This window comes from Pezoporus wallicus, unplaced genomic scaffold, assembly GCF_028554395.1.
Source record: "Pezoporus wallicus isolate ANWC-B61680 ecotype Strahan unplaced genomic scaffold, APGP_CSIRO_Pwel_v1 contig_818, whole genome shotgun sequence".
Lineage (NCBI taxonomy): Eukaryota > Metazoa > Chordata > Aves > Psittaciformes > Psittacidae > Pezoporus > Pezoporus wallicus.
In genome coordinates this window covers 9677792-9821970 of record NW_026636248.1, presented here as the reverse complement: position 1 = coordinate 9821970, position 144179 = coordinate 9677792, and the positions used below count along the sequence as shown (strand labels likewise).

The 144179-nt window shown below is 38.5% G+C and overlaps 1 protein-coding gene across 3 annotated transcripts; it reads right to left on the bottom strand.

The window, feature by feature from the left end:
- Window positions 1–43225: 43225 nt before the first annotated feature.
- On the bottom strand, window positions 43226–136359 carry CDH10 (cadherin 10). Of its 3 annotated transcripts, none has more exons than XM_057399427.1 (12): window positions 136226–136359; window positions 97789–98166; window positions 75615–75909; window positions 66147–66266; window positions 65375–65542; window positions 61000–61187; window positions 57903–58156; window positions 55547–55683; window positions 53127–53248; window positions 47292–47400; window positions 45130–45381; window positions 43226–44300 (listed from the first exon to the last, which is right to left on the bottom strand). In XM_057399427.1, exons 2-12 carry the CDS (start codon window positions 98017–98019, stop codon window positions 43807–43809), a joined length of 2370 nt encoding a protein of 789 aa, XP_057255410.1. In that variant the 5' UTR covers window positions 98020–98166; window positions 136226–136359; the 3' UTR covers window positions 43226–43806. The 3 variants fall into 3 exon arrangements, with proteins under 3 accessions (XP_057255410.1, XP_057255409.1, XP_057255411.1); XM_057399426.1 differs by lacking the exon at window positions 136226–136359 and adding an exon at window positions 135822–136165; XM_057399428.1 differs by lacking the exon at window positions 136226–136359 and adding an exon at window positions 102192–102277.
- Window positions 136360–144179: the final 7820 nt, after the last annotated feature.

Genomic DNA, 144179 nt, shown 5'->3' with positions numbered 1-144179 from the left:
CAACAGGTTTATATTATTTTTTATTAGCTTCAGCAGAATTAATGCAAGGGTAATCAAAATCACATCCAAAGTCTTTAGATGTCATTTCAAAGAATGATGATAAAGATATACTCTGGCACACTTAGCTTCTAGCAATTACAGATTTGGAAACCAAGGTCTCAAATTGCTAAAAATATTGCATGTATTTAAAAAGGAAATAAAAATTAGTTCTCACTCAACTAACATATATCAATCAAATGAAAACCCAAAACTCTTTTTGCTTCTCTAGATATATTGTTCATACTCCTAGGTATATTGTTCATAATCCTTCAAGGAAATATTTAGATGCTGATAATTTTAAACTACTGTATTTAAGGGAAAAAAAATGAAGGTCCTTTGTCATGTAATAATCTCATGGCTGTTCTTGGATCTACACTGCATCGAATCATAGAATCATAGAATAGTTAGGGTTGGAAAGGACCTTAAGATCATCTAGTTCCAACCCCTCTGCCATGGGCAGGGACACCTTACACTAAATCATATCACCAAAGGCTTGTCCAACCTGGTCTTGAACACTGCCAGGGATGGAGCATTCACAACCTCCCTGGGCAACCTATTCCAGTGCCTCACCACCCTAACAGGAAAGAATTTCCTCCTAATATCCAATCTAAACTTCCCCTGTTTAAGTTTTAACCTGTTACCCCTTGTCCTATCACTACAGTCCCTAATGAAGAGTCATTCCCCAGCATCCCTATAGGCTCCCTTCAGATACTGGAAGGCTGCTAGGAGGCCTCCACACAGCCTTCTCTTCTCCAGGCTGAACAGCCCCAACTTCCTCAGCCTGTCTTCATACGGGAGGTGCTCCAGGCCCCTGATCATCCTCGTGGCCCTTCTCTGGACTTGTTCCAACAGCTCCATATTCTTTTTATGTTGAGGACACCAGAACTGCACACAATACTCCAGGTGAGGTCTCACGAGAACAGAGTAGAGGGGCAGGATCACCTCCTTTGATGTGCTGGTCACGCTTCTTTTGATGCAGCCCAGGATACGGTTGGCTTTCTGGGTTGCAAGCGCACACTGCCTGCTCATGTTCATTTTCTCATCAACCAACACCCCCAAGTCCTTCTCTGCAGGGCTGCTCTGAATCTCTTCTCTGCCCAACCTGTAGCTGTGCCTGGGATTGCTCCGACCCAGGTGTAAGACCTTGCACTTGGCATGGTTAAACTTCATGAGGTTGGCATCAGCCCACCTCGCAAGCGTGTCAAGGTCCGTCTGGATGGCATTCCTTCCCTCCAGCGTATCAACCAAACCACACAGCTTGGTGTCATCGGCAAATGTGATGGGGGCGCACTCAATCCCACTGTCCATGTCAATGATGAAGATGTTAAACAAGACCTGTCCCAAGACCGATCCCTGAGGGACGCCACTCGTTACTGGTCTGCAGCCAGACATTGAGTCATTGACCACAACTCTTTGTGTGTGGCCATCCAGCCAGTTCTTTATCCACCGAGTGGTCCATCCATTAAATTGGTGTCTCTCCAATTTAGAGACAAGGATGTCGTGTGGGACAGTGGTGTCGAACGTTTTACACAAGTCCAGGTAGATGACATCAACTGCTCTCCCCTGTCCATCAGTTCTGTAGCCCCATCATAGAAGGCCACCAAATTGGTCAGGCAGGATTTCCCCCTAGTGAAGCCATGCTGCCTGTGTCCTGGGTTCAGCAGTAGCAGTCATGTTTCTCCTCCTTGGTAGCTGGTGCAGTGCAGTGTTTTGACTTTCAGCTCGGGAACAGAGCTGATAGAGATGTTTTGGTTTGGCCAAGGACTTTGTGAGCCTCATGCTCTGCCAGGGAGGAGGGGAAGCCAGGAGGAAGCAGAGACAGGACACCTGACCCAAACTGACCAAAGAGCTATTCCATACCACAGCACGTCATGCCCAGGATGTAACTGGGAGTTAGCCGGAAGGGCTGGGAGACTGCAGGGTTGGAGGAGGTATCGGTCGGAGCTTGGTCGGGCTTGGGGGCGAGTTATCGGTCAGTGGGTGGTGAGGTGTTGTATTCTGTTCCCTTGTTATTTCCTTTATCATTATTATCATTGCTGGTAGCAGTAGTGATTTGTGTTATACCTTAGTTACTAAACTGTTCTTATCTCAACCCGTGGGAGTTGCATTCTTTTGATTCTCCTCTCCGTCCCTCCGAGAGCAGGGGGAGGGCAAGAAAGGGGGGGAAGTGAGCGAACGAATTACCTGACTGGGTTTAAACCACGACAGCCTGTCACCAAGCACCTTGTTGATTTTCATGTGCTTTAGCATGCCTTTCAGGAGAATCTGCTCCAAGATTTTGCCAGGCACAGAGGTGAGACTGACTGGTCTGTAATTCCGTGGGTCATCCATTTTCCCCTTCTTGAAAATGGGGGTTATATTTCCCTTTTTCCTGTCATTGGGAGCTTCACCTGACTGCCATGATTTCTCAAATATCATGGCCAGTGGCTTCGCAACTTCATTCACCAGCTCCTTCAGGACCCATGGACTTGTGCACATTCAGATTTTTAAGATGGTCCCAAACCAGTTCCTCTCCTACAGTGGGCTTAAGGTCTTCATTCTCACAGTCCCTGCATCTGCCTTCCGAGACTTGGGTGGTTTGGTCAGAGCCTTTGCCAGTAAAGGCTGAGGCAAAGAAGTCATTCAGAACCTCAGCCTCAGGAGTGTTGTGGTCTAGTGAAGACCTGCATTCAGTGGAGTGGAAAGGACAATGGTATTAGACCAGAAAATTAGCCTCTAAAGGAATTGTGCTGTCAGCACAGAAGGCATAAGTATTATATGTGAAAGAGTATTTGAATTTCTGTCACACATATATGCTCTTATTGCATGTGGGATCTAGAGCTATGTGCTCTAACCCACCGACTTATGGATCGAAGACACTCTTGGTCCAGTTATTTATTTGTAGCTCCAGCTCTCTCTGTTCGAACAGATATGACAAAGAATCTATCAAAACAACTGTGTTCATCACTGATCATGTACGACTGTCTGATGCAGTTGGCATTTGGTCAGTTTTGAAGATGCTGCTTTCATGCCTGGTCAAATTAAGAGGTAGGTGTTTTCCAAAGAGGAGGAAGAAAGCTGAGAAAGTTAACAACAGAAGCAATGTATAATGAGCTGAGAAAATTCATAGAGCATGACTGGTCAGGATGGTCTCCAGGAGCCTTGACTAAGACTTTGCTGTCAGCAAAGATGGCAAAAGAGCAAAAATGAGCCAAGACAATTCTGAGACCGGATCCCTGAAGAGATATTAAACAAAGTTCCAAGTTGTCACCATACTTTTTTACAGTCTGTGCAAAACACATGCATGAGCTGGCATATGCACACAAACTTGCTACCTCTAAAAGGAACATTATCACTGCCATCACCATATGTTAATCATCCATTACTTCTAACCTTAAAAAGGCAAGTACAGTTCTATCCCTCTCTGCTGAAAGATTGATTATACTTGGAAAAGCAGGATAATGTGAAAACAAGTGTCGGAGAGATGGGAGTCACACCTATAACCAGAACACTTTGAAGACAGTCTAGTTGGACTTGGTCAGTTTAATTATTCAGTTACCTATGTTTCATATATATAACGTGTGCTTGTGTGATGGTCAAGAGACCCTTTTTGTGTGTGTCTCAAAACAACACAATAGACAGAAGGAGCTGAGGGAGGCTGAGTGCCTGTTCATGGTGAGCATGTTGTCTTCGTCAGAGTAAGGATCATGCTCCATGAAAGCAGGGGATGGTTTCCCATGTTGTCTGCCTTAAGGCTGCAAACTTCAACTGCCCAGCAACAACCTTTCAGAAGACAGTGAGATAGACACTGTGATGCCTGTTGGGGCACAAAGTTGTGGGTCTGGGGGTCTACCTAATACCCCTCCAAATGAGTCTCCACCTGTGGGAGGATTCCAAGAGACCCTGACCCTATAAAAAGGTAACCAGGGTTCAGCTTTGTGGCTCATTGCTCTGCACCACAGCAGACTCACTCACTGAAAGGACTCCAAGGACTATAACTGAAAGGACTCCAAGGAGTGTTCAAGACCAGGTTGGACGAGGCCTTGGGTGATATGATTTAGCGTAAGGTGTCCCTGCCCACGGCAGGGGGGTTGGAACTAGATGATCTTAAGGTCCTTTCCAACCCTAATGATTCTATGATTCTATGATTCCATGACTATAACTGAAAGGATTTCGACTCACTGAGAAGACATCGCTTGATCCACAGGGTGGTGAGATTATTTCTCTTTGGTTTTTTTCCTTCTTTCTTTCATTTTTCTTTTTCTCCCTCTGCTTTGGGTCTTCTATAAAAATAAGAGCTTGCCAAGACTGTTGCTCCTCCTGGCACAGTTTACAGATGTTTACAATAGAATTAATTGTTGTTTTATTTTCCAACCCTTGGAGGGCCTGTGGTTTCTTCCGAGAACCTCATAGAGTGTGGTAAAAGATCAACTTCCCACACAGCTTCTGGGAGGGCTGGGATATTAAAATTGGTGTAGTAGTCAAGATGTCTATGAGGATCAGGTCATAGGCTATTTTTTACTGGAATAAGGACCAGAGTGCTGAATAAAGAACTGATTTTCAGTTGAAGCCAAAATCTCCAGCAGAGGGTGATGGCAACCAGGGAAATGCCTGACTTTGCTCCCACTGTTGTTGAACAGTTCAAAGGCTTGTCCAACCCCAAGCAGGGTAAGCTGGGCTGAGGCACATTGCCAGTTCCTGTCAACTGTGGCAGGAAGGATACAGGACTTGGCAAAGGAAAATAAAACAGGGAAAAGGAAAAGCTGTGGTTTGTGGTGTATTAGGGTAGCCTTGATAGCTGCTTAGAAAGACAAGCATAATGTTAAGGAAACTGAAAGAGAAACTAATAAGTCTCTATCAGAAGTGATTAAGAGCTTAAGAAGCAAATTGGAAATGAATGCCAGGTACTGTGGCAGGCTTAACAAGCATTGGCTGATGAAAAAAGAATTATGGGAAACCTGAAAAACAGCTTGCAGGACACTTTCCAGAGGGACAGAATTAAGTTAGAAATAGCACATCGGTGAGGAGACCAGGATAGTGAAACCGGGTTTCATAGTCTCATTATGGAGGCCCATCTCCTCTACTGGGAAGTTATCTCTCATTATCCCTGGAGAGAGTTAAAAAAAACTAGGACTGAATTGCTTTCCAGCACTAAACTCAGACCACTCATTAAAACTGAAGTAGTTTACAATGACTAGTAAGAGGAGCAGAGCCCACTGTCACCATAGAGGTAATACCTCATAGTGCCCCAAACTGGCTAATTTACAGGGAAAATATGGCAGGCAGGAGAAAGAGCCTGAAACAGAGTATGTATGGAGGGTTTTTCTGACTGGAGGGGACAGGATAAAGCTCTCAGAAGATGCCATGAGGTATCAGGGCCTGGAGGTATTTCTAACAGCAGATGATGGTAAAGAACCACAGGTCCTGACCCAGCAAGTGGCATACTAGGCAGCAGGACTGGATTCCATAGAATGGGCAGACCCAATATCCATGCCTACCCAATGTCTGGGTCAGTTAACTGAAAGTATACGGAAAGCAGCTTGTCTTCAGTTACCTTTCTAGCAGAGGCAGGAGCCTAAATATGAACTCTAAATGCTGAGATGGCAAAGTTGAGTGACAAAACCCAGAGCTCAGCTAAAATGTTACTTACACGGTGGCTCCACCCCCACAAAAACTTCCATGATACTGAACACATTTCCCACCAGTATCTTGAGGCTAGATACATAAAAAGGAAAAGCTTGGATGAATACAAATAGGAATGAGTGCAGATTTGGGTCTCCCATTACCTCCATACGTCTTACAATTCAATCCCTGATTCCCCCCATGTAAATGTAAAACTGTAGTGTTTACCACTGGGTGCAAGAGGAGGGGATCGCCCCTGTCATTCATGAGTTAAAAGAGAAGGAAATTGTCTTTCAAATCCAGTCACCTTACAATTCTTAGATACAGCCAGTTGCAAACTGAACAGGAAATGGCAACTGACCTGCCTGAATGCAAACACTGGCCCCCTCACTGCTGCTGTACCCAATGTAGCAAAATTGATATTTTTATGGTACTTATCCAGGAAAATGATCAGAAAAAAATTACCTTTACTTGAGAAGGTATTCAGTACAACTTCACTTGGCTACCTCAAGGCTATCAGCACTCCTGCACACCATGCCCTGGCAAGAACTGTCAAAGATCTCCCCTGAGGAAGGGGTAAAGTTATATCCATACATAGTTGATATATTAGAGTGTGGGGGATATTGAACTGGTAGGACAGACTCAGACAAAAAATACTACAAGCTTAGAGAACACAGAACTCCAGATTCCTCCTGAAAGGTAGCATTTCCCCTACCCCCACCAAGTGGAAAGGGACAGTTAGCATCAAAATGATTCAGTAAAAACCCAAGAACACTTAAGAATGAGCATTTACAGTTGTAAACAAAGCTTCAGTTGTTTAACTGGAGTACAAAAGCTTTCAAATATCTATGAAAAAAAATGGAAAATGACAATGTTGCAACATATATTATATTTGGTTTACATTAAAAAACAAATTGCCTACACTGTAGTGTCTTAGAAAATACATTTTATGCATAAATAATAATGACCCAATTTTCACATTCCTGGCTCAAATGATGTTCCACTTTAGTGGAACCTTAGGGGTTGCCACATCCACCTGAAAAATGGCAACAAAAACCCTTGAACTCCCCCCCAGTGGCAGCTGTGACTCTGGTCTTGGCTGTTCCTTGTCTGTTTCCATAGCATTGTGTTTAATCATGAGTTAAAGCCTTCCACAGAGCATTGTGATTTGTCAAAAATAAGTTTCAAACATTTTAGATTAACATTTTGTATTTTCCTCTATGCCAGCATTGTATGTTAATACATTCCTTCTGCATTTGATTATATCTGTTCAGTTCTTATCCAAAAACTGTTAAATGACCAAGAGAAAAGGAAAACGGTTTATAGACAGTCAAGCCTTGCACAACAGCATGCATAACAGCTGGTGTTTAAGAAAGTCAGAATTCAGGTTTTGACTTTAATAGAGAAGAGCTCCTGCCTCACAAGATTATGCCATTCACTTTATAGTGCAAACCCTCACGCATTGCCAGGAAAAAAAGAACTGTGAAAAATGTGTGAGATAAACTAATTAGCATGGAAGTAAGGAGCTGGTCATAGGATATAACATCCACAGAAATAAGCTATGAAACACCTTGTCGTGGTTTAAACCCAGTCAGGTAACTTGTTCACTCACTTCCAGTGAGTGGTGCCGAGCTGACAACAATTGAGGTCCGTGTCCGTCTCCCCCCAACCCCGCACCAGGGCTCTCCCGTTCCCCGCTCCCGGAGGAACGGGGAGGAGGATCGAGAGAGTGCAACTCCTACGGGTTGAGACAAGAACAGTCCAGCAACAAATCACCACCGCTACTATCAGCTAAAACAATGATAAGGGAAAATAACAAGGGAAGAGGATACCACCGGCCAAGAAAGCGAGTTCCACCCGGAAGCCCCATGTCCTTCCGGGTAACTCCCAGTTACCCCCCCCCACCCCGGCATGACGTGCTGTGGTATGGAATACCTCCCCGGCTAGCCTGGGTCAGGCGCCCCGTCTCTGCTTCCTCACAGCTTCCCCTCCTCCCTGGCAGAGCATGAGCCTCACAGAGTCCTTGGTCAGGGTAAACATCACTTAGCAACAACCGAAAACATCGACTTCACCAACACTGTTCTCAAGCTAGAAGTCAAAAACACAGCACTGCACCAGTTAACACAAAGGAAAAACATGACTGCTACTGCTGAACCCAGGACATTATCCACCCCTTATTCCATACCATTCACGTCGTGCTCAGATCCCACATTTTCAATACACCATTGCTCTCCCACATATATACATCCATATACATACAGACCAAGAGGAAAAGATCATTTTCTTAGTGCATGGACCAATCCCTATAATGCTGCTGAGTCCATTCGGTCCATGATGTTCAAAGTTCATTCTCTGTTGGGATGATGGCTGGAGGGAAGTCAGGGCCAGTCGCTGGTGACCTGGAGACATCTAGTTGATGGGCTATAAAAGCATTACACAGCAGGCAACAGCATACAATTGAGTTCACTGGCTGTTTTCCCCTAAAATCAAATCCCCTTGAGGTATACATCGGACTTCCCCATCTTCCCGCATTACCCACCAAGTATATCCGGGTCCCTGAGCAAAAGCAATCCCACGAGTGGGTTTGCCTTTACCTGAAGCAGGAATAACCCAGACTGTCTTCCCCAGCAAATTCTTCATATGCACCACGGGAACTTTGTCCCCCTCTACAATATGTAAATGTTCTGACTGGGCTGGGCCGGCCCTGTTGGCAGATCCTCTGGTGTTGACCAACCAGGTGGCCTTTGGTAAATGTGTATCCCAATGCTTGAAAGTTCCCCCACCCATTGCTCTCAGTGTAGTTTTTAACAGCCCATTGTACCGTTCGATTTTCCCAGAGGCTGGTGCATGGTAGGGGATGTGATATACCCACTCAATGCCACGCTCTTTGGCCCAAATATCTATAAGGTTATTCCGGAAATGAGTCCCATTGTCTGACTCAATTCTCTCTGGGGTGCCGTGTCGCCACAAAATCTGTTTCTCAAGGCCCAGGATAGTGTTCCGGGCAGTGGCATGGGGCACAGCGTATGTTTCCAGCCACCCGGTGGTTGCTTCCACCATGGTAAGCACATGGCGCTTGCCTTGGCGGGTTGGTGGCAGTGTGATATAGTCAATCTGCCAGGCCTCCCCATATTTATACTTCAACCATCGTCCTACATACCAAAGAGGCTTTAACCGCTTGGCTTGTTTAATTGCAGCACATGTTTCACACTCATGAATAACCTGGGCAATAGTGTCCATTGTTAAGTCCACCCCTCGGTCACGGGCCCACCTGTATGTTGCATCTCTGCCCTGATGGCCTGAAGTGTCATGGGCCCACCGGGCCAAAAATAATTCACCTTTATGTTGCCAATTTAAGTCCATCTGAGCCACTTCAATCTTAGCCGCTTTATCCACTTGTTGGTTGTTCTGGTGTTCCTCAGTGGCCCCACTCTTGGGTACATGGGCATCTACATGACGTACCTTCACCACCAGGTTCTGCACCCGGGCAGCAATATCTTTCCACAGTGCAGCAGCCCAGATGGGTTTACCTCTGCGTTGCCAGTTGCTCTGCTTCCATTGCTTCAACCACCCCCACAGGGCATTTGCCACCATCCATGAGTCAGTATAGAGATAAAGTACTGGCCACTTTTCTCGTTCAGCAATGTCCAGGGCCAGCTGGATGGCTTTCACCTCGGCAAATTGACTCGATTCACCCTCTCCGTCAGCAGTTTCTGCAACTTGTCGTCCAGGACTCCATACAGCTGCCTTCCATCTCCGATGCTTTCCCACAATACGGCAAGAGCCATCAGTAAACAAGGCATACTGCTTTTCACTTTCTGACAGTTTATTATATGGTGGGGCCTCTTCAGCGCGCATCACCTCCTCCTCTGGTGACATTCCAAAATCTTTGCCCTCTGGCCAGTCCATGATGACTTCTAGAATGCCTGGACGACTGGGATTTCCTATTCGAGTTCGTTGTGTAATTAGTGCAGCCCATTTACTCCATGTAGCATCAGTTGCATGATGTGTAGAGGAGACCCTGCCTTTGAACATCCAGCCCAGCATGGGCAGCCAGGGTGCCAGGAGGAGCTGTGCTTCAGTGCCAATCACTTCCGAAGCAGCTCGAACCCCTTCATAGGCTGCCAGTATCTCTTTCTCAGTTGGGGTATAGCTGGCCTCAGATCCTTTATATCCCCGACTCCAAAAGCCGAGGGGTCGACCTCGAGTCTCCCCTGGAGCTTTCTGCCAGAGGCTCCAGGTAGGACCGTTCTCCCCAGCTGCAGTGTACAGCACATTTTTTACATCTGGTCTGGTCCGGACTGGTCCAAGGGCTACTGCGTGAACTATCTCGCGTTTAATTTGCTCAAAGGCTTGTTGCTGCTCAGGGCCCCATTTAAAATCATTCTTCTTCCGGGTCACATGATAGAGAGGGCTTACAATCGAACTGTAATTTGGGATGTGCATTCTCCAGAATCCCACTGCACCCAAGAAAGCTTGCGTTTCTTTCTTATTAGTTGGTGGAGACATTGCTGTTATCTTGTTGATCACATCTGTGGGGATCTGTCTACGTCCATCTTGCCATTTTATTCCCAAAAATTGAATCTCCTGTGCAGGTCCCTTGACCTTACTCCGTTTTATGGCAAAACCGGCTTTCAGCAGGATTTGGATTATTTTCCTCCCTTTCTCAAAGACTTCTTCCGCTGTATCGCCCCGCACAATAATGTCATCAGTGTATTGCAGGTGTTCTGGTGCTTGCCCCTGTTCCAGTGCAGTCCGGATCAGTCCGTGGCAAATGGTAGGGCTGTGTTTCCACCCCTGGGGCAGTCGGTTCCAAGTGAACTGGACACCCCTCCAAGTAAAAGCAAACTGTGGCCTGCACTCTGCTGCCAAAGGAATGGAGAAAAATGCATTGGCAATATCAATCGTGGCATACCACTTGGCTGCCTTTGACTCTAGTTCATACTGAAGTTCTAGCATGTCCGGTACGGCAGCACTCAATGGTGGTGTGACTTCATTCAGGCCACGATAGTCTACTGTTAGTCTCCATTCTCCATTAGACTTTTGCACTGGCCATATGGGGCTATTGAAGGGTGAGCGGGTCCTGCTGATCACCCCCTGACTCTCCAGTCTACGGATCAACTGATGGATGGGAATCAGGGAGTCTCGGTTGGTGCGATATTGCCGCCGGTGCACTGTTGTGGTCGCAATTGGCACTTGTTGCTCTTCAACTTTCAGCAACCCCACAGCAGAGGGATCTTCTGAGAGACCAGGCAAGGTGGACAGCTGCTCAATTTCCTCAGTCTCCAAAGCAGCAATACCAAAAGCCCACCGGTACCCTTTTGGGTCTTTGAAGTACCCTCTCCTGAGGTAGTCTATGCCGAGAATGCATGGAGCCTCTGGACCAGTCACAATAGGGTGCTTTTGCCATTCCCTCCCAGTCAGGCTGATTTCAGCCTCCAGCACAGTCAACTCTTGGGATCCTCCTGTTACTCCAGAAATATAGATGGGTTCCACCCCTTGACAGCTTGATGGCATCAGGGTACACTGTGCACCGGTATCTACTAGAGCCTTATACTTCTGTGGGACTGATGTGCCAGGCCATCTGATCCACACAGTCCAGTAAATCCGATTGTCCCCAACCTCCACCTGGCTGGAGGCAGGGCCCCTCTAATGGTTGTCACAGCATTGGACACTTAAGTCGTGTTGAAAGGGATTATTCTTCATTATCACAGGAGCTGGAGTAAAATCAGCTCTTCCACTCCATCTGGGAAACTGCTCACCAGAGACTGAAGCCGTAGCTCTCATGGGACGATCAGTCTTGGCGCTTGCTCCCCTCTTCAGTTCACTCACCCGTTCCTCCAAAGCTGAAGTAGGTTTTCCATCCCACTTTGTCATGTCTTCTCCGTGATCCAGCAGGTAAAACCATAGGGTACCCCGTGGCATATACCTTCTGTATCTCCTCTCTTGAACAATAGGACGTCTTTTGTTAATAGCTGAGACGTGTGTTGGTACACGTGAGGAGCTGGATAAATCAGATACATCGTCCCTCAATTTGTCGAGGTCCTGGGACAGTTTTTCCACAGCTGAGATGATGGAAGGAGTGAGATTGTCTTCGAACTCTCGGAGTTTATGAACCATTTCATCCACTGTTAGTGGTACTATGTCATTCCAGGTCACTGTTGCCAATGAATGGGCATATGATGACGGTGCATTCCGTGTAAGTTTTCGCCACATGGGTCGTGTACATTCAACTTCATCTGGATCTATAGGTGTATCCCCGTTATTCGGCTTGATGTGATAGATCATCTCTACGATGGCCGATTCCCTCAGAGACTGGATGCCTTTGTCTATAGTAGTCCACTTAGCCGAACGACTCGTAACATCGTCCTTGTATGGAAACCTTTCTTTCACAGCTGCCAAGAGCCTCCTCCAAAAGCTGAGGGACTTTTTCTCTCTTGCAATTGCTTTGTCAATTCCCCCTTCTCTAGCAAGTGATCCCAGCTGCTTGGCTTCTGTACCTTCTAGTTCGTGACCATCGGCCCCATTGTCCCAGCATCGGAGTAACCAGGTGATGATGTGCTCCCCTGGTTGACAGGTAAAATCTTTTTGCATATTCCGCAGCTCGGTTGAGGTCCGAGGTCGAGAAGTTACCTCTTCTTCTTCTTCTTCGTCATGTGATGATGACTCCTGATCAGATTCTGGACCGGGTGGTGAATTCATTGGTTCTTCATCTCGCTTCACCCTTTTTGCCTCCTTTTTGCTTGTTCTCTTGCGTACAGGGGCAACTGATATTGGTACGAATTGGTCCTCTGGTTTGGCTGCAGTGATTATCACTGTGGTTTGAGTAGCGACTGTACTTGTTGCTGGGGGTGGTGTAGCTACCGTGCTTGGAGCTGGGGTAACCGCGCTGTCTGTTGCAGTTGAAGTTTGAGCAGCTGCTGTACTTGCCTCTGGGGTAGCTGCGCAGTTCATTGCAGCCAAAGTTTGAGGAGCGACTGTCACTTTGCCCTCAAATCCGCCAAAATTCTTTTCCTTTTGAAGGTGCTGGATAGTGTTGAACAAGGCCCTGTAAGCACAGGCCAAGCCCCAGCACGTTGCCGTGATTTGTCCATCTCTGGTATGGCCAGAATGACCACACACCTCATTTAAGTGTTTTACTAATTCTTCTGGATTTTGCCGTTGTTCGGTAGTGAAATTCCAAAGTACTGGAGGGGCCCACTGACCTAGATACTTGCCCATACTATCCCACACACCCTGCCACTCATGGCTGTCCAGCCTCAGGGAGAATCTCTCGGTCCTCCTACATCGTCGTTTGACCCCAGACAAGACCCAAACCTGAATCTGCTTAACTCTTGAAATCAGTCGTGGGCAAAACACACTATGTATGCGTGTTAGCATGGTGATTCCCATCACCATCAGCAAACAAGGCTCAACAGCATTAAAAGGCCATTCAAAACTCTCAAATGTAAATGGTCTGGGGGGACGACTAGGAGGGTAAAAGGATGTCTCCTTCACAGGTTGAGCACCTGAGAAGGAGAAAAAAGATGTGTAATTGCTAAGCACCTCCATCATATACCTCCCAAAGTATAAAGGTGGTGATCACACTGGGAACATAAGCCAGATCAGTTTCATGATCAATGATTCTATTGTATTACAAGTCATTACCATAAAGTACAATGGGATAAAAACCTTAGCCCAAGCCCCACACTTGAAAAACACTAATACAGCAAATACCGGATGGACTTAAGATTTGATATACTGAAACTGTGAGATCAAGAGGAACAACCCTGAGAGCCAATAAATCAGCATTGTGACGAGTGACTATCAATCCAGTCAGATCTGTTCTTATCTCAACCCCTCGTGCCCCACGTTGGGCGCCAAAAAGAACTGTCGTGGTTTAAACCCAGTCAGGTAACTTGTTCACTCACTTCCAGTGAGTGGTGCCGAGCTGACAACAATTGAGGTCCGTGTCCGTCTCCCCCCCACCCCGCACCGGGGCTCTCCCGTTCCCCGCTCCCGGAGGAACGGGGAGGAGGATCGAGAGAGTGCAACTCCTACGGGTTGAGACAAGAACAGTCCAGCAACAAATCACCACCGCTACTATCAGCTAAAACAATGATAAGGGAAAATAACAAGGGAAGAGAATACGATACCACCAGCCAAGAAAACGAGTTCCACCCGGAAGCCCCGTGTCCTTCCGGGTAACTCCCAGTTACCCCCCCCTACCCCGGGCATGACGTGCTGTGGTATGGAATACCTCCCCGGCTAGCCTGGGTCAGGCGCCCCGTCTCTGCTTCCTCACAGCTTCCCCTCCTCCCTGGCAGAGCATGACCAAGTCCTTGGTCAGGGTAAACATCACTTAGCAACAACCGAAAACATCGACTTCACCAACACTGTTCTCAAGCTAGAAGTCAAAAACACAGCACTGCACCAGTTAACACAAAGGAAAAACATGACTGTTACTGCTGAACCCAGGACACACCTTTTCAAAAGGGTTAAAGGAAATAAGAATTGGTGCTTTTCAAAGAAAACTTCTGACTGCTTTTCCTCTACTACTTAGAATTTTGCCAACAAATGATATTAAAAAAAAATAAAATCTCAAGTGTTTATATGACAAAAAGCATGCCAAGATTTCCTTCTTTCCTGTTAAAATCAAAAATACCTTCATTGAGATGCACTTGCTCTTCTTTTTGCATGGAGGAAAATTAAATCAGTTTCACTACTGTAGATGCTATGTAGGTAGAAGCAGAATTGGCTAAATCAGGTGTTCTATTGGTATGTGTTAGAAAACATTTTATGAAAGATGCAATGTTCTACGAAATTACATTTTGCTTTGGCCTGAAAAATGTGTTTCATAGCCTTCTGCAACAGCTGATCAAACTTTCTGGAGAAATTATATGGCCTTCCTTGAAGATTCTGAATGCTATAGTAAAGTACGTCTCACATTTAATATGAAAAGGGATAAGGCTTCAGTAAAGCTTTGTACATCATTGCATTTTCATATCTTGGTATTTGCAAAAACAGTATAGGTTCTTTTTCCAGTAAGTGAACCTTCCCAATGTTTTCCGATGGAAAGAATGAACAGTCATAGCCTCAGTCATCACACATAGGATTTGACTAACCAAGAATGTCTCTGAGTCTTGAACAGGATGCTGTTACAAGCTGAAAGAGATAAACAATTCTGAGACTTCAACCCAGAAGAGGTGCTAAAGAATCATAGAATCATAGAATGGTTTGGGTTGGAAAGAAGCTTAAAATCATCTCGTTCCAACCCCCCTGCTGTGGGGGGGACACCTTCCACTAGACCAGGTTGCTCAAAGCCCATCAAACCTGGCCTTGAACACTTCCAGGAGTGGGGCATGCATGGCTTCCCAGAGCAACCTCTTCCAGTGTCTCACCAACCTAGAGTTAAGAATTATTTCCTGATACCTAATCTAAGTCTCCCTCTCCACTCTGTCAGCTTAAAGCCATTCCCCTTGCCCTGTCACTACATGTGCTTGTAAGAAGTTCCTCTTTTAAAAGGGCATAAGACCAAGATAATGTTTAAATAAGAACTTCAAAATTCTTTTAAAGAGAGCATTCTTAGATATTCCATTAATATGCAAAATCACTTAACATCTGAAGTTTGTCCTTTTTCTAATTCTTCCTAGTATTATATGAATAGCATTAATAATACCTAATATAGGACCTCTAGTATTTGTCATTGTCCTGGGTTCAGCAGTAGCAGTCATGTTTCTCCTCCTTGGTAGCTGGTGCAGTGCAGTGTTTTGACTTTCAGCTCAGGAACAGAGCTGATAGAGATGTTTTGGTTTGGCCAAGGACTTTGTGAGCCTCATGCTCTGCCAGGGAGGAGGGGAAGCTGGGAGGAAGCAGAGACAGGACACCTGACCCAAACTGACCAAAGAGCTATTCCATACCACAGCACGTCATGCCCAGGATGTAACTGGGAGTTAGCCGGAAGGGCTGGGAGACTGCAGGGTTGGAGGAGGTATCGGTCGGAGCTTGGTCGGGCTTGGGGGGCGAGTGATCGGTCGGCTGGTGCTGAGGTGTTGTATTCTCTTCCCTTGTTATTTCCTTTATCATTATTATTATTGGTGGTAGCAGTAGTGATTTGTGTTATACCTTAGTTACTAAACTGTTCTTATCTCAACCCGTGGGAGTTGCATTCTTTTGATTCTCCTCTCCGTCCCTCTGAGAGCAGGGGGAGGGCAAGAAAAGGGGGGGAAGTGAGCGAACGAATTACCTGACTGGGTTCAAACCACGACAGTCATCTAGTACTTTAAATAAAATACTTAATATAGTTGAAACAAAAATTATTACAGCAATCTAATCTTTCATGTTGAATCAACTGATGCTATCATTGTGAGATGGAGCCCAAAACATAACAGCGAAAGCATTTTGGCAGCATTTTTGCATAATATGCCTCTCCTTAAAACATCAGTCCCGTTGAAAAGAAAAATGTTTGGAGGGTAAGGTGGATGAAAGTTCCACAAATCAAAATAGGAGGATTTGAAGCCCATTTAAAAAGTCTCTTGATTTCCAGATGCAGCATTAGATTATGCTGTGATTTTACTTCTTTTCTTTGCTTGATCAATTGGCACATCAATTATACTGAAAAAGTGTAATGTTTCACCATATCCTGATTTGTTATCCTGAAGCAAAAACTCACAAAGTTAATAATAGGTATAATAAGGGTGCTTGGTTAAGCTAATACAAAAATATTTTTTTCTTGATGTAACTGATTCTTTTCCAACTTGTAACAGTACCGAAATAAAATGATACAATGGGGAAGTTGCTTACTTTAGAATGAGAATTTTCAGTGGTTAATTTTGTATTTGTAAGATGATTTGTCTGAAGAAGACATTTGCAGTGTTCTAATTCAAAGTTCCTGAGACATTTCCTGTCTTAGTCATATAATTGTGTGCATATTTTATGTAATCACAAAACTATGTTGTTTCTTGAGCTACTCTGTCTTTGTGAAATCGATACCTCTAATGATATGCTGAAATGTGACATAGACATGCTTTAATAGAGAGAGCCGATATACCTATATTGTGGAAATGTTGTGAAATATCCTATAGCACTTCTGAAACAATTTCTTAGATTCCTGTATGCTTTAAAAATGTGCTTTGATAGAATATCATATGCAGCTAACATGGGAGTCAGGAGTTCAGTTTGATACAAGTTCTTGGAGAGAGGGCAAGAGGGGATGTGTTTAAACTTAAACAGGGGAAGTTTAGGTTAGATTATAAGGAAGAAGTTCTTGACTGTGAGGGTGGTGAGGCACTGGAACAAGTTTTCCAAGGATGCTGTGAATGCTCCATCCCTGGCCAGGTTGGCTAGAGTCTTGGGTGACATGGTTTAGTGTGTGGTGTTTCTGCCCATGGCAGGGAGGTTGGAACTAGATCTTAAGGTCCTTTCCAACCCTAACTATTCAACGATTCTACAATTTAAGCTTTTTTTTTTTTTTTTTTATGTAAAAATATTGTGGCTTGCTGAATACTTGGCTTTCTATTTAAGTATACTCAAGAAAATCTAACTGAAATGTGAAGATCTTTCTGCATTAAGCAAAACAGATGATATCTTGCACAGACATTAGAAATGTAGAGCTTCTCACAGAAAGGCAGAAATATTTGGCATATACAACGCACTGTAGGCAGTCATATCTTGAATCTCTTCCTAGATTCTAGATAAATACAATACCTAGATATTTTTGATATATATAAATTTTGAAAGAGTACTAACAAAGAAGATCACAGACTGTGTTTGTATGGCTTTTGCCATCCTTCATAAGTTTTGTGGTAAAGATAACAGCAACCTGTAACCAAATATATAAAAGTAAGTAAATGCAGTGTGGCATTATCTTACACATCTGAATCTCAAAGAAAGAATGAAATACTAACAGTAACATTTTCCCCAAGATACAGCAATACCAGGCAGAAATATATGCCACCTTCAGTCACAGTAATGCCAGGCAGAGATACGAGTCAGCTTCAGTCTTAGTTTTCTGAAAGTAATAAATCGTCATGGATTAAGCCTAGCCAGTAACTCAGAACCATGCAGCCACTCGCTCACTCCCCACTTATTACTCCTCCCACTCCCAGAGGGATGGAGAGGAGAATCAAAAGAATGCAACTCCCATGGGCTGAGATAAGAAGAGTCCAGTAATTAAGGTATAACACAAACCCACTACTGCTACCACCAATAATAATAATGATAAGGGAAATAACAAAGGAAGAGAATACAACACCTCACCACCCACCGGCCAATACCCAGCCTGACCCTAGCAGCAATCTAGCCCTTCCAGGTTAACTGCTCCCAATTTATATACTGGGCACGACATGCTGTGGTATGGAATACCCATGGTTAGTTTGAGTCCGGTGTCCTGTCCCTGCTTCCTCCCTACTTCCCCTCCTCCCTGGCAGAGCATGAGACTGAAAAGTCTTTGATCAGAGTAAACATTACTTAGCAACAGATAAAACATCTGTGTGTTATCAGCGTTGTTCCCAGGCTGAAAGTCAAAAACAAAGCACTGCACCAGCTACTATGAAGGAGAAAAATGACTACTACTGCTGAATCCAGGACATAAGTAAAAATGCACTATATTGCTTCTGATTGTTTTTATTAATCAGATCAGGGTCACAGACTTTGGAGTTCTACTGTCTTTTCCCCAGTATTGGGTTTTTTCCTCATCTATTTCGAATAGATACCAGTAAAGTAAATTGTCTCTGGAATAAACAAGGAAAAAGTAGTAGAATCTGCTACAAGTTCTTCCAAACTCAATCTCCCTCATGCCCAGAATAATTTATGGCCATCTCTGTTGAAAAAAAGAGAGTTAAATAATCCATAGAGCACTGTTTTTCTTTTTATAGCTCTGTGATTGTTCACCTTTATTAAAGAATAAATGAGGGAATGGCAGACTTTCAGAATGAACAAGTTGGTATTTAACTTGTACATACCCATTTCTCAGAAACAAGATGTTTCAATAGAAGGTTTTAAGTTTTTTATCTTTGAATGTTCTCTCTCCTTCCTTGATTGTGCATGACAATACTCACCGTAGTTATGAAAGAGATTAAAAACTCAGAAATCATAAAGTAGATGATCTTGATTAATTCAAATTGTATGCTGCTGAAATTACATGAAAGTTGTCTCATGATATATCAAACTCCTTTACCAGACTTAGGGCTCTATTCTTTTTTAACATCAGCAATGGAATATCAAGGTGCCAAGAAGGACAACAGCCTAAAAACATTCAATTACACTGACTGACTCTTGTGCTTACCAGAACTTAACTGATCCCCTCAACTGTCAAGGTATATCCACTGTTAACATGCAAAAAATAAAGCCAAACAAATGACAGAAGGAAATATCTTCCATCGCTGCAAGTAATACACCAATATTTTATTTTTAGATTATTTTAATACTTTTTCTTGCAATAACACTGCACAACAATCAATACTGATTTTTCAGCTTGCACTATTTTATAAATAAGAATGAATTTAAACTCCAGTTGCTGCCTGAAATTATATTCATTCATTTCACGGCATTTACGTGCTGGGCAAAAAATAAAGCATTCCCCTCTTCCATCTGACATTTTCCTTTTAAACATGAATTGCTTTTCCCTTAGTACCTTATGTAAGATAATTGTGCGTTAATGGCTTAGAAATTTATAAATAGTTGGCAGTGACCAGGAGGAGTTATTTTCAGTGGACTTATACAGACTATATCTGCACATACAAATGTTGATTACTGCTGCTTTTACTTAATTAAATTAATGGATGTAATCGTAGTAATGTTTTACTTTCACTGAAATGGATAGAGATGACAAACAGCTATGAAGTGGAATCTTAACTGCTTGGACTATGTCCTTGTTAGCTCTGTGGGTTGTTTTTTCTTACAAAAAAACTTTGAAGAAGGTTTCTCCTGCTCTTCCTGTTACAGGTCTTCAAAGTTACTCTTAAATCTGGTTATGGGCATTTTCAATAGAGCTTGCTGCCATTTATGTTAATAATGTTAAGGTGTACTTGAGAAATAGATGGGCCTTGTTTGTTCTGTAAGACATGCTGTACTTGATACTGAAAGAACTACCATCCTTCTGTAACCATAAATAATCAATCAGGCTTATATTTCTGGAACTACACAGATTTGAACTTTGCAAGCAAATACTTTGAGGACTGTTTGCTTGCTGTCTTAGCTAAAATATACCCTTTCAGTGTGCAAACATGTTTTATACCTGCAAGGATGTTACATCATGATCCAAATGTAGAAGGTTATAGCACCATATGTGAATAATTTCACATTACATATTTGATGTTCTCACAGTTCTTAAAGAGTAAAAGGCCTATGGTATTAGACAAGACATTCTTGTAAATAAAATGACAACAAGAAATCATAGTCTTCTTGGGCATTTCTTAATGTGCTAGAGGAAGGGGGAAAAAAATGACAAAATTGTTAAATCTTTTAACTGTACTTACAATTTATTATTCAATCAACTAGGTTGAATACTAGATGATCTTTAAGGTTCCTCCCAAACCAAAACATTCAATGATTCTTTGTTTTTACAGTGTGTTCTGGAATTTTAGGGAAATATGTAGAACTAGCTTTTACCTGTCTTCTGATACCAAGGCTTTCCTTTTTTTATGTTTTACTATTTGAAGGGTTGGGATATTTTATTTATTTTTTTTTTAATCTTGACAGAAAACAATTCTGAAGTTTTATTGGGCAATTTAACAGAAGGTTCTGTGGTTTAGGAAACAGTTATCGGTAGACCCTCATTTACAGAAAACAAACAAATGAGGTGTTTTGTTTAGATTTAAAATAAACTCAAATTTTAAAGAATGCTACAACTACAAAGGAATATTAAACCAGTTACATCTGAAAATTGTACCTATAAAATGTGAAATTGTTTATTATACATTACAAGACAAGAAAATTTGAACTTCTAGGGAAAAATTTGATGAGCTTTATCACATAGTAATTGACATATACTAAAACCGTATTAGTTGGCATTATTAAAGGTCCAAAGGCAACTCAGGAAATGCCATTATTGAGGTTGGTTGTGCTTATTTCTCTTTTATATGTGTCATTATTTTTCATCATGTGGCATTCTTATCAGGTTTCTCCTTTACTGAATGAAAGCTGGCCTACGCTTCATAAGTAACTACTGTCCTTGTCCCATGGGCGGCCATACATCTCATTTGTTCTATTCTGCTCAAAGGGGACTATCAAGTATTATGTTTTCTTTTTGCCATTCCTATGGTGCTCACCACTATACAGGATGAGTGTTTCACAATAACCTTTGTCAGAAAAAACCTCATTGCCTCAAAGTTTTATTTATATTTTACAAATAAGATGCTGAAGTATAGCTACAAAAGTAATATTTTCTAGCTGAGATATGTTGCTGTAAATTCTTGGTCTTAAGACCTGGTCTTGCACACCAGGAACATTTTTCCACGAGTTTCAAGATCAAAAATTCAAAAATATATAGATTATGATTACTACTACTTTAAGCATCTCTAATAGAAGTAGAAATAGAAAACTGCTTCCCTGAGAGGCATACTTTTTGTTGGAATTCCATCTCTGTATCAAATAAGGCAAAAAAAAAGATAGGTCACTATATAGTAGGCTTGAACCAATCCCAGAACAAGTCTATCCAGTGTGTAACTGGGGAAAATAGAGCAGTATGAGCTAAGATAGTTGAGCAGATAGGAATTACTAAAATACTTGGAAATTTCAATAAGGAAGAAAATTTATTCCTCTCTTTCAGCAGTGCACAGGTATAGAAGAAGGCCAGGTTGAGTCCTTAGCTACAAAGGAGTGCTTTTTTCTTTCTTCCATCCTCATGTATACCAAGGATGGTCACGTCACTGTTTTCAGAAGATGATAAAGGATGGTTTATGTACCTTTGGCATCATTGTGCATAGTAGTTGTCTAAGGATTTTCTGCTGGGTGTGTCATCTGACATTTACAAAATTCTTTCATTAATATGAGTGAAATATGTTTGCTTCCCATGGCAAGCATATATATTGTGTGCATGCACATGTCTATTCATCTAGGACACACATATATACAGTTACATATGTATGGAATATTGATGTTAGAAATAATTTCTTTATGTTCAGTTCTGCCTTGAATGCATCAAAAGGAGTGTGGTCAGCAGGTTGAGGGAAGTGATTCTCCCCCTCTGCTCTTGTGAGACCCCGCCTGCAGTACTCCATTCAGCTTTGGGGACCCAACAAATGAAGGACATGGACCTGCTCAAGCAAGTCCAGATGAGAGCCATCAATTGCTGAGGTGAGTAGCTCGAGAGAGACGCCTTCAACACACGGAGCGGGGGGAAGCTCAGCTTCCAGGAGCCTCAACTCAGAGTGGAAAGAGCCACCAAGAGAGCCTCAAGTCCTCGACAGGATCTGCCCAGGAGCCGGCAGCTCAGCTGAAGTGAGCACCTGAGTCACAGGGGGCGGAGCCAGGAGCAGAGGCGGCAGATTTAAACTGGGCATTATAGACCATTGCCGGTCAATTGCTGAGGTGAGTAGCTCGAGAGAGGACTCCTTCAACACCGGAGCGGGGGGAAGCCTAGCATCCATAAGCCTTAACTCTGAGCAGACAGAGCCACCGAGGGGGCCTCAAGTCCTCGGCAGGACTTACCCAGGAGCCGGCAGCGCAGCTGACACGAGAAGGGACTTGCACGGGGTGGCACCAAGACGGGTGGCACCAGCCCTGACTGGGTAAAATCCTGTCCCAGGGAGCACGTAAAACAGGGCTAGTTAAGGCAGATTGCACAGGCAAGGAATGTGGGATGGTGAGCACTCGCCTTATGACCAGTGCCCAGTCTGGGAGTTCTGCTCTGGCTGCCCCGGCAGTGGCTATCATAGGCGCCCAGTCAGAGCTGATGAGAGGCTGCAGTGCAGAGCTCAGAGTGGAGAGAGTGCAGAGTGCCTGCACTGGTCTTTTGAGGGGAGGGCGCACAATGGGCAGGGCTGCACTCGGTGCGCCCTGGTGGAGGACCTCCTGCAGCAGGTGGCTGAGCTGCGAGGCGCTGTCAAAAGGCTGCAAGATGTCAGGGAAGCATCCTGTGTCAGTCATGGAGGAAAGATGGAGGCCATTAACCCAGGAAGCCGGGAAACAGCAACAAAAAATATCAAAACAAACAAACATACAAAAAAAAAATACACACCCCCTCCCACCCCCCCAAAAAAAAACAACCAACCAAACAAAAAAACAAAGAAAGGAGGAAGAGGACAATTAAAAGCAAGGTACTACCACCTAAATCTGTTGTCCTCACCCAGAAACCGCTTTGCTGTCCTGCAGGGGGCTAATGAGGAAACGCACTTGCACCAGAAACACTGATGCATTGGTAAAGAAAATCTTTACTGGTGTTGCCAGAAAAAAGCAGTGGGTCGTAGTAGTAGGGGACCCTACATTGAAAGGCATAAAGGCACCCATCTGTTGGACTGACCCAGTCTCAAGGGAGGTGTGTTGCCTACCAGGGGCACAGATCAGGGATGTTGCAGAGAGGCTGCCTGCTATAGTAAGTCCCACGGACTATTACCCACTTCTCGTGATACATCTGGGTGCTAGGGATACAGATAGCAGTAGTCTGGAGAACATGAAGAAGGGCTACAGAGCCCTGGGAGAGGTGTTTAAAGGCTCTGGAGCTCAGATAGTCTTTTCATAAATTCTCCAGGATACAGGGGAGGACCCTAAAAAGGCTAGGATGACTGGCCAGGTTAATAAATGGTTAGAAGGTGTTGCAGAATGGCTCCAAGAGCAAGGCCATGGATCCTTAGAGGCCTTGTGTGAGCAAAGCAAGGGGTAGGCCTCACAGGTAACCAGATACTGGATGTGGGAGGAGAATGTGAAGGAAGCTGTGTAGAACTAACCAATACTGTTCTGACTAGTAGGCGTGGCTAAACACCACGCGGATATAAGCGAAGTGCGCCACAAATAAAGTAGAAGGTTGCTTATCACCCATATTGGGTTGGAGTGTCTTGCTTCTCCTTGCTGCTAACAAATGGCGCCCGAACAGGGACCAGGACTACAGGGCCCTGGTCAATGGGGACTCGGAATACAGGGCCCCGGTCGACGGGGACCCGGCATACAGGGCCCCGGTCAACGGGGACCCGGAATACAGGGCCCTGGTTAGGGGGGACCTGGAATACAGGGCCCTGAGTATCAGGGACCCGGAACGGCGAGTGAGGGGCACCGGCAGCAGCGGCTGAGGAGTGTGGGCAATGCTACTGCGGTGGCGTGACGGACCCAGGTGCTTGGACTGACTGAAAGGAGTCCGCCGCTGGGGCGAACCAGACACTGCTGCATCGGGAGGCCCATCCGGAGACCGAGGTTACAGGACGATCCAGAAGAGGACGATCCGGAAAAGGCTGGCCATGGAAATGGACCGAGAGGTAGTCCCTGATTTATTACAGGACTTTTTATAAAAGCGGGGAATTAGGCCTGAGACTCTAAAGCAGCTAGTGGGTCTAGTGGCTGTAGGGAAGGCTAAGGGATTTTTTGTAGATCCTAATACAGTTTTTGAGGAGAGTGAGTGGCGAAAGTTTGGTGATGAACTATTTGACTCAATGCTTAATGATTAATAAAACGGCAAAGAAACTCGGCAAACCACGGAGAGAAGTAATAAACTGTACAAGAAGATACAAGGCAGAAAAGAAAACTGCCGCTGTAGCAACGGAGAAACTAGGAACAGACGTCCCCGGTCGGTTGAAACCGGGGGAAGATTACAACTCGTTTCCCCCAACTCGCGGGAGCACAGGGTTCCCCCCCCCGCCCCGCTTCCTTTTCTCCCCCTCCTTCCTCATCAGAAGGTGCAGCGGAGGAGGTGTAACCCCCTGCTCCCCCTCCACCCCAGTTCCGAAAGTAGGGACTTTGAAAAGGACAGAGAAAGTATATTAGAAGTGATACGCATGATGAATGTCAAGGAAGCTGAAAGGAAGAGAGTGGTGCCTCGGCGCTGGATCGATTGCGGCGTCATTTTGAATCACGCAGTAGAAAATAGAGATTATGCACTAGCGGGAGATTTAAAGGAACTGCGAGCCTTTCCAACCCACTATGCCCTAGAGTGGAAATTTTTACCTCAGTTACAGGGGAGCCAGGTCTGCAGATGGCTACATACCGAACGAGAGACATCTGACAAGAAAGACGTAGCTGTGAGCAACGGAGACCCTGAGTTCGGCCCAGGATCAGCCCCTGAATCCCCTGAATCTGAGCCAGATTTATATCTTCTGCTTCCAGACTCTGACTCTTCATCTCCCGGGTCGGTCTGCTCAGACTCACTGGCCCTGGAGACGCTCAGCTGCAACAATGGTTAACCAAAGATGCGATCATTACTGGTGAATTTTCTGCAATGGGCATCTCTGCATATCCTGTGTTTACTACACAGCAGGGGGCTAAAGAGTGGGAAGCTCTTGATCTCAAAATAGTTAAGGAGGCCTGACAAGCAGTGACCATGTATGGGATAAAATCCTCTTATAGTCAACCTGTATATGTTATGATTTTTTCTTGCAATTGACAGGGGGAGCCCATACAGTTTCTCTGTTATACTCATGTACTAGAAGTTGGTAAATATACGTATGTCCAGATTTCTATCAACCCTTGGAGACCTTTATAGATACTGCTGGCCACTTCTTCCAGAACAGGCTGGCCACCTGTGTCAGAATGAGTGTGCATTTTGGTCAGTATAAAAGCCCAAGCCTCATACGATGTGGGGGAGGCAGAGCCTCTGCGGGGATGCCCGCTAAGGTTGAGCCTGCCGCCTCGCACTGCAATGATGCTTCTCGAAGCTGGTTTGCTCTTAGTCTCCACAGGGTCCTTGTGCCACGTTCTGTATGTGGAACTGTAATGGGAGTAATGATTGTCTGGATTTTGTACTTCAAATATTGTACTTGTGTGGCGTGTGCTTGTGGGATCCCATGTGTGTGTGTGTGTGTGTGCTGAGGGCAGACGGTGTTCTGTGTATTTTTTTGTTGTTGGGTTCATGTAAAAGCTTTTAACGGGTAGCTGTTTAACATTTCGGACATGAAAGAGTTAATGTAAAGTGCGGCTGCCGGCAGGTATTTATGCTTGCTGCTGAAGCAGGCAGGCCGCTATAGCTGCTGCCCAGCAGGCCGGCTTTTGCAGGAAAAAAAAAAAAAAAAAAATGGAAAGGGGGGGAGAGAGAGTAATGATGCTGCATTTAACCTGTTTAACCTGTCTACTTCTCAAGAACTGAAGAACTGATCACCTGGGGGAGGGAGTATATTTGTGCCTTCCTGCCTACAGGTCCATGGTGACTGCCTGCAAAGTTTGTCAAGCCTTGCCATGAGCTGGACAGACGAATAGAAAAACCTGATGCCTCAGCTACAGGAGCTGACCGTGAACACCCCAAGCAGCATGAGATAGAGGAAGAGAAAAACGATGGACTGCAAAACATCACTTGGGGGCAGCTGAAAAGTAACATCCTGAATATGTGTGCTTGTAAAGTAGCTATTATTAGAGGTTGTGATTTTGTGTATAAAACCACCTGTATTTACTTGCTAGCTGCTAATAAGAAACTACACCTTGTATTGTATAGATGTGTCACTTGTAAAAGAGAGGTTAGAGTACGGAAATTTGCAGTAGTTGCTAGAAAAATGCTAAGGTAAAAGCTAGAAAGATTTTAATACAATGGTAGTATTATAAAGCAGGTAATGGAACAAATTAAGAGGGTGAGAGAATTCCACTGGTAAGAAATTTCTTTGGCTAGTCCCTCGCTGCCATCAGCATCTTCAACATGCTGCTGCACCTCGTAATAGTTACTCTGCTAATGTAAATTTGTGTGTGCCTTGCTGTAGTAGTGACTTGTTACTGGATAAAACGAAAGGGGGGAGATGTGGAGACAGTGTTCTCACGGGAGAATGCATAATTGGTACATAAACTTTGAATAGTCCTGAAAGATACAGCAAGGCCATGAGAGGCCCAAAGAAGCTTAAGCAAGCAAGATAAGAGGCTGGAATTCACCAAGTCAATGAGAACTGTGGACTGTTGACAAGCTTTCAAGGTTGAGTTCTCACACCTGTGTTTAACCAATTATATGCTAGTCACTAAGGGTCTTCAATAATAATATGCCAAATCACTGTAAGTGCTTCGGCAGGGGCCTTGGCTCAGCTAAACAGACTGAGTTGCTGAGTTGCTAAGCAGACAAATACTACATCGAAGGCAATTTCTGATTTGTTGTTTGATGTTGACTCTGTAAGACATGCAACACTGCAGAACCTTTTGTTGTTGGAACAGGGACATGGATGTGAAGAGTTTGATGGAATGTGTTGTATGAATCTTTCTGATCATTCTAATTCGATAAACGCACAGCTGAAAACCCTGGCTCAGCTTACCCAGCAATTGCAAGTGAGCAATGACCTAGGGATAACTAAATGGTGGTCCTCATGAGGCATTACAGGTTGTCTTAAAACACTGCTATTTGAATGACTGTGCTTATGTATCATTGTTATTTCAATCCTTGTAGTTGTTAGACTTGCTTATAGTTCTGTGATGAAAACAAGTGAACAGAATGACCCACAATGTTTTGCTCGCACAAAAGAAAAAGGGGGGAATTGTTGCAGAATGGCTCCAATGGATCCTTAGAGGCCTTGTGCAAGCAAAGCAAGGGGTAGGCCTCACAGGTAACCAGATACTGGATGTGGGAGGAGAATGTGAAGGAAGCTGTGTAGAACTAACCAATACTGTTCTCACTAGTAGGTGTGGCTAAATACCACGTGGATATAAGTGAAGTGCGCCACAAATAAAGTAGAAGTTTGCTTATCACCCATATTGGGTTGGCATGTCTGGCTTCTCCTCGCCACTAACAAGAAGGGTGGTGCCATAGTCAGGGGTTTGGGTATCTTGAACAAGGGACCCACGTTTGTAGGCCAGGTGTACTGGGGCTGGTGGAGCTGGTCTAATGGAAAGAGTAGTTTTGGTAGGAGGCTTGCCAGACTGGACAAGGATGCTTTAAACTAAATGTGTTTGGAGAGGGGGGCATCATTCCATCCCGACTGTCCTGGGTTCAGCAGTAGCAGTCATGTTTTTTTTTCCTTTGTGGTAGCTGGTACAGTGCTGTGTTTTGACTTCCAGCCTGAGAACAGTGTTGGTGAAGTCGATGTTTTCAGTTGTTGCTAAGTAATGTTTACCCTGACCAAGGACTTTGTGAGGCTCATGCTCTGCCAGGGAGGAGGGGAAGCTGTGAGGAAGCAGAGATGGGGCGCCTGACCTGGACTAGCCAGGGAGGTATTCCATACCACAGCACGTCATGGCCGGGGTGGGGAGTGACTGGGAGTTACCCGGAAGGACAGGGGCTTCCGGGTGGAACTCGTTTTCTTGGCCGGTGGTATCGTATTCTCTTCCCTTGTTATTTTCCCTTATCATTGTTGTAGTTGATAGTAGCGGTGGTGATTTGTGTTGTACATTGGTTGCTAGACTGTTCTTGTCTCAACCCGTGGGAGTTGCACTTTTTTTCGATCCTCCTCCCCGTTCCTCCTGGACGGGGGGAGAACCCCGGTGGGGGGGGGGGGACACGGACCTTGATTGTTGTCAGCTCAGCACCACTCACCAGGAGTTGGTGAACAAGTTACCTGACTGGGTTTAAACCACGACAGTTCTTTTTGGCGCCCAACATGGGGCACGAGGGATTGAGATAAGAACAGGTCTGACTGGATTGATAGTCACTCGTCACAATGCCGATTTATTGGCTCTCAAGGTTGTTCCTCTTGATCTCACAGTTTCAGTATATCGTATCTTACTTCCATCCGGTATTTGCTGTATTAGTGTTTTTCAAGCGTGGGGCTTGGGCTAAGGTTTTTGTCCCATTGTACTTTATGGTAATGACTTGTAATACAATAGAATCATTGATCATGAAACTGATCTGGCTTATGTTCCCAGTGTGGTCACCACCTTTATACTTTGGGAGGTATATGCTGGAGGTGCTTAGAAATTACACATCTTTTTTCTCCTTCTCAGGTGCTCAACCTGTGAAGGAGACATTCTTTTACCCTCCCAGTCGTCCTCCCAGACCATTTACATTTGGGAGTTTTGAATTTTTTGAATGGCCTTTTAATGCTGTTGAGACTTGTTTGCTGATGGTGATGGGAATCACCATGCTAACATGCATACAGAGTGTGTTTTGCCCACTACTGATTTCAAGAGTTAAGCAGAGTCAGGTTTGGGTCTTGTCTGGGGTCAAACGACGATGTAGGAGGACCGAGAGATTTTCCCTGAGGCTGGACAGCCATGAGTGGCAGGGTGTGTGGGATAGTATGGGCAAGTATCTAGGTCAGTGGGCCCCTCCAGTACTTTGGAATTTCACTACCGAACAACTGCAAAATCCAGAAGAATTAGTAAAACACTTAAATGAGGTGTGTGGTCATTCTGGCCATACCAGAGATGGACAAATCACGGCAACGTGCTGGGGCTTGGCCTATGCTTACAGGGCCTTGTTCAACACTATCCAGCACCTTCAAAAGGAAAAGAATTTTGGCGGATCTGAGGGCAAAGCAACAGTTGCTACTCAAAATTTGGCTGCAATGAACTGCGCAGCTACCCCAGCAGCAAGTACAGCAGCTGCTCAAACTTCAACTGCAACAGACAGCACGGTTACCCCAGCTCCAAGCACAGCAGCTTCACCACCCCCAGCAGCAAGTACAGTCGCTACTCAAACTTTGGCCTCAATGAACAGAGCAGCTGCCCCAGTGGCAAGTACAGCAGCTGCTCAAACTTCAACTGCAACAGACAGCGCAGTTACCCCAGCTCCAAGCACAGCAGCTACACCACCCCCAGCAACAAGTACAGTTGCTACTCAAACCACAGTGATAATCACTGCAGCCAAACCAGAGGACCACTTTGTACCAATATCAGTTGCCCCTGTACACAAGAGAATAAGTAAAAAGGAGGCAAAAAGGGTGAAGCGAGATGAAGAACCAATGAATTCACCACTCGGTCCAGAATCTGATCAGGAGTCATCATCACATGACGAAGAAGAAGAAGAAGAGGTAACTTCTCGACCTCGGACCTCAACCGAGCTGCGGAATATGCAAAAAGATTTTACCCGTCAACCAGGGGAGCACATCATCACCTGGTTACTCCGATGCTGGGACAATGGGGCCGATGGTCACGAACTAGAAGGTACAGAAGCCAAGCAGCTGGGATCACTTGCTAGAGAAGGGGGAATTGACAAAGCAATTGCAAGAGAGAAAAAGTCCCTCAGCCTTTGGAGGTGGCTCTTGGCAGCTGTGAAAGAAAGGTTTCCATACAAGGATGATGTTATGAGTCGTTCGGCTAAGTGGACTACTATAGACAAAGGCATCCAGTCTCTGAGGGAATCGGCCATCGTAGAGATGCTCTATCACATCAAGCCGAATAACGGGGATACACCTATAGATCCAGATGAAGTTGAATGTACACGACCCATGTGGCGAAAACTTACACGGAATGCACCGTCATCATATGCCCATTCATTGGCAACAGTGACCTGGAATGACATAGTACCACTAACAGTGGATGAAATGGTTCATAAACTCCGAGAGTTCGAAGACAATCTCACCCCTTCCATCATCTCAGCTGTGAAAAAACTGTCCCAGGACCTCGAACAATTGAGGGACGATGTATCTGATTTATCCAGCTCCTCACGTGTACCAACACACGTCTCAGCTATTAACAAAAGGCGTCCTATTGTTCAAGAGAGGAGATACAGGAGGTATACGCCACGGGGTACCCTATGGTTTTACCTGCTGGATCACGGAGAAGACATGACAAAGTGGGATGGAAAACCTACTTCAGCTTTGGAGGAACGGGTGAGTGAACTGAAGAGGGGAGCAAGGGCCAAGACTGATCGTCCCATGAGAGCTACGGCTTCAGTCTCTGGTGAGCAGTTTCCCAGATGGAGTGGAAGAGCTGATTTTACTCCAGCTCCTGTGATAATGAAGAATAATCCCTTTCAACATGACTTAAGTGTCCAATGCTGTGACAACCATTAGAGGGGCCCTGCCTCCAGCCAGGTGGAGGTTGGGGACAATCGGATTTACTGGACTGTGTGGATCAGATGGCCTGGCACATCAGTCCCACAGAAGTATAAGGCTCTAGTAGATACCGGTGCACGGTGTACCCTGATGCCATCAAGCTGTCAAGGGGTGGAACCCATCTATATTTCTGGAGTAACAGGAGGATCCCAAGAGTTGACTGTGCTGGAGGCTGAAATCAGCCTGACTGGGAGGGAATGGCAAAAGCACCCTATTGTGACTGGTCCAGAGGCTCCATGCATTCTCGGCATAGACTACCTCAGGAGAGGGTACTTCAAAGACCCAAAAGGGTACCGGTGGGCTTTTGGTATTGCTGCTTTGGAGACTGAGGAAATTGAGCAGCTGTCCACCTTGCCTGGTCTCTCAGAAGATCCCTCTGCTGTGGGGTTGCTGAAAGTTGAAGAGCAACAAGTGCCAATTGCGACCACAACAGTGCACCGGCGGCAATATCGCACCAACCGAGACTCCCTGATTCCCATCCATCAGTTGATCCGTAGACTGGAGAGTCAGGGGGTGATCAGCAGGACCCGCTCACCCTTCAATAGCCCCATATGGCCAGTGCAAAAGTCTAATGGAGAATGGAGACTAACAGTAGACTATCGTGGCCTGAATGAAGTCACACCACCATTGAGTGCTGCCGTACCGGACATGCTAGAACTTCAGTATGAACTAGAGTCAAAGGCAGCCAAGTGGTATGCCACGATTGATATTGCCAATGCATTTTTCTCAATTCCTTTGGCAGCAGAGTGCAGGCCACAGTTTGCTTTTACTTGGAGGGGTGTCCAGTTCACTTGGAACCGACTGCCCCAGGGGTGGAAACACAGCCCTACCATTTGCCACGGACTGATCCGGACTGCACTGGAACAGGGGCAAGCACCAGAACACCTGCAATACACTGATGACATTATTGTGCGGGGCGATACAGCGGAAGAAGTCTTTGAGAAAGGGAGGAAAATAATCCAAATCCTGCTGAAAGCCGGTTTTGCCATAAAACGGAGTAAGGTCAAGGGACCTGCACAGGAGATTCAATTTTTGGGAATAAAATGGCAAGATGGACGTAGACAGATCCCCACAGATGTGATCAACAAGATAACAGCAATGTCTCCACCAACTAATAAGAAAGAAACGCAAGCTTTCTTGGGTGCAGTGGGGTTCTGGAGAATGCACATCCCAAATTACAGTTCGATTGTAAGCCCTCTCTATCATGTGACCCGGAAGAAGAATGATTTTAAATGGGGCCCTGAGCAGCAACAAGCCTTTGAGCAAATTAAACGCGAGATAGTTCACGCAGTAGCCCTTGGACCAGTCTGGACCGGGCCAGATGTAAAAAATGTACTGTACACTGCAGCTGGGGAGAACGGTCCTACCTGGAGCCTCTGGCAGAAAGCTCCAGGGGAGACTCGAGGTCGACCCCTCGGCTTTGGAGTCGGGGATATAAAGGATCTGAGGCCAGCTATACCCCAACTGAGAAAGAGATACTGGCAGCCTATGAAGGGGTTCAAGCTGCTTCGGAAGTGATTGGCACTGAAGCACAGCTCCTCCTGGCACCCCGGTTGCCCGTGCTGGGCTGGATGTTCAAAGGCAGGGTCTCCTCTGCACATCATGCAACTGATGCTACATGGAGTAAATGGGCTGCACTAATTACACAACAAACTCGAATAGGAAATCTCAGTTGTCCAGGCATTCTAGAAGTCATCATGGACTGGCCAGAGGGCAAAGATTTTGGAATGTCACCAAAGGAGGAGGTGGTGCGTGCTGAAGAGGCCCCACCGTATAATAAACTGTCAGAAAGTGAAAAGCAGTATGCCTTGTTTACTGATGGCTCTTGCCGTATTGTGGGAAAGCATCGGAAATGGAAGGCAGCTGTATGGAGTCCTGGACGACAAGTTGCAGAAACTGCTGACGGAGAGGGTGAATCGAGTCAATTTGCCGAGGTGAAAGCCATCCAGCTGGCCCTGGACATTGCTGAACGAGAAAAGTGGCCAGTACTTTATCTCTATACTGACTCATGGATGGTGGCAAATGCCCTGTGGGGGTGGTTGAAGCAATGGAAGCAGAGCAACTGGCAACGCAGAGGTAAACCCATCTGGGCTGCTGCACTGTGGAAAGATATTGCTGCCCGGGTGCAGAACCTGGTGGTGAAGGTACGTCATGTAGATGCCCATGTACCCAAGAGTGGGGCCACTGAGGAACACCAGAACAACCAACAAGTGGATAAAGCGGCTAAGATTGAAGTGGCTCAGATGGACTTAGATTGGCAACATAAAGGTGAATTATTTTTGGCCCCGTGGGCCCATGACACTTCAGGCCATCAGGGCAGAGATGCAACATACAGGTGGGCCCGTGATCGAGGGGTGGACTTAACAATGGACACTATTGCCCAGGTTATTCATGAGTGTGAAACATGTGCTGCAATTAAACAAGCCAAGCGGTTAAAGCCTCTTTGGTATGGAGGACGATGGTTGAAGTATAAATATGGGGAGGCCTGGCAGATTGACTATATCACACTGCCACCAACCCTCCAAGGCAAGCGCCATGTGCTTACCATGGTGGAAGCAACCACCGGGTGGCTGGAAACACATGCTGTGCCCCATGCCACTGCCCGGAACACCATCCTGGGCCTTGAGAAACAGATTTTGTGGCGATACAGCACCCCAGAGAGAATTGAGTCAGACAATGGGACTCATTTCCGGAATAACCTTATAGATATTTGGGCCAAAGAGCATGGCATTGAGTGGGTATATCACATCCCCTACCATGCACCAGCCTCTGGGAAAATCGAACGGTACAATGGGCTGTTAAAAACTATACTGAGAGCAATGGGTGGGGGAACTTTCAAGCATTGGGATACACACTTACCAAAGGCCACCTGGTTGGTCAACACCAGAGGATCTGCCAACAGGGCCGGCCCAGCCCAGTCAGAACTTTTACATATTGTAGAGGGGGACAAAGTTCCCGTGGTGCATATGAAGAATTTGCTGGGGAAGACAGTCTGGGTTATTCCTGCTTCAGGTAAAGGCAAACCCACTCGTGGGATTGCTTTTGCTCAGGGACCTGGATATACTTGGTGGGTAATGCGGGAAGATGGGGAAGTCCGATGTATACCTCAAGGGGATTTGATTTTAGGGGAAAACAGCCAGTGAACTCAATTGTATGCTGTTGCCTGCTGTGTAATGCTTTTATAGCCCATCAACTAGATGTCTCCAGGTCACCAGCGACTGGCCCTGACTTCCCTCCAGCCATCATCCCAACAGAGAATGAACTTTGAACATCATGGACCGAATGGACTCGGCAGCATTATAGGGATTGGTCCATGCACTAAGAAAATGATCTTTTCCTCTTGGTCTGTATGTATATGGATGTATATATATGGGAGAGCGATGGTGTATTGAAAATGTGGGATCTGAGCACGACGTGAATGGTATGGAATAAGGGGTGGATAATGTCCTGGGTTCAGCAGTAGCAGTCATGTTTTTTTTTTCCTTTGTGGTAGCTGGTACAGTGCTGTGTTTTGACTTCCAGCCTGAGAACAGTGTTGGTGAAGTCGGTGTTTTCAGTTGTTGCTAAGTGATGTTTACCTTGACCAAGGACTTTGTGAGGCTCATGCTCTGCCAGGAAGGAGGGGAAGTCGGGAGGAAGCAGAGACGGGGCGCCTGACCTGGGCTAGCCAGGGAGGTATTCCATACTACAGCACGTCATGGCCAGGGTGGGGGGTGACTGGGAGTTACCCGGAAGGACAGGGGCTTCCGGGTGGAACTCGTTTTCTTGGCCGGTGGTATCGTATTCTCTTCCCTTGTTATTTTCCCTTATCATTGTTGTAGTTGATAGTAGCGGTGGTGATTTGTGTTGTACATTGGTTGCTGGACTGTTCTTGTCTCAACCCGTGGGAGTTACACATTTTTTCTATCCTCCTCCCTGTTCCTCCCGGAGTGGGGGAGAACCCCGGGGGGGGGACGGGACGGTTGGACCTCGATTGTTGTCAGCTTGGCACCACTCACTGGGAGTGAGTGAACAAGTTACCTGACTGGGTTTAAACCACGACACCGACACACCCAGTCAGTTGCCAACACCTATAATAAATGCTTGGAGCAATGCAGAGATATTCCGGCTTCTGCAGCCAATGAGCAGGCTGCATTTGGAGCTCGGCTCAGATGCCTCTATACAAACGCCCATAGCATGGGGAGCAAACAAGAGGAATTAGAAATGTGTGCACGTCTACGGGGGTATGATATAATAGGCATCACAGAAACGTGGTGGGATAGCTGCTATGACTGGAGTGTTGGAATGGAAGGTTACAGGCTTTTTAGAAAAGATAGGCCTGGCAGGCTGGGAGGGGGAGTTGCCCTTTAAGTTAGGGATAGGCTGGAGAGTATGGAACTCTGGGGACAGGTGAGCAGTTAAGAGAGAGTTTGTGGTTCAGGGTTAAAGGGAATATAGCTATGGGGGACATTACTGTTGGGATCTGTTACAGACCACCTGATCAAGAGGAATCTGTGGATGAAGCACTTTACAGACAGATAGGGACAGCCTCATGCTCGTAGGCCCATGTTCTCATGGGTGACTTCAACCACCCTGACATCTGTTGGAGCAGCCCAGCACAAGCAATCCAGAAGGTTCCTCGTTTGTGTGGAAGACAACTTCCTTTTGCAAGTAATAGAGGAGCCGACAAGGAGAGGTGCCATGCTTGACCTTGTGCTCACCAATAGGGAAGGGCTCATTGGAAATGTGACGCTCCTGGGCAGCCTTGGTTGCAGCAATCATTTGAGATCCTCAGGACAGTGAGAAGAGCGTGCAGCAAGGTCACTGCCCTGGACTTCAAGAGAGGAGACTTTGGCCTCTTCAGGAACCTGCTTAGTAAGGTTCCATGGGATATAGCCCTAGAGGGCAGAGGGGCTCAAGACTGTTATAACAATATAATAATATAATATAACCCCCATTTTTAAGAAGGGGAAAAGGGATGACCCAGGGAATTACAGACTAGTCAGTCCCACCTCCGTGCCTGGCAAAATCTTGGAGCAGATTTTTCTGAAAGGAATGCTAAGGCACATGAAAACCAGCAAGGTGCTTGGTGACATCCAGCATGGCTTCACTAAGGGGAAATCCTGCCTGACCAATTTGGTGGCCTTCTATGATGGGGCTACAGAACTGATGGACAGGGATAGAGCAGTTGATGTCATCTACCTGGACTTGACACTGTCTCACACAACATCCCTCTCTCTAAATTGGAGAGATATCAATCTGATGGATGGACCACTTGGTGGATAAAGAACTGGCTGGATGGCCACACACAAACAGTTGTGGTCAGTGGCTCAATGTCAGGCTGCAGACCAATAACGAGTGGCACCCCTCAGGGATCGGTGTTGAGCCCGGGCTTGTTCAACATCTTCGTCAGTGACATGGACAGTGGGATTGAGTGCTCCCTCATCACGTTTGCCGATGACACCAAGCTGTGTGGTTCGGTTGATATGCTGGAGGAAAGGAATGCCATCCAGAGGGACCATGACACACTTGTAACATGGCCTGATGCCAACCTTATGAAGTTTAACCATGAGAAGTGCAAGGTCGTACACCTGGGTCAGAGCAATCCCAGGCACAGCTACAGGTTGAGCAGAGAAGTGATTGGTGGTGTTGGTTGATGAGAAAATGAACATGAGCAGGCAGTGAGCGCTTGCAGCCCAGAAAGCCAACCATATCCTGGGCTGCATCAAAAGCAGTGTGACCAGCATGTCCAAGGAGGTGATCCTGCCCCTCTACTCTGCTCTCATGAGACCTCACCTGGAGTATTGTGTGCAGTTCTGGTGTCCTCAACATAAAAAGAACATGGAGCTGTTGGAACAAGTCCAGAGAAGGGCCACGAGGATGATCAGGGGGCTGGAGCACCTCCTGTATGAAGATAGGCTGAGAAAATTGGGGCTGTTCAGCCTGGAGAAGAGAAGGCTGCGTGGAGACCTCATAGCAGACTTCCAGTGTCTGAAGGGGGTCTACAAGGATGCTGAAGAGGGACACTTTGCTAGGGACCGTAGTGATAGGACAAGGGGTAATGGATTAAAACTTAGGGAACGTTTAGTTTGGATATAAGGCAGAAATTCTTTCCTGTTAGGGTGGTGAGGCACTGGAATAGGTTGCCCAGGGAGGTTGTGAATGCTCCATCCCTGGCAGTGTTCAAGACCAGGTTGGACAGAGCCTTGGGTGGCATGGTTTAGTGGGAGGTGTCCATGCCCATGGCAGGGGGTTGGAACTAGATTATCTTGAGGTCCTTTCCAACCCTAACTATTCTATGATTCTATATAGCCACTACATTTTCTTTAAATGAATTTGTACTTTGGGCCCACTTATTTTAAAGTGCAAATACATTGAAGGCAAGATGTATTTAACTGAGTACAGTTAAAGTTTTTTTCTGTCAATCTCACCTACTATTTTCCTGGTCTACTTTCTTCTTGATACTGTTAAAGCATGTTCTGGAAAATTATCCCGCGATGATTCAGCAGCAGTTTTAATATAAAGAATGTCAGGGATTGCTGATCATTTGCATTTGGAATTATAGGGTGGGCATGAAGAATGTCATAAAATTTACAACATATGAGTCATTGTACCAGAAATCCAATGGTTAATAAAGCTCGTTTTTAATGGTGATCAGTTGTGGATGTTTGAGAAAAATGAATGTATAAAGTAAGCATGTAGTAATACCTTTACACAAGTTACTCCTATGGTCACTTGCAACGTAAAATCACAGGGCTTCTTGTGTGGTTACAACTTGCATTGAAGAGCTTTTCAAACATTTCCTTTAACAGTTTTGTAATACAGTTAAGCAATAAGTATCTAAAAAATCTTGAAGTAAAAGTCCAAAGTTTTAGGTGTGTTTTGTGACTGAGAAATGAACTTTTTGAACCTGGTGTTTGTTGGATGTTTATTAGATGCTGTTTAGTTTGTTATTAGTTGTTTGTTTATTAGATGATTGCTGTTACATTATTGAAAAACACAGCAGTAGATATTTTATATCATTCATATTTTCACAGATATTTGTCACATTTCTGTCATCTGAAGAATATTGACCTGGCTCATTGTAACTCACAAACAAACCATTTTCTATTTTTGATCATCCCTTAACCTCATTTTTCTAGGTTTACAAAATCATGTCTGTGGTAGAATGTGATAAGGACTGCAATAAAACCTTCAGTATAAGGACATGACAGACAGTAGCATAACAGTTTTTTGTTCTTTTCCTAATAATGCTTAATATTTTATTTACTTTATACTGTGCTACGGTTTTCCCACAATTAACTATTATAACTACAATGTCTCATTTATGAATAACTATGTCCCATCACTACATCACTTCACATAAATTCATAATGATTTTATCTGCTAACTTACTGTCTAGTCATATATAGCTGCTATGTGTCACTTCAAATCTTAGGTCTGGCCCCTTTATTTATGGGTCCTAAATGTAATAATGATAACAAATAAACTTTCTTACCCCATTATTCACCTCCTTTTCCAGATCAGAAGATCAGATCATGAAGGATTCTGCTTTTAGCCTTCCTTTACTATGATTGTTGAATATGATCATTGCTTTTCTGTCTTTTGCCCAGATGAGGGCTTTCACTTTTATTCCATGGCAGCTTAATTTCTTTAGGAGTTTTGGTGAGATACCTTGTCAAACACCATTTGGATATTTAAGCAGACTATGAAATTTGGAATTTCCTCCTCTACATGTGACTGCCATGCTTCATAGCAAGTCAATGATATTCCTGAAGGTGATGAAATCTTGTGACTTTCCTTGTGAACAATCAGATTACTATACTCTCTGGAAACCAGCCAAAATTACAAATGTTAATGACGTCTGTAATTTTTTTTACAATGATGACATTCATGAGGGGAGATGCATACTAGAGTTGTGCGTTTTGAGTCATTCTTTATGCACCATTGTTAAATATACCGAAGATCCTCCATAAATTAAAGTTTGTCAACACTGTCATGACTTCCAAAATTTTTCAGGAGTAACTGATTACTTAATTTCTTGGATTTTCTATATTTTTTGTGTCTGTACAGCTGAAAGTCACACTTGTCATCCTATAATGTTTGTAACATAAAATATGCTTTCTAGATATAACTGTTGGCTTTCCTTTAACCTTTTAATGAATATTACACACTTAGAATGTGTTCTGTTTCCCCAAAAGGGATAAACAGAAGACAAGCTTGCTGAAAGTTTCCACACACAGTACCTAAACATGGGTGCGTGTATACTTAGAAAATATTTTTCTTCTAATGCTTAATCAATAATGAAATTACAGTTTTGCAAGCATTGATAGAAATGCTTACTAGTTTTTTTGCCAAATTCAAAATATATCTGATGCCTGGTTCATAGACAGAAATCAAAGAAAGAGTATTTGACATATATCTTTTCAGAGAATTGTTTATTGAGGTTGACATCAACTTAAAGACAATGAAGTTTTCTCAAAAGTTAAATGTTTGGTTTGAAATATTTTAAAAAAGTTCACATTCAGAAAAATACAGTTTAAAAATTATATTTTTATTTAATAGTTATTACATCCCCTTAAAATGAAACAAAATAAAAATAAAAAAAAATTCTTATCTCCGACTTCTTGTATTTATTGGTTCCCTTGTTGTTATTACTGTATTTCACATCTTTATTTATGTGAAATGTGTCTTTTCAGCCAGTTCAAGCATATTCAAATAGAGTTTGAATAAGCTTCTAAAAAAACTGGAGTGGCAATAGAGAAGCCCATTGTTGGAAAAAAAATGTATTCACGTGTCTCCTTATATTTGCTATTATCTCATTTTGTTTACTATTTACATAATGGTTTTTGACATAATAGATAAGGCTGTTATGAACAAGAGAAATTGTTTTAGCTTGAAGATCTGCTCATCTTGCTGTAAACAGATTACTGTTGGTGATTTCTGTGCTGTTTACATGAGTTTTATAGTGATAACACCATGTTTAAAGGCTTCTGAGAACTTTGATAGTCAGAACTCTAGATCACTCATTTGACAAAAAGTAAGGAAGCCTAAACTCTTTATTTGATATGCTTGTGCCAGATTATACTATCAACTAGCTTCCAAAGAAGTTCATTCATTTGTATTTTGAATAGTTAGTGATGGGCCAAAATAGTTGCTTTTTCCCAAATGTTGGATAAACCTAGAACACCGTAAAAAAATTCATTTCTGTTAGAATAAAGGCAAATCAGTTTGAAACAAACTGGGACAGTGACTGGATTCACCTCCATTGTTCATGAGTAGCATAGTGAGCAGCTCCGTAGCCCTTAACAGGTATTTTTGTAGTTACTCCAGTAGGATCAAATTATAAGAGGTTTGAAGGAGAATAAGATAGTAAATTTGGTTCTTTTTTCTTCGATCTTTGTGTGTTAGGTGGCAGTAATGTAATTGCTGAACAGTTTGGCCTGGGAATACTATTGCATGTGGTCAGCGAAAAAAATGGTGGAAATTTGACACCTTGTAACTAAATGAGTGAAAAATATATACAGGACTATCAACTGGTGGATATTACCCAATGATGTTCAATATGTGGATTTTCTTGATTTAGATGCCTATTTTATTTCTTTTTTTTTTTTTTTTTAAAGTCTGTTTTAACAGTTCGTATGATTAACCTTTACCCTGAAGGCCCTATGAAGTATCATTATTTTCGTTGTTAACATAAGATTTTGTACGCACCTCCTTTGACAAAATTCTTTCTTGGGAAAGAAAAAAAAAAGAAAAAAGAATTTCCAATAGATTCTAAGAACGCTAAAAATGTAGGGTGTCCAGCTGCAGTAGTTTTGATATGTTTCTGAATTCATAAGGTCTGTCTCATAAATCATTTGTAACTTCCACCTGAAATGCAATATTAATGTATTTTCTCATTATTTGGTGTGGTCCTGTGGTATTTTTGTCATAAGAATGCACAGAAAAGTCATTCAGACTAAACAGCACTAGAGTCTGGCTTACTGCACATTGTTGCATTTTGTTCAGTTTCACAGAATTTCACATGGCAGGGCTTAGCGGGTACTACTTGGGAAGCAGGTGTCCTATTTTACATTTTCTCCAATTTGAAATTCTGGGAGTTTTACTTTCCAATTGCTTACTATTGAAAGGGTTCTAAGAAAGACATTGAGAGAGTGTCATTGACTCCTTTCTTCTACCTTTCCATGACATCTGATCCTCATGACTTTTATCTTTTAAGATATGGCCTTACGTTTGACTAAGCTGTTGTGACTCATCTCTATCATGTAAAAGCATGGAGAACATTGTGGACTATTCTGTGACTGTATATAATATTAAGAACTGGACTCAGTTGCTTAAAAGATCTAGTTCCTAAAATAAATTAGATATAAGAATGAATTATGACTTCCTGAATGTTTTTCTGTGATTTGTCTGCACAGGTGACTGCATATTCCTATGCCCACTTTTACTAGACTGAGGTATTTGCACAGTAAAAAGCTATATATTTGCACAATGAAATACTATTTGCACAGTAACATGTATGTATAGTGCTGAAATTTATGTTTTTTCCTTCTCCTACAACATACTGGGAAATAAAACTCCAAGAATATGGCAAGGGGTAAAAACAAATTTTCATTTATACTATTTATATAATGATTTTAGTTGTATGTTTATATGTTGTTATATAGTTCCACAATATATAATACTATTTTATTGAATAATGCATTCAGGATTAAATTTTAAATACTAGGTTTAGATTGTGCTGAATGATTACTTTCTTAAAAGTAGTGATAGACAAGTATTCCATGGTTGTTATTCAAAAAGAAGTACTGTAATGCAAATCAAAATGATAGTCTTATTTGACGTTTGCTGATATGTTTCAGGAGTGACAGCGATGTGTGCATTTTTTTTTTCTTTCTGGAAACAAAACAGAGATTCTTACCGAGTTATATTTCAATGTGTTGGCTGGGCTTGTTTAACCAAAATCTTGTTCTAAACAAAGAGGTAAATCCCAGGTTTTTAAAATAATTTCAAAATAGGCTGTATTACAGCGTGTTTTATCTTCAGTCCTAATACATACCCAGTTAAATATGTAGCATGTCAATTGTCTCAGTGTTACTGCAGGCAGCAAACACTACTGGAAGTGTGCCTTTTGCCTATTTATGTGTTTAATAGATGAATTTTCTTCATTTGTTTCTATTACATGCTGTTGAATGACAAATGGAGATTAGGAAGGAAGAAAGAATTAGGTCCCTTTCACTAGATAATCATAGAGAAGATCAGCTGCTTGTACGGCCTGTAAGAGTTTTACAAAGCTTTGTAATGCTGATTATCTAAGAAGTTTTTTAATATTCTCAGAATTATTTTCTTTTCAGATATATAAAAATTACTTGGTTAATGAAAGTATTATTGGGTGAAATCAAGAAAAATCCATAATCTTCATAGGTTTTTAATAGATCAAATAGTTTAACTTGATATCAAGTCAATAAAAGTTTGGTCTCCACTGCATCAAAATAGCTTTCATAATGGCACTGCGTTCAGCTTTCAATTTCATTGGATTTAATCAGTCCATTAAGGAGAAGAAATATCTCATCAAATAAGAATGCAGCATTGAATTTTTGGAGGGACTAATATGTTTTCAGTATATGTTGATTTTATGCTAGTAAGAAGTTAAGAGAGACAGAGAAGGGATGATACTTTAGATACACTTCTACAATAAAAAAGTAAATAAGACTGTATACCATCCTGCTTTTCCTCTGAAATTTCATCTGAGAAATGTTTCAGAAATGCTGTGCTTGTTTACCAAATAGATTTGCATAATATAATGATTGAAAGAAAAAAGAGACATCTTCAAATGTCTTGGGATACCTACTTTGTTTTGTGATAGCTAAAGTATGATTTCTGCTACGGTTGGTTAGTTACTCCAGTTTCTTTTCAGTAGACTTTTCCCAGCTATCAGAAAACTCAGTAAACTGGGGGGGGGCAGGGGTGGGGGTGTGAATGTGTGTGCCCGCTATTTTTTCTGACACTTTGTCAGCCTTCAGCCTGATGGCTTTAAAGGAAGTTAGTTTACCCTCAGATGGCTGCCAGACAACACATGGTTTTTTGTCATCAAATGATTTGTCTTTGGGAAAGGCTAGTGCTTAAAAATGTTTAAGTACCTTTTTAGACTTTATCCACTGAAGTTACAGATCACCTCTGGTGATATAATTATGATTCAAAATGGAGAACTATAGAACAAATAAACTCAGTATTTTAGATGAATTTTCTGTGTTTGGTGGACTACCTGTACCAGCATGTCTTTACAATAAAGTAATTCCAGTTGAGACAATTTCGTTCATCTTTCTAGAAAAGAATATCATTAGTTCAGCTCAAAAATAAAAAAATTTCCTTTAAAATGGCAAATGTAGAAAGTAGAACTTTTGAGCAAGCAAATAGGTCTGTAACTTGGTCCTCTCCCAGTGAACACAAGCACTTCAGACTGTTTTAAATGTATGGAGAATACTGCAGCATAGAAGTACTGTTGGCTATGCTGTCATTGGAGAAATTTCATGTTCTCTTCAAGCCTAGAATTCATGGCCAGAACAGGCAGGCAAGCATCAACATAGTTGTAAAAACTGGTTTATTTCTTAAAAATAAATACAAAAATATAAATATAAAACATTGGCAGATAGAATTTGATGAAATGAAGTTGCACAAACTTTTTTTTTAAACCAGCTGCATATTACACTTATTAACACCACATGTACATTTTGTTTTAATTTTAATGTACAGAACAGGACATACTGGGCTTTTTCTTCTTTGCCATCTTAAAAGCTGCACTTGCAAGGATAGGACATGTACCTAACAGAAGCGGCTTGTACATGAGGTTGCTGAAGGGATTATCACCCTGTTCAAAATTTTGAAGGCAAGATATTACTTATTTTACTTACTAAAATGAACAACACTGAATTCCATAGCTTTGGCTCTTGGAAGGTGGTTAAATAAAATGCTGCCTATATTCCAAGTGGCATCCTACTAGAAAGAATGAATGACATTAATGGACAAATTTTAAAACAAATTTTAAAAGGAAACCATTGTGCTGAGTGGCAGGAAAATATTCCTGGATATTAAATACTGTTGAGTGCAGAAGGTGTCTGTAAAATTACTTCCACTCAAAGGAAACAAAAATGTAGCCTACTGTAGGTTAAGAAGTGTCTTTGTCACTTTCTCCTCCACCATACATTTCAGCTAGCTTATTAAACCGAGGGCCCCATTCTCGCAGGTAATCATAGTTTTGGTCTCCTTCAGTAGTAGCTGACTCTAAGGAGCTCAAGGATTCAGCTATTGAATCATTCCCTTCATAGGCATAGGTTGCAAGCGAGTCATACGGTGGAGCAGAAGGATCAGTATCATGCTCTTTTAGCCTTTGGTTAATGAAATCTCGGACATCTGTATTATCTGGTGCTGAAGGAGTCCTCCGTGGTATAAATAATGTTTCAGGGATAATGTCTCTTCGAAGCTTCTTATCCTCGATAGCTGCAGGATTCCTCAGTGTACCAATATCAAAGGCTTGGGTGTCTTCCTCTCCACCGCCTTCATCATTATAACTCACAATGTTGTCTCTGATGTCCTCTTTAGAGAGGATCAAAGGCTCCTTCTTTCGTTGCCTCTTCAGAGCAGCAAACAGCACCACAATAACTTAGAGAGAAACAAAGAATGGGTAAAGATCTCTCTAACAGTTAGTAGCAAATCCACTGGGTACAAGAGCTATATTTCACCAGTTCATTTCTGTCTAATAAATGGATAGACACATCCATCTGTACTATGGTAGCACATTAAGGTCTATATCAAAAATTGGTATTTTGACACACATTGTGTGCTCTGTTTCACAGAACCATAAGCTTGTCTACATGTTCCTTCTGTAACTTCAATGAGTTTTAAAATAACCAGGACTATTCTGAAGATCTTTTCCCCTTTTGTTAATCTCAAAGTATACTGTTAAAAACTGATCTGAGGTGAATTATACATCATTATGTGATATTCTAAAACCCACAAAATGGATGTTTTACAAAATTTAATTTTTTTTTTTACTACAGCTGGATAGGCAGTGCTTTAATCTAGTAAAAATATTATTTACAGGCATCTTCTGTTTGAAATATATACTGCATGCTGACTTCATATAATTATTTAAATAAAAAAGAGACATTCCCTCAAAAATTATTAAAATGAAAGACATGAATTTTGATTATGTTATTCCTTTTCTCTGATCATTTTTGGACAACTAGATGAAAGAACAACAATATGCTTCTGGGTTCACACGGATAGTTTTAACAGTCTGGAACTGGAATTCTTATTTACAATGCCCAATTCACAGACAAACAGATTATTTTTTCTTTTTCCTTCAAGTTGCAATTAAATTCTTCTTACAAAATCCAGGATTATTAATTTTCACAACCTGCAGCTCTGTAAAATGAATCAGGCCTGAAGCATCTGTTCATGGCAGAAAGGATGCCTTTCTTTTTCTTACCTAGCAGGATAATAATGCAGAGGAGAATGGCAACCAGTGCCCCCGTGCTGAGTCCAGCAGGGAGAAGCAAGGCCTCAGCATTGCAGGACTGCATGTTCCCCCGGCTGTCGCAGGCACACACTCGAATGGTCAGCGTGCCAGTGCTGCTCTGGATTGGGTAATCGTTGTCCGATATCACCACTGGTAGAAGGTAAGTACTTATTTCATGTCGACTAAAGCCATTCCTTCTTGTCAAAATTCTGGCAGTGTTATCTAGATTGATTGAAATATACTGTTGTAGAGTATATGAATATAAAATGCATATTTACAGCACATGCAAACCATCATATTTTACACAATTGGTACTATTTTGAAACTGTTCCTGATATCTCTTTTCCTAACAACATTTCCACTTGATCAGAAAGCTACTTATAACTTTATATGTACATCTGGCTTGCTCCTCTGTGCCTCTGCACCAGCTTTGAGTGTGATTTGAAGAGGATTTCTCAAAGCTTAAAATGTTTTATATATTAATGCATCCAGTGCAGGACACAGTTCCAGTTCAGGGCTGAATTCCTGAAATGAAGTGGACAACTGAGAAAAAATAACCTTCCACTTCACACTGTTCAACATGAACTCTGTTCTGAAAGATTGTTTCTATGGATCTTCTCTGACAACACCCACAGGAAAGCTAGCTGCAAACTCAGTATGAGATTTTCCACACCAAAACACTTTCAACATACTGTAGAACAACGAATTATGTACCTTAGCATGTGGAGTATATTTTTGGGGGGTAAAAATTGTTTTAGGAGTTCAGAAAATGTGAAAGACGGTAAGTATTCCTACACCATTTCGAGAAGTGAATTTACTGATCTCTATTTGCAGCATACAAATCTTAATTGCATGCAGTATACTTCAGTATCAAAAGCTGTTCACTGAGGGGCCAGAAGGCAGGAAAGGAAGAGAAGGAATGAACAATAGGGAGAGACTAGTTCTTCTAGGGCCACGACACTAGAGTGTGAGCCAGCACCTGAATTGTTAACTTTTTAGTCCAAAAGAGAGAAAATACATATTATCTTAATTAGAAGGAAAAATTAATTTTCATCATACTTGTGGATCTCTTGAGGTAAGTCATTAGCTACCTTGCCAGCCAACTTCAGGCTGGATTAAAGCAATCCATGTACGAAAAGAATTACAGATAGGAAAGAAATAGCTAGGTCTGTACCTCTATACACTCAGGACCTAGGCAGCTTTATTTAAAATGTGATTTTTTTTTTCCCCCTAGTTTCCACAATGTGAAGCACAAAGTTTTCCTTTACTGCATACTTCATTGGTTTGGGGTATTTATTTTCACTCAACATCAAAAACTGTGTCTGACATCTTTAAATTACTGTTGCTGGGGATTTTAGAAAGTACCCAAACTATTTTGATCCTTCATTTTCCCTACTGTTAGAATTTTTTTCTGCTGTTGTTTGCAGCCTGTTATTTCCTGAAATCTTCATTAGCAATAGAGTACTGCTCCTACCACCTTTATGCCTCTAAGACATATGAAGGCCAATACCATGTCCTCCCTCATTTATTTCTTCTGTAATCTAGAGCCCTCTCAGTTAGTCATACTGATAATGAAGGACAAAATGGGTGCATAGTTCCACTCCCCCAACAGAACCTTCTGAAAATTTTCTCTGATAAAGAAAGATTGACAAAGGATCAAAAGAAAAGCCAAAGTGTCTATGTGCTCAGAACCATTCTTTTCATTAATGGTCACAAAGAAGAAAAACAAAGACTGTGGAAATCAGAACTATGCAACAGAAGGCTGAAGAGAAAAACCTGAACTTGCCAGCTGAAGCCATTTTTGAAATCTTTTTGACTCCTTTGGTCAAGCATTTCATCTGGCTCTTCACACTAAACCAACACTTTTACTGATTTTCTTTACAACTTCTTTTATCACATTTTTGCCATTCTAATTTGTGCCACGTTAATTTTTGCCTCCCTTACACAGATAAAAATGTAGAAATGCACACGTCCCAAACCACAGACATTCACACAGAATTATTATTATTGCTAGCAGCAGCCTTAACAGCTTTTCTATATATTGACAGAAATCAAAAGCAGATACGCACTCCAGGAATGTATGCCAGAGAGTAAAAATAAAACTCTTTCTGTGAAACAGGCATGAATTTTACCTTCATTATCCTGAACAGTGAAGTTAGGGTTAACAGCAGCTAAACTGAAGAAAAATTTTTGTCCACCAACAGGGTCATCTTTGTCTACTGCACTTATGGTTTGAATAAGCTGCAGGGGAAAAAAAGCAAGCAAACAAACAACAAAAAGCCCAACTACAACTAGGTTTTTGACACAGCTGTATGATTAAGAAGACTTGAAGTGTCAGACAACTTCATATTCAGGCTATACACATACTGACTTAACACTTAATCTGTAGGTCATATTAACTGAACAAATGTTAAACAAGTGTATATAAAACCAAGATTTTTCTATTTATTAGTATACCAAAATACCCCAGTAAGATTCCTGAGCAGAAAAATGCTAGTTGGATTATATACATTTTGACTCTTGTAAAACATTGTAGCAGACTCTACAGATGCACCACCTCAGAGTGGAATGAAATTCTGATGTCACAATTCTCAGAGTAAGACGGATCAGGTCAGATCAATACTTGGACAGATTGATTTCTGCAATGACTACAAAAAAGTTTGGGTATTTAGGGGGAAGTAATGGCAAGCCCTTTACCAGCATGTATGTGTCAGGGTGTGCATGTGTGTGTGTGTGTAGAACATATGTGTGTCTTTTCACTGAAGTTTCTATCAGAATGTCCTTTCCCAAACAAAATGCATTGTTTTACAAATTTATTGCTTTATTTCAGAGTGGTTTATTTTTATACCATAGCAATAAAAACTGTACCTATGGCTGAATTTTTGTAGAAGCAGGCATGAATATCCAGTTATGTTCCTACGTTTAACTTGTAGAAAATAGGTTGACCTTTAGCATAGATAATTTTTATTACATCCGATTTCTGACACTACTTATTCCCTGTGTCATAGTTGTTAAACCCTGTTTGTTTTTCCTCTTCCAGTTCTTCCAAATACAGCCACTTCTCAGTATCATAGCTTTTGTCAGGGCTGATCGTTTTTAACATCAATAATTGCAATGTACTCCTGTTTGCCTCAAAAATGCATTATTAACTCCCAACTTCTTTCTGTGCATCCAGAATACACCAACAAATTTCTTCATGAGGCAAGAGCTGGATTTCTCTTAATACAGCTGCTTGCTTGCTTTCTCAACTGGAGTTTTGTCTTTCTCTAGATTCGTTTTCTCATATAAACATCTAATAACTTAGTTAACAAAAAAAATCCCAGATAATACAAGCAAAGAATACTACTTGGGTTTAAGTAAAGAACCTTTTAACTATTTAGTGAGCAAATAGCAAATAAATATTTAGAGGGTTTTGCGAAATTAAGTCAAGAAAACAGTAGTCCATTTTACTTCGTAACTGAAGACCATGAATGCAGTCACTGAAAATCAACTATTGCACTTCTGAGTGTCCATACAATTTAAAAGGAGCATGTAGAATTTTTTTTGTAGCCTAAAATCTTTTACAGTTTAGAGGGATTGTTCACCTAGTACGGCACTGCCAATCACTATCCCTTTTCAGAACAACAGACAGCAAGAAAAGAACTCATATTAATTCTTCCATCCCTCACTTGTTGTAGCAATTAAAGTGCTCTGGGAACGTGTCTGTTCAAATAATGATCATGTTTAACCTTATGAAATAATTTTGAGGCAAATTCATCTAACTTGCTTGCATTGGGGATTAAAAAAGCTTGTGTTTTCTGTTGCAAGCATCATTTAGATATGAAAATGTAAGGATAATTAAAAAATGCCAGCAAACATTTGGTTGACTAAATATTACACAGTGTCAGTTTATTTGCTGATACATTTCATTAAAAGACAAAGTTTTAAGGATGATCTTAGTGAAAATGTTTAGATACATTGTGACATTTACAGCACCTCTAAATTGTAAAATACATCACAAACAAAAGCATTATTTGCTTTGCTATTCGCAATTAGAACCTAAACTTTAAAATGCAAATTTATTTTGCAAATGAGGATATTACTGGAATTTCGCACTGGAACTGCATTGCTAGCTCCTTTTCAAATAAGGCCACGTACACATTCCAACAGAGCAAGTACTCATCTGTTTGAGTATGGCTAGTTCTCCTTGCAGTGTCACTGGTGCACTCGAGTTCCTCCTGTATGTCATCACAAGGAACACGCTATTCACCAGATTGGGAGCTCAGTGTTGGTGAAGTTTATTTAAGGGTTGGCCTTTGGTCTTTGGAGTGAGCAGCACCTTTCTGTTAACTTTTTGAAGCACTGCATGGTCACTTGTGCACTTTCAAGGCCTGTACATGAAGCAAGCTTCAGACAACACATACAAACACAACATAAAAACGAGCAAGAGGGAAAACAGATTCCTCTTGCATTGCTGAGAAATAATAAAAGTAGAGATGTAGTCAATTATATAGGTTATTTTGGTGATTTTTTTTGCTAGCCTACTCCATCTTTCCTGAAAACAATTACAGCAGCATCACAGATTTGGGTATCCTAAGGTATCTTTGACTTCCTGATAGTTGAGCAAAAAAGAGTTATCACGGCTTCTGTTTAAGAGAAGGTTGAGGTCTGGAATCTGGATTTTTCTTAAATTTTTTAAAAATTTTTTTTAGGGTTTTTTTTTTTTTTTTTCTTCAAAATAGCTCTATTTGTTTTACTTATTTTCTCCACTCCCCTTTATTTCACTGCTTCTGATCAAAACGAAGGAGACAATGAGCATCCCATTGTGGTACAGGAAATGCAGACAGTAAACTCTGCCTTAAAGGTCGTCTACAACACAGTGTTAGAGTAGGACAAAGTGGTGAACAACCAAAGGGAAGTAAAGAAAACTAACCAGTTTCCCATTTAAACGTCACAACATACTTGCATCAGGTGCAGGTGCCCATATGCTGTCAGCACCAGCAGCACCGAGGCCCTGCCCCGGCGTCCCCTGTGCGTAGTGGCCGGCGCTGCCGGGTGCCAGACACAGCCGGTCCCAGCCGGCTCCAACGGCCCCACCGCAGCACAGAGCTGAGCCCCTCAGCCATGGCCGGGCGCCTCGGGAAAAGCCTGGGTAAGGAAGGGCAAACGGTGCCCGGCAGCCAGGGCTGAGGGGAACCGGGTGAGAAACAGCCCTGCGAGCCCCGAGGGCAGAGCGGGAGGAGGGCAGGAGGGGCTCCGGGCGCCAGGGAGAGATGTCCCTGCGGCACCGGGAAAGACCCCGGTGGGGCGGGGGTTTCCCTGCAGCTCTGGAGAGGACCACATGCTGCAGATTTATCCTGAAGGAGTGCAGCCTATGGGGAATACCCACAGTGGAGTTGGGAAAAGTGTGAGGAAGAAGAAGCGTCACAGGAGGTTGAGGATTCAGCAGCTGTTGTCTTTCTTTCTTGGTCGAGTGGCTGGGTGGGCACCTAGCTGCTGTCCAAGGTCAACTCATGCATTCTTTTTCTTTTGGCAGGTCATTTACAAAGGGAGAAGAAAGGGCCCGTCTTCTGACCATTACTATAGTGAAAATGAGTATGTAGAAAAAACATTCTCAGCTTCCATGTACAGTCTCTCTAAAGCAGGGCTGAATTCTGTTTTCTACACTGATTCCTTTTACCTTAAAGAATCTTTGAAGTTGGCTGCTGAGCTGCCAGACGTGTGGCAGCTGGGAGCTGACAAAACCAGTGGGAATCCATCTGCCCAGATGCCCAGGTCTTAACTCTTTTCACCTAGGGGTGGAGGACAGCTGAACTTATTTGTATACAGGGCCATAGCAGTCCAGGAATTTCTCTCCTTTTTTCCCCTCAGCTCCTATTGAGTCAGCCTTGTACAGTTCCCATGGATGTCTGTGTCCCTTTATGCCATCACACTAAGGGTGTTCTCTTTTTTGGGGGGTCAAAAGAACAACCACCATTAAAATGAGACACATCCCTATATATTATAGTGTGTGTCTATATATGTGTATATATATGTGTATATTCTATATACACATCTATACAAATTAACTAAATGGAAATTTCAAGGGAAAATGAAACTGGAAAACTATAATACTCAGTAAAATGTTTGTCAGTGGGAGACAAGAAATATTTAAATGAATACCACAGAATTCATGAATGGTGAAATATTGTAATAGTTTCAGTGATCTAACAGAAGATTTCAATTAGTTCATAGATCAAACATGATTATGAAAAGGTGAAAGGAAAAAAGTTAGCATAAATATGGGAGGAATAAACTTAGAGCACCATGTTCAGTATGGATTGGTTAGATTCAATCTCAGGACAGCCTGAATTCCAAAATAACAAGTCTAATTTATGATCTTCCAGTAAGCAAGAAGAAGAATATAATTACATTCAAATGGACTATTCATGTTATCTTGCATTGCAATTCTTTCTTTTCCTGTGGATTTTTTTTTTTTAAATCGCAACTTAGGTTTTCTTTAGTAAAAAAAAAGAAGTTTATAGGCCTTTTAGTAGACTTGCCACTTTTTTCCTGATAAAGGAGACACTTCTGAGGTCTGTAACAATTTGAATAAACATTTATGGATACATAAAACTTACTCAGCTTTTCATTTTAGCTTAAATGATTGTTGAGCGTTATTTAAACTTTTTAACAGACAGCTTTTTCTGAATGCAAAAAGAAAACCAGTGGAATGCAAAAATAACTTTTATATTCTAAATTATACTGATCTGAATATTCTGGATAGCTCAGAAAAAATAAGAGTTCCTCAAAACATGTTTATATGATAATATAATTGTTCTAGTGAACATTTTCTGTTCCCTCTATAGTCAGTCACCTGGACAGAGTAAGATTTGTGAATTAATGCATTTATTTCTTTTACCCAGAATTCTTTTCATGAAACTGGAAGAGGAAAATTCAGTGCTTTTAATTTTCCAATTCTTAATCCGTATCTCATATTGAAAATTATTACATGTTATTTTAGAATTTATAGAAGACATTGCAACTGTCAAAAGTTCTATATGTTTAGCCACTGATTTCTGTTCACCTAACAGCTTGAATTCTCTTGTAACTGTCATGCCAGACAAATGCCCTTGCTTAGTACCATTATATATCTTATGCTTTATAAATTTGGGCCTGTTCTAATTTCCCGCTGATATTACTTTAGAAAGAAGAATGGCAACCTGAATGTAAAATTCGTAATACAACCTGAATGCCACACCTATAGGATTTAGAGAATTAAGATAAGCTGGCACTTCTCCCACATTCTGTTCAAAGGTGCTGAAATGATTGCACTGAGGTGCTACTGCTGCCATTTTAAGGGATTTATTATTGGCTGACTGTACTCTTGGACATGCGGTGCTGTAATAGGAAAAAAGTTTTTTAACCGTTCTAATAAGCAGCTGCCTATTAGGAGCTAGATAATAAGCAGTTCAGCCATTACACTTAAGCTGAAGTACACATTCTGTATCCTCTAAGAGGCAAAACAAAGTATTATGTTACCAGTTCAGAAAAATGTATGTTTTCACAAGTTTTTGGTGCTATAATAAAAGATGTCTAACATAAAAAAAAACGTGTGACAGATGTATGTAATCACCATCAGGATGGACTGAAATACATCTGAAATATGTTATTTGATAGTTTTTAAAAATATAACGGAAACATTTTGTAGTTGCATGTAACATCTTACTTGGTGAAGATAATAGCAAAACTAATTATGACCATGTCTCTTGGATATACCTATAACCCTACAGTAGTATAGGGTTAGCTAAACTAAAGTGGTAATTCACACAGATGCTGTTGTAATATATTGATATTTCACTCTAAGCTTCACCTACAAAGCTACTTTGCTTTCATTTTTAACATTTCAAAAGCTATTTCAGACATGATTCCTCGCAGGTGACAGGCATGATCTACAATTAAGTGCCATAGCAAAACTGGAAAATGGGAAGTGTTTATCAAAGGCATACCTGTCCAGCTCTCGCATTTTCACAGACAAAAGTATCATAGAATACTGCAAACTGTGGGGCATTGTCATTAACATCCAAAATTCTTACATAGACAGGAACACGGGTGGCATCTTTGGGGTTGTCTGACAGAAGAGAAAAAAAAGAGTTTATTTTTGTACTAAATGCGTTCCAGTTTCTTACAAATTTCATGAGCAATAGTCATAGAATCATAGAATGGTTAGGGTTGGAAAAGATCTTAAGATCATCCAGTTCCAAAACGCCCTGCTATGGGCAGGGAAGTCATGCAAGATTAGGAATGAAACAGGTCAAAATTTAGCATACAAACTGATACCAGATACGAATCAGACCTCCTGAAAAATAAGATGTTTTGCTTAGGGTAAAAAGTAAATTAAAAGTATTGGTATCCAGTAAGCAATTAAGATTTCTATGTGAAAACAGGGACTGCAACTGTTAATAATTTACGCAAACGTAGTATATGAAAAGTGTGCCCACTACTGTAATGACAAATTTGGTTATTTGGTAGGCTCAAGAGTATTATTCTGCTGTAAGGTTTTTATTTTAAAATTATTTGCCATTTGTTTTACACAGAAAAGATGTTACTGACTTTGAGCATTGTGCTGGTTTTGGCTGAGGCAGAGTTCACTTAAACCACGACATGCATATATGTTTTGAAAAATTTTCAAGCCTGATTTTCCTTTCTTGTTCTTTAGTAAGGGGGAGAAGTTCCACCAAAGCCAATGAAAGCATCCCCCAAATAATATAGCAACAAATTGATTAGAATCAGAGTTTTTATGTTTAAATAACCATAAAAATGTGAATGTAAATTTTCAGACCTTAGGTTAAGAAACAAGAATAGCAACCTCCCCCTCTTGCCAAATGCCAAACCCTTATTATTACTTAAATGAGTTCTCATTAGTATAGGTTAATTCTGGAATACAAGTGTCCCTATTCTCACTTGCTGATCTAGTTGCCATACCAAGAATCTGAAATAATACCTAGGAGTAAAAAAGGTGCAGGCATTCCTTGGAATTCTCTTGGATATGATTTTGAAGCTTTAATTGAATGGGATAAGTAACAGTAGAGATAAATCAAAATTACAGGTTTTTTTTTTTTCTCCTTTTAAGCTGCTTCAAATAAAGCAGCAAACTTTCAGGAGTAGCTGGCGTTAAGTTCACTTGTTATTAATAACACCTTTGCTAAAGAGTGTGATGTGGATCTTTCTGACATCCTTAGTTGTTTAAAATGTCAGGTTTCAGGCAGTTTTTCATAGCCTTTTGCATTCTTGTACTAACTTTCCAAATAAATTCTGTTTGTAACACTGCTTTCCCATTGCATCATGCTTTACAGGTAATATATTTAAAGACCTAAATCTCCCCAGTCACATTTTGCTCCAAAACTAACATACCACTTTAGAGATTGCCAACACTCCAAGTAGGTCCAAAATGTAAATATGTATAAAGTAACCCTACATGGAAATACATTTAGCACTGTGATACAATCATACAAGAATACTAAGCTTTTTCATTATATAAATACTTCTAAAAAGTACTTGTACAATGCTGGACAGCACTGTGAAGTACTGTAAGCTTGGGACAACACATTGTGAATGAAAAAAAAAAACACAACAAAAAAAAAGGCTTAAAAAATAAAAAATACAGCTATCAGGTGTGCTCAGTACAAGCAGCCTATTAGTCTGGTCTGTAGAAATGGGAACAGGCCCTGCAGTGTAGCTCTTGCCAACCTTGTTTCACTGCTGATGAGCACATTTTTTTTATTTTTTTTTTTTTTTTTACTGATACAGAATTAACCCTAAAAAAATGCTAGTGTCTTTGAACACAAGTGATCTTCACTGGCTGATTTAAAAAATCAGAGCCTTGTCCCTTAGAAAATTGTCTGTTGGGTGATTATTATTAGTTAATAACATAGCAGGCTTAGGAGGATTTCTGCTTTTGTATTTCTAGTTTTAACATGAAAATATTCCAAGAAATCCTACAGTATTGGGATCAAACTGAACCTAACTTGTAAGATGTATTGATTGCAAGAGTTGTAAGTGTAGATACGATAGGAAGAGATAATGAAATTATTTCTAAGGAAATAAGGAAAACAATAGAGAAAAAAAATAGATTATCATCCTGACCTCTGCTACCTTAAAAGCAAAATCATGTCACTGTGCTCAAAGAAAAGTAATGAAACAGAATTTCATTTCAGAATGAACTTGAACATTAAAGATCAGTGTTGGATGTAGGTGAGAAAAAGATACAAGGAGGCAGCTGTTGTTAGCTACCCCCAATTTACTTTCCCAGAATATCTAATAGAAAGGGGCAGGATGGAAGGAAGAGAGTGTTTTTCTCATGAAGTCACAGCTGTAAACTTTGCAGGCTAAGGAAAACTGAAAGGAAGAAGAGACCAAATTGGCTTACTGATCTCAGCTGCTATAACACTAAGATTGTGCCATTGTGATATCTCACGGTCAAGTGGCTTAGAAGTATAGATGGACCCGTTTCCAGAATGAATATTAAATATCCTGTCAAGGTCAGTATGACGATCCAGAGAAAACCTAAATATGGATAAAGAAAGGAAAAGTATTGTCATGATAGAAAATAGAGGAAAGCATATGTCAATACAATTTTTAGGTTCTATGTATTACATTACAAAGGTCACTTTTGAGAACACATATATTTAGTTTTTATAAACATGAAAATTCTCAAGGTTAATTCCATAGAATGAGGAATAAAAATTGCAAGAATTTCATAAATATACAATATATCTGAGCTTTTATAGACATATGAGAATCATTAAAAAAGCCAGAATTTCAGTATAAAAATTACAGGATTTTTTAAACCTGAAAGGAAAATTGTCTTCGATGTACTGTTCTTTCAGACTGAGACTGACATCTAATTTATAAGCTTTTCAAAATTACTGTTATAAGCTCTGCTTCTGTACTTTAGAATGTATTAATTTACTGGAGCTCAAGTTTAAAAAAAATAAGTTAAATAAAGTTCACATGCAGAACTTTCAAGAATATAATGATGTCAAGGGACATTCTGTGTTGCTATAGTTGCTGTACTTCCACAGGCAAAAAATTCTAATACAATATGGCAAAATGTATTGTTCTATTTTTTTTTGTCAATGTTTTTCCTTTTTTCTTTTTTTTTTTCCTAATACTTAACACTGCCTTCAAAGTTAGGGTTGAACCTTTGATGTGGAATTTAACGTAGGATTCTGGCAGAATTGGGCCAAATTAGAAAAAAAGGTCTGCTAGTACACGTGTATAGTACAACAGAAACAATTGCTCATATTTCCATGAACTTTTATGAGGGATCTAAATAGTTCATTAAGTGCATCTGGATTTATTTACACTATTCAACTAAACTGAACCAAATGAAAAAAAAATGCTATAATATGAAAATAATGTCTGTCACATTTTGGTGGGTTTTGTTTGCTCACTTCACCACATACAGTAATATAAATATGTAAACAAAAAAAAATTTCAACAAATAAGTGCAACAGGAAGTTGTTTGAACTCAATTTATAGAAAGCTGAACTTATAATTTTAATAAACAGAAGCTAATATTTTAAAATTAACAGAAAACCAGAAATAAAACCACAAACATGAATCAATTTTACAACCCAAAGCTACAAGATTTTTTTTAATAGCAGTATTAATGTATTACACAAACTTCTCTAATTTCAAAGTATGACACTTTTCAAAATCCTTTTGTTTAAATGTCAGCTGTTAATTTCTGGGGTAAACAGATAGTACTTTGTATTTAGTATTGATATTGTAACAAGTAAAATCCTGTAAATACTTATTCTAAGTAATCATTGTTTGAATGAATATACAAGGTTGTTCTGCAACTTGAGGAACAGAGGAAATACTAAAGAGAATTTGATCTGTGCTATGCAATTGCTTTAAAGTTCTTGTCTTCAACTAGATAGCATTAAATGAAAGCTAATGAAATGACTGTACTATGAACAGCATTATCAAATATATCTTTGATTTTTTTCTTCAAGCAAATTAAATCTAGGTTCAATTGTCCCTGTCACTTTTTAGAAATTTCTTTGCCCTTATTATTGGTTTGCCTCACCTGCCTCTTCTAAATTTTCTGTGAGAGAATGAAAAGAAACATAAACAAAACATAGAAAAATGACATAAAATAATCTTTAGGTTGCTACTCTGTGTAAATAATAGTGATGATACCTGCTGCATGTATCATCACTACTTGATTCATCAAGTTGTGTCAGAAACAAATTAAGCTAATGCTCCAAGTTTGTTCTTTTTCCAGTCACGATTTAGAAAATACAACTACTAAAACTGTCAGTTGTCTCATGCAATTAGAGTGGGTAAAAATGTAATTCTAAGTTATTTTTATACTCTTCAATTTCAGATGCTTGCTGTTGTCTCCTATCTTTTCCATACACACGAATCACCATAGAAGAAAATTAGATTCAGTTTAATTTCCTAATCCAGTTTTACCAGCTGGGCCTCATTAAGAAGTATGTGCCAATTGACTTTAGAGTCAGTAAATAAGGTTGTTTTGCCAGAATATAATTTTTGTACTTTGTTCAGTATTTCAAGACAACACACATCCAACTTGGACAGTGTTGCTTACCTGTTTCTTAAGGCTTATACAAACACACCCACCAACCTCACCCCTGCAAAATATAGCTTACTACATTCAGCTAGATGCAATGTAGTATGTAGGATCTAATAGTAGCAGAAAAAAATTAAAATATATTAATTTTTCAATGTCTAACTTCTTACTGGAGTATTACCTTATTGGACTTGAGGCCGAATCAGGATCCCGTGCCATCACCGTTCCTATAATTGTCCCCAGCTCAATATCTTCATGAACCTCAAAAAGGTAAGAAGATCTGCTGAAAATGGGAGGTTCATCTACATCTTCTACAGAGATTTTCACAATAGTTGTATCTTTGAAAGGCCCAAGATAATAGAAACGTGGATCCACATGAGTATTCTCAGCTTCTACTTTCAAGGTATAAAGTCGTCTTGTCTCATAGTCTAGTGGCTAAAAATGAAGACGATAACATTCATTAAATTACATTATATATTGACAGATGTTGACTCACATACATAATGGAAACTGAAAAGGACTCAAGCTTTGTCGGATCCTGCCCTGGGCTGGGAGAATCCCAATAGTGTTTAAATTTTCCACAGCAGAGTAAAAAATTTCCATTGTTTTTAGAGGAAGTTCCTTTTCCTAAGTATTATTTGAATTATCATAGCACTACCAACAAAAAGATTTTTCAGTAAAAATCTACTGATTATTTACATAATTTTTCAGTCATTTCACGAGAATATTTAAAACTATCATACAAACATTTAAAATACTTGAAATACAGACTTAGAAATAGTGACATTTCAAAACAAGGTATTAATACTAATATTTCCCAGGAAATACTAAACTCTTGGATACACAAAATGGCCGGAGTATCCTTATTGTCAAACAAATGTAAGTAGCCTTAAATATCAGCAATGTTTTATGTTTCTTTTAAGGAAGGGAAGGTGTGTCAAAGTTCTCAGTATGTAGAGAAACAGTAAGAGCTTAATATTTTTCCATTTCATTTATTTTAATGAATCCAACATCAGGGATTTTTTTTTTTTTTTTCCCAAAATAGATTTGACATTTTTGTCAGCGGTTCCTTTTTAAAATGGAAGAAAGAAAGGTTCAGGATTACAATTAGGAACCATTTTGAGTAGAAAAGAACCTTTATTCCTTCAAACTTTTCTGTCATAGATGCAAAGTGTTAGCTAATTAATGATACTCAGGAAATGAGCAAGCTGAGAATTTACCTTTCTGACACAAAAAGACTCCCTGACCTACCTCAAAATCTCAGGGAAATAACAAACTGGTGGTTTTCATTCATCAGTGAAAAGGGTGATAGAAGACTTGTTTTGTTTTTTTCTCTGCCTACCTGCTTTAAAATACAAATTAATATTCATGAAAGATACCAGAAATTTAAATATTCTATTTAAGAGCAGAAAGTCCAGTGAAAGAATGAGTTTCCCCTTTGCCCCCAATATTCTTTTTTAATAGTATTTAGAACAGAAGGGAGAATATCTATGACTATAACAGAAATGCAACACAGTGCTGCCATTTAACCTAGATCTGAGACTATCAGTGTGTTTTATAAAGTGCAGCCTGCTGCTGTTAAGAGATGATGGTGTCAAGCCTATAAGAAAGAAGCCATGTTAGTCCTCCTTTATTCTAACTAGCTGGCTTAATTTGAAGGTGTTCCATGAAGATATAAACTTGCTATGAGTACATTCACGTCAAGTTTGGACATATCTTCAGGCTATACTGCAAAACCTGGATTATGCTGGTATTCCAACATATCACTAGTAATTAACAAAACTGTCCCAAATATATGAAATTTTGGCAAAGCAATTATTTTGGCTGTCAGAATTTGTTCAGAAAACCTTGTACAGAAAATGCTTTACTACAGCAGGTATTAAATTCAGACTTAGTAACCTATGGGCTCAGTAAAGGAACATTAGCTGTAGTTGTTCACCACTGAAAACATAATGATAATCAATGTGGAAAAACAGTTAAAAAATATTGGCATAAATGAACAAACTGAGGATATCTTCTTCCTTGCTAGTTAATGCTGTTTTCTGTGCTGTTTAAATAAACTACTTATTTATCAATATGAGAAAGCATCCTGAAAATTGCAAAGCATGTCAGATTGTTAATGACAAAATAAGATCTTGTTCATTAGTATTTTTGGTGACATTTTTGGAGCTGCTGTGTTATAACAATTTTTGTTTTTGTGCTTGATCAAGTTATTAGACTGTTTTTTCAAGACAATTGATCGAATATAACGGCAGTCTGGTTTTCTTCAGTGTGAAAAATCGGAAGCAAGGAAGCAAGCAAGGAGCATCTCAAGGGAAGCCTTTGCAAACTTCTAGGAAGTGAAAACTGATCAGGCCTCTAACTCTATATTTTAATTCCTTCCCAGATAAGTTGCAATGCTGACTATGAACATAGAAGAAAAGAGATTTAAAAGGAACACACTGATCTTTGCAGAACTTACCTTTTCCTTGTTTGCCATATCAGATATGCAGATACATTTTACAGTAGTGTTTAATTTGCTGTTCTGTGCTTAAGATTTGTTTTAAAAGATAATACAAACAGTATTTTATGTTAGAAAAACTGCCTGTACTCTTCAGAAACACTTCTCAAAATTGGTAGGAGAAGGACTTAGGGACTTCTGGAAGGGAAATTCATTTGAGAAGTTGCTGAGGATCAGGTGAATTGCATTTCTAAGTGTGAAATCTTACACTTCTGGAAGTGCTTTGACATGCAAGACAGAGGGCAAAGCTAAAGCTAGCCTTGAAACAGGGACACTGTCATTATTCACTGTTCATATGTTAACCAGCTGATGTGTCAGAAATAAAAGCAAAACAATATAGCTTGCTACTCCACTTCTGTGAGTGTGTTTGTGTTCTGGCATACACTGGTAACCTCACTTGATAAGAATATCCTAGAGAAGGAAAACATGTCTCGCAGTAGTGAGTGAACTTCATATTGCTTGCTGAAGAAAATAGGTTACACGAATAGTAAAGAAGCGTATTTGAAATCAGAGATAATTAGTACCAACACAGTGGGGATGGGCCATTTTTTATGTACCTTTCTGGAAATAATGCTTTAAATCTATGCTGCATCTCAGATATTGTTACCACATGTTACTTACAGTTCATCTTAAAAGAAAATAGTACCTTACTGATAGGGGATGCTTGCAAACATTAAGCAGTTAGAACATATCATCTTATGATCTAGACACTTTTTTTGCAGTGAACATTTGTGGCATAACATTGACACAAAAATCATTTAGTGAATGTTCTTAACACCTTTCGCACAGTTATGATGCCTTCCTGTGTGTCCTTTTGTGTCACAATATCAAACATATCTGTTCCATCGCCATCTATTATTCTGTACTGTACTTCTGCATTTTTTCCAGTGTCTGCATCTGTGGCTTTGACGCTGCCAATGGCCGTCCCAATTGGAGAGGACTCGGGGATGCGGAGGTGGATGGTACCTAGCAAAGAAACAAAGAACCACTCAGGAGCCCCATAGGTGTTAAGTAAGACTGTGTCACACAATTGCTGACAGCATATTGTTCTGTATCTTTATGCTAGAGAACTCGTCAATTAATACTGGGGGGTGGGCAAAATGTGAGGCAGAGAGCAATGCAGAAGAAAACTTTAGGTAAAAGATTGAAAACAAAATCGTAGGAAACAAATTAATTGAAAAACATTATTGAAAAGGACCTCTATTCTATCTCAAAGAAGAATCAGCTAGGTCTTCTGGTCTGCGTCATCCCTCAAATATAATCTGAAAAGACTGCTCTCTGTTCTTTTCAGGCTTCACTCTGCCTCTTTCCCCTTAATATCTAAGGTATTTGGTTAACTTTGGGACACATCTATATAGATGTATACATTTATATTTGGGATACAGTAGATTTTACATCTATTTTATCATGGAAGCAATACCAAGAACGAATCCCGTTCTCTGGCCAAGTCTAAGCAGCAGACTGACATTTCAGCTTTCAAATTTAGATAGTCAGATACAATATTAAATACATTTGAATGACATCTTAATGCAGGATAAGTTTTTGAAAATCCACAAGCAGACAGTATGTCCATACTTGTTAAACCAGTTAATTCATACTTAAATAAGGCTTATGAATATTGCAATTTTGGTTTCGTGCTACTTTTCTAGCTCGGTTGTATTCCTTTATTGTGGTCTCACAGAGCTGATAAGAAACATAGGAATAAAACTGTCACCATTCAGACATGCTGCAATAAATTAAAATAAGTATCTTACCATACTTTTTAGTATTCTATGTCCTAGCCTTACTGTGAAAACTGTAAATAAGGGTTGAGATCTTTGGTCCCATCTGTCAGAACATACGGTAGGAAAACATGTGGGACACATTATGCACTATGAAGAACTGTCAGAAAAAAGTTTTTAAATTAATGCAGATACAGCTGTCATTACAGAGATGAAAGTTAAGTCATGAAAGCTCTATTGAAAAACATTTTCTTCTTTATCCTCAGTTAACTGTTCCAAGACTTGCTGTTTTACTTACAGACTTCCTAAGGTAAGTAAGGTGAGTTAGAAAGACAGTTAACAGTAACACAGAAGTGGAAATGGTAAAGGCCAGCAATCGCAACAGAAAAAAGTTGAACAGGCTACCCAAAACACAGCACATTTACAAGTCATTACAAATAAGAAGTACAGAAAAGTACATAAAGTGAGTCATTAGTTTTGTGCAATCGGGAAGAATCATAGGCAGAGACCAGTGGCAAGGCAGAATGGGAAGACCACTGGCAACATGATCTTGTAATATCTTCAGGAAAGCACAGGTAAATCATGTGGAGATTATGTGTGTCTCTCAACAGACTATATTACAAACAGGATACAGAGTGATACAGGAACTGTTTTTGTTTTGGAGAATATTCACTGAAAAAAACATATTGTTTATTGGGACATTTGAGACTTAGTTTCTCATTCTACAGAACTCTTTTTTTCTGTTTCAGTATGCTATAGTTTGCCAACACAAAAAAAATCCCAAACCAAAAACAAAACCAAAAAACAATAAAAACCAAAAACTCCAGCAAAATAAAAAAAACAAACAAACAAACACCACATTCACATTTGTAATTAAATGTTGAATGAAAAATATTGAAATTTCATTTCTTCATATAATTTTACTTAGGCAGCTTTTGACATAAAACTGATACATTTTATGGCCACATACACTCCACATTCTATGATATTTTTTTTCTCAGTCACATTTTGGTGTTTCAGTTGAGTGATTCATCTTGCATTTGCTCTGACATTTTCATTACCTTTCTCCAATACATAAATCTGTGTACTTTGCTACATTAGTGCATAATCTGTTTGTAATCGCCTGATGGTTAAAAAAAAACTAACCAAAAACAGAAGAAAAACTCCTCTGCTCCAATTAAGTATTTATTCAGTACTGTGAGACTACAATGAAAAACCACCTTTTTCTCAATTAATATTTGTATGTCATAGTTAGTTTTATAGTGTGTCAGCATTCCCCATATTTTTTTCTAAAGTGCTTAAAACTACATCCCTAAGCTACGCTTTTGTGGACACTACTTTGACTCCAACTGCAATAACTTGCTCTACAAAGTGATAAGAGCTTATATTTTTAATTACTAAAAAGATAGTTGAAACACAGAGTGAAAATAACCAGAAACCTATAATCTGAAAGATAATTTTATAACAAAATATTGATTTATAGAAATCTTCACCATAGTATGAGAGACTGTTTTATTATTTTTGCCACTGAAGATAGTTAATGCACTGACTAACTATTGGATGCAGCGAGTTTTAAAAACTGTATTGTAACACAAACTATACCAAACTATAGTTATTCATGCAAAATTCTGCTGTCCACCCTTTTTCTCTCACTTCTTCCTCAAAGAGAGTAATTGTCTGCATTTACTCCAGTGAGTTATGTTCTTTCATTTGTCTGTCAGGAATAAAAACGGGAGAATCAAGGAAAGAAAAAGCTTTTCCATGTACTGAGGAGAGTGAAAATCAACTGGAAGATTAAAGTCTATCCACTTATGTCTGGAAATACTTCAGACTGAAAGAATGAAAAAGTAAACTTATTCATGTTTACCCTTCTACCCATTTACTCTCGAATAGGCATATAAAGTAAAGGTGGATATTTTTATAGAGTAAAACAGTCTACAGTCTCACAGAAGATCCAAGTTGCTATAACTCAGATGCACTGAGTTTCAGTCAGACTCAGGCTCCAAGGTTTGTAAACAACTTTTTCCATTTTCCATTTTTTCCATTTATCATTGTCCAACACCATCTCCTTACTTCTGACAACACTTGAAATATTACAGTTGAAACAAAGCTCCAATACCTGCTACATCAGGTCCTTATCTGACTCAAATATTATGTTGGACTGCCAGATAAGTCATGTAAAATTGGTCTAGAAAGTTGATTCTATCATTCTAAGTATTAATTTAATGCACTGTTCAAGAAACAAGAAAAAAGGCCAACCCCAGGTGGAAGTACCAGCATTCCTTGCCTCCATGGCACTCGAGTTACCATAATCCTCTATATGCAAGGGGAACAAGACAAATTGTAAATCAGAAAGTTGTGGAAATACCAAGAACATAAAGTAACAAATTACCAATAAATTCTGTCCAGAACAGGGTCTGTGTGGAAATGCACAAACTGTAAGTATTCAATTGGTCATGATTTTGATACGAAATCACATGGTGATAAATATCTTAGCTAAATACATATATATTAACTACAATGCCAAAATGAACAAAATTTCATACTGCATTTGTGCTATAAAGAGCATGTAAAAATCAGAATCATTTGAAGCCAATTTTGTTATTTTGAGCCTGAAAACTGATAATCAGTAACTAGTGGATACAGTAGAGTTATACAGAAGAAAAAATAGGTGATGAGGATACTTTGAATACTTTAACTATTAAATATGTCCAAACCACTAGCAAAAGGCTTCAAATGTATTTAAAATGCTTCACCTTTAACAAGCTTGATGTTACGCAGTTTAATATTTCCATTTTCCATAGAGATCAAGCTTGTTTTTATATTTTAGTTTGAGGATAAACAGTCTTGATAGCTGTACTATCGGAAGCTAAAAAGCATTATAAAAAGCACTGGTAAACTTAAGCTGTAAAAAAAAAAAAAAAGTTAAATGCCTTTTACTTTGGGAAATTTTCTATTAGGTTTTGTAGCACTGTAACTGAAAAAGTTCAAATCTGCTTGATTCCCTTCAAGTAATTTCTTTTCCACGTTCTTCATGATTAAATATTTAAGCAGATACTACAATTCAAACATTTCCGCATATTTAGAATTACTACATGTTTTATTTTCCAGTGGGGGAGTGTGTAGGATTTAAGCAATAGGTAAGGAAAAAGAACATTGCTCTAATGCTCTTACAAGTCCACCTACTACTCCCTCCCATAGTTCTGGAAAGTATTCCAGATTTCCTGCAGTTATATTTGACCATGTAACTAACAAGCAAATGCTGTAACATTTAATATACTGCTTTAACAATAGTGAATAAATCAGTACATAAGCCTTTTGTTCATGTGTGCCCCATAATCTAGATTTACTGTAAATTAAACCAGATGGTGATTGCTTAACTCTTCACTTTGAAGCTCTTACAGTGCAAGATAACTATTAAATGCAGCTTACTCTGAGGGAATCGAGGTGGATTGTCGTTGACATCAGTCAAAGTGATGTTGACAGTGGTGGTCCCTGATAATCCACCCATCTGGCCTCCCATGTCCTTTGCCTGGATAACTACTTGGTATTGCTCCCTGTTCTCTCTGTTCATGTTTGGCAAAGCAGTCCTGATGATGCCTTAAACAAATAAATAATAATAAAAATGTTAACAATCTCCTTATTTTTTATTTGCAGTAATCTGATGCATCTTTTTTTTTGCATTAGTCTGTGAAATATGTTTCTAAAATATTCACATTTTAAAGTACAAATTTCTGTTCATAAGCTTTATGAATAGCCTTCAGTACAGGCTATCTTTTTGTTAAACAAATTTGCTCCACATCACAGCTCCCTTTCCATTTCATGCTAAAAATAATTCAAGATATTTATGCACAAGTTTTATGAGTAGAAAGGACACCTTTTATTAGCGCAAGTGGAATCATTAAGAAAAAACATTTTCTAGGACACAGACCTTTATTCTTGCCTTTATCAGAAATGTTGCTACTTAGATCCTAAGGTATCAATAGTATCACTGTAAAGTTATTTATAATTCATAGTGTCAGCTGTAATAACTCTGTTTTGTATTTATTATAAGAATTATATATTACGAGAAAAAAGCAATAAAGATTGTTTCATTTCAGTTAGGTTTTTTTTTAAATAATTTTTTTCTTAGGTGATACAAGATTTTTAAAATGAAAAAAAGCCAACAGTTTATGCTAATGGAAATAATGTCAATTTGCCTGACCTGTTTCTGGTTCCACAGAGAAATATGGCTGTCCCTGAAGTATGCTGTAAATTATTCTGGCACTGTTTCCATATGAAGGGTCATCAGCATCCGTAGCTGTAACTTGCACCACAGAAGTACCTGAAACATCCAAGGACAGCTTAGTTTCACATGGTACTAGGTAGAGGTCCCAGAACATCATTTCCCATGCAAGCAGACCACAAAGAAAATTTCTAATAATGTTAATTGGACTTCTCAAATATATTTATGATCTATAGGCAGCTTCAGTACATTCTTCCCTATTTCCTTCATGAATTGAATCTAAACTTCCCTAATCCCACAAATGTGCACAAATACAGGCTGAGCAGAGACTGGATTATGAGCAGTCTTGAGGATAAGACCTTCGGGGTGTTTATCAATAAGAAGATCAACAAGAGCCATCAGTGTGCGCCTGCAGCTGAGGAAGCAAACCTCATCCTGGGCTGCAGGTCGAAGGAGGTGATCACGCCCCTGAACTTCACTCCCATGAGACCCCACCTGGAGTAATGTGTTCAGCTTTGGGGCCCCCAAAAAAGACATGGAACTGCTCAATTTGTCCAGAGGAGGGCCATGAAAATGATCAGAGGGCTGGAGCAGCACTCCTATGACAAGCTGAGAGAGTTGGCTTGTTAAGCCTGGAGAAGAGAAAGCTCAGGGGAGGCCTTGTAAGAGTCTTCCAATACCTAAAATGGGCCTAAGGAATGCTGGAGAAGGACTTTTTACAAGGGCATGCAGTGATAGGACAAGGGGGAATGGCTTTAATCTAAAATATTTAGATTAGGTATAAGAAAGAAATTGTTTACTGTGAGGGTGGAGAGACACTGGAACAAATTGCCCAGAGAATTTGTGGCTGCCTGTCCTGGGTTCAGCAGTAGCAGTCATTTTTCTCCTTCTTAGTAGCCGGTGCAGTGCTGTGTTTTGACTTTTGGCCTGGGAACAGAGCTGATGACACCGATGTTTTAGTCTGACCTAGGACTTTCTGAGCCTCATGCTCTGCCAGGGAGGAGGGAAGCCGGGAGGAAGCAGACAGCACATCTGCGGGGTTGGATGAGGTATTAGTCAGTGCTTGGTCAGGCTGGGGGGTGAGTTATCGGTCGGCAGGTGGTGAGCGGTTGTATTCTCTTCCCTTGTTATTTCTCTTATTATTATTATGGGTGGTAGCAGTAGTGATTTGTGTTATACCTTAGTTACTAAGCTGTTCTTATCTCAACCCGTGGGAGTTGCATTCTTTTCAATTCTCTCCGTCCCTCCGGGAGTACAGGGAAGGAAAGAAAGAGGGGGGAAAGGGGGGGAGTGAGTGAACGAGCTGTCTGGCTGGGTTTAAACCACGACACTGCCCCATGCCTGAAGTGTTCAAGACCAGGTTGGATGAGGCTTTGAGTAACCTGGTCTAGGGGAAGGTGTCCTTGCCCATGGCAGGGGTGTTGGAACCAGATGATCTTTAAGGTCCTTTCCAACCCAAACTATTCTATGATTCTATGAAAATAAATCTCAAACAATTGTATTTGCTATGTAATAAGATGTGTATAATAGTTACTGATGCCTTAATCATAATACACATATTGGTGCAGTACACATACACATGAAACAGAACAAATCATACCAGCTGTCCTCTCTAGCTGCAGTGAGCATGGCTGCATATACTCCCAATAAAATCTATCACACACTTCTGAAAATTGTAGATTTGACCCTTTTCCCTTTAAAGTCTGTGGGAAGAGATTTGGGCTCCTTAATTTCATCACTCACACAGCGTGGTTTACTCAGTGGGTTGTGCTCAGGGTAATGTGTATCCCATTACCCAAAAGCAGCAAGGATGAACTATACTTTTAATGTTGCCTCAGCAATATGGCTTTTGCTTCCACCAGTCAGGTACCTGGTAAGAAAAGTGCAAGGGCAATGCTAGACTTCTGTGTTCCATTCAGGAAGCAGAAGCTGCCACTTTCATATTGGCTGTTGCTTGTAAGAGAAAGAGAAATGTGGTCTCTAGATTTACGCTGAGAGATGAGTAATTATTACAAAAAAAAAACCCACTGTCTGAAACTATGCAAAGAAGCTAACAGGAGGAGTATATCAGGATATCAGTTATGTTGTGCACGTCAACTGTCAAACCATCAGCTTGCCTTGTTTTGCTTCAGTTCACTGAAGTCACTGAAGATGCTAAATACTATAAATACACTGATCTAATCAGAAGGCCAGACCAGAAATCTGAAGATGCTGAATATGATCAGTCCTGTTGGGGGGTTTAAAAGCTGCAGAGTTAGTGTGACTTAGCCAGCACCACCAGGTATGGGTGTTGCTATGTCTTTTACACAGGCACAGGCTGCTTCTGATGAAGTTTATAAGAGTCTAACCTAAGTTCTATAGGACTGCATAAAGGAGACAGTGATGTGGACAATCTGAAACATATAAGAGCATTACAGGAGCTATGTTATTAGTAAGACCTATGAATTCTGTAATTTTCTCCTTGTATACTTGCAAATTTATTATACAGTAAACTAGAACTATACGGTGATGAACTAGGCCCAGAAATAAACAGTCATTTGTCAGATTATTGTAGTTCTCAGAAGGCATATTTTAACATAATTTTAATTATAATGTTAGAATCTCCCTAGGGTCCAGTACTATAATAGTAATTAATGTATTTGGTCCTTTTTAATGTGTTCTTAGCAAGCATCTTTGAACACCATACAACTATTAATGACTTTGACCTTACAGTGTAGACAAATTAGATAAGAATCACTGAAGATAATTAACTAGAAAAAGAATCCACAGAATATCCATTGTAAAGCAGAATTTGAAACTTACATTTCCTTTTCCTTACTCCCACTTATGTGATATTTGACTACAGCATGTACCCTCCATAGTAAATTATCCATACAAATAACAAGTTTAATTAACAGGAATGTTCTGCTCTTTCTAGTGAAAAGCGAGGGAATAATAACACATGTTCTCCCCTAAAATAAACTGTTTAATGCAGCAGAATAACAGAGAAGAAGTGGAAAAGGCTCAATTTTCTGAGAAATCAATGTCAGAAAGGTCTTTGGCTACATGGTACTCCTGTAACTTTGAAAACAATAAGCTGGAAGCAAGTACATCAGTGGGTATTTCTAATTCTTTTAAGACGTTCCTTTAAAGAAAAAATGTTTAATCTTGGGGGTGTTTTTGGGGGGTTTGGTTGGGACTTATTTCCTTTTTTTGTCTCCTCTCCTGATGGTAGGATTTGTGTGCAGAGCAAAATCAAAGTCTGTAAAAAATCTAAAAAATGTAATACAATATTTTGGGTTTTCAAATCTTGTTATTATGGGTACTCTGAAATTCTAAGTCAGAAAATGCAAAAGGTTTGGTGAGATAACTGTAAAAAGAAACAAATCTTTGTTTATAGGAAAAAAAGAAGTAAGTATTATAAGATAAATGCTATGGCAGAGAGGACTAAGGACTGGGAATTGGCAGAATAGCACTAATGAGGGAGTGTACAAAAAAAAAACTATGGAGAAAGACAAGCAAGTAGCTCTAACTGCTGTCTAAAGAGAAAGGCAAAAAGAGAACCACAGATAGAGATGACATGCTAACTGTGGGATACCCAACCTGTAACTCACACGTAAACCGAGAGGGTGATTACATTTTATGAAGCATATATTGATATCACTAAGTCAGAAGCAGAAGAGACCAGTATGGGAGCATGACAGATTGTAGAAACAGCACTGAGAATATGGGATGCAATAAAGATAAGAAATGATTAGAAATACATAGGCTACAAGGGATGAATAGAGAAACAGCAACAAATAAAAGAATGTGATGATTAAAAAAAAAAAAAAAGAGAAAAAGAGAGGAAAAAAAAAGAGGTCTAAATAGCAGGAAGTTCTGAAAACTTGTCTAAAAGATACCAATAGGCAACAACCATGGGAAAAGCTGTATGGCGGAAAATAGACTGATCTGCGGTACTGAAAATAAACCTTCAAATGAGCAGAAAGAGACAGATAAGAGTATGATGGACAGAAGATTTCTGTTAAATCCATAAGAACATTCTGATTTACAAACTTTGAAAGTAAGGAAAAGAAAAAAAGTGAAAGAAAATAAAACATCTAGTAATCATACAAAGACTGCAGGAGAACAGGAAGGATGTCTTTGAGGATACTGACCCAGATCCTAAAGTTGGCCCATTATCTCTGCCTTTACTGTGACTAACGAGCAGCAGGAAAAAGTTGAACAAGATGATGAAGAATTAATGGGCTTTCCTCCAAACACTGTATTTGATAGTAGAAACAGTCATTCTCAGGTATCCATCTGACTAATACCACAGCTTGACTAAGAAATCAAAAATTCTGCTTCAGGTCTGAAAGAGGCTGGTGTATGGCTACATCATGATTTGGTAACTCAAGGATGGGGGAAGATGGAGTAGATAAAGACTTAATAGTCTCTTACCTCCTGGCCCCCTTTGTAGTACCTTATAGTACAAAGCATTGTAGGATGAAGCAAACCCTGTACTCCAAGGGGTGCACAGATTTCCTAATGCTTCTTGCACATTTTTGCTACTTGCACACTTCTGATGCTTTTGGAGAAGGAAGCAGGGCATTAGGAAATAACAGCCTTCATTTATGAATTGGTAATGAAAGCCCGGTGATTAAAAGTTTATCGATTTAACAGGTTATTAATCCTAGAATCATAGAATAGTTAGGGTTAGAAAGGACCTTAAGATCATCTAGTTCCAACCCTCCTGCCATGGGCAGGGACACCTCCCACTAAACCATGTCACCCAAGGCTCTGTCCAACCTGGCCTTGAACACCTCCAGGGATGGAGCATTCACAACTTCCCTGGACAACCCATTCCAGTGCCTCACCACCCTTACAGTAAAGAACTTCCTCCTTATATCCAATCTAAACTTACTCTGTTTAAGTTTGAACCCATTCCCCCTTGTCCTGTCACTACAGTCCCTAATGAATAGTCTCTCCCCAGCATCCCTGGAGGTCTCCATGCAGCCTTCTCTTCTCCAGGCTGAACAGCTTCAACTTTCTCAGCCTGTCTTCATACGAGAGGTGCTCCAGCCCCCTGATCATCCTCGTGGCCCTCCTCTGGATTTGTTCCAACAGTTCCATGTCCTTTTTATGTTGAGGACACCAGAACTGCACACAACCTCCAGGTGAGGTCTCACAAGAGTAGAGTAAAGAGGCACAGGATCACCAGTTTCAACCTCCAAAGTAATTAAGTACCGGAGATGTGATATACTGATGAATGATATGTGCAAACTTGCTGAAAATGTAAGAAAAGAAATCCAGTATCTCTGAACTCTAGCTCTTATCTGCACTATACAATGTGGCTCTAAAAGCAATGAGGCATATGTAGTAAGATATGCTACAATGTCTGTCTTCTTTCTGGTATTCAGGTAAGCGCATACAGAACATCTCATTACTGTGGTTGAAGTACGCATGTGTATAAATAGACAACACAGTTGCAAACCTGCAGATCAGCTATGTTTTTGACACTTCTTAAAATAGAGATAAGAAGGGGCCCATAAGGATCACCAAGTCCAACTTCCTGCTCCTTGCTGGACTACCTAAAACTATATCATATTACTAAGAGCATCATCCAGACCCTCCTTGAACTCTGACAGGTTTGGTACCATGACCACTTCCCTGGGGAGCCTGTTCCAGTGACTGTGTACCCTCGCTTCCCCTGATGCAGCTTCATTCAATTTCCTCATGCCCTATCACAGTTCACCAGAGAGAGAAGATCAGCACCTATTCCTTTGCTGCCTCCCTTAAGGAAATTGTAGACTTCAATGACCCCTCAGCCTCCCTTCTTCAAGCTGAACAAACCAAGTGACCTCAGCTGCTCCTTGTAAGTGTTGCCCTCGGGACCTTTAACAATCTTGGTTGCTCTCCTCTGGACACACTCATGGTGTGATGTCTTTATTACACTGGGATACCAAAACTGCACATAGTACTCAAGATGGCACCACAGCCATGCAGTGTAGAGTGGGGCAATCACCTTCCTCAACCAGCTAGCTATGCTGTGCTTGATGCACCCCAGGACATGGTTGGCCTTTTTGGCTGCCAGGGCACACAGTTGACTCAAATTCAACTTGTCATCGATCCAGACCTACGGATCTCTTTCCACAGGGCTGCTCTCCCAATCTGTATGCATAACCAGGATTATTCCACCCCAGGTGGAAAATCCTTCACTTGCTGTGATTAAATTTCATATAATTGGTGGCTGCCCAGCCCTCTAACTTGTAAGTTAAGGCCTCTCTACCCTTGAGGAGTCCAGCTCCTCCTAGTTTAGTATCACTGGCAAACTTACTTAATGTACATTTGACTCCTGTATACAAAACATTTCTGAAAACATTTGGGTTTAAAATTAAGCCCTGAGAAAACTCATTGGTGACTGGCCCCCAGCCTGACATAACCCTATTTACTGTAACACCTTCAGCCTGACTTGTCAGCCAATTGCTCATTCAGTGTATTATGGATTTGTCTAGCTGTGTGCTGGAGAGTTTTTCACATAATATTATCAGACAATGAAGTGAGACAGGCCTGTAATTACCAGGGTCTTCCTTCTTTCCCTTCTTGAAAACTGGGACATTTGCATTCTTTCAGTCAACTGGGACCTCTTCACACTTCCAAGACTGAAGACGACTCCCAGATTTCTAATGAATTCTATTTGTCTCAAAAGTTCTACGCAGCGGGTGCTTCTAGAACATTTCTCCCCTTGTCCATTTAGCCTTTAGTTTTGAGATTACAGAGTAGATTTTTTTAAGTTGGAAAATTCAATCAGAAATGAATCAACTTTGAGGAATACCTCTTAAAATCACGACATCCGCTCATGGACCACAGATGAACACATGCCTCTAGGGATCAGCCATAAAGCTAAAAGCCATAAAGTGAAAAGCAAATTCTACCCATGAGATAGTAGTCTAGCAGCTGAAATACCACATTTATGAAATCCAGGAACATGGTAGATTTTAACCTAGTTATAATTCTCTAAATCAAGGTAATTTTATTGACAGAACAGTCTGTTTGTTTCAGTGTAACTATTTGGGCAAGACACAGGGTTGCTACTGCAAATGCATCCAAGATTTTTTTTTTTTCTTTTCTTAACTGTCATCCTGGGTCCAGCAGTAGCAATCATTTTTCTCCTTCCAAGTAGCTGGTGCAGTGCTGTGTTTAGGCTTTAGTCTGAGAAAAACGCTGGTAACACACCAGTATTTTAGTTGTTGCTAAGTAATGCTCACTTTGATCAAGGACTTCTCAGTCTCTCATGCTTTGCCAGTAAGGAGGGGCAAAGAAAACAGGAGGTAGCAGAGACAGGACACCTGACCCAGACTAACCAAAGGGGTATTCTATACCACAGCACGTCATGCCCAGTATATAAACTGGGGGGAGTCACCCGGAAGGCCCAGATCACTGCTCGGGTCGGATTGGGTATCAGTCGGAAGGTGGTAAGCAATTGCTCTGTGCATCACTCAGCACTGTTTTTTTAATTGTTTTTTTTTGTTTGGGTTTGTTTTTTACTCTTTCCTTTTTAATTTTATATTCTCTCTCCCTGTTATTTCCCTTATTAGTAGCAGTAGTAGTAGTTTCATATTATACTTTAGTTACCAGACTGTTCTTACCTCAACCTGTGGGGTTTATATTCCTATGATTCTCCTTCCTATCCTGCCTGGAGATGGGAGGGGAAGGAGAGAGTAAGTGAGCGGCAGCGTGGTTCTGAGTTACCAGCTGGCTTAAACAATGACAACTATCACTGTAATTTTTGGGGTATTTTGCACTTTCAAATTTTTATGATATATGTGGATGTACAGATACTCTGGAACCTCACATCCTAAGTATTTTAGAATCACTGAAATAATGTCTTGGATATTTGAGAACACTTAAGAAGATGATCTTTCTGGAACTGAGACTGACAAAAGTAGGAATAAATAGATCATAACTGAATGTTATAAAATACCATAGTATGTACACACTGAGTCATTTTCTTAAAATCTTTCCTTGAAAATTTTAAGCAATACCTTCTGGAGTTTATAGAAAGAACATAAGAATTAAAGGGAAAGCTTTAAGGCATCTTATTTCAACCCTACTGTAATCTTGCCATATGCTTCTCTAGAAAACGTAGCAATGCTTTTTCAGGATGCTCTGCCTGAAGCTATATACCTTTACAGAAATGCATGATTCTAGAGAACTTATCAGTAAATTAATAAATCAGTATTAACTTTTGTCTATTTTGGAACAGTGAAGAAAGAAGACATTTCAGTTCTTCTCTTAATGTGGACTAGTTCGATGGAATTCCAGTATGGCCCTATGCAATCATCTAATAGATTTCCTCCTCAATCTTTTTTTTTTATTTATCCTTTATACTAAAGGAATGTTTGGACTTTTAGTAATTATTCAATCACAAAATAAAAGCAGATTGAAATATCATATTAAGAATAGAAACACACATTGCTGCACCGCTTGCTAGGGCCATTATCTTTCAGTATTGTATATTTCAGTATGTGTTTTCTTGCACTTTTAATACTTTCCAAAGGCCATGAAACTAAGTACTAAAACTTCAATACTTGTATACATACATGTCTTTGATCTAGTTCAAGCAGTGATAGTAATTAAAATTGTAATAAAGGCCAAAAGAGTTACTGAAGTTATTGTGTGTTTTCTGAATATTAGAACATAGTATTATATCTAGTTATACAATAAATAAATGAATATTATTTTTTTAAAAAGAAACTCTATATGTTTTTAAGCTTTTTTTTTCTAAAGAATTGTATGTACTAATTAATAATAGTTCATATTCCAAAATGCCCTTGTTTCTGAATCTGACCAGCTGGCATGATCTAGGCCACAACTTTGTAGTTAAGAACTCAAAATACATTGCAAACATAAAAAAATTAACTCAAGCAGCTGTTTAAGATGTGTGAAGCTGCCATTCACGAGTGAGTTAAGGAAGGAACTGAAAGCGCAAGAGGATTTGTCCATACACTAAAAAAAAACGAAAGAAAAGAGAATAAAGAAGGTGTCTGCTTTCAAGCAGGGTATCAGCAGCACAGGACTAAACATGTAACTCTCCTCAGCAGCAGAAAGGGAAAGTGGGGACAGCTCTCCATTCAATACTTATCACCACCTGGGACCTCCAGTGAAAATGAAAGAAAAAAATTACTGAGCTTTCAACACACTAGTTTAGTAATCTTATTTTAACAGTTCTCCAGGAGGAGGGTAATTCACCAGTGACTACTTCTATTTATATTTATGTCCCAAATCACTGTAAATTAGTAATTTAAATAGTCCAAGTAGAAATCACAAAAATGTCTTTCTGGATTCAATTTCAGTATTTGAACAAATAAATCACATGAAAAATACTTAACCCATCAGGCAGAATTCTGAGCATGACTGCCTTTTCAGGGGATGGAGAAACTACTCAGCCAGCAACATGGCACAGGTGCCTCAGTATAAAGCACTCACCCACTATTGACATTTCAGGAACACTAGCAGTGTAAATTTCTTCTGGAAATGTTGGTTCATTGTCATTGATATCATGGATTTTGATGACAAACTCAGATTCAGGTTCCACTGGTCTCAGAGTTCTTCTATTAATAGCCTGGGCACGCAGGGTGTAAAAGGCTTTCTCTTCCCTGTCAATTCTCCGAGTAGCATGAATGTCACCTGTTTTCTCATCAATTATAAAAAGAGTACCAGCACCGTCTCCTGATAAAATGTATTTCAGCGATCCATCTCCCTTGTCCTGGTCAGAATGAAGCTGAAAAGGAAGAAAAATCAGAGCATTTTATTTAGAAGTAGTTTATTTGTTTTTAAAATAATTATTCTGTATTAAATAATTCTGTGTACAAAAGAACATGTTTAATACCAACAAAACACAGTAAACTTCAGTCACCATTGACTGGCAGTCATGATGACATACTGAAGCATTTTTTTCCTAACAGCTCCAAGAATCTTTTGACTTGACTGCTGTGGCAGATTTAGCTTTGCAGCAACACCTGTTCTCTGCTAAGAAACCTCTGCAACGCAATTGTTAAAGAAGATTCTTATGTTAATACTGACCTTTTTCTTCCTCAAAGAGATCCTATTAAAAATTCCCAACCTGCTGTGCTAGTTATAAATTCACTACGTAGATAAAGACATGACAGAACACACAACAATTAAGGAAAAGAAACCTGGTTTGATGTCATACTAATTAAAAAAAAATCAAAACACCACATATTATTTATCTTTCTCCTAAATTGGAGAACATTTCATTTCAAGTTATTATCATTTTCACTCCATCAACTAATGTAAGTAGCCTGAAGGAAAGAAACAAATTTATTAAGCATTCAGTATTGATTTAATACTCATTATGTAAGTAATATAAAGCTTAACTTCATCTCTTAATGACCTGTGGTACTGACCAATTTTAGTACACCCATAACAAAACAAAAAAAAAGAAATCAATATTACATTGCTTTGTTCAGAACAGCAACGCGGCTGGTTCATTCGATCTTTTGCATACACTAACCATGATTTCTGTTGGAAAGTTCCTTCCAGTTTCACTGATTGCATAATTAACTGAAAGAATTTGGCATTCAGATTTATTTTCAGCAAGAAATGTATACTTTTTTCTTTTGGAGTTCAGCAGAAGTTTCAAATCAAGTAGAAGCTCTGATTACAAAAATGAACTGCAAATATACTTGCAGTGTTCCTTGCAGAATCCTGGATCGAAGCATTTTTGGTAGAAATTCAGAAATTTATCATGGTTCTGAACTTTGATTTTCTAAATAAGGAAACTTTCAGTTCAGAAATAAACCTTGGGAAGGAAACACTGTAAATATTTATCAAAGAATGACAAACTTTACTTACATTACATATGTGTACGTTTACTTTACAAAATATTTCATTAATCTTTATTTGATTCTAAAATGAAGAGTAGGAAAGTAGATGTTAAGAGGAATCTTTCCCAAATACATCTTATTTTTTAATTTGCCTTCTGTTTCTCTTGCTGAATTCAAACTGAACCTTTCAGGCCATTCTTACTCCTTTTTTGGGAGTGAACTGTGAACTTTAACCCCTCATGCTCTTCTCTTGATGGCCCATTAAAGCTGTGACTTCTCACCTTCCTAAGTAACATTCTTTTTAGGGGACTGGACAGTATCTTGCAGGCTGCAGCCCATTATGTAATGGCATTTAGTGTAACTAGTTCTCAAAAGGCTTTAAGTGTTTTCTTCTCTAGAGAGGAGGCACCACCTTATCTTCAAACATATCGTGGTATCAGAGCTTACTAGTGGTCCATGACCAGCATGGTATAATACAGTATTTTCACAGCAGAATGATGAACAGCAATTACAGGAGGTTGCTCCTCCTTAGACATGTGTGCTAGAAATACAAAACAAAGGACTGTTTGCGCAAGAAAGATTGGGAGGAGGAAGAAAATCTTTAAATTAAATGCAGTTTTCTCATGTGCTTTCCAAAGACAGATCTGGTATTACAGATTCTTACAAAAGTTGATGATAGTACATTGAGGCTGCAATGCCTGTTCTTTTATTCAGAAATCAGTAGAGTCTGGAAAAATCCATTCTGATAAATTCTCTATCTCCAGAATAGCATAACCCCATGCAAACAGTTCCCAGGAATATTTAACTCATGAATCATGCATGTAAATTGTTTTGGAGCGTGATAGTTATCAAAAGCATACCAGGAACTTGTAAAAAAAAATTTAGTAATTCCAGTAAGCATATTCTGATGCCCGAGAATGCTGCTTGGCACTAGAAGCACAAACACAGTGTAGTGATCAGAACTAAATCAGAAAATGAAGAAAACCCCTACACCACATATATATATATATATATATGAACAGTTTCAAACAACTATATTTTTATCCAAATCTGGATTTAGAGCTAAATTTTTCAGCATACTTATTTGTCTAATACGTAAGGTAGCATCAATGTTGATGGTTTCTTACTGCTCCTCTGTAGCTAGGTGCATGTCAAAAATTTTTCCTAAGCTGATTTGGAAGTTTACTTACTAAGTAAAAAATTCTTACTAAGCTGACGTTTTTGTGCTACTCACCTCCTACCTTCACCAAATTCAAATTTTATAGCTTTTTTTCAATTATATTAGCCAAAACACTGGAAAAGGAGCTGAATATAAGATTCTGAGACATCCACATAAAGGCTTTGAGGGAGCTGGTAGTTGCATTTCTGAGTAACACATTTATAAGGAATATCAACCTGCATAGTTCAGAACAACAATTGAAGCTATAACACTTTGCATTTTCTAAAGAATGTTGATAATTTCACTTTGGATTGGTAATCCAGTTTGAATTTTATGCCTACATATAACAGTCTATCGTTGTTGTAGGAAAACTTCAAATTCAGAATGACATTTCAGAAGGTCTTGTGGGTGCCCAGGAAATAAAAAGCTATATATATGACAAACAAGGCTTCCAGAGATAACTAAAGGAGTGAAAATGTGTATTATGTGTAAGTTAGAAAAAGAATAACTCTTATTTCATTTTCTTAGCTCTTCATGCAATCCATACATTATCAGAGGGCTCAAGAACGCTAAAGACCAAGTGCTTGACAGCCTTTAACACTGAATCTTTACCCAGTTCTGAAATGCATGAGCTGTGTGTCAGACAGCACTGCAAAGTTTTGTCATTTTACTCTAGTATTAAAAGAAAGTTCTGCAAAATATTTCTCTGCTACTTTTAGTATAAAGTGTTTCCTATAGATATTTTGGCTAATGGGCATCTGTGATTCATGTCAGCCAAGCTGAGAAAAAGAGAGACATCTGTTTCATTTAGAAATTTTATTGCACAAAATGATCAGCTGTGAAGATGTGGTTTTGTTTTTGTATCTGTCACTGATATTTTGCAAACTCCCGTTTCAGTGAATTTTTTTGCTGTTCTTCCACAGAAACACTTCCTTTTTCAGCTGTCAGTGAAACGTACTTTATATATAGTTTTTTCTCACTGTATAAAAACCAGGGCATCTGTTGGTTTTATTATATATAGCCCCATTTCATCTTACAGGAACTGCAATTACTGTGAAACACAATTTTGCATATCTGTACATCTACCTAAATTGGTGTAACAAACTTTTAAATTGAGAAAGATTTCATATACATGAAAAAGGAAGGTACTGTAAACCACTGGATATTATTAATTCTGTTGCTAAAGAGAAGATAGTTAAAATTAGAGATGGTAACAAAATGGATTGTTATGTGAATGCTTAAAAAGTAACTGAGTTACCAATCCAAGAAAGAGAGAAAAACATGTTTTAAATGATGGATTTCTTTTTTCATTAATTGCAAGAAAAAAACAGTTCATGAATATATATTATCTTATTCTTAAAGGTAATGCAACCAAAAATAAAATGAGCTAATGAAAAGATGCCACAATCAAATTCAGCTCCGTATCTTTTAGATCTGTAAAAGATCATTGTGAAACGTCTTTCAGAAGTCTTTAGATGAAGAACATAAAAATTCTGCTTTAAAAATTAGTTGAAAATTATAATGTGTGGATTCTATGTTAACTGAGTTCCAGTGATTAAAATCAAACCTGCTAATTACAGCAGTGTGGGTTTTCTTACCCCCACACACTTTGAAGTCCATCACAGTCTGAAATCTACTGATTGAATATAAAGGTCACGGACTTTTTTTGAATACCATACAAAGTGTTAATCCTATTTTCACAAAAAAAAAACAGAAGATGCTACTGTGGAAAACAGAGAGAAGATTAGTTTAGTCAGATATTTTAACATGCAAACTACTTCTGGAATTGGAGATTATTTATGACAACGCCAGAGGAAGACTTTAAGATTTGTCACACCTATTTCCGTTTGAATTTCAGATTCAGAAGTCCCTCTATGAATTTTCAGTGATTGGTATTCAGATAACTAGAGACCAGAATATATGATTAACCAGCCTTTAGCATGAATTCTTACTGTAGGCATTAATACAGCTCAATATGATTTTTATCTTAATTTAATATGCTATATCATATAGGAGAACTTCCAATCATAGACTCATAGAGTGGTTACAGCTGGAAAGGACCTTAAGATCATTTAATTCCAACCCCCCGTTTATGGGCAAGGATGCCTCACACTAGACCACGTTGCCCGAGGCTCTGTCCAGCCTGACAGAGTTTACAGTTTTCTATACTCTTTTCCAAATAACAGACTATTCCATTATCTCACTAAACACATTTTTACTCTCCTACTCTATAATAGTAATTTTTATTTGTCAAATCTAGAAAATGGGATTCTACTTTCTTCTGCAATATGTTTGTCAACATTTCAATTTAATCCAAGTATCACAGAAACAATGAGACCTCAGTACACTCCTGAATTACTCTTTTTATATTTTATTCAAACAAGTCCTTAATTTCTCTTAATTTTGACGTCAAATTTCAGGGAAAATTTAGCCTATTAAAATGTAACCTATGAGCTGTTTTCTAAGTAATCACATTAGCCATGTGATGCCAAAATATACCTGCAGAAGCGTTCACAATTTCACTCTGAGTTTCAAGAGCACATATAATATTAGCAGATTCAACAGAATAGAATAATAATGATAGTCTCTCTAAACATAATCTCAACAGTGAGCAGATTTACATGAAATCAGCAGAAAATAGTTGATACAGAATTCCCACAATGAACATATTTATTTTAGCCATCATGAACTGAATTATTAAATGATGCAATTGAACATTAGCTACTCTTATTTCAAAAGACTTTCAAAATAGCTCATATCCTGTGCCATAGTCTCTTTGTTGCCAGATTTAACCATCATGGCTTTGAGCCAGATTTTACCCACCAAAGAGATTCACTTACTTCAATTTATCCTTTAGGTAACATTTAAAGAAAATCTCTTCAGTGATGCAAGGTTTTGAAATAAGTTTTAATGAGACATGTCACACATTTCATTTTCTCACCCAGTTATGTTGTCACTTTGCCAGTCCTGTGCTATTGTGTGTTATTTAAAACGGGAGACAAGCGAAAAGGAAAAAGGCACATTTCAAAAGGAAAACTTTTGTGAGACTTTGAAAGATAAAGTGAGAGCAAACTAAAATGGAAGCATAGCAAGCAATGCAATATGAGGAGACCTCTGAAATTCTTTTGTTTGCTGAGAAGTAGCAACAAACAGAAATTAAAAAGTCCAGTCTGCAGTGCATTTTCAGATTATATCAGTTTACTTTAAATTTATTCATTATACAAAGGAAAGATAAAAATCATTGTTACCATTTTTATTAAGAAACATTAGAGTAGTTCCTTGCTGTTCAAGATTTTTGTTTGCTCCTACCAATGTTTTAAAATAGTAAGAGATAAATTAAAATTAATAATAAGTTTAGGATTTCTTTCCACATCCCTGGTGAGTCAGTATCTATGACAGGATTAGAAATATTATTTTCCCAGCTCCCTAAAATCTTCATGACAAAGTGATATCATCTTCAAGATTCTCCGTTTCCACAAAATAATCATACAGTAAAGGTATTTTTTCATCACTAGACTTGGATTTTTGCTCATTACTGTAGCTTTTTCAAAATGCTTCACAATCTGGAGAAGGTAGATGGTCCTGTCACTGACAAAATGTTCTAGGAGTTCGCCTGAGAAAGGCAGTTTCTTTTTTTTACAACACATCACACGAGCAACGAAGAATCTTACACAGATGCACTGAGTCAACATTCCAATAAACAAACTCCCTCCTCAAGCCAAGGTCTTTAGCTGATGTTCAGAGAGCTAGAACAAAAAAGTTTCAGCTTCATTAGATTGTTGCAGCTTCTATACCACAAGGCACACAAGCATTGAGCTAGCATGATCTAGAGACTAATTGAATTTCATACACCAAAGAGCTCTTGCATGAGCCAATATGCATGATCTCTTCCAATTTTATTGCAGTAAACACAGTCCATACACCAGGTGGACACAGAAAGTAGAGAAGTGCAGTGAAACTGAAGGATTAAGTAGTTTGCAGAACAGTATCTCTATTCCACCAAGAATTGGCCTAGAAAGTCTAATAAGCTAAAGCAATACATATCTTTCATTTACTGAATTCAGAACAGCTTTTATATATTCAAAAGCTTTGGTTTCGTCTGTTTAGCTTTGGTTTTCTTAAAAGGAAAAGTCACTACTAATCCTCATGTTCTCTGCATTAATGACAACAAAGAGCTAACTAAGAAGCAATTTCAGGTAATTCCTTTTTTTTGTTAAAAAGATGTATTTTCTTTTTTTTATTATAGCTTATATATGTTTTCCTAAAGTATTTGCATTATTAACAATATAACCATTAAAACAGTATTAGTTTTTTATATATCCTAATTTACAATTTTATTTATCCTAATTTATAATTTTCACTATAGATAAAAAGCATTACATGCTTTTTAAACAAATGCGGAACACTATTAAGAATAGTAATGCTTAGTTCATTCCTGACGCTGGAGGCCATTTAAAAACACATTAAATAAGACCGTCTTTGTTTCCTCCTGAAATCACCATAACATGTAGCTTGGTAAGAGCTGTGAAGATTTTCTATCTTTATTATGTGTTCATTTCTCTTAATGAATATTCTAAACTATATATACATATGTATATCTTTGGAAGAGATCTATTTAAAGGAAACAACAAATATACCACAGAAAACTGAATGACAACGTCTTCCTACCAGGAAATGGAAAGTGACAGCTAAGGTCGGGGGGTGTGTGTGTGTGTATATATATATATATCATAGAACCATAGAATAGTTAGGGTTGGAAAGAACCTTAAGATCATCAAGTTCCAACCCCCCTGCTATGGGCAGGGACACCTCACATTAAACCATATATATATATTAGAATTAAGGAATAAAAAAACATTAAGTGGATATTTAAATGATTTCCCAGTGATATCCATGATAATCATAGAATCATAGAATGGTTAGGGTTGGAAAGGACCTTTAGATCATCTAGTTCCAAGCCCCCTCCCACTAAACCATCTCACCCAAGGCTCTGTCCAACCTGGTCTTGAACACAGACAGGGACAGAGCATTCATAACCTCCCTTGGCAACCTATTCCAGTGCCTCACCACCCTAACAGGAAAGAATTTCCTCCTTATATCCAATCTAAACTTCCCCTGTTTAAGTTTTAACCCGTTACCCCTTGTCCTGGCGTAAAATTTAATCCCAAAAAAGGGAAGAAGAGAGAGTAGACATATTTTTCATATGTCTCAGGAAGGTAATGATGAATCTGAAATGATGCTACACCTAATATTGTAAGATTTCAAACAATGAGGGACAAAGATGTCTTCAATAAATCTTGGCTTCATTTATATCACAATGACATCAGTGAGGCTATTTATGTAATAGAGGCATATTCCAGAAGCAATGTACTGATATCTTAAAACCCTACAGATGTAGTCAGGATTTAAAGGTAGATCTGTGAGAGAAGAGAGGTGGAAAATGTGTAAACCCTTAAACGTAACTCACGCTTTTATTACCCATCAGTTTTCCCTCTCCTTTTCGTAAATTACGAAATCCATTATTCTAGAGAATAATATTTTCAAAAAAAAAACCAACTAGCTAAATACCAATTACTAAGAAAAGAAGTTACAGTTTCAATCATAAGATACAATTACATTACAGAAGGGCTGAGGATTGTAAGGATCTCTTCAGGTCATCTGTTCAACCCGCCCCTCTTCAAGCAGGGCCACCTAGACCCTGTTACCCAGGACAATGTCTAGACAGATATTGAGTATCTCTAATGATGGAGGCTCCACACCCTCTTTGGGCAACCTGTGCCAGTGTTCAGCCACCCTCACAGGGCAGAAGTGTTCCCTGGTTTTCAGAGGGAACCACCTGCATTTGATTTGTGCCCACTGCCTCTGGTCCTGTCACCTGGCATCACTGAAAAGAATCTGGGTCTGTTCCCTTTGCACCCTTCCTTCAGGTGTTCGTAAATATTGCTAAGATCTCCCCTGAGCCTTCTCTCCATTAGGGAAGAGAGTTAAAGCACTCTCAGCCTTTCCTCATAAGTGAGGTGCTCCAGTCCCTATATCATACTTAAAGCCGTCCTTCGCTGGAGTTTTTCCAGTATGTCCCATGTCTCTCTTGTAATAGGGTGTCCAGCACTGGACACAGCAGTCCAGGAGTGGCCTCGTAAGTATTGAGCAGAGGAGAAGGATCCCCTCCCTTGACCTGCTGGCAGTACTTCACCTACTGCAGCCAGTAGCCTTCTTTGCAGCAAAGGCACCTAGCTGGCACCTGGTTCATCCTGGTGACTACTAGAACCACCAGGGTCTTTTCTGCCAAGCTGCTTTCCAGTTGGTCAGCCCCCAGCATATCCTGGTGTCTGGGACTGTGCCTGCCTAGATGCAGGACTCTGCACATAGAATCATAGAATAGTTAGGGTTGGAAAGGACCTCAAGATCATCTAGTTCCAACCCCCCTGCCATGGGCAGGGACACCTCCCGCTAAACCATGCCACCCAAGGCTCTATCCAACCTGGCCTTGAACACCACCAGGGACGGAGCACTCACAACCTCCCTGGGCAACACATTCCAGTGCCTCATCACACTAACAGGAAAGAATTTGTTCCTTGTATCCAATTTAAACTTACCCTGTTTAAGTTTTAACCCGTTACCCCTTGTCCTTTCACTACAGTCCCTAATGAATAGTCCCGCTTCAGCATCCGTATAGCCCCACTTCAGATACTGGAAGGCTGCTATGAGGTCTCCAAGCAGCCTCCTCTTCTCCAGGCTGAACAGCCCCAACTTCCTCAGCCTGTCTTCATACGGGAGGTGCTCCAGTCCCCTGATCATCCTCATGGCCCTCATCTGGACTTGTTCCAACAGTTACAAGTTCTTTTTATGTGGAGGACACCAGAACTGCACACAATACTCCAGGTGAGGTCTCATGAGAACAGAGTAGAAGGGCAGGATCACCTTGTTCAATCTGCCGGTCACACTCCTTTTGATGCAGCCCAAGATACGGTTGGCTTTCTGGGCTGCAAGCGCACACTGCCGGCTCATTTTCATTTTCTGATCGACCAACACCCCCAAGTCCTTCTCTGCAGGGCTTCTCTGAATCTCTTCTCTGCCCAACCTGTAGCTGTGCCTGGGATTGCTTCAACCCAGGTGTAGGACCTTGCACTTGACATGGTTAAAGTTCATGAGGTTGGCATCAGCCCACCTCAGAAGTGTGTCAAAGTCCCTCTGGATGGCATTCCTTCCCTCCAGCGTATCAACTAAACCACATGGCTTGGTGTCATCAGAAACTTGCTGAGGGCGCACTGAATCCCACTGTCCATGTCACCAACAAAGATGTTGAACAAGACCGGTCCCAGTACCGATCCCTGAGGGACACCACTCGTTACTGGTCTCCAGGTGGACATTCAGCCATTGACCACAACTCTGTGTGCAGCCAGCCAGTTCTTTATCCACCGAGTGGTCCATCCATCAAATTGATGTCTCTCCAATTTAGAGACAAGGATGTCATGTGGGACAGTGGTGTCGAACGTTTTACACAAGTCCAGGTAGATGATGTCAACTGCTCTACCCCTGTCCATCAGTTCTGTAGCCCCATCATAGAAGGCCACCAAATTGGTCAGGCAGGATTTCCCCTTAGTGAAGCCATGCTGCCTGTCTCCAAGCACTTTGTTGGTTTTCATGTGCCTTAGCATGCCTTCCAGGAGAATCTGCTCCAAGATTTTGCCAGGCACAGAGGCGAGACTGACTGGTCTGTAATTCCCCAGGTCATCCATTTTCCCCTTCTTGAAAATGGGGTTATATTTCCCTTTTTCCAGTCGTCGGGAACTTCACCTGACAGCCATGATTTTTCAAATATTATAGACAGTGACTTAGCAACTTCATCTGCCGGCTCATTCAGGACCCGCGGATGGATTTCATCAGGTGCCATGGACTTGTGTACGTTCAGGTTCCTAAGACGGTCTTGAACCAGATCCTCTCCTACAGTGGGCCTAGGGTCTTCATTCTCACAGTCCCTGCGTCTGCATTCCAAGACTTGCTGTCTGTAGAGTTCCTGTCTGTAGAGTGCTTCATCCACAGATTCCTCTTGGTCAGGCAGTCTGTAACAGAACCCCACAATAATGCCCCTCATAGCTGTTCTCCCTTTAACCCTGACCCACAAACTCTCTGTTGACTTCACCTGGGCCTTCATGATGTTCCTGTCAGCCCATTTCTCCAGCTTGATGAGGTCCCTGTAGATGGCAGCACTACACTCTGGCATTATCAGCCACTCCTAGTTTTGTGCCATCTGAAAACTTGCTCTACCCTAATGAACCTGGTCCAGTGGAGGCTGTCCTGGAAAGGGCTGGGAGCATTTATCTGCAATGGCACCTTGTAGACATCTTATGGACACCTCAATTATGTACAGAATTACAATTACATAGTGAAATTTAAGTGGATTTTATCAGTTTTGTATTAAGACTAGGTAGGTAGCTATGATTCACATTTAAATTAAAACTTCTCCTACCATAGCAGCATATTATATTCCACTATCAGATTAAAATACCAAAATAATCAGACTTGGATAAAAATTTTGGCTCAGATCACACAGAGTATTACCTGTTACATATATACATAAAAGACAGCATCAGATCAGTGAACTCTATTCCTCAACTACTTTTACACGATATATGGCATAAAGCCCATCCTGATATTTGCTGGTACAAATTAAGAACCAAACTACATTGTAATTGTTTTCCTTTGCGATATTAATTGCTGTATTCAAAAATGTGGTCTATGTACTACATCACTGATGAAAAATTATTTCTAACTTATGTGAACTCTGGTAATCAGCCGATAGGCCCGGTCAATATTTCCGTCAAAACTTGCATGACTTCTCCGGTATTTGTAAGACATCAGAAGCATGCTTTTCCTAATCTCCCTTTTCCTAATTTCCAATAAAATATATTATATTGGTTATGCTGTTGGTGTTTGGGTTTTCTTCACTGTTTGGGTTGTTTGGTTTTTGCTGTTTTGTTTCTTTTTTTAAATCTTCTTAGTTTGGAGATTTATCCTGCTTTATCATTTATACCAAAAATTCCTATTCTTTTATATTTGTCTATAGAACCATAGGGAATTTTTGCCATTTTTTTTTTTTTTTAAGAATTAAGCCTGTTCCTGAAGCTTTAGTTCTTGCCTTGTGCACTAGTAGCACCTACTTTTTTCTTTTGGAAGTAAAAAGAATTGTATACCGTTTGTAGAATCATAGGGTTGGAAAGCACCTTAAGGTCATCTAGTTTCAACACCCCTGCCATGGCCAGGGACACCTCACACTAAACCATGCCACCCAAGGCTTTGTACCACCTGGCCTTGAACACTGCCAGGAATGGAGCATTCACAACTTCCCTGGGCAATCCATTCCAGTGCCTCACCACCCTAACAGGAAAGAACTTCTTCCTTGTACGCAATCTAAACTTTCCCTGTTCAAGTTTTAACCTGTTACCCCTTGTCCTATCACTGCAGTCCCTAATGAAGAGTCCCTCCCCAGCATCCTTCTAGGCCCCCTAAAGAAACTAGAAAATTCCTAGAAAAACTTCCTAATTCTGTTTATGGTACACAGTCTTCACAGCACTTGAAATATTATTTCTTGATCCTTCAGTTACTTTGTCTTCTGTAGCACACCATTATCCCTTTCTGGCAAATACACCAGTATTACTGAAATTTCTACCATTATTCTTAAATATTAAGCCTTGATTAATCCCATGCAGCTCTTTTCAGTGTCACACTGCTCAGCAGTCCTCTAGCTATTGCATTTATTTTATTTAGCTTTTACTAGACAACATGACATTCCTGACACATAGCCAATGGTCTGTCACATAACCTGACATAACTAAAGAGATAATTATCATTTTCCTTATCTTCCAACTGTATTAGTTATCTAGCAAATTCATTACCCTTTTCGAATGACCAAAGACATCTTTCTGAGTGCTAAAGGTATTTTTAAGTCCTCTGAGGAATCCCCTCCACTGGCACCCTCACTAGCATCACTATGTAAAAATGTGGTCATACTCTTGCACAGTACTTCTTACAGGTGACAGGCATTTTCAAAGTACAGGAGGACTGCTCCATGAAAATTTGCAAATAAAAACATTAGTATCAATTTACAAAAGTCCTGTATCTTTCCTGGCTCCGCTCCATCATAGGTACTATTTGGCTATACCCATTTAGCCTCTCCTGAAGCTCATATATTCTATTTGTCACATTAATTTAATGTTTCACAAGTACCTCCACTTCATTAAAAGTTTTCTTAAATTTAAGTAACATGGCTTGGAAAACTGCATAACCCTGTCTATCTTTTCTCTTTCCTTCCTCAAAATAGATTTTCTGCAAAATGACATTTCTTTAAATTCCTACTCTTTAAAAAATTCAAATAGAACCCTCATTTTTTTTCTCCCTGCTTACCTCACCTTTTACATAGTTGCATTAGTCATTTTTCTCACCATTAAAATTTAAAATATCATTTTTATCATTTTGTACTAAGCTAATTAATAGCCACGATTGCTAAGTAGTAATACTTTCTGATTATTTGATTATTATATTCATGTCAAAATAATATTCCTTAAATAATTCTACTTCTTAGAGATCCCATTTGTAGTGGAATTAGCAATCATAAAGATGGAGACTCAGAAATTTTAATTTATGTGTATTTTATATCAAATGCCATATCTCAAAAAAGGGTACTCAGAAGTTCTTTTTAGAAGATGGAGTTCTTAATAGAAGTAAGAAATCTTTATTGCTACTTCATGTCTGCATATCAGGTGTAATTTATTCTACTAATTTATTCTAAGATTTATTCTACTAATCACTGTATTGTAGCATTCTAAATCATATGTCATTATAAAAACTGATTAAAACTTTTTAGGAAAAAAGCAGAAAAGTATTTTTATGACATAAAACAGTTTTTAAACTTAATGGGAGAAAAGACAGTTATATGTATATAGATATTTAGAAGGTCATCTGCATTTGATTTAAAAACAAAATAAAATCAAGAGACAGAGGGGAAAAATAAAGGCCTTAAAGGATCAGCCTTTGAACTGCTGCTGAAACTACTGGCTATTTATACATTTATCATGGTAAAAAAGGTGTAGGTCAAAAATTTCTAAAGCTCTCTTTTCTATCATGTTTTTTAATTCCTTGAATGAATGCATGAATGTACTGTGGTGAAGCAAACTCTACTTTTCCTGATCTATGACTCTGAATATAGATAATTTCAGTTTTATCAGTTCTTTCTTTTTTGGAATATCTTTTTTGTGACAATCAGGCACAATTTTAAAATTAAAAGAAAAACTGAACTGAAAGGAACTGGGGAGCTCAGAGTAAACTACTCCCCTGTTTCTTTCTTGTACTATTTTGAAACATGTTGCCATTTTAAAAGCAATACCTAATCAGATACAACCTCCGAGTTTGGAAACCACCCAAGAGAGATACAACTCTTCTCTCTGAAGGCAGCAAAATGCATCTTATTGGCGATTTTACACCTCTTGGAAGGTGTCATAGCTTAGACCATCTTCGCTCTAAATCTTCCCAACAACTGATCAACAGTATTGCAGGGTTTTTCTTGGAAAGAGCAGAATTATCTCTTTTAGAAATTAGTTTCAAAATGGCAAATCCCTGCTATTAGGGGATTATTAAGTGAAAAAATACCCAAACACATTTCAAAGTAGTTTTCTCAGAGGCTGAGAATGGCAGTGGCAGAAAACCTATCCCAGTAACTAGTAGGACCATACTGAACATTCAGTATCATCACTTAGAGTTCTCATCAAATTGATAAATGTCTTGCACTCAAGCATCAATGTGAAAGAAAAAGTTAATTTAATTTTCAACTGATTAATAACTCTGTTTAGTAGAATTTATTGTTTCAAGACTTATTTCCCAAACTTTGTACTCCCTACAAGAAACAGTATACAGTTTTAGTTTGTTTTCCTTAAGGAGATAAAGCAAATAATGATTAAAACCACCTCATGTTTTCCAGGATCTACTGCATCTTCCACGCACTGAATTTCAATTAAAGACCACTAATAGTGTTAAACTTATGTTTAACAGTGTTAAACTCATTAAATATAATACCTAAGGTCACATAGAGGCCAAGGAGAAATAAGAACAGAGTATCAAATTAGCATTTGCTTGAAAGTTGAGCAAATATAACTTTTAGAGATGACACCTTGCTTCATTCACTATAACTCTTCCAGCTATTATTACTTTTAATAGTATGCAAAGTACACATAAAACTGTACCACAGAAGTGAAAAAAAGCCCTGGATTTAGTGTTTAACTTCAAGCTGTTGTCTAGAAGCAGATTTACTTTTGTCTACCTAAGACAAAGATATGTCTACCTGAGCAGCGTCTCACAGTTATTTTTCATGCGGTTCTTCTCTATTTTGGAGTCTTGTAGTCTCAGAGCACGGTTACTGTCTTCTTGAGACCATGGTTCAGTTTTGTCATCAGGGCATCACTTGACATGTGACTCAGGGTTGTCTGGCAGTTAGGTAGGTATAGAGATACATGGTATGAACCTGGAACAAACACTGATTTCATTGCCAGTGAAGATTTGGTGCAGATACAAACCTGGAACCATGGCATTTCCCCTCTTTCACCATGCTAGTTGTTAAAGAAGACAAGAAGACGCATGCATTTTTTTACAGCTAGATTAGCTCTATTAGCCAGAGAGTTTTTCCCTAGCAGAACCCATGAAGGCATTGGCAACCTCTGAGCTCTCTTCCTTGTGTCCAACTTATACAGTAATAAAAATATGCAACACACTACCTTTCAGTTCTGTCAAAACAGATATTCTCTGCTAAGATAGTTTGGATGACACCACTGTTAGACTACTTTTTCTTCTTTTTTTGGTTTACTGTTTTCATTTTTCTATCCTTGCCTATGTTCTTCCTTGCTTTCTGATATGCTGTAGCACAGAATCATGTAGTTCCAACCACCCTGCCATGGGCAGGGACATACTCCACTAGACCAGGCTGTTCATAGCCCCAGCCAACCTGGTTTTGAACACTGCAAGGGACAGGGGATCCAGAACTCCTAGGGGCAACCTGTTTCAGTGTCTCACCAACCTCACAGTAAAGCATTTCTTTCTTAAATCTAATCTACATCTACACTCTTGCAGCTTGTCTTATTACTACTGGCTCTTATAAAAAGTCTCTCTCCAGATTTCTTGTAGGCCCCCTTTAGGTACTGGAAGGTTGCTATAAGGTCTTCCCCAAGCCTTCTAGTCTCCAAGCTGAACAAGCCCTACTCTTTCATCTTGTCTTCATAGCAGAGGTGCTCCAACCCTGTGATCATCTCTGTGGCAACCACACACTGCCTGGTCAAGTTGAGCTTCTCATCAAGCAACACCCACAAGTCCCTCTTTTCATGACTACTGTCAATACAGTCTCTTCCAAGCCTGTATTTGTTCTTGGGATTGCCCCAGTGCAGGACCTTGAACTTGACCTTGTTGAACTTCACGAGGTTTACACTGGCCCACCTCTCAAGCCTTTACAAGGTCCCTCGAATGACAACTCTTCCCTCCAGCTTGGTGTTGTCAGCAAACTTGCTGAGGGCACACTCAATCCCATTGTCCATGTCATTGACAAAGATGTTGAACAGCGCCAGTCCCAATACTGACACCTGAGGAACACCACTCATCACTGGTCTCCACTTGGGCATTGAGCTGTTAACCACAGCTCTCTGAGCGCAACCATACAGCAAATTCCTTATTCATCAAGTGGTCCTCCCATAAAATCCATGCTTCTCCAGTTCAGGGACAAGGATGTTGTCTGGGACAGTGTCAAACCATGCTGTAGAAGGCCACCAAATTTATTAGGTGTGAACCGACCTTAGTGAAACAATATTGGCTGTCACCAATCACCTCCTTATTGTCCATGTGTCTTAGCACAGCTTCCAGGAGGATCTGCTCCAGGATCTTGCTGGGCACCAAGATGAAACTGACTAGTCTTCAGCACCCCGAGTCTTCCTTTTTTACTTTTTTAAAAATTGGGGTTATATTTCCCCTTTTCCAGGCAGTGGAAACTTCACTGGACTGTCACAGCTTCTCAAATATGACTTATAATGGCTTAACAACTTCATCAGCCAGTTCCCTCAGGACCCATGGATACATCTCCTCGGGTTCCATGGACTTGTGCACCTTTAAGTTCCTTAGATGGTCTCAAACCTGATATTCTACTGCGGGTGGCTCTTCATTCTCCAGTCCCTGCCTTTGCCTTCTGTGATTTGGTATCTCCTTTAATACGTCACTTGTCAGCTTGAGCTACTGGCATCTGATGAAGCTTCACTGGTTTTATGAAACAAGTCTATTGCGATGCCGAGTGTTTCCGGTTGGATGAACGGTCCTATTAACTTTATCATTTTAGAGAAAAAGCACAATCCCAAAGCAGTCTGCTTGTTTCATTTGTAAGGACAGATTTTAAGCAGAGACGCATTCAATACATCCATCATTTCTCCTTAAAAGAGCAAATACTGACACTGAACTCTCTGAGTGAGGCAAGTTACACTTGGAATGCCTTGGAACATCTACCCTCAGATCTGTTGGATGTGTCCTTAACTCAGTAATCCACTCCAGTACTATTTCACTGTGAAGCACTAAATTTTCACTGTAGTCTCTGTTCTTCTTCACCCCTTCCAGTGAAGATTTGCCAGTCTAAAGAGGCAACTGAGAATTCTCACTTGTGTTTCATTTACAGTCCCTGGCACATATGAGCAAAATTACCATCAGATAATTTGGACATTGGGGATTGGGGATTATCCCCTTAAGCAGCTGGGTTGAGTATGCCCTGAGTATGCCTTACCCAAATGACTTAGCTCCTCTTCCCTTGTTACCAGACAACACTTTTAAGAAATTCACATGCACATCTGTCCAAGTCTGGGAATCCACAGCCTTCAAATATATCTGGCTTTGGCTTCCTGATGGCTTCTTCAGTCTTCACTAAAAGACTGGTGGATATTACAAAGCCTTTGCGTTCCTCAACAACTGCTAATTCTGTCCTCTGTCATCCAGAAAAAAACAGTGTCTTGTAGGTATACATCCAGTACTGTAGTTAACAAATAGTTCATTCTTTATGGGAATAAAAACTTACTATTCAGCCAGGTCAGCTCTTTGCCACCAAACAGTACCTTCTGCTGCTGTTTAATGAATCAAGATGTCAGAGACTTCAAAACACACTGACGTTTCCAAAGAAATAGCACATTTGCAAGAAGAAATTATAAACCCTCTACTCTAAAACTTGAATTTAGAGTAAATGATAAATCTAACCAGTTATAGTCATAAACTCCCTACTAAGATGTATTCCAAAAGAGTCTGACAGAGTTTCATCTCAGAGCTCACTGAGAATCAATGAACCTCCTGGACAATCTTAAAGGAAGATTTTGATGCCTCTGTTATGGAAGAACAGTGGTTCTTCTCGTGTTTGGAGAAGCCATTGTAGCTCCTGTATTCTGGACTAAAAGAAAAGGCAGAAAGGAACCAGTCCTTCCAAAAGAAAAGAAACTGAATCATATTTCTTGATCTGCGCTGAAATATGTACAAGCAATGTACCCCCTCAAAGCAAGCTTCCATATCCTTGCCAAAAACTGGTGCCTCAAATAAATAACCCTCTTCACAGCCTATGTGTTAAGTCTTGCCGAGAAAGACAAAATTTCTAAATGTTGCTATCCCTTAAGTGTCAATTTGACCCCACTGCAGTAACTTCAGTAAGTGAAGGTTTTTGAAGGTACACAGACGTGAACAGCTTGCTTTTTGCATTCAGTAGACTTACACCAAAAAAAAAAACACCAACAAAAAAAATCCAAAGTGGACACTGTTAAAGGACAAGCTGTCCTCTTTCACCTTGGCAGCTGAGTCCTAGACACAGCAGATCACAATTCATTTATTTGGGTTGCAGAGTTTCTTCACTCCCATTCCCATTCTTCTTTATTTATGCCTGTCACAGGAATCTGCTCTAGCTGAAAATTCAACCTCTACAGAACTTCAGAGCCACAGAGCTGATTTCATTCACCTGAAAGGGAAGACATTTTATGCTTCTTCACACTAAATACTAAGCCTGTGTATGAATAGTTTCAATTAAAAATCCTGCTTGTCAGTCTTTCATGGTACCAAAGGCTTTTATAAAATAAAGAGTTATGATAGAAACACTGTTCAAGGAATCAAAGTACAGAAGTTTTTAAAAGGGTTTTGTAAGTCTTCATCTTACCACTACAACAGAAACACTTCCCTGGGGTAGGTTTTACTTTTTTGCATCCCACTTGATGGTGAGCCCACTGAAATCAAGACAACATAGTCTTTTTTATTACCCTTTTCAAACCAGTATTTTTCGTAGCTGCTTCATCAGACAGGAAAGTCCAATCAAAATTCCTGCCCAGTATAGTTTCTGGCTTTCATTTCACTCGAGAAATTATTTTGTTTAATCTTTCTTTAAAATTGTTTCTCTAACAGTGACAACTCTATGCACGTCTGATCTTAGCTAATCTTTATCCCTGTAAATTGAGACAAAATATGGACTTTCATGAAACTGCATCTTTTCACCTCTGATGTTGTCAAATTCTATGTAAAATATTTATCATTGGCATATGGACTATATGAAGTAATACTAAGCAACACATGCAAAAATTCCTATGAATTTACATGTAATTATATGATACATTTTATTTTGAGATACTAAAAACTACTGCATTGCAACTAAGAACTTCAGTCTCTCAAAGTACTGAAAAATTCATGTCAGATGACCCTTTATACAATAAAAGTACTAGGATAGAAATTTCTGGAAAATGTCACTATCTCAGAACTCAAACTGGAAAAAAGTATCTGCAAAAATGAAACAAATGGGTAGGTCAGGTGAAATTATAAGGAAGAAAAATAAATTTTAATGTGGATGAAGAATTTATTTGTAAATTCAATTTTTAATGACTACAGATTAAGACGTTGTTATACAACAGGGCTTCCTTTAGGGGACAACTATTAGAGTATAAATTTTAGATTTAGAAGATTTTTATTTTCTGGATATACCTAAAATAAATTCAAGTTTTTCTGAACAAGTCTGAAAATGTGCAATTCTTCGTAATTACCCCACTTTATTTGAGAAATAATGGGCTTTGAAACTATATACCTCAAATATTAATCAAATGGCTTTTCTCATAGGAGGTTTAAGCTTCTTTTGAACATCCCTGAATTGTTTCTCTGAAACTGAGAAAAGTTCTTTTACTCAGAATTACTGTCTTCTAGTATTTTTTTGCCAAGATAACTCAAAGATAAACTGTGTAACACATATATAGGTCTGGTTTCCGATACCATTTTTATGGCTTTAACCTTTACTAGAAACTACAGTTGCAATTATTATTTGAGGTTCTGCATATATAAAATTCACTTACATTGTTTTGATTTCTATCCTCAGCATCCTGTATATTACATAAAGGAAAGACTGACCATGCTCCTTTCTTATAATAATAATAAATACTCACCTGAAGAAACCAGTGAATGCCCCTAATCAGCCAGTCTGTACAGTGCCACCATTTCACAAGCATGGCTGACTTAAGCAAGGAACTCTTCAGCTATTACGAGATTACCTACCCCATTCATTCACTGAACCTCATTTCCATCATGTTATTCGAGATAACCATCTCAAGCCAACTTAAAGAGGGAATAAATTAATGCATAAATTACACTGTAAATTGTAGACACTGGTTTCAAGAGAAATGTGATATTCAACAGTTTCTAAACTCCCTTGCCCAAATTGAAAATTTTTTGCTTTAAGCAGAAAAAAAAAGGTGAAAGCATAGTCTTGACTACTCCTTAAGTTTCTTTATTTGCCATTTTACCTATCTTTACTTAGCACTTTCCATTTGCAGACACTTATTTTCTCTCAAAGTAGTTCTGTGTTTATTAACATCCCTCTCTCTTTTTCTACTGCAGATGAGTTAGCCTATAAAAATGTTAACCGGAGTCTTTCTTCACTTATCATAAGTGGAAGAAAATTACTAAGTAACAACACTCACACTTTATGACTTGGGATCATAAATATTCGAAAATAATGCAAGGAAAAAAAAGCAATCAGCAGGTTTTTAAAGGAGCTTAAGTTACTTGAATTTCAGGGTGCCCTGCAGAATTATTTATTTCCTGAGACTTGTGGGAGCAATACACTTCCAAATGCAATAACTTAGTGTTTTGGTACAGTGACACATCTCATTTTATAGGCAAGGTCAATTTTCATAAGCTACCAATCTAGCCTAGATACAGTGGAACACCTGGGAGGCATGACTTTACAATTGCTAAGTGTATGAAATAAATATAAGGTTTATTTGCAACACTTTGGAAATGATTGTATCATTCAAACGATGGTGCTAAAATTACAGATAAAGCAACAAATAAAAACTGGAAACAAAAAGGAAGTTTACACCTTCATAAGCTTGCACTCTTCAATTTTTACTCAATACTTAAATCTCATAAATTTTAACATGCATTTCCTTTCTCAATCCCCACAACATTCTTAGTCCTTTCAAGAAATACAGTTGCTGGGCTGCATCAAAAGGATCATGGCCCATTAAGTCGAGGGAGGTGATTCTCCCCCTCTGCTCTGCTCTGGTGAGACCCCACCTGGAGTACTGTGTTCAACTCTGGGGCAATCTACACAAGAGAGATGTGGGCCTGCTCAACAAAGTCCACAGGAGGGCCACATAGATGATCAGAGGGCTGGAGAACCTTCCTGTGAAAACAGGTTGAGAGAGCTGGGCTTGTTCAGCCTGAAGACTAGATGGCTCAGGGAAGACCTTATAGCAGCCTTCCAGTACCTATAGGGGACCTACAAGAAATCTGGAGAGGGACTTCACAAGGGCATGTAGAGATAGGACAAGAGGAATGGTTTTAAACTGAAAGAAGATGGATTTAGATTAGATATTAGGAAGAAATTCTAGAAGAAATAACCATTTCTAGAAGAAATTACTTTGAGGGTGGTGAGGCACTGGAACAGGTTGCCCAGAGAAGTTCTGGATGCCCCATCCCTGGAAGTGTTGAAAGCCAGGTTGACTGGGGCTTGTGAGCAACACAGTCTAGTGGAAGATGTCTCTTGCCCATGGCAGGGGGGCTGGAACTAGATGATATTTAAGGTCCTTTCCAACCCTAACTGTTCTGTGATTTTATAATATAGTAATATAAACTTAACATAACATATCCCATGCACCAGTATGTGCTGGGGCCCAAATGGATGGAAAACAGTTTTATAGAAGAACCTTGGGGTCCTTGTAGACAGCAAGCATGAATCAGCAATTTGCACTTGCAGCAAATAAGGTCAACAGCACCCGGGGCTCCATTAGGAAGAGCTTCACCGGGAGATCAAGAGAGATGCTCCTTCCTCTCTGCTCTGCCCTGGTTAGACACATCCGGAGTTCTGTGTCCAACTCTGAGTCCAGCAAAAGGCCACTGAGTTGATTAAGGGACTGGAGCATTTTTTGTAGCCTTCATTGATTTAATTCAAATATTTCAGAGTAAATTTAACTAACAATATTAATTTAGTGATTGTAGTACAACAAGCAAAATATATATATATATTGTCTGGAAATTTGCTTCTTATGCATTAGAATAAAACACAGAAATGGTAGTTCTCTAGAAAGATTAGGTAAACCTGACAATTATACAGAAATCTGAATGAGAAACCTACCTTGCCTACATACTGATAATCAGATCCTGTGTATTCCTCTAAAAGAAAAAATTGGTTCCACATCCAGCCTCGCTTCTGGCGGTGAATTGTTTTTCCATCATTCCCTGATACACGTCCTCCAAAGCTTTTAGGTCTGAGATCAGGAGTCCTTCTGAACAGCATTTCTGTATGGCAGGGATGCGGCAGCCACATCCAGAGCAGCAGAAGTAGTAGGACTTGCTGTATTGTCATAGTTCTCCACTGCTGAAGTTCTTCAAGCTGGTCAGCAATGAAGTCTACAGTTTTGTTTTCTGGACTTCCCTTTTGATGTCTCTAGTTGCTGATGCAGCCAAGCAGTTTCCAGCAACTCATTTCTGAACTGTATAAGGTAATCAACTCCTGAATGTAAACAGAGAAGAGACAATGTAAGCTGAAATGCATTCACTCCCCAGTGTCCAACATCCCTGCTGCTGTATCCTGCAGATACAAAACATTATGACATAGAAAGCAACCTGGTTAGGAATATAAAAGTTATCCAGGTAGGGAGAACACTGTGAATATGTTAGGTAGTTGCTTCCAAAACATTTCCTAAGAAAAAGTAAGAGTGCCAAGAGATGACCAACTATAACAAACTTTCAATTTAGAAACTTCTAGGAGTGTTCTGTATATAGACTGTGGATTTAATATTGCTGAAACTTGCACATTAAATACCACTCCCTTTGCTTCAGATGTTTTCCACCTGACTTGATTTACATTAATTCCAGTGTTTTATTAATCTTACTACCAAGAGAACTGAAAAGCCAACACAAAGTGGTTTTAGAAATTGGGAAATGGTAAAACACCAGCTCTTCAGGGTATTTTAAATGGTGAAAGAGAACATCATATGCATCAGAAGAAACACAGCATGACCAGAAGCAAATTTTTAGAGTTCTTGAGATGATCTTGCAATATGGAGTGATGCAAACTTAGCCTTAAAATGTAGGAAGTGCTTAAAAAATGAAGGCCTTTTTTTGCAAGTATCCTGAATAATTAATTTTGGATAACACTGAAATTAATCTCATTCTGGGAAATGCTACTGCAGAGGAAAGGCAAGCCTCTCCTAACTCATCTTTATTTTGTCTCCACCTTTCTTTTTTTTTTTTTTTTGCTTTGTCTTCGTTTTTTTTTTTCCTTCTGATAGAATCATGGGATGTTATTTCAGCAAGACAAATTTAGCCAAGCTCTCTTCACTTCTGTCCCAGATTGTTTGGTAATGTTTTGGTTCTGTATGGCAGGGATGTAAATAATAAAAACCTATGATTTGTCATGTTAATGGGGTGTAGTTTCTGCAAGTTTTAATCAGAGTTGTTTGGATTTTTTTTTCTTTTTGCCATGTCCACAGAAAACAAAATAAATGGATGGTGGTTGCAGTTCCTGGTATATTCTTCCACATGTGGCACAAAACTCAAGTAGTAAAAAGCTTGGGTTGTTTTTTTCTCTCCTTTTCTGATTTTGATAGATAAGTAACATTGTACACAGCAATCCCATGTGTCCCCTGGTTTCAATAACATCATGTATAGCTCACTATCACCTTAAATATTTTTGATTTTTCAGAGTAGAGCGATGTAAAACTTAGGGGTTTTTGAAAAGGAGATATATTTTCTTTGTGGTCTTTTTTTTTCCCCTACTTTCTTATTGCTATCATATATATATTCCATTATTCACATATTATTATTTGATGTAGAAGTGTTGTTAAATTCCTCTTGGGAAATAATGTTTCAATATTAGGAGTTGTTATTGAATTTCCTTCATGTTAAATTAGGTCAGTGGAATGAAAAATTGGATGAAATTTGTTAAAGTTACAAAAGCAGCTAATGCACATGCACTTGGCAAGCATACCACTAAGGTCTTTTCCCTCCGTTGAGAATCCTGGTGAAATTCAGCTTCCTGCTTTAAATGCAATGATTTTGATAGTAATCTACGTGAAAGCAATAAAACATTTACCTCTAAAAATAAGATAGCAAGCAAGGAAAAAACAGACCCAAGTAATAACAATCAAATAAATAAAAGCACTGGAATAATGGAAATGTTTGAAGAGGCTTAGATGAAGGAAACCTTTTAATATTTAACTACAGAAAACAGGCAGAAGTCCAGGTTCTGTAACACATTTAATATTTGGTTCTGTACTACCCTGCCAAAGCTGGAACAGCCAATGGAGGAAGATAAATTTATTCTTATTTTAATTTCCTGGAAAACTAATTAGAAAAAATGTCTAAATTTTGGTGAAAATCTTATCTTAGAAGAGGGTCTGAGAACTCAGCAGAATTCTAATACTTTTGCTGGCTTCAAGTAAGATTTTTTTTTTAAGAACTGAAATAATTTTAAATAGGTAAAATAGTTTTAAATTAAACTGTTTCACCAGTTGTTCTCTTCAAGTTTCTCTTGCCACTTCTTCCAAAAGAGTACTTCTCAATTTTTTCCCACAATAGAAAAGAAAAAAAGAAAATCAATATTTTTTTTTAATTAAAGCTTTCTAAAAACTATTAAATATGTGCTATGTTCCATATTTCTGTCCTTCTAAATAATATTAAACTTCCTACAGAGGAATACTGTGCCCAACTTGGCTCTAGTTTACATAGAGTTTTGTTTTGGAATTTTTACTGAATTTTCTTGGCTCAATCTCTAGTATGGAGGAAATGGATCAATCATCACTGAAGCTATTTATCATTACAACATTATCTTTCAGCTAACAATTTTAGAACAATTAGGCCATTCTCCCTTTCCACATCTTAATCACTTGTGTATCTCTTAGAACTTAGAAGAAAACGTTTTATTGCATCCGCAACTGTATTCATGTGATTTCAAATGTCATTTTTGCAAAACTTGGAAAATACATTTTACTTACTCAGTCATGCAACCCCTATAGTAATTTGAAATCATATTCATACCATTTGAAACACATGAGATTTAACTGACATCTAAGATGGGCCATGAGCACCTCTAACTGATGTACTTCTCCTCAGACTTCCATTTACTGGTTGCTTCATGAGGAGGTCTTTCTTTCATAAACTATTTCCTCTTTTTGTCTGTCTTTCTACATTAATGTATAGCTTCTTTTGGAGGTCAGCAAACTAAATCTAAAGTAAATAAATAAAGTAAGAAAAAAGTCAAATGCTTGTATACATTTAATTTTTTACTTCAGAAATTTTATTAAGCTCCTCTCTTGCAAAGAACAGATTTGAACAGTAAAAAAATTTTACTTGGGATAGCTACCACTTATGAATTTTGTTCTGTATTTAACCTTGGTCAAACTTGAACTGAATTTTAATTGTATAACATTTGAAAAAGCTTGTTTAAAGAAAGATATTTATGCAATGCCATTTCTGTTTTCTCCATTTCTGTTTCAGTTGGGAGCTATTATCCATTTACATCTCTAATCTTGTCTTTCAGTCCTTTTTGCTATGTTTGCACAAAAGAAAGATATTTTTGGAACTGAAGATGCTTCATGACAAATTAGGTTAAACTAATTCAGAATTTTATGAGGAGAACAGTCTTAAATTTTATTATAATGGAAAACACAAGCATACTTTGTTCTTTTTGCCCTATTTCTCCAAAACTTTGGTGCCTTTCCAATCCCAGCATAAAGCTGCTACCACAGGCTGCAGAGCCTCTTTCATAGTGTCTACAGCCATTAGCCATAAGACACAATTCCTACCATTTTGGTTGCCTCCTTGTAGGAGTTAACTTGGTAAGGTGCCTCTATATTTCATCAGAACTCTGACTCCTGGTTTATGATGTAGTAAATGAAATTAAGCAATCTGGCTAGGTTTTGAAATAATAAGAACTATTTAACAATAAAAATAGAAGTAGGAAGGCAACTAAGTGCAGAAAAGCTGAGTTTTCAACAAGCCTGAGAAGAATCTCCAGCTCAGCTAATTTAGCTCTTTTGACCTATTTGTCATCTCTTTATCAAGACCAGGTATAAAGTTATAATGCTTTAGAGCACGGTATGATGAACAAGTTCTTTAAACAGACACCTCTGCAAAAGACCGTTAGTGAAAACACTAAAAAATATTTCCCTCTGTAAGTGTAACTTAAAGATGTAAATTATCTGTTAAGAGAAAAAGACAATACTACTTTTTATGAAGATTTTTGTGTCTACCAGAAGCAAACTAATGAGATCTTCCAAATTATAAATTCTTAATGGATATTCTGATCTCATCATTCCTTGTATTATAGGTCTATGTCCCTTGCTTTAAACATTATATCCCAATGAAGTTGTCTAAAGCTGTTCACAATTTAATTACCTAGTTCTGAACTAAGGAGATAATTGGTAAATTGTAAGCCACTTATTTCATAGCCTCCAGTGGAACACTTACACACTGCAGTGACCATGCTTTAAGTTATTAAATTATAACATGAATTTGCAAAGTAGTCATCTATACCTTTGAACTTTAGAACTTGGTCCTTTTTATGAAGTCCTGCAACCTTGGATCCACTTAGGAATCTGAATTACATATGTACAGTTTGATGCTAAACTGAAAAAAAAAAAAACAAAAACCAGCAAGCAACTAAGTTCAAGAATTATGTATTTTAGTTAGTAATACTAAAACATATTTCACAATCATCAAAGCTACTTCACTCAAATGAGAGTTTTTCATACTATTTTCATAGTTCACAGGGAAAAAGACTGAAAAACAAGCAGAGTAAAAAAGGAACAAAGGAAAAGGAAATACTGCCAATTATAACTTTTCCTACAAAAGTAACATTTTCAGCAACAGTGAGATTACATAGAAGCATACTTTATGCCTTATTTTTAAGCATATTTATATAGTATACATCCTAATTGTTTTTACAAAAACAAATTAATATGCACTATAGTGATTCTGAAGTGGAAAAAGATTTAGTCTACCTTCCACTGGTAGTTCATAAATGTGATATCCAAAGAAATGCATAATATAACCCCAATCAGACACTAAACTGAGGACAAAGAAAAGGTTAAGACCTCACTCCTCCCAGCTCCCCTGCAGTGGAGAACACTGTCCTCCTTCCCATAAAGGTTTCCAGATGCCTCATCACAACCCTTCCCTGTCCTTCTTAAGGAAGACTGATCTCCTCAGTCTTAAGACATAGCAGGGCATTGAAAGGGTGAGCAAAACAACAGAGAAAAGGCAACAACTACAAAACCACCAGAATTAAAATTCAAAGTATTCCCAAAAAATAAGTGAAATGTACAGGTTATTATTTAAAAAAAAAAGAGAAGTCAAAAGATCATAATAGGTAGCTCAACATAGGAATAAACTACCTAGGCACAGCTCTGGAGAAAATTTAGGAATAAGAGTATAATAGTTCTGAACATTCTCAATATGTTGGACTTCTTTGTCACTCATCTTTAAAAAAAAAGGGGGGGGGGGGGAGAAGAGATATGCGAGCAGGAATATTATTCTTAAGAACTATGAAGTAATCCTCCCTCTCCACTCATTTCAAATCCTCTGTCCAGGTTTGAACATCACAGTACCAACATGTATATAATCAGAAACTAGACTAACATCAAAATGTTTAGGAAAAAAACCTGCAATTTTTTAGGAAAGAACAACTACATCTACTTACTTACTCTACACGAAGAAAAAAGAAGAAAGTGGTAAGACTACTTTTCAGAAACCCTGATGAAAATAAGAAATTATTTTCAATGCACACCATAGATAGTTAAAGCAACTGACTTTAATCGCAACAATGATGATTTAGGTCATGCATTAAGAAAAACTTCATATATATTTGCTGTGGTAGTCAGCAGCCAAAGGGAGATGTGACTAAAGGTTTGCAAGAGCTGTCTGAAGAAACTGCAGTCTGGCTGCTCTCATTAGGTTTTCCTACGTCTGGTATCACTGTTACCAGTGGCCATTCTATTCTCCTATATATGAATATCTATTATTCATTACAGATCAGCCCGACCCCATCCTTTTCCATTTATCTGATTTAATCTGATTACTATTGTGGGTTGAAAGCAACTTAAATCCTCTTGCTTGCCAGTCAGCATAGCATGCTTTTCCACAACAGATAATACAGTCCTAGCCACACAGTTCCCTCCCCCATTTTATAAGGTCTGTCCTACTCTGAGTCTCCCTCTATAAGCTTTTGGAGTTTCATTTCTTCCATCTACTGTCTGCTACATTCTCCCAGATAGTGAATTTAGCTCTTTCCTACTCTACCTTGAATTCACCCCATGTACCCCATCCTAAATGATTAACCCCTTTGTGCTTAGCCATGTCCACGCAGCCTTCTAAAACATCCATATTCTGTTATTAGTTTTTTTCATAAAGTAGCTTTCTACTTCATTTATTGAAAAAACAACAGAAATCCCACAATAGCTTTTAGTATTTGATTATACTTTTCTTTCTTTGTTTAACAAAAAAAACAAAACCAACCAACAACAAAAACTGCCTCCCAAAACACCTCTCACAATTAAACAATCAAACAAACAACTGTTCTGATATTTAGCATGCTAGGGGAAGGGGAGAAGAAAGTGATGGTAGAGAGGAGGGCAGTTACCAGTTCTGATGGGCAGCAGCAAAAAAAAACAAGTTTCAGAATGTTGTTTTCTTCTCTGAAGAAGTATGAAATAGAAGGGGAAGAGTGATTTATCAGAGAAAGTAATCTGCATCACTGTAACATTTTAATTTAGACACAAAAGCATATGCTAAAGAGATTTTGTTAACACAACATTTTGTTTTTCTCATTCGTTACCTTCCATCTTTGACAGACCATGGTATTCCTGGAAAAGATCAGCAAATTCTGTCTCAATATTGCCAAGAGCCCAAACAGAGAGATCATTGAATTTCTAGACCTGGGGACTTAATATTCTTCCTCCCTGTACTACAGGGTTTTCCCAAACAGGGTGAATTGTAATGAATAATGCTGAACAGTTAAGAAAAAGACATTCTTTTCCTTCAGGACAGGTGGAATTTTAAATCTCCTAGTCTTTGCGATCCAATGATTTCACCTGCCAGCAAAATCTAAGCCTTATTAGAGAAACAGAATAAGCACAGAAGTGAGCCAAATATCTAAAAGCTCACCATAATCTCATCAGGAGTTTTTATCTTCAGCTGAGGCTGAAACCTCACAGCTTCAGAGAGCAGAGGCAGTTCACTAAGGCATAAAGAACTGGGGCATTGAGAGACCATGCCTGCTTAGAAAACTGTGTAATTTAATAAAGTGTTCATTGATGTCTACACAGTGGCTCCTTAAACTTGTGTTAGTGCCTGTGCCTGCAGCATGGATAGTCACATTCCTGCTAAGTAGATGACAGTAGAAGGATTACATCCTTTCTTATCAGACAGGAAGAAATGGAAACAACCATTTCTCATGGAAACTCACAGTTGAAATGTAAGAGAGATATATATTAAGAAAGTCTGTTAAAGCATGCGATTGTATCTCTTACATTTATTAGAATAAAAGCATAAGTATTGAAAAAATGCTGTTTAATAGTCACCATAAATACTATATTTGACATAAAAAAAAACCCTCAGATTACAAGAAGGTATATTTGCAATGCATTTGAAATTTTTAACTATAAGTATTTCTTAAAATGCTTGGAGTTTCACCTTGTGTTCAATGCCTTTATAATTATTTTAGCATATTAAAAAGTGCTGCTATGGCTCTTTTTATTGTACTCATTTACAGCAAAGTAAAAGTCCCTTTATGAGGTGACTGCAGTTTGTTGGGCCAGGATGATAACGAAATTATGAAAAAAAGACAAAATAAAAACAACAACAACAACAAAATCATAATTTCTTCACCATTAGTGAGTCAAAATTATAGAGCCCCCTTTATAAATTTTCTTATGAGTTGTTTTAAATGTTAAACCAGGATCAGAAACCTCTTAAGAATATACTACATATACATACAGTGTATAGTAATCTGTAACCTGTTTTACCTAACATTATGCCATCTACAGTGCACTGTAAAAAAAGATGAAATATATCACATATTAAAATCAGGCAATATAAAATTTGATATTGTCTGTACAACATGAAACAATCAGTTGTAGGAGATATGCTGATATGCTCCTACATCATATGTAGGAGACATGATGATAGGAGCTAATTAGATCACAACCTACTTTTTCCCAAATGGTACTTGCTTTAAAACAGTATACAGCAGGCTAAAGCTGACATCTTTTCGAAATCAGTTTTACACCATGTTTAAGTATAAATGCCTGCAATTCATATCATTAAAAAATAACTATAATTTTGCCTATCTTAGTAATGAAAAGGCTGGGTCTTGACTAGTTTGGAAAGAGAAACCTGCTTTGAAGTAGCACATCACCCTTACAAGGCATGGCATATGGGCATGATAAACTGGTGATGGACATGGGTCAGGTCAAAACTTTGGAAGTAAGGAAATGTTCTCTTAAGAATGCTTCTGTGTACTGTAAAACTCAACCAGCACTGTAATTATACTGACACCCAGAGAGCTCTTCACACACTTAGTAAGCATCCTTTATACATACAGTGGCACTGCTGTTTAACAACATAGAGGTAGACACATTGATCAGATAAATGAAATTATGCATGAAGTTACTATGGACTCCACACTTGAATCAAGACTGTTCTGAATGCCTCCCACAATAGCTTTATAGTCCTATGCCTTATATAAACTCTATTACTGCCTCAGTCTTCAAGGTAAGAGAGGCCAATGCAATAGATTCAACTGGATTACCAGTCTTAGCTGGAAAAGTCAGATAAAAACTTGTGGATTTCGGAAATCTGATGATATTTATGAATATGTTTGTATACTGCAACTTTTCTGGACTTGTCTTTTAAGGTTGCTGTTCATACAGAGATGTATATGTTGGTTTCCTAGTTTTCTATATGCTGTATTTTACTGGTCAGGTTTTTTGATGTTGACCACAGCATCTGAGAAAGTACTAATAATACAGAACTATTACAGAGATAGTCTGTAGACAGTTACTGAATTTTTGATGAAGGCCAGTAAGGAAGTGCCTGCTTTTCCTGTCCAGATGTCATCTATGTAGAACACTGCTTGACAAAAAAAATACTAAAAAATTATTATTTCAGTAAAAAAATAATTACTGTAGAACACTTGCACTCCCCATCTCAATAATGTTAAGAGGAACTCTTCCCAACAAGAACACTCCTCTGGAGAAATAGGTCACCAAATTTTACAGTGCTTTTTCTCATAATGTAATACATTTCACACACTGAGCTGTATGCTTTTCTGATAAATACATGGGTGGAAATCAGCCTTGAACTGGAATGAACTTGCACAGATAATTGGTGAAAGGCTACATCCAGCTGCCAGAGGAGACATTTTTTCATTTTTTTCTCAAAACAGGCATTCCATCTCTTATCTTTCACTCCTGATTTTCAAGGAGAACCAATAAAATATCTTTCAAAGATAAACCTGAATCAGAACTTCAAAACTCAGCTGGAAGCCAAAAACAATGGACTCAAATGAGTTTCTGGTTTTATTGCACTTTATAGTGTATCTCTCTCTCCTTCCAACCTCTGCATGTCTGCAGGTTATAAACTACCTAACCCTTCCTTTCCTTTGAGAAGTAAGTATCTTTCTTCTTTTATTTATTTATTTATTTTTTTACTTTCAGCACCCTTTTCATACCACTCTATTTCACTGGTGAAAACTATTAATACGTATATATGTTTTTCTTTACAGAGTTCATGTAATTGACAGGTTCTAATTAAAATTAGATAAATTGTCCTCAAATTCTGTTTAGTCTGTAAGTCCATCTTTTCTATTTCAGATAGAAAAAATAAAAACAACAAAAAAGGGACTCTATACCTAAAAGGATTTATTTTTTTTCCAAATACAAACAAACAGGCTAGTAAAATATTTTGATTTATTAAAAAAGATGTATTTCATCTGTTAAGTCCTTGGATCATTACTATTACAGCAATGCTGGCAGTCATTGTAGCATTCATTACTGCTTCACCCAAGATGCAGAGAAGTAATATACCCTTTCCTGTTACTCTAAGAATACAAAAATAAAATATTATTCTATTATTCTAGTCTGCTATTCTAGACTGTATGAATTCAAATCTCAAGCAAAGACAAAGTGGTCATCTGAGATTGCAGAGCAAGTATGTGGCAGGCAAGGAGGCAAACTGCATCTTTTGAAATGCCTGAGTGGTCTTTTATTCTTCCTCTTCTGAGAGGCTCCCATTCTGTTTCCTGTACTTATTTACCCTGTTTCAATCTTCTTTGATGAGGTCATCAAGTCTGTGAATAGTAATGGACTTACTATATTAGCCAAGTGAAATCATTCAGCTGCTCAGTGAGTGGGGGGATGTGGTAAACAAGAAAAATAGTAAGCTGCTCCTACCTCTAGGATAAAGTATGCTCTGAAGAGCTATAAATACAATGAAATTATTGTAGCTGTATAAGTCAAGTAATAGAACATTGACATAATTGCGTGTGAACTGATAAGCAACTAGAAAATGGAATAACAAGCAGAATTTCCTTAGTCCGTAGGAAGACTAACAATGTTTTATGGAAACTACTCTATGCTATTAGGTGAGAGAAGATGTACAGACCAAGAAGATGTTACTTTAAATATGAATAAAATTAATTTTAAAAAGGTTCTGGCTGTCATTAAGGTTTTTGAGGGTATATATGAGAAGATGAAGTTGGTAACCTGTTAAAACATAAATGCAGAGGACTGAAAAATAATAGGAGAATGAATCATAAAATGTATAAGGAGCCCATAGAAACATACAGGAGAGACATTGTTCTCCAGCAAGAAGTTGCTGAAAACTGATATCACTGAAATAGTAAAAGTTTACTATGTACAGGTGACCAAAAACTATCTGCTTTGCTTCTCCAAATGAAGAAACCTGTGTGTCAGATGAAATATTGAGTGAAGTTGCTTGGGTAAGCATGAGCAGGCTTTGTCTTCAAGAGATGTGATATAAGGCAAATTTAGGAAGACATTTGTGATTAGTGCATGAGCAGTTGTACTTTGAAGGTCTAAACATGGTTCCCAGTGTCTGGAGAATGAATAAACACATTGTGAATACGTGAATGAATGCACATATTGTCAGTCAGGAAGAGTGAGAGTTAAAAAAGACCCTTGACTTCTTAATCTCGTCTCCCACCCTCAAATCTTGCTTAGCAGCAAGTAATGAAGTAGCAACATTCATGGTGTACAGCATGAAGATATTCCTGATTAATTACATTTGCAAGTACAGGGATCAGGTAGCAAGTAAGAAGGTACCTCTGACCCATGGTAAAATTTAAAAGAAATTATTATCCCAATGGATGTGATGTTAAACTTTCTTTTCTCTCGGTTTGTCCTATATCATCACAATAATCCCATTAAAAAAAAAATTAATACCGCGAAGGAGGCTTTTTTTAAAGGGGGGGAGGGGGCTTTCCCCCCAACATATTTTCTCTCCAAATTGTGACTTCATTAACTTAAAAATCATTCACAAATTCAGTACAGATGGCAGCTAATCAAGCAGAGATGTTAACTGAGGCCATTCTTCTCCAGAAGACTGTTCTGATCACCAAGTCTCAGGACCTCTCACAGCTCCTCTCACTGAAATTATTCAACACTGTAGTCTTTTACATACATACATGCAATAAAAGGTAAGAGAGAATGACAGCTGCCCAGCAGTCATGCCATTCAAGAATGTCTCAGAGGAAGAAAAAACAAAGCCAGGAAGAATACTGTATTATAGATGTTGCTAATCTGCATTTTGGCAGTCTCTCACCGCTTCTGCCTTCTGCTCCCAGCAGCAATTAGTACTTCGAGGAACCACACACACACACACAAAAATCAATAAAATTATGCTTTCATCAGTAATTTTCAAGGTGCTAACACATTCTGAAAGCATATTGTGAGACTTGCAAGACCTATTTTTTTTTCATGTAACAATCATTAAAGTCCAGTTGCCCATAAATTTCAGACTAACATCACTGTACTATTTAGGGACTTGACAACTTAAGTGGTCTAAACTTGTGGACACCTGAGCAGGCTGTCCATGATCCATCTGACAGAAAAAAATGTCCTCCTTTTCCCTCTCCCCAAAGACCACTAGTACTGCTCTGAAACAATCACCCAACATACTGTATTAAACCGTTTCACTGTACCTAACAGAATATGACCTGCATTGCCTACCAATTTTAGGTTTTTAGGTTTGAGTTTGTTTGGGTTTTGTTTGCTTGTGTGTGTGTGTGTCAGAATGGCATAGAGTACCATCTCCACAGTAAATGAACTTTATTTTATAACATTCTGTAGTAAAAAGAATGAGGTTTCAGTATCATTTGCAGATAAATTCTATACACAATTTCTTTGCAGGAGACAATTAAGAAAATGAAAAGACATTTCTACTTTTGTGAGCTTTTAGTGTTTGTAAAACAATGATGGGAAGGTGAGCATTACTTTGGTAACAGATGTTCTCTTTTTGTTCTTAAAACATTTTTTGTCCAAGCAGTCTTCTAAGTTAGAATACTGAAATATAGTGACTTGGCAATCAGCAGGTAATATACAGCAGCTGCAGTACCTATCACTGTATCATATAAAGCCAGCATTTGCTGGTGAGTTTTCATCCTTTTCGCTCAGAAGAAAGGAGAAATTCTCCTTCCAGAAAAAAAAAAAAAAAAGGAGAAATATAGTCATATAAGCAAAGCAATAGTGTGTAATTATTTTTTAAAATCATCAGGAACTAGGATAACGTAAATAGGTAAAGATAAAAAAAGGTGGAGAAGTACATGTTATTTGACAGATTTTAGTGTTACACTGGTTTCTTTCTCAGATGACTTCTGTGAGAGAACCTCAATTTCATGAAAAGTTTTGGAATCAGGATTACAAAAGTAGAGCTCTTCAGACAGTAACAGTTTTATCACAGGCGCTGAGTGGTGATGGACAGCTTATAAAGTTTTAAGTTACTCAGTTTGAGTGCAGTTTCTTGTTTGTTTTGTTTCTACTTCTGTATGCATATGTGTATGCATAAACTTTGCAGACACAGAGATACGTATTCAGCAAAGCATGAATATTCCTGCTATATAAAGGTAGAAAAGTTTCTGTTCTGAAGGGAGACAAAAAGAAAACTGAAAATATTCAAGGCTTTGTTTTGCTTTTAAATTTATATTTTAGTCTTAATGCTATTCAACATTCTGTTTCAAGTAAACCTGCTGGGTTTTCTTCTTTTTAGTTTGTGGTTTTTGTTTTGTTTTGGTTTTTTTTTTCTGTAGCACTACAGTCACAGATTTAGTCTAAATGGCTGTTGAAACCTGTGTGTACAACTAATATTAACTGTTCAACCAATAATGACCAGCCCTCCACAGCCTTTGTCTTGCTTCCAGTGAGATTATTTTTGCCTAACAGCTCTCTTTAATCCAAACTGAAAATGCAAATCTGGAAGAGCAAATCTACTATATAGAGTCCTTGCTTGTCCACATCACACCCAAAGTGACAATGAATCTCCTTATCTCACCCAAATGATTCTCTACCTGCACCCACAAGAGCCAGAAAACAATTCACAAACACTGCATATGTTGTAACAATTAGTTAGCAAGCAAACAACTAAACAGGGTGCAAGACGATTTAAGCCTACTTTATTACAATAGCAAGGTAACTGTCAGGGTTAAAGTGAAAATGGATTCATATATTAGAGGTTTATCCAGTTCCTTCCCTTGTAAAACCAACAGATAATTAAAATTATGTATTTCCACAAATACAGTTAGCTACAAAATCAATAATTTTTCTGACAGATTTTGGTGTAGGATTACACCTCAATTTCTTACAGCAATATACCTGATCTACTGTTTATTCTGTGGGTTTACCTAAGTAAAGAAATGATTTTATAATGCAAGCAGAATTTAAGATTTTCCAATCTTTATTTTGAATCTGAGATTAATAAATTACTACTATAATTTGAAACCAATTGTTTATAATTTAATTATAACTGCAATTCAATTAGAAGTCAAAGTATACTTCTACGTGAAAAATACTCTGTTTTGTATTTAATTTGTCTGAATAATTATAGTCCAAGAGAAATACAAGACATTTAGATTATTGGATTTTTTGTATTTTATTATCTTTCCAGAAAGAAACAAAGCTGTTATATGTACAGCTAATAATTTAATTATTATTTTTTTTTAAACAGCAGTCTCTTTATTCAAACTTAAATTATTAGTGGTTAAAGATGTATTGATCATCAAAGTTTACATCCTAAAAAGCAATTTTTTTTCCACAAAAAGTTTTAAATTGTTTTTACAGGGGCTTATTCCTACCTTGTGCGGTATCATATGCAACATTTTAATATCATTTCTGAATGAGTGATTCTGTCTTAGGCAATGTATGCACATTTTTCTCTATAGAATATTCTTCTGTAAATTTACCAAAGGTCTAAAAGACCTTAACTTAAGCAAGTTAAGAGAAATCTCTTTTGTAAAGATCACAAACAGGTAATCACGAGGAGACTGCAGAAAAATAATTCTCTAATTCCAAGAGTCAACAGTGTGCTCAAACAAAGTGTCTACCCAGTGATAAACAGACTTCCATCTCATCCTATCCTCATAAGTGAAAAAATAATGATGTAAATACCACCTAGTTCCTTGAGAAAACTGCCTTGAACAAAGGTGTTATGATAGCTGGAATTTGACAGCTCTCCCATATTTAAAGGCAAACCCCTTCAACTATGCATATGTGGAATACATATAGGTATATCTGGCATACAGCTAAGATACTTTACATAGAATTTTTTGACACTATAAAATAATAGCTTTAGTTAATGGCAGACAAAAGATTTCTATAAAGCAATTAATACTTAAAAATACTCAGCTATGGCAAAAATAAATCCAACTTCATGCATAACAATAATAAACTAGAATGTTTCAATTCATCATTGTACTGATTTTGCCTAGGATAGAGTTAATTTTTTTCACAGTAGCTCATATGGTTTTGTATTTATAACCAAAATGGTTTGATAACACAGGGATGCTTTAGCCCTTGTTGAGCAGTGCTTACACAGAGTTAAGGCCTTTCTGTTTTTCACACCACCCATCCTCAGCAAGTATGCTGGGGGATGCACAAGAATTTGGGAGGGGGCACAGCTGGGACAGCTGACCCCAACTGACCAAAGGGGTATCATCAGATGATGTGCTCAGCAACAAAAGCTAAGGAAAGGAGGAGGAAGGGGGGACATTCAGTTATGGTGTTTGTCTTCTCGAGTAACTGTAAACATATGATGGAGCCCTGCTTTCCTGGGGATGGCTGAACACCTGCCTGCTGATGGGAGTGAGTGAACTCTATTTTGCTTTGCTTGTAAGCACAACTTTCTCTTTCCCTATTAAACTGTCTTTAGGAGTTTTCTCACTTTTATCCTTCCCTTTCACTCCCCCCAGCTCACTGCAAGGGGATTGCAGAAGAGCTGCGTGGTGCTTAGCTGCCTACCAGTGTTAACCCACAATGTCCATCCAGGGCTTGTTGGTTTGGTTTGTTTTTCAGAAATCTTTCAGGATAACAAGAACCAGACAACCTGTTCTTTTTTACCAACAGACTCCTGTAAATCACTTGCAAAGAGGGAAGCACTGTAGAAGACCACAGAACTGTTTGTAATAGACTTTCCTTAACATTCTTGGGTTGCAAGTCATCAGGAAAATCTCAGTCTTGTATCTTCTAATACACTACCATCTAAAAGCTGGCTAGGAAATAAATCCACAAAGATACAGATAGAAGAGTACACAGACACAGTATATTCAGATACTTTCTGCAAAAAAATATTCTGGGAAGTGATAATATAGGAAATATTGACCATCTGCAATAAAATCACTCCTGGGGAAGCAAATCCATTTCCATCAAAAGCATACCATGACCTAACTAGTAGCTAAAGAACTACTGTTTTATCCAGTGCGCCTTGATATTTTTATTTAACAGCATCCAGCTTCTCACTTTTGGAAGGCTTATGTCAGGTTGAATCTCTGTCATACTGCTACAAATATTATTTGTTGCACCTGCCAAGAAACATGCATGGACCCAATACTACTGTCAGTGTTGTAAGCTGCAATGCTGAACATTTAAAGCTTCCTATTTTCATTTTTACAGGAAAGAAAGCTCTTATAAGAAGTTTAGGGCTTAATTTGGAAGTTTAGACAAACACAGGAGAAAGGCTCCATGATGTCCTACATCCATTCATTATGGTCCAAAAGAACAGTGACTCCAAACTGCAAGTAAAAGTGATTCTTAACATGTTGTAAAGGTCACATAAATTAAACAGTAATACATCAAATCAACTCTTTTTTTCTTATGACTCCTTCTCTTCACTTTTGTATTTTTTTACCCAGTGTCATTCATAGTTACTTGCTCTAGCCTATATTGTGAACATTTATTGGTACACTCACAGCTACACCTTCTTTTCCTAACATTTTCATTTTATCCCTTGTGCTTCTTTTAGTCCTTTTCCAAACACTTGTTTGAGAAAGGCAGGCTAGAATAAGAATATAATGTCAATGAAAGTGTTATATTTATGTTACTACCAGAATGTCAAGGATCTTTTCTCAGTTTCAGCAGCAAAAAGCCAGCTACTTCAGTGACTGAAGTGTACGTGCTGAAGATATTCACTGGTGTCACTCAGAGTACAATGTGACATATGTATTTAAAGTGTATATTATCATATTTAGAGAATAGGGATTAAAACTATGGGGATTTTTTTCAAAGTGATGAGAAGCACAGAACTATGATGCTATAAAAAATATAGATGCACACATTAGCAAAACTTTGAGAAAGTGTCAAGCAATGATTTCCTCCCTCTCCTTTAAACACTATTATAAAGTAAAATAGAGATATCATCTGTAATAGCTGTTACATGAGTCAAGATCAAAGAACTCAAGTGTAAATTTTTATGTGACTATGAACAAACCTTCCAATTTGCAATGTCTTCATCACATTACTCAGTGCAATTCTTCAGAAAGACAGCTGTATGAAGGGGAGGTGAGGGGGGGAGAAGTCACCACAATCAATACACCAGCTCTAGAAGACAGATACTTGTTTAAAAATATGGCCATACACTGAATATGATACAACATAATTTTCACACTGTTGAAAGTTTTGAACCCTTCTGGCAACCTGGGAGGTAAGACTTTAATACGCAACCAGATAATGAGGTCAGCAAGAAGTCGTATCACAGATCGCTTAGATCACAGCGGCAGCACTGCTGCTGTAATTTCCATCTTCTGTCCTGACAGGCGCTGCGCATGTGTCCCTTCTTCTGATCTGCAACTGGACAGCAGCCTCTTCAAAGCCTCCCTCCCTCAGTGTTTTGGCAAATCCTGTTCTGCAACTTTTCCCAATTAATTTGGAAATTTTCTCCCCCAAAAGCTCTATTTATGCAAACTGCTGAAGTCTGCTGCAAAGGCTCATCCATGACAAGATATGCAAATTTTGTTCCCAGTATCAACCTCTGTAACCACCTCTTACTCTTTTCATAAGCAAGTTTGTTTTATTCATAATCTTTTAGAGAACCTTCTCATTAGGAAAGAAACAGTTCTATAGAATAATATTCTGTAAATAAATTTGTGACTTACGGTGCCACCTGGACTGCTTTGTCTTCCTAATTTAGGGGATATTTTTCATTGAGCTATTACATAAAGATGAATTCTTTCTCATGGGAATTCAATGGAAATAAGGAAGATTTAACTACTAACTTGGCAAAAAAGGATTATAAAGGAAGACGAAACATGGGTATACTAACATAAATATCTAATTTAGGCGAAGGAGGACAAAAAGAACACATGACAGCAAGTCAGAAAGGATGAAGAAGGTGCTGTATTAGTCATCTATCAAACATCTCTAACATCTGTACATTAATGGAAAAAATGCAGTAGCAAACTGAGAAGATCTTGAAGTCTTTTGTTTTAAAAGTTGAAAATCCAATCATAAACATAATCTAGAGCTGGTGAAGTATGCCACAGGACTGGAAGATTATGTGCAGGAAAGACAGAAGACCAAAGGATGGAGCAGTATTTTGAAAAAACACTATACAGCACAAACAAAAGCTGTTCTAGTGCAAAAGTGGGATAGGAAAGTAAAGAACAGACTTTGGCTAAGCCACTGTCACTACATTCAAAATATAGGGAAGCAAGCATGGAAAAAATATAAAATATATTTTATTGCTAAATATAAGTATATAAAGAAATATAAAGGAATAGCAGGCAAAGAAAGGGGTAAAATAGACAGTCGTGGCACAAAATGAGAAGTCAGACACATCGAGGGTGAAATAATTCTGTCAGACCAAGACTAAAACCTTTGGTTCAATAATCAGTGGAAAAATAGTGCTTTTATGGGTAAAATTATGAAAGTTAGAGAATTCAGTGTCTATTTTGAGCAGCATTGCTCCTAAAAGTAAATTTAGGGCAAGTAGCTAGTACAATTAATATTGGCAACAAGATGTTATGATCTCAACATCAAACAGGAAAAAGTCAGGATAAAGATTACTTGAAGAACATCAATGAGAATGGCCAGTCTTTGCAATCCTTTTAGCTGTGTAACAAGCAAGTTCTGCAACTAAGATCCATAAGACATCAGAGAAATCCATAAACAATTCATTGGTGGGAAGTGATGTGAACACCTGAAGGGGATGGAAAGACACTGGATAAGGTGTGCAGCTGTGAGAAGGCAACTCAGTTAAGATATGGGGCCTTTGTTCAGTGGCAAGACATTTAGAAAACCCAGCAACCCAGTATTGGCGTGCTCATGTGTTGATAAAATAAAACCACCTCAGCATAGGAATCAGGCTTGCTTCAAGACCACATACTTTGCACTGCAAGTTACAGGTTTTTAAAGCACTGGGGCCTAATAAATTTACTAATGTATTTACTAGTTTTTTACTACTAGTAAAAAACATGAACTGGCTGAAGCAATTTCAGAATAATTATTCATTCTCTTATTTAAAAATATATTTTCCACTCCAATTCCACTCTAAATCTTTCTAAATTTCTAAATTGAATAATTATCATGCCTTGTGGACAGAGAAAAATCAGTAAATGTCAACTATCTTAATGCTAGTGAGGCATACAGATCACAGAATATGAATTAACAGCATCATCTGGACCCAAAAAAATAAACTATAAGGAGGTTTTATATAGAGGTTTATTACCTGTAAGAGAAATAAAGTATATCTTCTCTACTCAGGCAACACCAGAAGGACTTAGCTAAAACAATAAATATGGTTTTGAACACCACAGCTTAAAAGAGGTGTGAAGAAGCCAGGGTAAAAGAGGAGTCGTTGTGACTATCCTGCCACAAGTGAAAAAACTAGTGCCATTAGGTCAAAACAGAAAAGCAGGTGAGAGGGCAGAACAAGTTACAATTTTCAAATATGAAAGTCTTCTGTAAAAGAGACAGGGGATAATCTATTATCCGTATTTACTGAACATGACAAGAAGTAATGGTTGAGAAGATTTATAGCTAGGGGAAAAAACAAACAAACAAAAAATCCCAACACAAACCCCATCCCAGTGAATGATTTTTTTTTTTTTTTTTTGCAACTGTTATGATAATTATATCTACAGACAGAATTAGCACACATTTACATAGTACAATTCATCTCTTAAAACCATCTTGGAGATTAACTTCCCTTTCCACATTTATCTATCCTTAATCTTGTAAGTGCTATACCCAGAAGACCAATCCTGAACTTCATTTTATTTACACTTAAAAAACAAAGTCATAAAAGGCTACTATACAGTACGTACTTCCAGATTTTTCACTTTCACATATTAACTGAGCAAAGTAGGACCAAATTATTTGAGCCAATCTTAATCATATAGACCCTGTTTTGTGAAATAAAAGTAATAAAAATGTCTTGCTAACCTAGATTCAACTTAAAATAAGTAATATTTGCAGGCTGGCTTCCACAGCCCTCTAGGGATCAGACATAATTTGAAAAACTAAATGCCTACTCATATTTTGTTTAGCAGCAGCTCACTGTACATTTGCTTTTTTAGAGTTGTCACTTTAGACTACTGGATTTTCAGAAGTACCTTTTAACATCACTGGAAACAAGAAACACAGCCCAAGGGCCTAAACACACAATAGTTAATGCTTATATACCCGCTGTGTCTTCAAGGGAAAGAAGATGGAATAATCCCAAGTATGCTGAAGAAATGCTGTCAGAGAGGAAAAACAGTATGAAAACTGTAATCACGTTGCTATTAAGGATGGCCTGTCTCCAGTATAATGTTTTGATTCTTTTCGATATTTCAGCCATTGCAGACAGCACTTAGCTCTAATGTGATATGTCATTTATCATGAAATTTAAAACGTTATGTTTCCAAAGTTATTTTGGTGGAAAGAGGCAGAGCAAACAAACCAATATTTTTAAACATAGATTAAAAAAAAAAATTAAAAAAAAATCAACATTTTGTTAAATTAGTAAACTGATTCTTCATCAGCCTTGAAAGGTCTCAAGGAAGTTATTTTCCTCTTCCTACTTACAGACTAAGTAGAATGAGCACAGGTAGTGGGTGGGGTAGGTGTTCATTATTTATAATTCCTGAAGCTCTTCAGTGATGCTGAAGCCCTTGCTGCTCTGCAACCAACCAGGCCGTGCTCAAACAGATAGGACAGTACCTAAGCACACTGTTGCAACTTAAAACCCCCCATTACTTCATATACCTATTAATAGCTAATAAGTGATATATGATAAAATCTGACTTTACCATTATTTACATTTTCATAATTAACATCCACTATATGCTGAAAACTATCAGGAACTACAGGTGTACAGCATGAACACTGCTGATAGCACCGAATATTCATATGAGGTCCAAAGCATATCATAAAATCCATGGTTTAAAATGAGCAAGAAACTGAAGAAATACAAGAAATAAAACCTATTTGTAAGAATATGCAAAGGATTACAAAGTATCATAAACTATCAAAGAAGTACCTGAATGTGTGTACTAACACCTAGACTTAGTCTGGCTTTATAGGTAACTGGTTATATTTGCTACTCAAATTAGGTCTATCAAAGCTTAACCAATTTTTGTGCATCTTAGTGATACAGCTTAGGAAGAGCATACCTGAAAGAGGTACCACAGTACTTAGCCACCTACTAGAACAGAAATTTTATATGCTTAGCCAGAATTCACATACTTTCTTTTAAAAAGTTCTACATTTCAGCTACATAATAAAATTTCTCACAGAGGACTTCAAGCTCCTTTTAACCTGTCACAGTGAACCCCAGTCTTGTTCACAAACCCCAGGATTTTAAAGTATTCAACTTTTATTTTGCTATATTACATTGTACAGATGAAAGTCAAAGATCCCCATTTTGAAGTAAAAAGCAAAGAATGCAAGGAGTATGTCCTAAGCAAAGTACTCGACACGTAAAAGGAACACCAAAATACCGGCACCGGCATAGCACACAAAGTAGGTGATCAAGTTCTGAGTAACGGCTGGGCAATGTGGGATGTAAGAAACACTACAAAAACATCCCTTTTAATCTGGAAAGCTTGCGAAGAGAAACATACAGGATAACACAATAAACATTAAAATTTCAGGAGTAAAATATGTGGATAAAAAAAAAAACAGAAACAAAAGTTTGTAATTAGATCTCCTTTATAATTTTAATGTATAGTCTTACATTTTTATTTAATAATTCTAAAATATTTGGCAGTGTTTGACTTACAACCCTGTAGCATTTTTAGTGAGATAGCATACTGGTATTTTATTAAAGATGTAATTCTACATATTGCTTTGGATATGAACATTTCTGCTTAATGCACCCTGAAGCAAAAAGTGCAGTTAAGTACTTCCTAGGTAATAAGAATGATCAGCTCAGCGTATGTTCTCATTTTGCACTTCTCTTCTAGGACAAGCTCTGATCACATGTATTGTATATATAATTCATTCATTCCACCTGTCTTCTGCATTTCACTACTAAAGCGGAATGCTCATCTTGGTCTTTAAATCAATTAAATTAACTCCTGACAAATACTGACTGGAAAAATAATACTAAGAATTACGTGGGGAATGAAAATTACCCTTTTATTAAAATCTAGGTGGAAACCAACAAAATGTCTGAAAAAACTGGAAGTCCTGAACACAATACTGCTAAGCACAAACTAAGACAAAGACAGATGATGCTGATGGTTAACATCCAGTTCTTATCAGAAATACAGAGCCATTTTATTCTTATTTTCTGTTGAGAAATTGAAGTCTTGGAACAAACCTTGGTTAAGGACTAAGCTGGCCAAAGCATGTGAGGGTGATGAGTGTGTATGTATATGCACACTTTGTTTAAAAACATTTTAAACATATTGTTTAAAACAATTTAAATGTGCTAAAATTTATACAGATGACCAAATCCTGTCAACACTAATGGAAATTAAACCCAAGTTTACGTAATTGACAAAATGCTGGCATCTCCCACACATGAAAGCACATTAACAACATACCAAGGCACTCAAACTTCTGTAGTTTAGCGCATCCTCCAAGATTGCAATACATAGTAGGAAGTGGCTTTTAACCTTCCCTGAAGGCAGACTCTTTCCCTCTAATTAGAAGGATGGCATCAGAAATCTACTGACAATGAGGAGCTTCTGCAGTGCTGTCCAGCCCTGCATCTTAAGGTTCTTCAAATGCATGCCTCTTACGCATGAACAAATATAAAATATTTCAAGCATGACCTAACTGACAAAGCACCTGACTGCTGCTGTTAACCAAAATGCCTTTCAGAGAAAGTACACACAGAAGGAGGCACTGTAAATTAACTCTTATTTACCCTCCCTCGGGATTTTTGCGGGGGGGTTGTATTTTTTTTTAAATGAGGAGCACGAAAGACTCTCCTATGGTCTTTTCTAAGTGCAAAAACTGTCTCCTTCTTGTGGAAAGCAACCAGGACTAAAAGCAGGAGAGCTGATCTTTGTTACCATTCCTTTCACATGTAAATCAGCTATCACAAACTCCAAAGAGCCAGGAAAGAGCTGTAACCTGGTCTAAGAGTACCATAAAACCACTGCAGTTTCTGAAGATTTCTTCTTTTTTTTTTTCCTTTGGCTGAGGAGAACTTGATTGAGTGCCATTGGACAGAGACAGTTCTAGAGACACAAGGTTTTAGTTTCTCGGAAATTTTTTCTTTCCTGCACAAGATATTGTGAGACTATTGCTGAATTACTGTTAAACCAGGGGAAAAAAAAATATATAACATCTGCTAAGGCAGGACTTTTTGCTCCCATTTTTAAGGAACTGTGATTTCTTTCATGTTTCGTTTCATGAATTCTCTTTACTACACTCAAAAGTGACAGCTTTCTCCATGTCAGTGTTTCACAGTGTGCTCTGCATCAAAGGACATGGATATAAATCCATTTCAGGAAAACACAGTGCTATTTCTGAACCACACAGACAATAAAATTGTCTTATTTTTATATTCATACCTCAGAGAGAGCTTAAATTATTTCTACACTGTAAAAGGTAGGGAAGGAAAAAAATCCTTCATTTGCACTGAATACATAGGCTTCTCCTCCTTTTCATGAGGAAACAGCCAAGTTCACTTTGGCAAAGGAAAGATCTTCTAACCTAACGCCAAAATGTAGATAACCTGAAATATCAGTGTCACTACTCTTATAAGGTTTCAATTTAAAAAGCATGTCCTGATTTGCCCTAAATACTTTAATCTCTCAAGGACAAAGTCATAGCGACAAAATCAGCCTGTTTCTGCAGGTGTCTGAAAAGAAAGTAAACCTATGTCTTGTATGTAGCAACAGCACCCATGGTTGTTGGGATCCTGTACTTTTGTGACCTTTATGTCTTGTTTAGACTTTCTCTAGGCATTCAGGCCCTGAAACATGTCAGTTATATATAACTGCAGTTGTAGAGTAGGATTAATTTTCTTCTTTCACTGCCACAGCCTAGGTGCATGCTGCTTAGACTGGCTTGTAGTCACACTAGACATAAATAATTTTGACAGTCAGAAGAACACACTAAATTTATGACTTCCACAGCTCAGCAATCAACCAGATATGACAGTCTAACCCCAGAAACAGCATTAAAAAACATTTTTTCTTTTTGATCATCTAGACAAGGTTTGTGACAGGCGCTTTTCTGTCTCCCCTTTATATACAGGATTTAACAGTTTCCAGCGTAAATAACGTATTTACTTACCTACCTAAAATTCTAATTAAATTATGCACACTGGGATTAAAAGAAAAAAATGTACTATTCAAAGGTGTAATTTGCATAGAAAGCATGTAACGGATATGGCAACTGAGATGAACACGGTGACATGGGTTAGTGGGAGGTGTCCCTGCCCATGGCAGGGGGGGTTAAAACTAGATGATCTTAAGGTCCTTTCCAACCCTAACTATTCTATGAAGAAATTCCAGCAATTCCACTTCTTTCAAACACATGTTGTGAAATGGTACTATACAGAGTTCCAGGTGTTCCTGATTATAATCACAAAATCATTAATTTCTGTTTTCTTTTCAAAACCAGAAGTTCCACTGATTATTAAATAGGAATAATCAGTTTAATGGTCCATGTTTCCATTTCCCTCTGTAACGTCAATGGAGCCATTGATACTTCAGAATATTACATGTAAACCACTTTCCTAACTATCTACATTCTCTTTTTACCCCTTAAATTTATTTTATATCCCTCTTATCCACAAAACACTCTCTATAAATTCTCAACCACATGTCAACATGATTTCCGATCATATCCTTGGCACAACCAGTATTTCTTCTATCATTGAATATCACTCCTCTTTTGCATATGGCCTGTTCCTTCATTTTCTGAAGGCTGGTGCAGTACATTCTCATGTGAATTAAGAGATACAACCTTGACAACACTTTCTCTCCAAGTTTCAAAATTCTTCTGTTCAAATAAGCCTTCACTCATTTCCTGAAATGGTTCAGGTATGCGCATCAATCAGCCCAAGAAACTCTGTTCCTCCACAACAACCACTGATTTATCACAGTTACGTTTCTGCTTTTTGCACTGCATAAACACAACCACTATTCATTGGAGACTTTCCCTTTGGTAACTTCTGATACGCTACATCATCTTTCTGCATACGTACTTGATTTGTTGCCTCTTTCCACGTTTCAAGTGAAGCATGCTGCCTGCCTTACTTACAGTTTTTATGCATTTAAAAAAAACACACAAATTGAATTTTAAAAATCTTTACAATATTTAACAGAGTCTACTTTTCCCCGCTTGAATAGTCTTTAAAATATTCTGCACTCAGTTTGAGTTAAATGTAGCCACATGAAAATTACAGTGCCAGGCATACACAAATGTGCATTCATCCAGAATAAGATGTTAAGAAGACGCGAGTTTGATAAATAACTCGCTAGAAAGCTTTTTAAAACATCATTTTTACAGACCATTCACTGGTTACTTGAAAATGACAGAAAATACTGTTTAATGACTAAATACTGACTATACTTTTCAATGTAAGAAAATTTACACTCTACCAGGCCTAGGAACTGTAGTTATAGAAAATATCTCTGTTAAGCCTAGAAAAATCATAGAATGATATAGGAACTGATTTTATATGGATTGAAAAAGCTACAAATGATATTCTGGATTTATTATTATATTTGTCATAATATAATTTCTTTATACAAATACTGTTTAGAGTCATGCCTTATGCTTCACACCTTTCTACCAAAAAGACTATGTCACATATTTACTCTGGTCCTCCTAGTAAGGGAATACCATGTTAATTCACTGGAATGGGCAATTGCAATTCTTTCTTTAATTCCCCATCCACTTTAATCTTGTGGGCAAAGTGTACTATAGAAGACACCAAAAGATACAGAAAGAGAGAGAAGCAAGTATGTTAGGTGTCAAGAGAATTCGACTGGGATCAGAAGGAAAAATTCTATCACATCATCACATACATGCACAACACTGCTTAAATTCTGTATGTTATTACCTTCATGTTATGATTCATCTTTCCATTCCTCTTGATAGGCAATGGAGTTTTATCTCTACCTAACCCAGCTAACCGTAATCAGAGAACTCACACAATCTCTAACCATCCAAAAGGAATGCTTCAGCTGTTGACTGATTTACTGCAGTCAGGAGGTGGCACAGTATACAACTGTATGCCCAGATAGAGACTGCTTATTAAAAATCGCATTCAAGTGACAAACATTTGAATACATATATTAACACATATTTTGTTCTAACATCATTATATTTTTATTTTCTGTATAAATCTAGAAAGCATGTAAGACACAACAAGGCAGTATTGACCATGTGTACCGGAAGTGATGGAAGTATTTGACATTGCAAGAGTATTTAGTTGGAATACTGCTTCTATTTAAGAGATGAGATTTTTAACGGTTCTTCTTTGATACTCATTTTTATTCATAGTACTTCCTCCTGCAGCTGGGAGGATATACTATCAAAAATACTGTATTTGTGTGTGTGTGTGTGTGTGTGTTTTGTGGCTATAGTACAGGACTGAAATTCAAAATTTCAGTCTGTATTCTAGCCCTGAGGTAATAGCACTTTTAATTTTTATAAGCTTGCATACCCCTTGTCTGAAAAAGGTTGTTATTATAACTCACAAAGCTATAATTTGCAATTGAGCTTTGCAATTGACTACAAAATATTTGGATGTTATTTGGACCAGACTACAGGAAATGTCAAAAAAAAAAAAAAATAAAAATCATCCTTTCTTTTGAAAGAATGAGAACAACTGGCTTCAGTAAAAGCAGGACTGACATCTTGATTTTCTTTCCAGCTATTGACAGGGAGTAGTATTTGTGCATCTAGAAACTTCAGCATGACTGGATGTCAGAGATAAATAAGTAAACAAATATGGAATATCACATAGAAAACTCTTTAGGAAATTGAGTGAGAACGTGATCTGTACTGATTGCAGATATCTACAAGCATTATCTTCAAAAACCCAGGTATCAAACTAGTATTCATTTAGTGCAAAAACAAAATCACTCATCTCGCTGAGTCCCAATGAAAATATCAGTAAAATAAACAGCATTCCTGTGCTGTTATTGCTTTGTTGGATGCAGGCTGGTATGAATTTTCCCCAAGCCAAAACTAGAAAATAAAATGAAAACAAGAATGCTAGCACAGACCTTGGCTTTCTGTTAAACATTACAGAATGTTGAAGTGAATATTGCCTTGAGCTAGCTAAGTATTAAAGTATTCTACAGAGATTTAACACACTAATATAATAAAAATCTATTGACAATTACCTCAAACTAGTTGAGTATTTAAATATTCTACACAGATCTAATGCATTACAGACTGAAAATCTATTTCTATGTGGCAATTATAGCAAATTCTTGTTAAGATTTCTCAAATCAATATTTATAGTAATGCACTTGAAAAGATTAAAAAAAAAATAGAAGAAGATGAAGCAGCAACCAGAGAGAGAGTTGTCCTGCGCATGACTTGGTTCACTGCTTTACAGTCACTATAAAAATTCAGACATATATATCTATCACCAAAGCAAGATATTTTGCTGGTAGGCATAGAAACTGGACTAGAAAAAAGGATACCTCCTGGTTTAATGTAATTATCCTTTTGCCACAAGATGGCACTAAAAGATTAAAAATATCTGCATTTCAAGGTTCCCATCTGAAACAATGAACAAAATTTTCAGGGAATGTTATACATTTGGCTTTCTATTTGGTTAGCAAATTATGAACATCATTCTGCTTACTTTGACAAACTGCTGAAATGTGAAGGCTTACCAGAGTTAATGAATATGGAGAAAATAAATGTTTTACTAAAGCTTAAGTTTCCTACAAATTGCAATGAACAAGCAATGAGCATTTAGTACGATATACTTCCTTTCAGAATACGGGAGTAAGAACATGTGCAAATGTATGAATAAAAACTAAAGCAGACACAAGACAAAGTAACTCTAAACCCATCAACAATTTTCAGTCTTCCCTAAAGGAAGATTTATCAAAGTTCTACAACATATGTGTTAAGAATTATTCTTTTATGTTACTTAATTTTACCTCCCAACTGCAATGAAAAAAAAGAGAAAAGTTGATCTCAAATTTAGTGAACTCTGAAAAGAGCTGTCATACAGAAGGTGTGAAATACTGACAAAATTATATTTCTAGCTTATAGGATCTCTTATTGTCAAATGAAAGCTCTTCTATTCCCACCACAAAACATCATCCTTCTCAAAGAATAGTACTGTATGATAGGAAAAGGTCAGAGTGTGCTAACTGCACAAAACCAAAACGAAACTTCAAAGACTTCTGGGGGATAAAAATTTTCAAATCATAATTACTTCACTGGCAATTATTTCATGTACTATGTTTCATTTATCTGTCAAAAAATACAACAAAAACATCTGAAAATTGTTCACAGCCTTCAGCCAGAAACCAAGCGGAATATAAACCTACTAATTCACCAGCAGATTTCTTTAAGTCACTATAACTGTTTCCTTTAAGGAGAAAAGGCCCTGAACAATGTCAAGATTAAAAAGAACTATATTTGCATCAGCATTATCCAGATCTTCATTGACAGTATTTCTGATTGCACAGAAACATGTTATCTTCAAGCATTTTGTTTTGCACTTCATTTTAGCTCATATATTTTAAAGCACTAGTGGATTACCCTTGACAAGTCAGTGCTTGATTACACATTAGAATCGAGATTAATTCTGTTTACTGGCATAGAACTGAATTTAATTCTTTAAAATATTCTTTTCGGGTTTGCAGCCATCATGTCATTATGACACCACATAATGTCATGATTTTTTTCATGTTACTGTCCTAGTAACCAATTGTCCACTTTTAATCCACTATAATGATATTAAAATGTCTTCTAAACTAGCCCAGGAATCCTTTTTTTTAAGTGCTGAGGTATCAAGATTTTACCTGCGTGCCCTTTTTTGAAAGATAGATTTTAATATTCTAGAGCTAGAAATGGACTTTAACTGGAATACCCAGAGTCACACCACTAAAATTACATGATAGTCATATAAGACAAGACTGTCTGGGTGCTTTTCCAGAGACTGAGCTGGAACTTTTGAACTGGCAGCTGTGGGACTGATCCACCTAAGGCTGCTTTAATTCCATTAGACCTGGCTTTAACAGATGGTCCAAATGGCAAAACACCTCCAACCCTATGTACACATGCACTTACTAGTTGGATTTTGATGGCTGCAGCCATGGAGGAAGGAAAAGGTGGGTATTTCCTCTCCTGAATGTAGTTAAACCAAAATCTGGCAAGAAAGCATTGCTGTGTCAACACAGGTGTTTGGTCCTTTAGAAAGTTGACTGCTCTGAGCTTTACCATTTGTGTTCAACTAAGTGGTACTGTTATAAATGGAAACCTGAAAGACACAGTTGTAAATGGCTCTTTGTAAGTTCTGCTCTAGAATACTAGTATAACAAGAATAATTTAAACCCCTGGATGTATTTAATTGTAATTACAGTGTTACTTTAAAAAAAAAAACTTTGCATTTCAGAACTTAAATAACTGATTTCTCCTTCAATGTCACAAACTTCTAGGTATCCAATTTAGAATAGATCAAGCCCAGTGACCCTTCTAATTCACATCACAGATTTCAAAGTTCTTTTTTGGAGATTTATGCTTATCAAAACTTTTATGGGATTGTTACTACAATACACTGCGTCTTAGCTAGTCTTTCATTTCTAACTCTCATTACTCTGACCTCAAATAAAAATCTAGAGGAAAACAAGCCACAATTAGGATATATTTCCTAATAGCACACATGTTTCAAAGTGGGTTCAGATACCTTGCCAGTCAAGGATAAAAAGCAGAAATCATAGAATCGTAGAATGGTTTTGGTTTGAAAGGACCTTAAAGACCATCCAGTTCCAAGCCCCTATCATGGGAAGGGACACCTTCCACTAGATCAGGTTGATAGTTTTGTCTCAGTTTTCCATTCTGTACATATATTTCACACACACATATTAAAATTTTAGAAATAAGATCAGTTTCTTCTGATTATCAGAATGATTAACGACTGCCTAAATAATATAAATGAATTTAAAAGTAGCACATTTCCACCTTAAATAACATTTTCTCAAATTAATCAGTCAAATCAGGGTACTACTTCATTTGAAACCATTTAAGAAGAGAAATTTGAAGGAATCATGTAAGCAATGCAAAAATATATATTTAAGAAGAACACCATTAAGAGAGGAAAATCCATCTGTCCGTATTTGTACATCTGCCATTCAGATGTTACTACCAGGAAAAAATAGATCTAGTAACACATAATGCATATGCTTTTAAGATCTTAAGCACAAACTGTCAATAAAATGCCCCAAGTATTAAGTCAAGGAGAGAACCAAATGTATCTAATATGCCTAGGGCTGAGTTCACTCATTTCAATCAAGATTTCAGCTTCAGTGGTATCTTGACCATACTTTCACTCAAGGGAAAGAACACATCTCCGCACACTAATGACAGAAATAAACTCTGTCCAACAGAGAGAAAAGAATCGTACTGCCCTAGGATGGTACTCATAATAGCATTCTGTGTCCTGCTCTTTTAAGGACACTACAGGTTCCTGCCAAAAGCCTGTGGAAACTATTCCAATGGGAAGCAGAATAGGAGACAAAAATACTATTTAAAACTCAGCCTTGGGAAGTGGGAAGCAGCAGGGAACTGGGATGTACGTATGCTTAAGCAAATCTCAAACTATCTTTCATGTCATAATGTTGTCTTCCCTGTCAAGTCTTAGAAAACTTTTTTTTTTTTTTTCATTTAGCTGAAAAAAGACTGGGTATATACAGTAATTCATTCATGAATTGATGTCATTATTACTTACCATGACATGGTGACATGTCATAATGACATTATTACTTACCATTTAATACAGGACTATTTTGGTTAAAGACTGTTGATAAAATGGTTGACTGCTGTTGATCACTGCCGAAACTCCCCTTATTCTATGACAGAGATTTTACAGATTCTAATGTTTATAGATCTTATTCTTGTGGGGGGAAGCTTTTTGATGTTTTGGGGTTTTGAGTTTTTTTGTTGTTGCCTTAAATCACGTGTTTTTAACTGTAGTTCATTACTAGATAAGCCAAGGGTTGGTTACCATGATTAATTAGTCTTGGTTTCATTTTTAGCAGAAAGTGATGAGGGCAGGCTAGTATCTCTACATAGCTTTCTTTGCAGGATAAAGATTAAAATGAAAGAAAAAATAAAAAGAATATAAAATACAACAGTACTGACATGCAAAAATCACAGAATCATAGAATGTTTTTTGGTTGGAAGGGACCTTAAAGATCATCTAGTTCTAACCACCCTGCCATGTTAGATCAGGTTGCTCAAAGCCCCAGCCAACCTGGCCTTGAAAATTTCTAGGGATCGGACAGCCACAACTTCTCTGGGAAACCTGTTCCAGTGCCTCACATAAAGAACTGCTTTTTCATGTCTAATCTAAACCTACCTTCTTTCAGTTTAAAGCCATTCCCCCTTGTCTTATCATTACATGTTCTTGTAAAAAGTCCCCCTCCAGCATTTTTGCAGGCCGTTTTTAGGTATTGGAAGACTGTTACAAAGTCTCTCTTGAGACTTTTCCAGGTTAAACAAGCCCAACTATCCCAGCCTACCTTCATGGGAGACACTCTAGCCCTCCACTCCCTACTAAATGAAAAAAAAACAAATCAGAAGTCTTCTATACTGACAATGAAAATATGAATTATAGCATGATGTAAATTTTTCGTGAAAGGTTATTTGCATAATTTGTTATTAAAAATTATTCTTACATGTGGAAAGAAAATAAAAGCTGAAATATTGTCAGCCTTCTGCTTCAAAATGGTTTAGGATTTTTTTTATTTTAAACACATTCTGTTGGGGAACGAGGGGTTTGTGCTTTGTGGTTTGTTTTGGGGGTTTTATTTATTCTATTTTTGGTGTGTATTTTTTCTGCAATTATTTCTAACTTATAGTTGTAATGAAAATCCTGGTCATCTTCTGAGTATCCTGAACATTAAAAAAACAAACAAAACCATCCCAAAACCACATTATTTTAAGAATTAAATGTTGCTCAACTAATTAGCATATATACACTTCTAGTGAATGTATTAAAATCTTCAATGTAGAGAAATCAATGACATTTCAGTCTACTTTTAACTAATTTTTGGGTGACACACAGATAAAATATATCTACAGGTCTTCAAGAAATCTTAAGTATCATGGAACAGAGATGAACCCATGTAGAAACTTTTAGATTCATACCCTGTCCTATATGTTTAGGCTCAGATAGTTCTCTAATAAAGAATGAAACATGAAAACATGATTATAAGTGCATGTATTTTTAAAAAATACAGAAAACCATCTGAAGATTTGAAGAAGCCCTTTTTATTTCAAATTAAATATAGTAATACTATCCACAGCTTTCAAGCAAGACTAGAAGAAGGTTAGGTACACATTTCTCCACTTTCTTATTCTACCAAAAATACAGAAAGATATATGGAGAAAATATGACAGTACAGTCCCAATTCATAATTGAAGCCCATATGCCTCTCAATGCCGTATCTGACACCATTTTAAGGTCTAGTGAAGGACAGTATCGTTAAAAGAACATTATGAGAATGATAACTATATCAAGAAGAAAAAATACTATACCTAATAAACCACATGATAGAGTCAAGGAAATTTCAATGTCATGAGATAGGAAGTGGTCTCTTTTTTTCCCACCTTTCATACCCTATTTTCAAAAGGGTGTCCAGATCCCTTTTTAGGAGACTTCATCTGCGGTAGCAGTACCAGTATGAAGACCTCTGCAGGGTTCCAGGAGCCTCTGCCCTAGACAGTCCACTGCCCCAGGACAAGGGACAGAGGTAGGGGTGCTAAGACTATGAACACAGCAACATTACTGATATTGACCAAGTCCTGTACCTTGAACATTATGTGCACTTATGGTTCCAATTCCATTCACCATATAAAAGGCATGGGGAAAATGGCAGATGACTACTTGTAAGAGAGAAATTTATGCATTTATGGGATACTTTTTCTTAGGAATCTTAGAAGCAGGATAAACTTGACATCCTTCCTCTGTTGTGAACATTACGTCAAATAATTAATTACAAATACTCCAGGTTCCTACCTCTTTTCTTACCTTCATTTACAAACTCAAAGATTTTGTGCATGTATTTTGTTTTATGTGTAAAATATGAAACATTTTCAAGAAATCCTACATACAAAACTCTCATGATTCTAGTGGAAGTAAAAATCAGGTGTGGACCTGTGATACTCAGAGGAACCAATGACAGAAGGTATAGCATCTAAGTTTCCTAGACACAGGCATATCACTGCTTTATTTGCGCTTACTATTAGGATAGCATAACAATTAATAAGATAATATTTTCATTCATTAAACAGGTGTAACTATCATGTGAACAACAAACTGTGGTAGACACAAGCACGCAGTAACAGTTCAGTCACATATATTTTTATGTTAATTTTGAGAAAAAAATTAACTGTCCCATTGGACACTACATTTTGAGCTTTGATTACAGAACTGAAAATTACATTAGTACCTATTTTTTACATCTTAAAAAAAACGGATATTATAGCATTCCAGAGTTCAAGAGGATTGTATTCATTTTTAAGGATCATGATATGACTTGGCTAAGGGATGGTACATCATGTTCTTTAGGCAAGCACTGAATACAATACATCCAATCTGTAATGTGGCAGATGATGGAGTATTAACAGAAAAATCATAAACCATACATATATGTCTCACATATTATGCACTTCTTCAGAAGAAAATATATTTTTTTTTATTTTCTGTAAAACACAGAAGAACACAGTTCTAGGTTTTGAGGAACAGAATTCTGGAAATACCTATTTTCAGTTCATTTTTTGAATTGTCATCTTTACAGAAACACACACACACATGCTCTTTTCTTTACATGATGCCTTACTGTTTGAAATATGACTCAAAGTTCACTCTGAGTTACAATTCATAGATACCATAGTGAAGTTACAAATAAAAAAAATGTTATGTGAAGAATGATGTGCATGTGGGAACAATATTAAAAAGGACACCTGTCATGTTGCTTTTCATTATAGCCCGTTAGCTTTCTAAGTCTTTGTATTCCCCTGATGCAGACTGTTGGTACAGAGATAATACTTCACACTTCCAACTAGCAGACTTGAGTTTATATCCAAGATCAGATGCCCTGTGACAGTACAAGCTGGGGAGTACCTCTGAGATACTGCTAGCCCTCCTGTTGGACAAGCTTCTTTATAAAAAAACAAAGTGATAGATATCATCTATTCTATATAAGTAAAGGCAAGAAATGGTAGTGGGAGCTTAAAGAAAAAGTCCAGTTATAAAAAGTTGATATAAATTAAAGGAGAAATTGTACTTTGCTTGCTAGAGTGCAATCCCTGTACATGACAAAGGTTTTCCCTGTTTTGCCCCTACTGCACACATACACTTCAAGTAACTGGCTCTGACATTTAGTAATCAAGAAGACTGCATGTACAAAGAAATACTTATAGAGGTCCAGCTGAAAGATTTTGGCAGATCCTCCACATACTAAAAATTAGACTAATAAACTAGTAAGCGACCTATAAGCTCAACAGCTCTTTACTTGGGTAGTGTTCTGGCTTCCCACCAGATGAAAACAACAAAGGTAACACTAGTGCTCAGCGTATTTGGTTTCTTTTTCTGTGTGTAGTAATACAGCCTGATAACTGTAACGCACTCAGCTCCTAGAGATGAGGATTGTTTTCTATTGTTCTGTTGTACAGCTGCTAACCAACAGAAACAGGCAAGTTAGGGAAGTCACCATGCCAAAGACTCAAAGCCGAAGAGCTGTAAATTTAGGGAGGAAAAAGGATGCAACATTCAACATAGGAGTTCCTCTAGGCCTGAAAAGAGATTTAAGGAATATTTAGCTCAAGCCAGAATTCAGAAAACCGTTGTTTCTTCATTGTTTCTTGCTTTCAAGTTTTTCCTGAAGTTGAATGGTAGAGGAAGTATAACCTGGGGTTGTGTTTTTTATTTGTTTTTGTTGTTGTTGTGTTGGTTGTTTTGTTGTTTGTTTTTTTTTTCCTGTGGTGGTGGTAGTTTTTTTGTTTATAGTTTTTGGTTTATCTTCAAAAAGCAGGTGTTTGAGGGTACAGCAGGATGGGCAGCATGTGCATTGTCAACCAAGGTTTTAGTGAACTGTACCTTTAGTCTGCATGCGCTTTCATTGATAGCTGCATACCATTCAGAGTAATTGAGAACGTGCTATGGTATGGCATTCTTATGTGCAGTGAAGTCGCCCTTCATAATGTTTTACTTTGGCATATTTAAACTGCTCATAAGTACGGAAATTTTATTTCTGAGTTTCAGTTTTCCTCTTTTATAATAAACGATACATCAATGAGTATGTTATAAAAAAGCCTATAGCCATTACAATGATAATATAGAATATATATGTGATTCACGTAAGGCACTCACAGAATGTTTTTTAAGCCCTTATATACTACCCAAATCATAGGTGTTTTCCTTCCATTTCTGCCTATCACATAATATGAAAGAATTAACTGTATAAGTTTTTTCACATCTATGAACAATGACGTACTGTGAAGTCCAATTACGACTGGTTTCAAGTGATAATAATGACTTAATTAAGAATAATATTATGCTAAGTCAGAAACTCCACCTCACTGCTACCACTCAACAATATTTCAACCTGAATTTGACCCCCTGCACTAGTGCAACCTAGTGGTGTGATAAGGTATAAAATCACTTTGCCCTGCACCCTGGCTGTAAATATGGTTAACAGCCATAGAAACTAAGTCACCTGCACAGAATTATCCAGATGAGACAGGCTCTCTTTCACTCACTTTCTTCTTGAGAAATCACGTTGAGATCAGGAAATTACTTTCTCAGAATCAGAGGTAGATACTATTTTCAAATTAATCTTTTCTGCCTTTTACATTTAATTATTTAACAATGAAAATGTAACATATTACTTAGCTGAAATTTGTATAAAAGTGTGAATGTATAGATGTGTATCTCATTAATATCTTTACATTTAATTAATGATGAGCTCATTTGCTTTGACATATAACACTATTTTTATGCATTTTTCAACTACAGCTAAGCACAGAAAGGAACAGTAACCACAGTGTCTCCTGTGAGCACATTTCAGTATTTCACCAGTTTCTTCACAGATCCTTTGTTTATTGAGAACATGCAAGTACAAAGTTTTAGTATATCTACATTCATTTACTCTAATACAAAGCAAAAAGAGAATTTATGAATGTATAAGGTCTTATGTACAACCCCTTTCAGATATATTTTTCTATTTACTTTTCCATAAACTGTCACAAAGCATTATAAATTCAAGTTAAAATACCTGTATTATAATCATTCTTCAAGCATTACAAAGTTCCTATCTACGTGCACAGAATCATCTTGACACCACACGAAAACAGACATAAAGCTAAACTAAAATTAACAGAAACTGCTACAGCAATGACCTCTTCATTCATACTTTTATTTAACTAAGTATTTAGAAATATGAGAAGATTCCCTCAGATGCAAACTAGATTACCAGTTTATAATGTAAGAAGTACTCCTCTCTTGATGTAAACCCCTATTGACTCCAAAAAAGCTGGTTCTCAACTTTTGAGAAAGATATCTTTTCAACTTGCCTTTCCCAGTTCTCTAAGTTCATTCTTTCAACTTCTCCTCTAAAATTGTAGTCTACTATTCAGTTCAAAAAGTAACCAATTAAAATAAAAGTTTGAGTAACTGGAAAATCAATAAATGCTTACATCAGACTCATAATATTCCTAGTAAATGGCAGGTTTTGAAAGGATTTAGATTCAGAAGAATGTTCCTGTCTTCCACTCCATGCTTTCCCCCTCAAGTAATATCAACATGTAAATGTAAAGCCTACTAGCTTAAGAAAAAACCCAACCACAAAAAAAACCGTTTTTTCCAAGCCTGCTTTCTTACACTGTGCACACATTCACACACTCATATATGCACATGCACACACAAGTTGTATAATTCAAAAAATACCTTAAAAGCAATGGCTGTGCAGTTGGGGTAATACAGAGGCTTTTACTGAAAGATGATTACAGGCAACAGTTCCATTTGTGTGGAAGCAACAGAGATGATAGGTCAGTTTTAAAATGCTGGTTGCTATTTGTCACTGAATGCACGTGCAGATACATTCTCTTAAACTGAAGGACTGTTAGATTTTTACGGCTGCAATTAGTATCATGTACAGTATTAGCCGATTGCAGATTTCTAATGCACCTGACATTGCCATCAATAGTAGTTGGGAACATGGATTTAGCCTTGCATTGTGCTGCACTAATTTAATAGCACATCAAATATGGATTTTATTGCAGCAGTGACAATAAATGCTCACACTGGTGCAGATTAATTTTTTCCTCCTTTCACCTTTTCCCTTCTCTCCCCCACCCCCTTTTACTGAAATCTCAAACCTGCCAATATTTTTCCCATTTGTGTGTACATAGCTACATACAGAAATTTTAAATATCGCCTGAATGCTGCCTGCTATGCCTCTCCACAGGGATTTCCTTTGTAAGAAGCATTTGCCCTGAGTGTGTATAATCATTCTGAAATTCATTTCAGGGCAGAACAAATAGCAGTGAAAGCTGCAACAGACTTGCACAGGTATACAGAAAGTGAGGGCACATATGTGCATGTTTTGTGCTATGCTCGCAACAAACTATGAAACATTGTGGGTTTTTTCAATTCTAGTGGTATTGTTCCCCCCCCCCCCACTGAATTTGCAAGAACTGAATACAGATGGGAACTGCTGCTCAAAAGCTAGCTTGTATAGTAGGAGGGAAAAAAAAAAAAGAATATATATATATAAATGCTTAGTGTTTCAATCTTGAATAAATATGATACCGGTTTACTTTGAGGAGACAATACATAGCACTTATTTCCTATCCCTTGCCTCATTATTCCCGAAGCATTTTCTTAAAATGTAAAAAAGTTGTATATGGCAGCACAATTCTATGCTTTGAATTAAACACCATACTGTTCATGCTATGGTAATAACAGCAGCAACTACAAAAAGCTTAAGAAAATCAAATTAAGAAAGGCTCCTACCTTTTATTCTGCTTCTGAGAAAGTGAAGTAGTATCCACCCGAATCAAACTGAAAAACGTGCTGTTAGGCTCCTTTTTTTTTTTTTTTTTTTTTTTGCTTGTTTTCTCCAGTTATTTTCTAAGACTGATCCTACTTGGATCTAACTCAGGCTTTTTCTCCCAGCATCACATAACTCTGGACAGCCGGAAACCAAAGCTAAGAGGGAGCTCTCCCCCTGACAGGCTCTCATTCGGAGCTCCTGATTAGGAAGAAAAAAAGACACACCACCACCACCACCACCACCACCACCACCATACACACGCAGCATGCCCAGACACGCACACTCGCACACATACACACACTCTCCCTCCGAGTACGAGAACGGGAAAGCGAACATACGCTGCTGACGAAGCCACCGCACTTACCCTGGGAAGGTTGGAGACTAGGGAAGCGCAGGCTTTTCCAAGCACACAGTGATTTGCAAGTGAATGCGGTGGGAGGGTACAGCAAACGGAGGGTTTTTTGTTAAAGCCTGCATTCCTCCCTTCGCTGGCAGAATGGTTCTGGGGTTTTGAAGTCTAAGGCAATCAGCCTCATCTGCTTAGCTTGTCGTAATAATAAATACTTTTTGTGGTGTGTTTTTCTTGATTAAATATAACCACTTTCCTATACTACCAGTGATCTTACAGCAGTGTTCATATAATATATATATATATATATATATATAAAATTAGCATGGTGCCAAGTTAAATTACAACCTCAGACTGCTCAGATGAAACCACTGAGTAGTTGTTTTCTTCACTGAACTGCCTATGCTATTACATTTTTCCTCGTGCATCACCAGTTTTATGATTAATATAAAACAATACAGGTTCATATATTAGGTATTCACATTTCCAGAAGTTATCTGAAAAAATAGCGCTAGTAATCCCTTATTAATATTTTTTCCCCAGTTGATACTTGTGATGCCCATTTTTATTTTATTTCAGTTGCTGTATTTGTACTTCACGTTTTGCAATGTGTTTCTTTTCATCAAGTTAATCTGTGTTGGTTTCATGTTTCTAATACAGAAAATTGGATTTAGCACAATCCTTCTTGGATCATACCAAGTCCAATCCTTTCATTGTGATACTGTAGAGGGTTATGTGTACAGTAGTTAGGAGAGATTTAACAAAGTCACGTAAGATTAAACCAATGGATGTCAGTATTGCTCTATCTAAAAAGCATCATAAGGGACTTTCTCTGGTTGTAAAAAAGTCTTCCAAAAAAAAAAAAAAGCTAAATTTTCTTAAAACAGGGTCTGAAAAATGGATTTGAGAGTCAGAAGAAACTAACAATGAAAAAGATTTTGTTATTAGGAAATCTAACACAGGAATAGATAGATAACTGGCTGTTGTTAGGCTTGTTTTCAGCTGTGAACTGCAAGTTAAAAATACAGTTAAAAAAGAAAGGCAAGAACCCTATCATGCCTGGTATGAGTTCCTAGTGTAACCAACTGCTGTCATGCTACCATTTTCCCAGATCTGTGACCATCAGCAGGAACGGAAATGACCACCACCTAAGCTCAACCTTGTGGCAGATGAGCAAGTCAGCATTTAAGTAACATACTGTACTAGCACGTGAACACACCATCTGCAAATAGAAGCAAAGCAGCAAAATGCCAGAGGGTGTGGGGAATATCTTTTTACTACTGTATATGAAATTATTTGGAATTGAAAAATTTATCTACCGTGACAGATTTTTACTCTTTCAAGGAAAGACAAGTTCATTAGCTCTGGCTGTCCCTGGACACATACATAACGCAATGCATAGCACATCTGTGAAAAAAAAATTCCACTGCTTTCCTTCTCCATTTACCATAGTGATATCAATGTAAAAAATTATAATTTTCATGTGTCCATTTGCTCCTGGTTTCCAGAGACTTTCATTCTCAGTCCTTTCCCAGGAAAGGAGAAGACTGCAAAATCTAACTCAAGCTTCCTTATCTCTGCTACCATTTGACGTAACACTATGTAAAGATACATTCACAGTTCCCAGTGATCCATGTCGAATTGACAATTTTGAGACATCTGTGCTGTCTTCCAAGTTTACCCATTTATTTGTGCAAAACTGAAAGCATAAAGTTTGTTTATTTCACATTGTTTATTTCACATTGTTTTTATTTCACATTTGTTTCATTTCACATTGATCTAACAGTAAAGATCATGGAATGTTCTCTTCTGGCTGTACCAACTGTGCTTCTGCCTCTTAAAATATCAGATCTGGGCTTGGGCCCAATAGTAGAAACCTGAAGATTGTCTTAGAATAAAAGTTGCACCTTCAATATGGTAATACACAAATTAAATTATAATGAGAGGATACACAAATATGTGGAAATGTGTACACACGGCTTCCAAGTAGCTCTTTGAATCTGGACTGCTTTTTGGATGATGAACAAAATATTGAGTGTTGAAAATTAAGGTTAAAACTTAAGTTCCTTTTAACATTGTCTCCTGTTATTTAAGTTGCAACCATGAAGTGGGAAATAATTTGTGTATATATACACAGTCTATTCTGCATATGCACGCACACATACACACATTTAACCCAAATTCTCTAGTGAAAAAAAACCAGCTAGTGGAATTATTCAGGAACAAGAAGTTTAAAGTAACTAAATGTGTGCTTACCCCATTTTCTGCAGGGTATTTTGTTATATTTCAGCTAGGTTTTTATTCAGCTAGAATGAATCAATCTTATCCTAGAGATACATTAATTTATTCAGGCATAGTTACTGCAAGTCACACTTGCACCTTTAAATTGGACCAACTTTGGGAGTTAAGGTTTAACCCTAGAAAAGTCATACTTTGTCACTAACTCCTGTTCCTGTTGATATGGTCAACTATTTAAAAGCCAGTATTTATTTATAATGGTAGCATATGAATATCTAAGGCAAAACAGGTATATAGCCATGTACTTATTTATATACATGACAGTAACTTTAAAACAAGGTGGTATCATAAACTATTTTTAATGCTAATACTTCTCATTAGAAGAGCCCTTTTATAGTTGCTTATAAATTTAACAACAAATTATTTAGGATTGAATTTTCTATGCTCATGGTCTGCCTCAGGCAGAAATAGTTTAAAAACATTTCAGCCAAAATGATACTGAGATTTCAGAGAATGAGGAAAAAGTACAGACCTGAAATATTCTCACAGGATTAAAACAGCCTTCATGCTTTGAAGGCAGAATGTGAAAATCCACAGGGTACAGCTGGCCTTTGAGTCACAGAAGCTTACCAATGGGGACAGATTAGGTCAAGGAGCATTAGAATAAAGGAAGAGTGGTAGGAGCAGAAAGAGAGGAGGCTGGCCTGGTCAGCAAAGAAACCAGCCTATTTCTGATAAAGAAGCAAGAAGGAAGAAACAGTGGCAGAACAGGGAGCGGTAAAGACATAAATTCAAGGAGACTGAACAAGGAAACCTGGGACAGGGGAAAAAAAAATACATAAAAATAATAAAAAAGGAAGCACCAAGATAAACAGTCAGAGTTACATATCTTACCTGGGAGTGTGGGGTTGCTTTCTGCCATCTCTGTCGTCAAGGTAGGCAGCTTTATCCTCTGAAATGGTCTAGTATGACACCTACTCATACTACAGTGGAGATGCTTTTCTTCTTTCATTTCTGGTTGCAAACTTGGCAGAGGTCCTGGAAGCCAACAGTTGCATTTGCAGGAAGATGAAGTGTAAGAAGGATGAGGAAGAAAAAATCCAGAATTTTTCCTAAATATCAGTATCGGCAAATGTCTGTCAAACCTATTAGAATTCTGCCCACTCAGTGTTGGCCCACATGGGGGAAGAGAGCATATTAGTTCTTTTATGCGTGCATAATATAGATATCAATGTGGTGTTTTTAGAGACTCCAAAACAAGCAATGATCTGTATGGAACCTGATGATCCCATTCCTCTCGGTTTTATTCCATGTTCGATACATTTTTAACCTCTATGAAATTGTACATCAAAACATAATAAAACCCAAGTACTCCAAAATTAACAAAGGCCATCTATGCATAATAGAACCCACAGAAAATATTGTCGTGCATATATGAAAAAAAGCCAATTTATCACACACATCTTGTAATTACTTTCCATCTCCCTTCATAGAATCACAAAAGTACCCTTCCTCATTGCACAAGATGGACTGGTCTATGCATAAGTCACAGCATGACAAGTTGTCTAGAAAAGATTGTATTTCATAGTGTAGAAGCCAGAAAATTTGTAGTGAATGAAGCTGAACAGAGGGGAAAACACAAGTTTTCATAATGAAAACATTCTCCCTTGAACTGGACCTTATCTAATTCTCTACTACCTATGCTTATATGATGCTGAGTATGTCACTTGAACTAGATTTCTCTCATGGGTGTTTTCCTGTTATATCCTATCATTTTTAAGTTTCTAACTGAAGAGCTGGGTCTGATATAAAGAGATGCTGAACACTCACATTTTCAGCACATACTGTGCTATAATAACAGAAAAAAAAACTGTAAAAATTAAGTCTGGTATTCTGTGTCTTGTCACTAAGTCAGCTTGTACTTTTTACCATGGCCTCTATGCCTCAAATTCTGTTTTGTGGAAAAAGGGAAACATGGTGGCCCCATGTAAGACACTTACTGAGAGGATAAGCTAATGCTTGGAAAACATTCAGCTATTATAATATTAATCACTACAAAAGTTGTGAAGAAAGTTATACAAAAGCAGGGTTTGAAAAGTGTAGGAGGGTTAGCCAATAATGCCAGACAGTCATGATGCCATCCAGAAGGACCTCAGCAGTCTAGAGTGATGGGCTGCCAGGAACCTCATGAAGGACCAGCTGAAGTGCAAAGTCCTGAACTTCACAATCCTGAACTGTTCACTGAACAGTCCCAGACACCAGTATATGCTGGGGCTGACCAACTGGAAAGCAGCTTGGCAGAAAAGACCCTGGTGGTTCTGCTAGTCACCAGGATGAACCAGGTGCCAGCTAGGTGCCTTTGCTGCAAAGAAGGCTACTGGCTGCAGTAGGTGAAGTACCCCCAGCAGGTCAAGGGAGGGGATCCTTCTCCTCTGCTCAACACTCATGAGGCCACTCCTGGACTTCTGTGTCTAGTGCTGGACACCCCAGTACAAGGGAGACATGGGACATACTGGAGAAACTCCAGCGAAGGACGACTTTAAGCATGATATAGGGATTGGAGCACCTCACACATGAGGAAGGGCTGAGAGGGCTGTAACTCTCTACCCTAGAGGAGAGAAGGCTCAGGGGGGATCTTAGCAATATTTACAAACACCTGAAGGAAGGGTGCAAAGGGAACGGAGCCAGATTCTTTTCAGTGGTGCCCAGTGAGAGGACCAGAGGCACAAACTGGATGAAGGAAGTTCCCTCTGAAAATCAGGGAACATTTTTGTCCTGTGAGGGTGACTTAACACTGGCATAGTTTGCCCAGAGAATTTGTGGAGCATCCAGCATTAGAGATCTTCAGAAGCTGTCTGGACATGGTCCTGGGCAACTGGATCTGGGTGAGCCTGCTGGGGCAGGGGTGGATTGGGTGACCTACAGAGGTCTCTTACAACCACAACCATTCTATGGGACCTTAGAGGCAAAAATAAAACAGACCCCACAGAGATGGATTTTTTCCAAAAAAGACATGAAGGATGGAAAACACAACATAAAAATGCCACTAAGTGAAAATAAACAAACAAACTCAACAACAACAACAAAAAAAACCCAACCAAGCAAACAGGGGAAGCGTAATGATAAACAGTAAAGAGAGGCGGTGGTAATATGGGAGAAGAGGATCACATGCCAAACAGCTTAGGTGCTGTGGAGGAACACATAGATAGTACTAGGATCAAAAGGCTGTTTATGAAGGAAGAAAGGGTAAAATACTTCACAGTACATACATTAAGAAAAAAATATCAACAGGGCACTACCCAGTCTAAAAATGTTACTCTTCTAAGAGTAACATCATCACTTCTTTCCATTCATACTAGCTGCAGCTTCTTTGACAATAACATCACTTCCTGTAACTCTCCATGCAATCGCAGCAATGTTTTGCAGTGCCCTGACTGCTGTTCTAGATCATAGAATCATAGAATAGTTAAGGTTGGAAATAACCTGAAGATCATCTACTTCCAAATCCCCTGCCTTTGATCTATTATAATGGAAAAAACCCAACGTATTTGGTTGAGTTCTTTGAGTTTCTGGCAGTTCTTTTTAACCTAAACACATACATTTTTCCAGCTATTGAAAGCCGTAAGCATGTAGCTGCCTCCAAAGAATCAACTACCCATTCTTTCATTCATTGCAGTTACTCCAGAGTGCACTCATCCTGCTATCTGCTAAACCTCTTTTGTTTTTATAAATCAACTGCCCTCCTATTCCTATGTATCAATGTTCAAAATTCCTGTATTGGTGTTCAAATGTTCTCATGCTACAAAAGAATTTCAGTAAACTAAAAAAAAAATTAGTCACGTAGAAAATATCCATAAACATAGTATAAATGGAATGTAATTCATACAAAAGGCTAAACACACAAAAGATGGAATTACTAAGAAAGATGCCAGTAAAACATCTATATGCTATACAAACTTGTCTATAGTTTAATGATTATTGAAAAAGAATTAAACAACCATAAAGACAAATCTTCATGGATTATTGGTAGCATTCTTCAAATCACCTGTCATGGTTTTAGCAGTATGAACAGAGAGAGTGCTTTTTTTTTGAAATAATGATGTATTAATACAACGAAACAGAAGCCTTTAGATAGCACAGGTATCCTCTCATTTGGATAAAAAATACTATTTCTGCATAATACTACAAAAATAAATACAACAAAGTATCTTTACTTGACTTCACTAAAAGTATTCTGTTTATTTCCCCTTTTCAAGTCAGTCAGTTGTTATTTTTTTCCTTAGTAATGGCTTAAACATTGATAAAGTTCACTTGCAGATATGTCATTACACTGTGTAAACAAAACACAGCTATGCAAGATGTCTTTAGTAGTATTTATCTGTTACCAGATCTCTCTTTGTCTTGGTCTTTTCATTTCTTAGTTTCCATTCAGTGACAACTTCACCAAAAAGGTTACAAATAATTCCAACAACTTCTAGCTTGATTCCCACCTAATATTAATATGTTTCTCTGCATTCACAAGTAAATAGTATTTTTATGCATTGGGATTATTTAGATGTTTGCTTTACCTGCATGGTTCTAATTTTACTATTCTAAACTAATGCTGTCATACCTATATCTTTTTCAGGTTTAGTGCCATCCCATCACACTTAAATAAGAATGTGCATGGGGGTTGGTCTCTTCTCCCAAGTTACAAGTGATAGGACAAGAGGTAATGGCCTTAAGATGTGCCAGGGAAGGTTTAGGTTGGATATTAGGAAACATTTCTTCACCAAAAGGGTAGTCAGGCATTGGAGCAGGCTTCCCAGGGAAGTGGTGGAATCACTTTCCCCAGAAGTGTTCAAAAAAAGTATAGATGAGACACTCAGTGACATTTGTGGTTTAGTGGTGGTCTTGACAGTCTTGGGTTAATGGTTGGACTTGATCTGAAAGGTCTTTTCCAACCTAATTGATTCTATGATTTTATGTTGCATGCAATTGCAACTAAATGAACAAATACACAAGAAATCCCTCTTCCTTTGATAATATATCTGGAAGAACACAGATTAAATGTATCAGGTTTGCATTTGGCAAATGAGATGGTGATGTGTTAAGAACAGCTAAACTGCTAAACAGCTTTAGATCAACTGCTCACACTTGAGCTATATTTCTGCAGAGAACAAGATCAAATTAAGCATAATTTTTCAGTTTAAATAATACCAGTAATTACATTTGTAGACAAAAGCAGACAGTAAAGCATAACCCAGCTCAGAAAAAAATACAAGAGTACAAAAAAAGTGCTACATTTCAACATGTGTATAATGTTGCAGCTGTATCACATTTGGATTCAGAGAGACTTAGGGCCATTTTAAGCTCCTTATTCATTGAAGTGTTCATATGCAATTAGCAGGATACACACTGACTCTCCTTTTAGCTTTAACAGATTATGAAAAGTGCTACTTTTGTGCAATCTTCTTATTGATCAAGACGTACACATTAAAGTTAGGGCAGTAGGAGAGAAGTGAAATATGACAGGACTTGGCCTTTCTTATTGCTGTCTCTAATACATGTCAAGCTTCCAATATGCAAAGCAGGACACTTGATATTTTTTTTTCTTTTTTTCCAAAGAACCTCTCTCACATTAACAGGGCAACAAGCCAGATGAAGAAAAAACAAAACAACAAAAACAACCCCCCCATCCTTAGTTCCTTTTTAGCAGATCTTAAATGATTTGCAGTTACCATGTCCAGCT

Excerpts from the sequence above, each read along its gene's own strand:
- CDH10 (XM_057399427.1), bottom strand. The coding sequence starts at position 98,019 with ATGACAATACAGCAAGTCCTACTACTTCTGCTGCTCTGGATGTGGCTG. Across the intron at positions 66,267-75,614 it reads TCCTGAAATGTCAATAGTGG|GTACTTCTGTGGTGCAAGTT; the intron begins GTGAGTGCTTTA and ends TGGATGTTTCAG. Across the intron at positions 45,382-47,291 it reads CACTGTTCAGGATAATGAAG|ATAACACTGCCAGAATTTTG; the intron begins GTAAAATTCATG and ends CAATCAATCTAG.